Here is a 111,051-nt window from a genome sequence, read left to right on the forward strand (position 1 = left end):
CCCTTTCTGTTCTCTCAACTTCCTATCAATGTGCGCTGCAAGAGAGAAGTGATATGCTTTCTCTATGAGACTGATCAGAAATATGTAATGTGTCACTAATAAGAGATCTTCCCCAGAACATCTGTACATGAATGGAGACAAGCCAAGGGCATAGATCTCTAAAAATGGAGTTGGAAGCATCAGAGAGCACACCTAATACCGTACAAATACCAAGGCACAGAAAGTGAAATAGCCATCTGCCTAGCTAGGCACCTAAGGCTGAACTGTTTTGGTCAGAATGCCATAGAAGAAAATGTGATCCGCAGTGGGTAAAGATAAAAAGCAGTTTATTTAGCGTATATATAGCACAAACTACCGGCTTGTAAGTGCTCTCCATATACTCATTTTATTCTCATAACAACCCTACAAGCTAAGTAATAACATTATCTCCTTTATACAGGTAGGGAAAAAGAAAGAGGCCCAGAAAGGTCCAGTAGCCCACCCATGTTCACACGGCTAATCAATTGAAACACAAAGTTTCAGGGAGAGACATAGTAGCATTGATTAGACCTGCTAATTCATGCTATCTTTTAGTTAAAATTTTAATTCTAATTATTATGGGTACATAATAGTTGTATATATTTATGGGGGTACATGTGACATTTTGATACAGGTATACAATGTGTAATGATCAAATCAGGGTAATTGGGGTATCCTCAATTACCTCAAGCATTTAACATATCTTTATGTTAGGTACCCATGATATCTTTATGGAAAATATTTCTCTAGATTATTATGAATTAGTGATTGATTATTAGAGGAGATCTGGGAATAGGATAGTGAGTGATCTGCCCTAACTCAAGTGCTTGTACATTCAACCCTTGGTTATTTTGGCCATTTGCCTGCTCTGAATTATACAAAGCAGCTTTTCATCCCTGGCCAGTGTTAGCAGATTTTACCTTCCATTCTGATGTGTCACGTTTATGGAATCCAAATTCATTTTTCAATTTGTTTAGGCAAGCAGACTAGAGGAGACGTAGAGAAACAGCTTAGCGAGCTAATGCAAAACTAGGGGAGCATGGGAGGACAGGCAATTTGGTACACTAGAAAAAGAGCAATGACCTTGGAGCCAAATGGATCCAGATCCTAGCTCATTTTGAGATTTTTCATGATTTATTTAACCTCCCCAAAACTCAGTTTTCTCATCTGTAAAATGGCAATAGTCATCTTGTTGGGCTGTTGCGAGGTTTGAGATAATATATTAATATTCAGCACACAGGTGCAATGAAACTGAGGTGTTTGAGGTCACACTGCTAGTAAGAGGCAGAGCCAGAATTGGTAGGATGTAAACCTATGCCTACGTGCAGATAAGGCCCATGCTTGCTCCACTATTCCGCAGTGCCAACAAGGACTCTGGCCTTTAGGAGCATGAGCCACAACGGCACCACATGTGACCAGAGTCAAACTTCCAACCCAGAGGGACCTTGTGTTATTCCTTGGCACCTGGTCATTCTCCTGAAGGGTAAGAGATGGAGGCACCTCACCCATCTCACTCTTCCCTCTTGGTTTGGCTCTTCAGAGTGAGGGGCTTCACCTCAGAAGGATGAATCTTCCCTGGCACATATTTTTCTTATGGACTGGGGCTTCACCCTGCTAAACGAAGCAGAACCTAACTTAAAATGAAAAGGGAGAGGGAAATCATGTGCATTTGTTTAAAAAATTGAGCAACTGAATCAATTTAGAGTAGGTTTAAAGGAGGTCAGGGCTCCAGCTTCCATTCTCATATAAGCCCTGAACAGAAAAACCACTTATGCCATAGGTTATGCCAGAACCCATTTTATGGCCATTTTTAATTTTAGAGACAGGGTCTCACTCTGTTGCCCAGGCTGGAGTACAGCTGCATGATCATAGCTCACTGCAGCCTGGAACTCCTGGGCTCAAGCAATCATCCTACCTCAGCCTCGCAAGTAGCTATGACTCCTCAGCTTGCAGGTATCATGTGCCATCATGCCCAGCAAACTTTTTTATTAATTTTGTGTGTGTGTGTGGAGACAGCAGTCTTGCTATGTTGCCCAGGCTGGTCTTAAACTCCTGGCCTCTATGAGTCATCCTACCTAGGCCTCCAAAAGTGCTGGGACTACAGGTGTGAGCCACCATGCCCAGCCTGTTCTTAATTCTTCATTCTCCTTTTCTCTCCTAAAAATCGCGGGTTATCCCACAGACTACTCTATTGCTTTCCATGTAGCCCAAGCCTGATCTTTGTTCCCACTCCACCACCAAGGGCATCCGTGGCAAGTTACTTAACTTTACTAAGCCTCAGTTTCCTTGTTGTTAGGGTTGCTTTGAGGATCAGTGAGGTAATCTGCTTAGCATGGTGCCTGGCATATGGTAAGTAAGCACTCAGTAAATATTAGACATTATTAGTAGTAGTAGTATTTAACCACTTCTACTTCTGTGTGACCAGTTTGAATCTTTACAGCCACTAGTTCTTTGCAAATCCTTTTCGGAAAGCGTACTTTCTGCCAGTGTCATGACGGTTATCTCACAGTTAGGGCTCTTAGCAACTAAACTGATCTAATTTACGTTTGATGACTTTGATTTAAAGTCCCAAAAGAACCATGTCAGTAAACAGATTTCTGCCTAAACTTTGAGCTCAGATCTCCTCCTCTGTGAATCAACCTTCAACGATAATTTTTGATTCTGAAGCATTAACAGACCCTCCCTACATTTGTTGCACAAATTTGTTAATAAATGATTATTGTTTTGTTGGTTCATTTATGTATATCTTATCATTAAGGCATTCCATTTTTAAACCCAGTTTCAACTATCTGCAGCATTCCAGGAATCGCGCTCTTTAATTAGATTATAAATTCTTCAGGGGGTAGAGTCGGTCTCTCATTTCTTTGACTCTTCCAAAAGTCCAGCACAGTTCTTGGCACACTGGAGGGTACCTCACAGTTCTACGCAATTACTGTGTCCTTGAAAAATGAATGAAATAAACTTTTGGGGACAGTACATTTTCTATTAGGTAGTTGGGCTGGCTACTGAGTAAAATCTATTATGAATCGCCTCGCGAAGTGAAGGGTTCTTCTGTAAAGGGGAGGATCCTCCAGTCTTCGTGTATGTGTGAACTCGGAATTTCATAGACAGCCCTGTCTCACTATCGGTTTGGCACTTCGCCTTCCTAGGCCACAGGACGTCGAACCGCAGGCGACAGCCGCCTCCCGCGAGGGGGCGCCCGACTTCCCTCGGGGCTTCCACCCATACTACGCAGCCTCCGTCAGGCAGTGGGCGGAAATTTCCTTGCTGTCGCGCGTGACGTCACCGGAGGGCGAGGTCTGCAAGAGGGGGTGGGGCCTTCCCCTGCAGCGAGGGGCGGGGCCATCCCAACGCCGCTTTTGCGGCCAAAGTAGGTTGGGAGTGGAAGGTGGTGGCTGCTGTTCCGCAGTGTCGGGAAGATGGCGCCGCCAGTGGCAGAGAGGGGGCTAAAGAGCGTCGTGTGGCAGAGTGAGTGCGGTGGGGCAGGGGTTGAGAGAGGGAAGGCTGGGAGGCTGCCGTGCCGGGTCTCGTTTTGCAGCCCCAACCCAGCGGTCTGTTGAGTCGCCGCCGAGAGCACTTGTTGCTTTGGGATCTGTGTGAGGACTTCTTCCTGCTTTCCTGCCCTGCCCTGTTCCTTGCCAGCACCAGGGATGGGCGGGGTGCGACGGGACGCGGCCTTCTAGTTGGCGTCGGGCACCCACTCGCCTCGGCCGCGCTCCTGGCCGCGAAGCTCCGCCCGGGGTGAGCTGCCCTGGCCCGGCTTTCCCTCCCGCGGGGCCCGCGCCTGTCCTCGGCCGCACTCTCTACTCATCTCTGCTCTTGTCCGCTCTCCACCAGTTGGGGATGTCTCTCCATCCGAGACAATTCGAGCGCTGTTTATTCCGCCCCCATCTCCACCCCACACTGGAGTTTGCAAGGACTGTTTATTCTGCTTATTCGTGTTAGTATCAACCCGTGCTTTTCAAAAAAAAAAAAAAAAACCCTCACTGTTTAACAGACTCCTCTTTCCCTATTCCGAGAGGAACCTACTTTCTGAAAAGTTCTTGAGAAGGGACCATTGGAATGACCGGGTGTCCAGCCGTGACATCTTCCTGCATAGCCCGGGCTGCAGCCGCCGCTCCTTCCGTTTTCCCTACACTCTCGGGGGCCCCCTGCCTGCTGTTAGGACCGGACTTCTTATTGGTTACTGATGTTCTGCGGTGTCATCCACAACTTTCATAAACATCGCTCCAAACCTAGGTCTGGCAGGTTAGAGAAAGAATGAAACCACCTAACAGGAATAACCATCATTGTCTGGCATTTCTGAGTTCAAAATAATTATGGCCTAGTAGTGGAAAGGGAGTAGCATCTAAGTATTTCTTAGTCCAACTTGTTGAACAAAAAACAGAAATGATTTAGTCAGCAGAATTCTGGGAGTTCGTTGTCTAAAATTAAAAATCCAAATCAGTAACTGGGATAGTGCTTAACATATAGCAGGCACTAAGCAAATGTATAAATAGGTGAAAAATTTAAAATTATCTTTTAAAAGATTAATTTTAAGGTTGGCGTTTGCTTTTTCAAGATTTACATGGCTGACTTTTTAAGATTTGGGGATGTTTTAAAACAGTGGTATTTAAATACATTTATGTGAAAATGGGTAACAAATTGTGTTGTATAAATAATTTCCAGATATATGTTATTAACATCAGCATGTATGCATTTAAGCCAGTTCTTTACATATTGAATCATAAGCTTTTTCCCTTTTTCACGTTTTCCTTCTGATCTTCATATAAAGACATTGTTTTTATTATCTGTCATTCTGTGACTTCCTTTTTTAAATCAACTAACATTGACTCAACATTTTTCGTGCTGCTTCACAATCTTCGTAATTAACATTTTAAAATTGCTTTTTAAATACCTTGAGGTGGCAAAAAATTTTGATAGCAGAAAAGAAAAGAAAAAATTATGGCCAGGTGCAATGGCTCATGCCTGTAATCCCAGCACTTTGGGAGGCCAGGGCAAGATGATCACCTGAGCTTAGGAGTTCAAGACCAGCCTGGGCAACATACTGAACCCTGTCTTAAAAAATAATAATAAAATTAGATTTTAAAAATGTTACATAAAAACAAAATTAATCTTCCTCCCAACCAGACCCGTAGCCTTCCTCTCCAGAGACACTCAGGTTTCTTATAAATCCTTCCACAAGTTTTTTAATGCAATTGAAAGCATGCATAGAATCATATGTTTTTGTTTTACTCAATTATCTTTGTGTTATGTCTTTTTTCATTCTGGTTGCTTTCTCTTTTATTTTGTTGGGCAAAATTTTCTTTTTTTAATTTTTGGATATTTACACAGTCATTTATTTAAATCAGTGTTAATATATTGAGTATGTACTCTGTTCTTTGATTTCCTAGAATTGACAATTGAGTGGGAGAAGACAGGTGCACAAGTACTTAAGGACTGCTGTATTAGCAGTATGAAATTTTGGAAGAAGGAATTATTTCCTCTATGGGAGGAGGTCAGGGAAGGCTCAAGAGGAAGTGACATATAAGATGTTTCTTGAAAGGTAGTAAGATTTTGACAGGCAGAGGGAAATCTGTGTCAAACCCCAAAGGTGACAAAGTAAGTGGTTGATTATGGAAGAGGGAACAATTCCTTTTGATCGAGTAGAGGGTATTCATTGCAAGGGATAGGGGGACATAGACCAAAAAGTAGTTTGGAGCCAGATTATGAAGGACCTGGTTGCTGTATTATTTAGACATTCTGTAGGCAGTGGGAAACCATTAAAAATGATATTTTCTCCTCGTTTTTCAAAGAGCAGTCAGTAGCATTTTTGGCATTCTATTAAACAGTGCTGAGAGAAAGTGATTTTCTTGTTCCTATTTTGAAGATAAATTACTCTAAGATTTAATTAAGTGTAATATTAGTGTGAAGTGCACTAATGATAAGTGCACAGCTGGATGAGTTTTTTACCCATGAAACTACCATCCAGATCACGATAAAAGAATGTTTCCAAGCACCCTATGGCCTTTCCCAGTTCAAGCTCTACCCTCTCCCCTAGAGTAACCAGTATTCTGACTTATATCACCACCAAATAATTTTATAATGGTGCCTTTTTACCCTTACACTATTATGTTTACGAGAAATCCTCCATGCCCTTTGTTGTAGTGTTTTCTTCAATAATAAATATTGAATTGTGTGCACCTGTAGTCCCAACTCCTTGGGAGACTGAGGTAGGAGGATCGCTTGAACCCAGGAGGTGGAGGTTGCAGTGAGCCGAGATTGCACCACTGCGCTCCAGCCTGGGCCACAGAGACCCTGTCTCAAAAAACAAAATAAGAATAAATCTTCAATTTACTACATTTCTACCTAGAAATAATTGCTTTAGTATTTACTTTTGTATATATTTAGTTGGTTATACAGTAGTCCTTAGTTTTTTGTGTATGTGTTGTTTTGTTTTGTTTTTGAGACGGAGTCTCGCTCTGTTGCCAGGCTGGAGTGCAATGGCACGATCTCTGCTCACTGCAACCTCCGCCTCCCAGGATCAAGTGATTCTCCTCCCTCAGCCTCCTGAGTAGCTGAGATTACAGTCATGTGCCACCATGCCCAGCAAATTTTTGTATTTTTAGTAGAGATGAGGTTTCACCATGTTGGCCAGGGTGGTCTCGATCTCTTCACCTCATGATCCACCAGCCTCAGCCTCCCAAAGTGCTGGGATTACAGGCGTGAGCCACCGCACCCGGCCAGTCCTTAGTTTTTATATAGTCTGCTTTCATACAATTTTTGATCATTGTATCTTGAAAGCCCCTGGGTGGTCTTTCCCATTCACAGTTCAGTCTGTTTTTGTTCAGCTGACTTGTGATGATTAACTTGTGATGATTATTGCTTTGGTTTCCTGCCCCAGGCCCCTGGGTTTGCTTTTATAAAGATTCTTACCTGTTCACTGAATAATCTGGGCCAGAGGCAGAATCTGTTGGAATCATAATTAGGAATTTAATAACATGTTTTAGTTTTCTTTTCTTTTTTTTTTTTTTTTTTGAGACAGAGTCTCTCTCTGTCGCCAGGCTGGAGTGCAGTGGCGTGGTGTAGGCTCACTGCAACTACTTCTTCCCTGGTTCAAGCAATTCTCCTGCCTCAGCCTCCCCAGTAGCTGGGATTACAGGCACGTGCTACCACGCCCAGCTAAGTTTTGTATTTTTAGTAGAGATGGGGTTTCACCGTGTTGGCCAGGATGGCCTTGATCTCCTGACTTCATGATCTGCCCACCTTGGCCTCCCAAAATGCGGGCGTTACAGGCATGAGCCACTGCATGTGGCCTTTTTTTTTTTCTTTTTTTGAGGTGGAGCCTCGCTCTGTTGCCCAGGCTGGAGTGCAATGGCTTGATCTCTGCTCACTGCAACCGCTGCCTCCTGGGTTCAAGTGATTCTCCTGCCTCAGCTTCCCAAGTAGCTGGGACTACAGGTGAGCGCCACCACACTTGGCTAATTTTTGTATTATTAGTAGAGACGGGGTTTCACCATGTTGGTCAGGCTGGTCTCGAACTCCTGACCTCATGATCTGCCCACCTCGACCTCCCAAAATGCTGGGATTACAGGCGTGAGCCACTGCGCCCAGCCATGTTTTAGTTTTCTGAGAATATAATTTCCCTTATGGCCTACAAGTCTGATTTTTTTACTTTTGCTATTTGATTTTCAAAAACATTGTTATGATACACTATTTATAGAAGCTTGGTTTATTATTTCTCCATACTGAAATAATCATTGTAAGACTTGGTTTCTAGTCCAGGTTATACTTCTGTTTCCTAACTTAAACCATGAGGGATTTGGACCACATTTTCTTCAACATGTTTTTTTCAGCTTGAATTCTCCATGATTCCATTTTTTAGATCTTCACTTTGTTATATTTTCTTTATTTCTGCTTGCATTCCTGATAGTTTTCTCTGATGCCATAGTTTTCTTTTATGTTGTTTTGTTTGGGACATAAATATTTACTATTTACTATTAGATTTTCATTTAAGGCTTTTTGCCTGACATCTTTTTTTTTTTTTTTTTAATTGTGCTTTCTTGCTCCTCTTTTATATACTTAGGCATGATCTTAGTCCATCTCCAGCAAATTTTAAAAATCATATACATTAAAGATCTAAAATATAAAAAATAAGGCAATAAAATGTGGAGCAAACATAGGATAGTATGGGTTAGACTTTTAAAAAGTAACTGGTAACTCAGATGCCATAGAAAAGATTATATAAAAATTGTAAGCCAGGTACCGTGGCTCATGCCTGTAATCCTAGCACTTTGAGAGTCCAAGGTGGGATGATCCCTTGAGCCCTGGAGTTCGAGACCAACCTGGGCAACAAAGTGAGACCCCATCTATACAAAAAATTTTTAAATTAACCATGTTTGGTGACTTTCACCTGTGTTCCCAGCTACATGGGAGGCTGAGGCAGGAGGATCCCTTCAGCCCAGGAGGCTGAGGCTGCAGTGGACATTGATTGTGTCACTGCACTCCAGCCTGGGTGACAGAGCAAGACCCTGACTCTGAATAAAGAAATAGCGAGCATAAGCCTGGGCACAGTGGCTCATGCCTGTAATTGCAGCACTTTGGGAGGCCAAAGCAGGTGGATCACTTGAGCTCAGGAGCTCAAGACCAGCCTGAGCAACATGGTGAAACTCCATCTCTATCAAAAATACAAAAATTAGCCAGGTGTGGTAACGCACGCCTGTGGTCCCAGCTACTCAGGAGGTTGAGGTGGGAGGATCGCTGGAGCCTGGGAAGTTGAGGCTGCAGTGAGCAGTGATCATGCCACTCACTTCAGCCTGGGTGACAGAGCATGACTCAGTCTCAGAAAACAAAAACAAACTAAAGTTACTATCTGGGTAGCATTTGGACTAGTGGAAGATTAATTTAGAGATTAGGTAGAAGCCAGTCAGTGGAGTATGTTAAATAGTATAGTTTAGATTTTATTCTATAAGCAAGAGTGAGCATTTGAGGGAATTTCGAGGTGTGTATTAATATAATCAAACAGTTGTATTTCAGGAAGGTGACTCTGACAGCAGAGTGAAGAATGTATTGAAATAGCAAAGGTGTTGGAGGTGGAAAGCAGGAAATCCAGATAGGATTCTATTGCAATACTTCAGTGAGAATGAAGAATCAAGTTGATGCTGGGTGACAGTGGCAATGAAAAATAATAGCTACCAGAGAGAACAATCAATATGCCTAATAGGTGGGTGTGGGGAAAGGAGGAAATAGACAAAGACAATGACTAAGAAAATGACAGTAATACTTAGAGAAATAAGTCTAAAGTAGTTTTCAGGGTGCTGTAATGTCACCTTGAGACATGTAGCTGCTTGTATCTGTATTGTATAATCGAATGATGTTCAAAGAGAGAAGGGCTGTAAGACTGTCAAAAATTGAAAGACTAATATGATAGATGAAACTTTGATGATGAATATGCGCTGAGGAGACCAGCCACAGGAGCAAATTCTCTTACCTTTGCTCTGAGAACAAGCAGAGCAAAGGTAAGAGAATTGAGTCTTGAGGTATATCCATATTTAGGATGCTAGAGAAAGGGATATAAGGTCAAATGATTTTCATTAGTATTTAGAGGAAATGCCTCCTTAATTCTATAGTATTTGTTGATATGATTTCCTTTGACTCCTCTCTAAACATATCTACCTGTGACTGTGTCACTTTTCATGGATGCCCTTACTATCTCCATAAAACTAGTTATTTCTTTAAGGCAATAACACTGACTCTTTAGGTATCTTCAGATTCTTTTTTTTTTTTTTTTTTCCTCTGGCAGACACAGATAGATCTAAGTATCTTCAGATTCCAAGACAGTTCTATCACTAGAAATTTAAAGCAAGCTACATATGTAATTTTAAATTTTCTAGTAGTCACATAAAAAGGTAAAAAGAAAAAAGTCAAATTAATATATTATATTTGACCTAGTAAGTTTTTTACATTCCTTTTTTTGTACTAAGGTTTTTGAAGTCTTGTGTATTCTGTACTTACAGGATATCTCAATTCAGACTAGCTGCATTTCAGGTGCTCAGTAGCCAGATGTGTCTGGTTTCCACCATCTAGGACAATGCAGTTCTAAGGTTTCAAAGACTATAATGAGATGACTTCTGCTTAGGGAGCTTTTCTCCAATCTACTCCATCATACATTCCATGAGCATTCATTTCTTAAGAGAAAGACACAAATAAATCTGATAAAAACAAGCAAATGTCTTCAATTTTCAGCTTGTTTGAGGTGTAAAGAACGAAGCTAGCTTTGAAAGGAAAAGCAGCATAATATTTCTGTATCTGAGCTGTACCTGAGAAAATCCTTTATTTTTGCTTGTAGGGTTCTAGAAGCCAGTGCTTTTGGCTTAAATTATGGTTAAATATATCAGACTTTCACCATAATTCTCATATAACACTATAATCCTCCTAGCAAACAATATATAATTATCTCAGTTGATATTTCTTAACACTTTCAAATCTTCCCAGTCACAATTCTGAAGGTTCACAATAAAACCTTCCAGATCACAATTCTGAAAATGACTATAAATAACTGAATTGCTTTTACTAACATTTCTGAAACCAAATATGTGTTTTATTCCCCCCTCACACCAACCAATTCTCCAACTCTGGACCCCAGCTGTATTAGTGTCAGAATTGAAATGAATTGTAGGATGTCCAGTTAGTTAGGAACTAGTTAGCTAGGAACACTAGTTAGTGTCAGACTCCACAGGTTTGAGGGGATAGTCTCACAATACTGCCTTCACTTCAAATGCCAGTACCAGGTCCCTAGACCCACACTTCTGTCTGGCTTGGCTACAAAGTCAGGAATTCCCACAATCCCCCTTCCCTTTCAGGTTCATTAATTTGCTAGAATGGCTCACAGAACTTCAGAAAACACTTTACTTACTACCAGTTTATTACAAAAGATATAAATGAACAGCCAGGTGGAGAGGTACATAGGGTAAGGTCCAAAAAGGTCCTAAGCATAGGTGCTTCTATCCACATGGAGTTGGGTGTCTCACCCTCCTGGCACATGGTTTGTTCACCACCTTGGAAGCTCTCCAAACTCTCTTAAGGGGTTTTTATGGAGGCTTCATTATATGAGCATGACTGATTGAATCACTGGTGATCGAACTCAATCTCCAGTCCCTCTTCCTTTCCCAGAGGTCCTGGGGTAGGGCTGAAGGTTCCAACCCTAATGCTTGGTCTGGTGACCAGCCCTCAATCTAAAGCTATATAGGGGCCCCTCACCCAAGAGTCATTCCATTTGCAGATGGAAGAGACACTTACCACTCAGGAGATTCCAAGGCCTTTAGGGGCTCTGTGCCAGAAACTGGGGGTAAAAACCAAAATTTTTTATTGTACCACAGTAACTATTACTATTTATACCTTCTGATAGAAGAGCCGTCATTTTTTAACATCACTTGTTATCAAAAACTTGTTGATAAATTTCCCAAAAGCATTAACTTAAATATAAATTAGGAAATGGAAAAGCTTAAGTTAATGAAATAACCATCTCATTAACAAGAATTAATGAAAAACAGGTTACTATAATTTATATTTTAATTATATTTTATGTATTACTATGTATTACTACTGATTTGAAAATCAATTGAACATTAATAAAACATAGTAAGTGTGGGAAATTGTTTTATTAAGTAGAACAGATATTTGTGTAAATTGTCTACATGCGTTATTTAATACATAATGGAAAATGTTTTTAAATCAGTGAACTAATTTTTAAAACATATTTAGAGAATTTTGAAAATCATTGTAAGGAACATAATATTTATTGATTATAAATCAAGATTGAATATTGGTGTCCAAATGCTGTGATATGTATTGTTGAAAAGTGTAATGTAGTAAATCAGTATGAAAAATGTTTATGCAGATTTGATTGGCAGATATAATTTAGCAATGGGCAACTTAAGGATGTTCCCGTGGGTTTTTTGTTTTCATCTTGTTTTACTTGGGATTTAAGTAGAATAGGAAAAACCAAATCAGGTAATACTTTTAGAAATATTTTCTCGGTATGTTGATGTACCTAAATATATTAACCCTTTTTATAATACCTTTTAAAGTTAAAAAATTGATTACAGTTGAAATGTACTGTATAGGCTAGGTATTAGAATTGGAGGTTTAACAAATATGTATGCTTTTTATGTAGTTTAACAAATTTCAAATTGGATTTTTCCTTAGCCATTTTGGACTGTTTGAATTACTATGTTTCTGTTGATTTAATTCCTAAGTAATTCCTTTCTTTTTTAAACAGAGATAAAAGCAACAGTGTTTGATGACTGCAAGAAAGAAGGTGAATGGAAGGTAGAATTTGCATACCTTGCTCTTATAAAAAATAATACAAACTTTAAAAACAATACAGTATAAAAACTACATAGTATTTACATGGTGTTAGGTATTCTAGTATAAGTAATCTAAAGATGATTTGACCTATGTGGAAGGATGTGTGTAGGTTACATGCAAATACTACACTATTTTATGTAAGAGATTTGAGTATCCATGGAGTTTTGGTATACATAGGGGTCCTCAAACCCCCATGGATACTGAGGGATGACTATATAGGGTGTGGAATCACACTGCTTGGCTCTGAATACTATCTTCACCACTTAATTGCTTGGCTCCTTGCGCAAATTACTTGACCTCTCTCTGCCCCCATTTCCTTGTTTATAAAAATGGTGATGGTAATACCTCATATGGTAATTGTAAATATGAGGTGAATTAATCCATGGAAATGGCTTAAAACAGTGCTTTGTGCAATAATTGTTCTACAAGTGACAATTGTAATTTTAAGAAAATTTGATGTTAAACATAATGTCATTTAAAATGAATAAGCTCTATGCTTCAAATTAGAAATATTTCTGTTTGCTTACTTATGTACAATACTATATGCATGTATACTGAGAAAATCTCTAGATTGTGCAAGATAAAAGATGAGATCATTTTGCCTACTGTCCTGATATTTTATGTTATAAAAGGCTTTATAAAGGTTAATGGATAAAATTCTTTTTTTCATTCTTGGTAATAGGATGCTTACAGTATTTTTTTAATTTGTGTTTGTTTTAAGATAATGCTTTTAGATGAATTTACCACTAAGCTTTTGGCATCATGTTGCAAAATGACAGATCTTCTAGAAGAAGGTATTACTGGTAAGTGTTATTCTTGGCATGAACACTTTTTAATTGTAATTGGGGGAGATCTGAAGTATTAAATTTTAGTTAGTAATTGTGTTTCTAAGGAGCTTATTTTTTAAAATTACTGTAGCCATAACAATTAGATTTAACATTCTTTTCTCTGAATCTTCTGTCAGTTTTTTTTTTCCCCTCAGCTGAGACATATAATTAAGACCCCTAACCAAGCCTAACTCAGTTGCCTTGTTGAGGTTCTTTAAATGTTTTGCTCATATATATATATATATATATATATATATATAAAAAACAAGTTTGTGTATTGATACACAAGCTTTACTTCAGTATTTTGATTTAGTTTATGGTTTCATGTATCGCTTTAAAGTGGATATCAAGATTTATGTCATAAAATTAACTTGTACGTACTTACAAATGCATAATGCTGACTTTGTAAATTTATCTTTATTACCAGAAAGGAGGCAAATAATTATAAGTTTAAATAAGTTTTAGTATGAAAATTTGAAATACTTACAGATTCTGAAAAAAAATCATAATGTCACAAGAAGTTGTCTTCCTCTAGGCAGGATTATGTTATTGAGATATTAATCTATATTACCTATTGAGGAAAATACTAATATCTTGTAACATTCATAATCGTGTTATCCTTAGTTCATCCTTTAACTCACTTATTAAAATTTGATCTTCATAATAACCCTATGAAGACAGATATCAAATACTCTCATTTCTAATGAGGAATCTGAGGCTCCAAGTGAAATATAATTCATTTATATTTTGAATCCTAATGTAGTTTATGTACTGTCTGTTACTCCTAACTTAATGAAGTTCAAAAATATACCCAGTATTTTCAAGAAAGTCTGACCGTATCATATTTATGTTTTGATGTTTATATATAAAATAATCTTTTTTTTTGAGACAGGGTCTCCCTCTGTCACCCAGGCTGGAGTGCAGTGGTGTGATTTTGGCTCACTGCAGCCTCCTCCTCCCGGGTTCAAACAGTCCTCCCATCTCAGTCTCCCAAGTAGCTGGGACTACAGGCATACACCACCACACCCAGCTAATCTGTGTATTTTCTTGGATAGAAAGAGGGTTTCACCATGTTGCCCAGGATGGTCTCGAACTCCTGGGTTCAAGCAATCCACTTGCCTTGGCCTCTCAAAGTGCTGGAATTACGGGTGTGAGCCACCATGCCCAGCCATAAAATAACCTTTATTGTTGATTACATATTCAATTTGTGGTCTTTCTGACCCTCAGTGTAAAAAGCTCTAAACTAGAAATTAGAAAATTGAAGCCTTGATTTTTCTACTGAATAAGTGAAATATTGATTAAGCCACTTAAGTTTTTTAAGTTCCGAAAGGTCATTCTGATGTGAAACTAGGGTGAGAACCATTTGATAACACATAAAAGCTCTGGAACTGCAGAGCTGTTATGCACTGTAGGGAAGTTTATTGCATTTTGTAGACCATCGTTTCTCACTGTATGCTCAGTATTAATAGATATTCTTCAAGGAAGGGATTCTGTGGCCAGTACATTTAGGGAACAGTATTAAACACAGCTCAACAGCTTTCTTTAGGACTTCAGAGTCTTTATATGCCAAGGTATAAGTAGATCCCCTGGGTAAAATGATAGTATTCAGTTTTCTTAACTTATTTGGCCACAGAAAGCTATTTTTGAGAAGCGTTTCATAGGACTGTATATCATAGAGCTCGCTGCTGTGGGATACCTTTGATATCCTCCAGACCCACCTAAGTTTGCTATGGTTTAATTGTAGTCATATCTTCTAACTTAAACTCAAAACAGTCCTTTTGAGTTCCACATTAGCTCTCCTGAAAATCCCTCTATGAAACTGGGCATTGGCAGGTTCAGCAGTCAGACTTTCTGTTGTCATTCAGGTCATTCATGAAAATATTTAGTAGTGTCTTGGGATTAAAAAAAAATTGGGGAAAAAATGCTCTGTCAGGATTTGCTACTTGAGTGGAGAAAAAAGTCAAGTGTAAAAACCTTAAAAAAAATAGACTGAAGCCGGATACAATGACTCATGCCTATAATCCCAGCGCTTTGGGAAGCTGAGGCAGGAAGATCACTTGAGCTCAGGAGTTCAAGACCAGCCTGGGCAATATAGTGAGACTTTGTCTCTACTAAATCCAAAAAAATTAACCAAGCATGGTGGCACATACCTGTAGTCCCAGCTACTTGGAGAACTGAGGCAAGAGGATTCCTTCAGGGAAGTCAAGGCTGCAGTAAGCCCTGATTGTGCCACTATACTCCAGCCGGGGTGACAAAATGGACCTTATTTCAAAAAAATAAATAAAAAGTGAAAGACAGATTGGGAGTTGGATTATTCTTTTTCACTATTAAAGACCATTCTCTTTGTTTTTTTGGTTTTTTGATAGGTGTGTACTTTTCGGTGAATGGAGAAGTGGCACTTTCTGTTATTAATAAAGAGATTTCAGAATATTCTCAGAGCCTGAGTTCTAAATCATATCTATCACAGTATTTTCAGTGTTTTAACATGTATATTATTCACCAAACAAAATAGTATGTATAGCATGGCTGTAAGACACTCCATTCTGAGCATTAAACAATTGAAATAAATGAGCACAGATTAAACCTTAATTTTTTCAAGTAAAATTATAATAGTTGAGAATGAAGAGAAAAAGATTAAATTTTTCCTTGGAAATATTATTTGATTGTCTAGTAGTAGTTATGATAAACCTCTACATTACTAATATACATTCAGGAATGAGAAAAGGAAATCACCAAATTTAAAAGAGAAGTCCAGCAGTAACCTCTCTTGCCAGTCACATTAATGTTAATTCTTTCTAGGCCCTTTGTCAACATGAATCTTGAAAGATGGTTCTCTGGATTTGTTGAAGGATACTTTAAATTAGTTTTAAGAAATATATATGTAGCTTTAAATAATTTGACAAAGTTTATTAACTTTATATTCACTTTGCTTTAGGTAATCTTATAAATGGCTTAATTTCCATAATTAAATATATAATTGACTAAATTCTAGTGATGTTCTGTTGCTGAAAAAGTACTTTATGAATATTTACGTGTGGTTTTAAAAGAATAGGAGTTGGCCGGGCGCGGTGGCTCAAGCCTGTAATCCCAGCACTTTGGGAGGCCGAGACGGGCGGATCACGAGGTCAGGAGATCGAGACCATCCTGGCTAACACGGTGAAACCCCGTCTCTACTAAAAAATACAAAAAAACTAGCCGGGCGAGGTGGCGGGCGCCTGTAGTCCCAGCTACTCGGGAGGCTGAGGCAGGAGAATGGCGTAAACCCGGGAGGCGGAGCTTGCAGTGAGCTGAGATCCGGCCACTGCACTCCAGCCTGGGCGACAGAGCGAGACTCCGTCTCAAAAAAAAAAAAAAAGAATAGGAGTTAATTGGCAATTTATTTAAACAGCACTGTGGCAGGTGAAAACTTGGGCTCTGGAGTCAAATCTGGGTTAGAAGCCTGCCTGTTCCACTTTGTAACTGTATGATTGGATAAGTTACTTCTTTAAGCCTCAGTTTCCTCATTTGTAAAATACTTGCAAGGTTATTATGAATTTTAATGAATAATTCATGTAAGAAAATGAATTATTCATTTAAGAAATGAATAATTTCTTACGTTATTTATGTAAGAAAATGAAGAATTTTCATTTTTCATTTTTCAGGATTTTAAAATGTATCCAGTGAAGACAAAGAAAATGTTAAACCCAGTAAATGTTTTTGTTTTCATATTATTTGTAAATGTATTTTCATATTATTATAAATGGAAAATACAGTAAAGTTTATTTAAAAATTATTTTAAGTGTATAAATATTTGGTTATATAAAATGACCTTTTTTCTTGTTAGTTGTAGAGAATATTTATAAGAATCGTGAACCTGTCAGACAAATGAAAGCTCTTTATTTCATCACTCCGACATCAAAGGTGAGTATTTTGAGGCCTTAAAAAATAGGTTCATCAATATTTCACCATTGTTACGGTTTACTAATAGAAAATTCAAAGTAATGAAGTACACTTTAGTAGAAAAATATTGCCATAAACTAGTTTGCTTAGGAAAGTTTTTTCTGTTAGAAGATTATTTGCATTCTTCCCAATGAGAATGTATAAGTAAAAGAATTCCTTTTTTCCCATATGTGAAAGCAGAATTAAATTGTGTAAAATAACATTTCTTTGCATGTTTTGTTTTTCATGCAGTTTCTATTGAACTATACCTTTTGGGGGGATGGTAATATAGGTAAAAGAAATAATCTATAGTCTTGGATTACTTCTTTATCTCAGTGACTTTCCGGTAGCGTATTTGTATTTATATATGAAGATGGATATATATGTGTGTGTATATATATTTTATGTGAAAGGAAAGTCTTTAGTTTATAATCTGACCCTATGACCTAACTCATACTTGATGCCAACCTTTTAGAGCCAAATTATCAGATTTCTTTATTCTGTACAATATCTGAGAATGCATTTTTGAAAACCTGATCTCTCACTTATTCCCATGTAGAATGTTAATTTGGCAATCTCTGTTTCATTTCACTTCTAAAAAATTCTAACAGACATTAAAAAAGAAAAAAAACCTGATACTCACTTTTTAATCTCTACATGTTGGCTGCTAGTGGGTTTTAATGATATTTTATATCTTATCTGTAATATAATTCCATGAGAGAAAAATTTATGATTGGAAAAAAAAATGCAACTTAAAAAAATGCACCATTTTTCATCTAGCAAATTGACAGAGGGATTTAAAATATATATATGGGTGTGTATGTGTGTGTGTGCATTCTGAGTATTCTGGTTATCAGTGGATAATGGAGCAGAAACTACCATATACTGCTAGTGGGAGTATAGATTGATACAGCCTTTTTGGAAAATAGTTTGTAATTTTTTATCAAGAACCTTAAAAAATGTTTTATATTTTAGAGTTTATTGTTAGGAAATAAATAGTCTAGCTAAGTTTCTAGCAGTAAATAAATCTAATTAAATTTTAGCACTAATAAATAATAGGCCATATGATATCTGAATGAAATATATGAATGAAATGATAAATAAATGAAAACCCATGTGGCCATTAAAAATAATTTTTCTAGGGGTTGTTAGTGACCTAGATAAATGTTCATTTTGGATGTTAAGTGACAAAAGCAAGATACAAAATTGTATATTCCTCATTCTTACAGTCACCTACCAAGTTTTGGGTCTTTCTAATCACTTGATAGTTTAAGCTCCTCACTCACTGTCTCTCACTGCAGCACTTCTCCAGTCATAAGTCTTGGTGGTTTCGTTATCCATGTAGATGATACTTACAGTATGTTGGTTTCTAGTTCCTTAATCTGTTATCTTCCAATAGTCTTGTCTTATATGTTGTTTCAGTTTTCCTAGACCTCTTCATTGCCAATAAGAGCATCCTGTTCATACATATTACCTTACTCTTTTTTTTTCCCCAAAACCAAAACTGGTTAATATTACCTTACTCTTGTTACCTTACTACCTTATTAGCTATCACTGGCTGGAGAATATAGCATCTTAAAAACTCAGTTTATAAATTAAACTTTTAGCCAGTAAGGTTTTATTTTATCACTGAAATAAAATAATATTAGTCATTTCAAAAGGTAACATTTAAATTAATATTTAATAAAATGTGTATTAACATCTAACCTTTTTTAAGTCTGTAGATTGTTTCTTACATGATTTTGCAAGTAAATCGGAGAACAAGTATAAAGCAGCATATATTTACTTCACTGACTGTAAGTCTTTTTAAAAGTTATTGCTTCATTGCTTAAAATTCCATTAGTTTTAAACTGTTGACTTTTTAAAAATCATCCAGCCCAAAATGTCATTAAAGTATCTACTTTTTATAATATTATTTCAGTCCTGGTGATTTTCTATTTATCATTTATTCTAATTAGGCTAGAAAGAATCTAAAAATGTAAGATTATATCTATCCTAATTCATACTAAGGTGATCAAAAATTAAAAGAAACTATTCCCAACTGCTTTCAAAAGACAATCATTTTGCTGGGGATGAGAGGGATAGGTGGAGAGGGCTAGCCCTCAAATCCTGTGCTGGTGACAGGAAGAAATATTTTTAATCAGCGTTTCAGTTAGGGATTTGATTCTCTTGTAAAAAACAAAGACCTTTTGAGAGGGCACTGAAGAAAACAGACATCTGTTTGGCCAATATGAAGGGAGAAAATCTGTGACATTTATCTTACTCTGCTGTATGATCACATAGAAAACTAGTAGCTAAAGAATCACAGAGAAATTCAAAGACACATACAATTCTGTCTTATGTTATATGTTATATAATATACTTCAAAATAAAAATATCACTTAACTAAATTAAGTCTTGGTCTCTGCTATTAGAGGTCCTCACTTTAAGTAGTATATCATTTTTCCTATGAATTTTTATCTCATGCCTAATAGTTTGGATTTTAAAAATGTCACACCATAAGTATTTGTTATGTAACCTTATTATACAGAGCGTCATGTTTATGGAATTGATGAAATTTAATGAATGTGAACCCTCTTTTAACTTAAGGAATCTTAAGGCTAAAGAATATCATGTTAAAAGATACTAGGAGCCAATGGTTGGTATTCCAACCTAGATCTAATGGAATGATAAACTCTTTGATGAAAGGGGAAAAACACTGGCTCTGAGTTCCAGAACTTAGTATTATAGTGTCTTAGAATTCTCTAATGTTAGAAAGCTGCCTTTAACTGAAGGAAAAATTAACGATTTGTGTTGTATGGTTGTAGTATGGATCACTTAGTGGCAATTTGGAAAAGTAGTATAAATTTCCAAGATGTCCTGAAAGTGCTGCTGTTTGTTAAGTCATAAGTTTGGACATGATTTTTCTTCCTAACAGTTTCAGTTTGCTCTGTTAGCAGATCTTTAAGGAAATATATCTGAGGTTATGGTGGATGTGAATAGGAAAGATGGAATTTCTGTTACAGTCCTTTTGACTAGAATATATCTTTTGTAAAGCAAATAACAATATTTATGTATGATTTATGTCCTCATAATAAATAACGCTCTGAAAGCCAGTAATTATGTATAACTATTCTTGGATGTTGGAATGATTTATTTAAAAGGAATAAAGATCTAGATGTAACTATATACTTTGGTTTTTTTTCCCCTCAGTTTGCCCTGATAATCTCTTTAACAAAATTAAGGCTTCTTGCTCCAAGTCAATAAGAAGATGTAAAGAAATAAATATTTCCTTCATTCCACATGAATCTCAGGTACTTTCTATTTTTATTTTTTAGTTCATGACAGGTTTCAAATTTGGTTTTATGGCTTATTTGTTAATAAAGTATATTCTGAAGATATTTTTATATGTATTTGGTGAATTTTGAACCTAATCCACAAATAGACATTTCCCATGATGAAGTCAGAAGCATGAACAATAAATTGGAATTTAAAGTGAATATAGCAGGGCTTAAATTTTATATCTGCCACCAAGTCCTGTGTTTGTCAAATTACAGAACTACTAGGTTATGAGATCAAGAGAGTTTTGAGCACAGTCTTTGTTAGATGACTCCAAAAAAAAGTATTTCATTTAGCTTGTGTAACCTTTTGTGATATTAAAACAAATGCTCTTTAATCAACTTTTAATATAATATTATATAAATTATTTTAATCTATAAAATGAAGGGATTTTTTGACTTGTTTTGCCTTTGGAACATTGAGCCTTCAATTAATAATAGCAATGATTATAATGATATAAGTAAACACTCATATAATACTCCCCATGTGTCGTATACTTTCCTGAGTGCTTTACATAAATGTATTCATTTAATCCTCACAATAGCCATAGGAATAGATTGTACTTCTATCTCCATTTTGAAGATCAAGAAATCAAAGAGGTTAAGTAACTTGCCTCAAATCACACAGCTAATGAATTGTTAAGGTTTGTTGTGCTCTGTTCTCTGTGTTTGGATTCTAGCATTTTATAGAATTGAAATAGTTGACTGTTGCTTGAAACTGTGATCAATATTTTAAGGGATAGACAAGTCCTAGATAAGGGATTTATTTGATATTACTTTTTTTTTTTTTTTTTTTTTTTTTGAGACAGAGTCTCGCGCTGTCGCCCAGGCTGGAGTGCAGTGGCCGGATCTCAGCTCACTGCAAGCTCCGCCTCCCGGGTTTACGCCATTCTCCTGCCTCAGCCTCCCGAGTAGCTGGGACTACAGGCGCCCGCCACCTCGCCCGGCTATGTTTTTGTATTTTTTAGTAGAGACGGGGGTTTCACTGTGTTAGCCAGGATGGTCTCGATCTCCTGACCTCGTGATCCGCCCGTCTCGGGCTCCCAAAGTGCTGGGATTACAGGCTTGAGCCACCGCGCCTGGCCGCGTGTATATATATACATATATATGCCAATTTTTTTTTAATCCAGTCTCCCATTGATGGGCATTTAGGTTGATTCCATGTCTTTGCTATTGTGAATAGTGCTGCAGTGAACATATACATGCATGTGTCCTTATGATAGATTTGTATTATTTTGGGTATATACCTAGTAATGGGTTTGCTGGGTCAAATGGTAGTTCTGTTTTTTAGGTCTTTGAAGAATCACCACACTGTCTTCCACAGTGGTTCAATTAATATACATTCCCACCAACGGAATATTAGCCTTCCCTTTTTCCTGCGGCCTCACCAGCATCTGTTGTTTTTTGACTTTTTAAAAATAGCCATTCTGATTGGTGTGAGATAGTACCTCATTGTGGTTTTGATTTGCATTTCTTTAATGATCAGTGATTTTGAGCCATTTTTCATATGCTTGTGGGTCACCTATATGTCTTTTGAACAGTGTTCATATCCTTTGCCCACTTTTTAATGGGGTTTTTTCTTGTAAATTTAAGTTCCTTATAGATGCTGAATATTAGACCTTTGTCAGATGCATAGTTTGCAAATATTTTCTCCCATTGTATGGGTTGTCCGTTTACTCCGTTGATAGTTCCTTTTGTTGCGCAGAAGCTCTTTAGTTTAATTAGATTTCATTTGTCAGTCGTTGCTTTTGTTGCAATTGCTTTTGGCATCTTTGTCTTGAAATCTTTGCCAATTCCTATGTCCAGAATGGTACTGCCTAGGCTGTCTTCCAGGGTTTTTATAGTTTTGAGTTTTACATTTAAGTCTTTAATCCATCTCAAGTTGATTTTTGTATATGGTGTATGGAAGGGGTCCAGTTTCAGTCTTCTGCATGTAGCTAGCCAGTTATCCCAGCACCATTTATTGAATAGGGAGTCCTTTCCACATTGTTTTTGTCAGCTTTGTCAAAGATCAGATGGCTGTAGGTGTGCGGCCTTGTATCTGGGCTCACTATTCTGTTCCATTGAACTGCGTGTCTGTTTTTGTACCAGTGTCATGCTGCAAAACCTTCTTTTCTATTAGGTTCATCACATGGGTGAAACCATTGTCAGTTGAAAACAAACAGGAGGTTCCATGGGTAGGCCCACGCCAAGGGAATTTTCCTCTTGTGGATCCACAAAAGAAAAATAAATTTTGGTGCCATGCGGCTTGCACTTATCTGCAGCAAGACAGTCTAGTTCCCTTAACCCCATTGTGTGTCTGGGAAAAGATAGTGAAAATATTTCCATAAGAGGCAAAGACAACAAGAAAGCTACAAGCTTGCTGTGCAAAGTTGTGAAAATGTCATGGTAAAGAAGCACCACATGCTAATTTTTTTTTTTTTTTTTTTTGAGACAGAATCTCATTCCATCGTCCAGGCTGGAATGCAGTGGTGCAATCTTGTCTCACTGCAACCTCCACCTCCCAGGTTCAAGCAGTTTTCTTGCCTCAGCCTCCAGAGTAGCTGGGATTACAGGCACGCACCCCAATGCCGGGCTAAATTTTGTACTTTTAGTAGAGATGAGATTTCACCATGTTGACCAGCCTGGTCTCAAACTCCTGACCTCAAATGATCTACCCTCCTCGGCCTCCCAAAGTGTAGGGATTATAGGTGTGAGCCACGCTCCCGGCATTTTTTGTTTGTTTGTTTTTTTGTTTTTTTGAAACAGAGTCTCACTCTGTCACCAGGCTGGAGTGCAGTTGGTGTGATCTTGGCTCACTTCAACCTCCATCTACTGGGCTCAAGTGATTCTCCTGATTCAGCCTCCCGAGTAGCTGGGATTACAGGCATGTGCCACCAAGCCCAGCTAATTTTTTGTATTTTTAGTAGAAACAGGGTTTCACTATGTTGGCCAGGTTAGTCTCAAACTCCTGACCTCAAATGATCTGTCCGCCTTGGCCTCCCAAAGTGCTGGGATTACAGGCGTGAGCCACCGTGCCTGGCTGATTTTAACAGCTTTTTTTTTTTAACTGGAGAAATCTATTTGCTATGTACACACCACAGAAAAATTGCCCCCAACCCTGAAAAAAAAAGGTCATGCAAGAAAATCAGATTCATAATATAAAAAAAGTATGTATCTAAAGTAGACAAAAATATGGCTTATGTTTTAAAAAGAAAATATGTAAAATTTCACTATGAATTGCTTAGATTTGCATGTGACTTAGTACTTATTTCATATTAACCATACCCAGTTGCTATGATAAGTCTCTATGTTTTAGAATAGGTATTCTTTAAAAATACCTGTTTTTAAGCCAGAACATATACGTTACATTTGTGCATCCATGTGTAAGCTATCCTGCTTGGTATGGAACCAAGATACTAAAAGATTAATAAAATAATTTTTAAAATATTCAGTCACAGACTAGCAAAGAATATATTTCCTCAAGTTTTCTGGGCCACACTGCTGACTTGGATTAATGCAGTCTGAAATTTCAGATGTAAATACCAGTCAGTATTAGTTGTTAGTTGTCAAAACTAAAAAGCAGTTGAGTTGGGAGGACCTTCACAATGTTGGCTCTTAAATCATAAGTAAAATTATTCTTAGAGCTGGACCATAGTAAGCAGAAACCCTTTTCTTAGCTCAAACCCTACAAATTGACTCTTAACATTCATAACCATGCCCTTTTAGGTGCTTTAAAACGGCACACTGATTTTGCAGTCTATAGTTTGTCTATACTTTGTCAGAGGTCAGGTAACTCTAGCACAAAAAAACTATAATGTGGAACTGGGGAGGACTTCAGTGGCACTATTCCAATTTTATTGATCCATACTTTTGCTTTCAACCTTGCATTGAGACCTCCTTGTGTGTCGGTTTCTAACATGTCACCAACTATCACACAGTCCACAGGTTGTACTCCAAGGAGATTGCAGCAGTAATAAAATATGGAAGGTGCTGGCTTCTCCCCTCTCTGCTGTTCACCTACAACAGCTTGGACATAGGACTGACAGGCACAAGCCTCATGAAGAGTAGATGGAAGACAGGATCTGTATTTAAGGAGCTGATTATGGGTTTATAAAGATGAAAAAAGCGTGTGGCAGTAGTCTTAAAAAACTTTTAATGATGGTGATGGAAAGTGGGGAGGAGGTAGAGGAAGAGGGAAATGGAGGAGATGTGAGTATAGAATGAGAACCAGCCCCCAGATTATCTTTGGTACATTGGGGTATTAGCTTAGATTAATTTGTGGTAGGAACCCCCCAGATCTCAGTGCATTACAACAACAAAGGTTTATTTCTCATTTGTGTTGTCCATTGTTGTTTGGCTGGGGCTTTGCTCTACATCCTCTACTTTCTAGTACTGAGGCTGAAGGGCTAGTCTGGGACATAGCCAAGGGAAAAGAGAAAATAGTGGAGCCATACAATGGCTTTTAAAGCTTCTGCTGGGAAGTAGCACGTGTATCTTCTACATACATTCCAGGCCGAGCACAGTGGCTCACATCTGTAATCCCAGCACTTTAGGAGGCCGAGGCGGAAGGATCGCTTGAGCCCAGGAGTACTAGACCAGCCTGGGCAACAAAGTGAGGCCTTGTCTCTGCAAAGAAACTTAAAAAAAGGAATTAGCCAGGTATGGTGGCACATACCTGTGGTCCTAGCTGCATGGGAGGCTGAGGCGGGAGGATCGCTTGAGCCCAGGACATCAAGGCTTCAGTGAGCTATAACCATGCCACTGCACTCCAGTCTGGGTGACAGAGTAAATCCTCATCTTAAAAAACAAAGACAAAAACAAACCTACACATGACCATGGCCAAACCTGGTATCAGTGGGTGGGAGGGAGAAGCCTTGGGCGACTGTGCAGTAAAAGTTTTTGAACAAATATGTTATCTCCTGCTGTGGGATATTACACTATGAGGAAGCCACAATTCAAGTGTGGGGTGCTTGTTAACTGTTAATACAGCATCCTAGCCTTTGAGCAGGAAAGAGATAAGTGGGTGAGCCACAGCTAAATTTTTATCTATGTTCAGGCTGCTGTTGGTGGTGCTGGGTTATGTCCAGAGAAATGAATGACTGTGTGTAAAAGGAAATGCAAGACATTTATTCATAATTCATTACTTAACCTATAATTACTTGCCTACTTTTACTTACAATAAATTTTCATAGTTTAAGAGAAATTGTCATTGTTTAAAAAATAACAAAACTTAGTTTAATGGGGAACTCTCAATACAATTTAGGGAGCTCCTGCTTTTATATCCTCCAGATCCTCTAATCCAGTTCTTTGTGCATAAGTAAATTATTTTGTTAATTGAATGAATGTATCTGTGAGGTTTTGCTGTACATACGTATAGTAAGATTTACATTATGTCTAGCACAATGCCGTGTCTTTTGGGGAAGTATGTCTCTTATTTTAAGGACATGAAGAGTATAAGCTAAAGAACTGTATCGGCCGGGCGCGGTGGCTCAAGCCTGTAATCCCAGCACTTTGGGAGGCCGAGACGGGCGGATCACAAGGTCAGGAGATCGAGACCATCCTGGCTAACACGGCGAAACCCCGTCTCTACTAAAAAAAAACACAAAAAATTAGCCGGGCGAGGTGGCGGCGCCTGTGGTCCCAGCTACTCGGGAGGCTGAGGCAGGAGAATAGCAGGAACCCGGGAGGCGGAGCTTGCAGTGAGCTGAGATCTGGCCACTGCACTCCAGCCTGGGCGACAGAGCGAGACTCCGTCTCAAAAAAAAAAAAAAAAAAAAAAAAAAAAAAAAAAAAAAAAAAAAAAAGAACTGTATCAACTATGGGAGATTTCTGGGTTACTCTCTAATGGATTAAGGGTTTTAATTTATGTGTGATATATAGGCCGATTTTGGTACTGTTGTGTTTCTTTGTACTGGGAGTTAGATTTTTATTTTAGTTTGACTACCTCAGATTCCTTCACCTGTTGCACGGGTAGTAAAAAGCAGACAGTACAATCTGTATATGAAACAAGACTGAAGGAGAGAGAGAGACTAAGCAGGAAAGGAGAGTGAGAAAGAAAGGATGAAATCAAGATGACAGAGAAAATGAGATTTGATTAAGGTAAAGACACAGTTGTTTCAGGAAACAGCATGGTTAGTGCAAGCATTTTTTTAACTGCCCCAAATAGTTGCCACATTTTCTTGATGTGTGTGTGTGTGTGTGTGTGTGTGTGTGTGTGTGTGTATATAATTTTTTTTATCAGGTCTCCAGATTGACAGTGAGTTTTTTTGTCTTAGGTGTATACTCTTGATGTACCAGATGCATTCTATTACTGTTATAGTCCAGACCCTGGTAGTGCAAAGGGAAAAGATGCCATTATGGAAGCAATGGCTGACCAGATAGTTACAGTGTGTGCCACCTTGGATGAAAATCCCGGAGTAAGATATAAAAGGTAGGACCCTCAGCATCTGCACATGTTATGCTTCCTATTTACCATTCACTATAGAGGTAAGTAATGTCTCTGTACCTTTGCAGATTGGTTTACAAAATTTATTTCCTTTGTATAATTACCATGCTATACATATAGGAGATTTAAAGCTTGTGGTTTAAATTTCAGAATAGCAGGCCGGGCGCGGTGGCTCAAGCCTGTAATCCCAGCACTTTGGGAGGCCGAGACGGGCGGATCACGAGGTCAGGAGATCGAGACCATCCTGGCCGACACGGTGAAACCCCGCCTCTACTAGAAAATACAGAAAAACTAGCCGGGCGAGGTGGCGGGCGCCTGTACTCCCAGCTACTCGGGAGGCTGAGGCAGGAGAATGGTGTGAACCCGGGAGGCGGAGCTTGCAGTGAGCTGAGATCCGGCCACTGCACTCCAGCCTGGGCGGCACAGCGAGACTCCGTCTCAAAAAAAAAAAAAATAAATAAATAAATAAATAAATAAATAAATTTCAGAATAGCAAATAGCTTCTGTTACTGAATTTCAGAGCCTAAATTCGGTACATTTTACAGACAGTTTTTCATCACTTTAAGGAATGCTTAGAGGAAATGTCTTTATAGTCACATAGGGAATACAGTGTTACAATTAATGCTTTTCATTAAATCACCAGCAAATCTAAATGGCCATATTCTCTGGATACCTGTTACAATGTCTAAGTATCTAATCTCAGTGCCTATTCTAAATAAATTTTGGGGTTTTTTTAAAGAGGTAAAATTTAACTTTAGTACTATATACTTTGACTTATATACTTCTTTTTAAAAATGAAGTTTACTGTAAAGTACATAAATTGTCTATACAGTAAGTCCTCACTTAATGTCGTTGATGGATTCTTGGAAACTGACAAAACCAATCTTACCATAGGCTAATTGATATAAACAAGAATTAAGTTCCTTGGTTATGTACTGTCACCAAACTTCTGCATAAAGACCTGAAACACTTCTAATATTAAACATTGAAAGAAATGTGATTGTATGTACATTTAAGAAAGATTAATAAAAACAAGATCATTATTTGCCCAGTTATTCTAGTTCAGGCTCATTAGAAGGATGACCAGAGCTCATCCCAGCAGCTCATGGCACAAGGCAGGAATGCACCCAGATTAGGATACCATCCCACTGCAGGGCACACTACACACATCCACACTCACTCGGACTGGGACAATTTAGACATGCCAGTTAACCAAACATGCTGCACATCTTTGGGATGTGGGAGGAAACCGGAGTACCAGGAGAAAACCCATGCAGACATGGAGCGATCATGCCAATGCCGTACAGACAGTGGCCCCAGCCAGGAATCTATTTTTTTTTTTTCCTCAGCATTATAATGAGATGACGAACAAAATGACATTATTTGAGGACCTGCTAGATATGGCATGATAATTCATTCCAAAATGAACATATCCATCTAACCCTACCAAGATCAAAAAAAAATAGAACATTAACAGCATCTCAGAGGCCTCTCTCATGATCTCTCCCAGCTCTCCCGTCCCCTTTTCTTCCCTAGAGATGACTGCCATCTGACTTTTAACATATAGTTTAATTTTGCCTGATTTTGAACTGGTAGAAACGGAACCACATGATATTTTTTGTTTTTGACTTCTTTGCTCAGCATTGTTTTCTGAGAGTCATCCATGTTGTTTGTTGTGTGTGTCAGGCAGTTTTAGTTTTAATTTTGGTCTGCTAGTTCATGTGTGATCCTCTCACCTCAGTTTCCTTATCTATGAAATAAGAATGATTAAATAATACCTACCTTATACAGTTGTTTTTAGAGTTAAATGAATTAATATCTATAAAGTATTCCTCACTAATAAATATGGTAGTAAATATATTGCACTACTTGTAATAAGTATTATTACTCATTTGTCTTTTAAAAAGTCCTTTAATTTGAACATTGGCATTTGTCAAGTTAGCTGGCTGAACTGTTTGATTTTAAATTCATGTAGTACTTTAAGTCACATTACTCTTCACTTACCATTTGAAAATTCCACTATAAATACTTAGAAAAAGTATAGTGATCTCCTGGGAGATTAAGTGATCTCCTCAATTCAGGTATTACCAAACAAGCTCTTTATTCATACCTTGGGTATTAGAAACATTCTTTTTCTTACTTTTTTTTTTTTTTTTTTTTTTTTTTGAGATGGGATCTCTCCATGTTGCCCAGGCTGGTCTCAAACTCCTGGGCTCAAGCAATCCGCCTGCCTCTGCCTCCCAAAGTGCTGGGATTACCTTTTTCTTATAAGAGATGTGCTAATTACATTCTGGACTCAGTGGAGCTGAGCTAAGTGGTTTGGCTCCTGGTAAGAGTTTAGTAACTGTTGAAGCTTCTGCTGTTGGTGATTGGTTATGTTCAGGGAAATGAGAAAACATAGCCAATTTATAATTGTGTCGCTCACATAGGGGCTAGTTTTGAGTTACGCTAATAAATAATCTGTAATCCTGTCTTTTAAAATTCTACCTGCTTTCACAAAATATTCCTTTACACTCTATCGACTTTAAAGTATAATTTTAAAATGAAGTTTCTTTCTTTTGAAAATATTGTACAAAGAGTTTAATGAATTACCCTTTATAGATGTTGCTTTATTTATTTATTTATTTATTTATTTATTTATTTATTAAAGACAGAGTCGTGCTCTGTCGCCCAGGCTGGAGTGCAATGGCATGATCTTGGCTCACTGCAAACTCTGCCTCCTGGCTTCACGCCATTCTCCTACCTCAGCCTCCCAAGTAGCTGGGACAACAGGCGCCCGCCACCACACCTGGCTAATTTTTTTGTATTTTTTAGTGGAGACAGGGTTTCACCATGTTAGCCAGGATGGTCTCGATCTCCTGACCTCATGATCCACCTGCTTCGGCCTCCCAAAGTGCTGGGATTACAGGCGTGAGCATTATTTGTTTTTAAGGTATAAGACCTAAAGAGTCTGTAAAACTTTGAAGCCCTCACAATAAGACCTCCCATTTTCGAGGTTGGTGTGCTGGTGAAGAGCCTTTTTCTTTCTCTCTCTTTTTTCTCAATTTTTGTGGATACATAGTAGGTGTATATATTTATGGGGTACATGACATATTTTGATACAGACATACAATGCATAATAGTCACATCAGGGTAAACGGGGTATCTATCACCTCAAGCATTTATCCTTTCTTTGTGTTAAAAACAATCCAATTATACTCTTAGTTATTTTTAAATGTACTGTAGTCACGCTGTTGTGCTATCAAATACTAGATCTTACTCATTCTACCTATAATTTTGTACCCATTACCCATCCCCACTAAACCCTTGACCACCACTCCTGCCCCTTTCCAGCCTCTGGTAACCATCTTTCTACTTTCTCCATGAGTTCAATTGTTTTCATTTTTAGCTCCCAGAAGCAAGTGAGAACATAAGAAATGTTCTTTCTGTGCCTGGCTTATTTTGCTTAACATGGTGACCGCCAGTTCCATCTATGTTGTTGTAAATGTCAGGATCCATTCTTTTTTATGGCTGAATAGTACTCCATTCTGTCAATGTGCCACATTTTCTTTATCCATTCATATGTTGCTTCCAAATCTTGGCTGTTGTGAATAGTGCTACAGTAACATGGAGTACAGATTGATATACAGATTTCCTTTCTTTTGGACATATATATTTAGCAGTGAGATTGCTGGATCACATGGTAGTTCTCTGTTTAGTTTTTTGAGGAACCTCCACATTGTTCTCCTTAGTAATTATACTAATTTACATTCTCACCAACAGTGTATGAGGGTTCCCTTTTCTCCATATTCTTGCCAGCGTGTGTTTATATTGCCTGTCTCTTGAATAAAAGCCATTATAACTGAGGTGAAATGATATCTCATTATAGTTTTGATTTGCATTTCTCTGATAATTAATTATGTGTATGAGCACCTTTTCATATACCTGTTTGCCATTTGTATGTCTTCTGTTGAGAAATATCCAGAGCTTTCGCCCATTTTTAAATCAGATTATTTTTTCCTATGGAGTTATTTGTGCTCCATATCTATTCTTATTAATTTTTTGTCAGATAGGTAGTTTGCAAATATTCTCTTCCATTCTGTGGGTTGTCTCTTCACTTTGTTGATTGTTTATTGTGCAGAAGCTTTTTAACTTGATGTGATTCCATTTGTCCATTTTTGCTTTGGTTGCCTGTGCTTATGGGGTGTTACTCAAGAATGTCCCACAGAGAAATCTGCCCAGTTCAGTGTCCTAGAGAGTTTCCCCAATGTTTTCTTGTGGTAGTTTCATAGTCTGAGGTCTTAGATTTAACTCTTTAATCCATTTTTATTTGATTTTTGTATATGGCAAGAGATAGGGGTCTAGTTTCATTCTTCTGCATATGGATATCCATTTTTCCCAGCACCATTGATTGAAGAGACTATCCTTTCCCCAATGCATGTTCTTGGCACCTTTGTTGAAATTGAGTTAATGGTAGATGTATGATTTGTTTCTGGGTTCTATATTCTGTTCCATTAGTCTCTATGTCTGTCTTTATGCCAGTACCATGCTGTTTTGGTTACTACAGCCCTGTAGTATATTTGAAGCCAGGTAATGTGATTTCTGCAGTTTTGTTCTTTTTGCTTAGGATAGCTTTGGCTATTCTGGGTCTTTTGGGGTTCCATCTACATTTTAATTTTTTTTTATTTCTGTGAAGAATGTCATTGATATTTTGATAGGGATTGCATTGAATCTGTAGATAACTTTGGGTAGTATGGACATTTTAACAATATTTGTACTTCCAATCCATGAACGTGGAACATCTTTCCTTTTTTAATTTCCTCTTCAACTTCTTTTACAGAGCTGTTTTTCAGCATTTTTCTTGTAGATTTGGAAGTTACACTAATACCACTGGTCCTGAAGTTACAATTTAGGGTACAGTGTTATTTTAGAAGATAATGATATACAAGATTTTATGCAAAAGGCATTGGAAAGTTGATGATGTTAGCATGTGGGCAAATCTCACACTGCTAGTGGGAGGGATGTTGATCAACTAATTTGTAGAGTAATTAATAATATTGAAAAAAGTACGTATATGCTGTATGACCCAGAAATTATATTTTTACGTGTAATATACCTAGAGAAACATGTACATGTAATATACCTAGATACATATATACCAATGTTTGTTTCAGTGTTTATAATAGTATAATAAGAATGACTCATATGTCCATCTTTAGAGAAATCAATACATAAAATCCAGTATAATCATGATGGAATACTATATAGGAGATAAAATGAATAAATCCGATATGTGTGTCAATATCAATGTAGATACACCTCAAACACACACACATACACACACACACACACACGAAACAGAAATGACTGGAGGGAGAATATACATGAAATTAATGACACTGGTTGTCTTGGTTTGAGGCAGGGGTATGGGAGAGGACCAGGACTTAGGAGCAAAATAAAAGGAACTGCAGCTTTACATGTTATTTTATTTCCTTTATATTAAAAAATCTGAAGCAGATATAAGATTTGTCCTTGTAAATTCCAAATATATCGATATAACATTATTTGATATATTATCTGAACTTTTACATGTTTATAAAATAATTTTTCATTTTGTAAACATTTTTTAAATTCCATGGTTTAATTTTAGAATTAATTCATGATATTATAAAGTATATACTGAAAGAAAGATAATTGTTGGACCTTTTTTTCTATGTCTAGTAAACCTCTAGATAATGCCAGTAAACTTGCACAGCTTGTTGAAAAAAAGCTTGAAGACTACTACAAGATTGACGAAAAGAGCCTAATAAAGGTAATGTATGCAAGGCAAATAGTGTCTATGCATAAAGTCTGTCTTATTTCTTTGTAAGCCAAAGAAACTTGCTCATTCATTTTCTAGTATTGGTTTGGGAGTCATTAACATAGATCTTCAATACTGATTTGAGAATCATTAACATACACAGTTGGCAAACCTTAATAGATGGTATGGTTTAGAGGGGATTCTATTAACTAACAGATTTTGAAGTCAGCACTGTGCCCAAATCTAGTTCTGCCATTTAATTCATAGTTAATGTCTATTTGGGCAAATTATGTAACTCCTATGTAACTACATTTTCTTTTCTATAAAATGGGAATAATAAAAGAATACCTATTTTAAAAGTTATGATTAAGTGAGTTAATACATGCAAAGTCCTTAGAGTAATTCTTGCCATTGAGTAAACATTTAATAAATGTGGGAATTCCTATTATCACTAGCTGTGTGACCTTGAGTTTGTTTTTCCATCTGTGAAATAGATGAAGTAATATATACCTTGCTAGGCGGTGTGAGGATTAAGTTAGTATGTAAGTGTATTTGGCACCAATGGGAATTTAATAAATGGCAGCTGTTGTTATCCTATGGAGATAATATAATCAAAGACTAAGGTTGAAATCTGGGAAATACCAGCATTTACATGTGGGTGAGAGAATGAAGAGCTTGAGGAGACTGACAGAGGTGGTGCCAGAGGGCTAGGAAGCCATATTACAGTAGCTGGAGAATGAAGAAAAGGAACTGTTGCTAGTTTAGAAGAGGAGTTGTGCCAGGAAACCACCAATTAGAATACTGTGTAATAAGTGGAATGTAATAAGAAGAATACAGAGAGTATAATGGAAATATAGTCCCAGGCTTATCTTCTTCTAAACTGGAGTGTTGGAAGGCATCCCAAGAGGAAAGGCCCTTTAGCTTGAAGAATGAGCATAACATGATAAAGAGGGAGTTTACTGCATGGAAAACAGGATTCTTCAGGTAGAGGCAATAGAGAAAAAGGCAAAATCCACAATTAAACGATGTGGCTGGAATGGAAGATATAAACTTAGATGTTAGGTTAGTTACCTTAAAAGTTACCTGTTTTTGGTTTAGAGGCCTAGTGAAGGCTGTTATTCTGGTTGTAGTTTTGAAGGCAGAATGGCTTAGTACACATAGTCGATAGTGAATAAATGTTTGTTGAATGAAGAGATATACAATCAAATATGCTTTTAGTCCTTCATGTGTTCAGTGGAAAAAGAGCAAAATCCATAAAAATTAAACTTGTCCTTTCCATTCTTTCTGCCTGGAAAATTAATCATCCTTCAAATACTTGATACCTTTCCTTTATTCAGGGACACCTGATAAAGTGATAAAGTGTCACCTCATTTTTGAAGGCTTTCCTGACTCTTCAGGCCAAGTGATGCTTCCTCCCACATGCTGTCATAAGCCCTAAGCCTGCTATAGAACTTATATTGCACTTTTTCCTATTTATATTTCTGAAGCTTCATAGTTCACATTTTTGAGGGCTTGCTGTGCTGTGTTTCATGGCATGATTATATTTAACCTTTACAATAATCTTATAAGGCAAAGATTCCATAATTATGTTTCATTTTACAAAGAGAATACTGCCATATAAACAAGATAAGCATTTTGTCCAAACTTGTACTGCAAGATTGTGATCAAAGGTAGACTCAAATTCAGACCTGACTGATTTCCAAGGCTGTGCTCTGAACCACCATATCATACTGTCTCAAAATTTAATTAAATGAATGTGCTTAATTTTAAAATATTTTAAAAACATAGCCTATAAAATATACCTGTTATATGTAAATAAATAGAAAATGTTTGTATAATGAGTTATAGTTATTATTGCTTTGAATAATAATCCAAAGAATTTATTACTTTTTAAAATGAAGTATGAAAGATACTGACATTAACAATATGTTTCCAGCACTATTATCCAGTTTAGTGATGTTTGCGAATTAATGATAACAAGGCTTTCATTGTGATTTATCATCTTAGTTGGTATCAGTACAGTCTTTTAAAATAGCATAACGGTTAAGAGCACAGACGTTGGAGCAAACCTGCATTTGAATCTCCATTCTGCCTCATACTACCTGTGTGATTTGGGCAAGTTACTTCATTTCAGGCTGCAATGCCCTCATGGTCAACTGGAGATGATAATGCCTGTCTCACAGGATTATTAAAAGAATTAGATGAAATAATCCATGTATTTTTGTTTAGTAAAATGTCTAATACATAGAGCTCAAGTAGTAGCTACCATTCATAATTTATGCTTTTTGGAACTCAATTCATAAGAATTGAGTGCTTTTGGAACTCAATTCATAAGAAAATAGATTTAGTGCAAACAAAATGTTACTTTTTTAAAAGGAACTTTCAGGTTATTATACAGTTGTCCCTTGGGAAACACAGGAGGGTTGGTTCCAGGACCTCCTGTGTATACCAAAATCCACACATACTCAAGTCCTGCATCAGCCCAGCAAAACCTACATATCTGGAAAGTCAGCCCTTCGTACATGCAGGTTTCACATCCTGCGAATACTGTATTTTCTATCTGTTATTTAGTTGAAAAAACTGAGTGTTAAGTGTACCCACGCAGTTCAAACCCATGTTATTAAATGTACCCTCTTACTCTAATTACAAAAGCTTTTAGTTATGTAGTCTTCATTTTTTCTCTCATGCTACTCGGATTTTTCTTTGTGTTGTTATAACTTCACATTCTTAAGACAATTAACCATTTGTTTTGTTTTGTTGTATGTTTTTGGGGGGGGAAAGGGATAGAACTTAGGAAAAGCCTGCTTTGTATTCTAAGATATTAAAAATATGTTCACACTAAGAAATTGAAGCTGCTTAAGATGATTTTATCTTGTTATTCTAGGGTAAAACTCATTCACAGCTCTTAATAATTGATCGTGGCTTTGATCCTGTGTCCACTGTCCTGCATGAACTGACCTTTCAGGCAATGGCATATGATCTACTACCAATTGAGAATGATACATACAAGCAAGTATAACTTGAAGGGCATATAAAGGGCATATACAAACAGGATAGAATATGAGCATTTAATGATTTCTATAGGCACCGGAAATCCAAAAGCCCCTGTAACCTTTTCTATTCAGAGACTTTATCCTTCTCTTATTCCTACAGTTATAGTCTTTCACAGATATGTTGACCTTGTAAATTAAAGCGTAATTTGATTGCTTTGGAGCATTTTTGGTGTGTTTGCTTCCTTAACTATGTGTACAGCAGAGCTACGTTTAAACACATGGAATTTGACCCTTTTACTTTTAAAAGTAAATATCAGGCTCACTATCATAATTTATTGAAGGAGAAACCATATTCAAAATTGTTAGGCTATAATTGTTCTGAATCATACATTCAAAAGTCTGTGTCTTATCAACATAATGTATTTTAGAAGATTGGAACACTAGAAAACTAAATAGGATGGCTGTTGAGAGCAACAGGCATAGTTTTACCATTTTGGTACCTTCTACTGAGTTAATCTTGGCATAAACATATTTACTTTAAAAGTAATGTCAAATAAAAACCTAAATGAAAAATGAAATAGTTTTTCTATCAAGGAATCATCTTACTGTATCTCTGTCATTTATGGTGTGTGTTATGTTTTACATACATTATAAATGTTATTTGATATCATGATTTCTAAATCCAAACTGGTATTTGTCAGCTAAGATTCACTACTTGAGTACACTAATAAAAATGAAAATTAGTTTTCTGAAATTTTATGTTTAAACCAATTTGGTAGTTTTAAGATACAGACACTTGTGATAGTGATGATACTGTTTTTTTCTTAAATATTGTTACTGTATTTTCTATTGTATTTTTATTTGCATTCTGGTCGAATCTTGGTTTCTGAGTTTTTCTCTATATTATCTGTATTAATGTTAGATAACATAGCTATTTTTCTAATATAAAAGTTATTTTAAGCAGTTTATTCAGAGGGGATATTATTTACCTCTGTTACCCTTTAGGTCTCTAAACCTGCGTTGCTCAAAAGGTTTAGAAGAGAATTAATAAACCAATGGATAGTAAAGGATTTAGTTCCAGACTGTAGATATAAATTTTAGACATTTCTAACCTAATATTTAAAATATGTATCTCTTTAGGTTTGCTGGCAAGCAAAGCAAGGTTTAATTTTTTTTAAGTAGAGACTTCTTTAAAAAGCCACTATACTCCCTTCTTTCTGATTCAAAAAAATTCAGAGATAAGAATTCGATGGGAGTAAAGCTCCCTGTGTTTTGGGCTCTATCACAATTTTTTTTTTTTTTTTTTTTTTTTTGAGACAGAGTCTCACTCTGTCACCTAGGGTGGAGTGTAGTGGCATGATCTCGGCTCACTGCAGCCTCTGCCTCCCAGGTCAAGTGATTCTCCTGCCTCAGCCTCCCAGGTAGCTGGGATTACAGGCACCCGTCACCACACCTGGCTAATTTTTGTATTTTTAGTAGAGGCGGGGTTTCGCCATGTTGGCCAGGCTAGTCTTGGACTCCTGACCTCAGGTGATCCGCCTGCCTCGGCCTCCCAAAGTGCCAGGATTACAGGGGTGAGCAACCACACCCAGCCTTCATCACAATTTTTTATGGAAACAGAATACAAAACAGGAAGCTCTAAGTGTCCAGATTCAAGTTTTCATGTTGGTGACTTCTTTAAATTTAGTTTTTTTTTTCCGTTTTGTTTTGTTTTTTTGAGACAGAACCTCACTCTGTCGCCCAGGCTGGAGTGCAGTGGCACAATCGCCTCATTGCAGCCTTCGTCTTCTGAGTTCAAATGATTCTCGGCCTCAGCCTCCCAAGTAGCTGGGACTACAAGTGTGTACCACTGTGCCCGGCTAATTTTTGTATTTTTAGTAGAAATGGAATTTTGCCATGTTGGCCAGACTGGTCTCAACTCCTGGCCTCAAATGATCCACCTGCCTCAGCCTCCCAACTAAATTTACTTTTAAAATGGGATATTCATATCACCTGAGTATTGTCAGGCTTGCTACTCTTATCTTTGTTTGCAAATCACTTATAAGTCAAAGGTATTGTATAAGAACAAAGTGGTATTTTAAATGACAAAAGGGCTTTCATCCTTAGTGCAGCCTTATATAATTGAGCACAGTGATTCTGTCTTTGGACATCTGTAATCCACACAGGTGGATGGTTTTACAGAATTGATGTGTAATTTATGGGGGCTATAGAAACGATTATATTCATATAGCAAAGTCTACATTTAGTATTTGTAGTTCAGAGCTAGGAAAATTCAGTGCAGTCCTTCCTGATCTTGACTCAGGAAATCAGGTAGTTTCAAGAATGATTCCATCTTCTCTAGTTCCACAAATGGAAGGAAGGTATCTGCATAAAAAGATAAGGGGAAGCAGTCAGGAAGCCCATTTTGAATAGTTTCATGAATCCTTTAAATTGTTGCTCACTTCAGTAGAACTCATTAAAGCTATCACAATTTTTATGGCTTACATTAATTTTTTTTCTCTCATTTTCTTTCTCATTCTGTAAAGGAGATGTGGTTATAGGGTTGGGGAAGAATAAAGAAACAGATGATAAATGTTTGTGAATTTTGTACCAATTCTGAAACACCTTCAATATTTAATAGGTTATATTGGGGAGGATATTCCTGTTTTGTTTGTTTTGTTTTGTTTGAGACAGAGTCTTGCACTGTCACCCAGGCTGGAGTGCAGTGGTGCGATCTCTGCTCACTACAAACTCCACCTCCCAGGTTCAAGTGATTCTCCTGCCTCAGCCTCCAGAATAACTGGGATTACAGGCGCGTGCCACCACGCCCTGCTAAGTTTTTGTATTTTTTTTTTTTTAGAGATGGGGTTTCACCCTGTTGGCAAGCTGGTTTTGAACTCCTGACCTCAAGTGATCCGCCCCCCTCGGCCTCTTAAAGTGCTAGAATTAACAGGCGTGAGAGACACCACACCTGGCCAGTATTCCTGTTCCTAATGGAGATTTGATAATTGTACTGTGGGTTATTAGCACATCAAAACAGTGTTTTAGGCAATTAGAACACAAAGCGTTAGTATATTCAGTCTTGTTCTTAAAGTTAATTGTAGCCCGTTGAATTTTTCTTTATAAGGTATAATTTTGCTGAACTAAAACTCTATAATAATGACACCTAAACCTAACATTTGAAAATGTCTTGGTAGGCTCAGTGCTTATTTTTAATGTAAGCATAGCAATGTGCCTTAGTTTTGAGTAGGTGTTCATTACCCCCCTAAAATAGTGGATTTTACTTTTCAGTTTCTTGAGTTGTGTCTTGAAATTATTGTTTGTAAAAATGTTTCTTTTGATTTTGGAGGGAAAAAAAAAATCAAAAAAATTTAGTGCTTCTCTCTACTTGTAGATATAAAACAGATGGAAAAGAAAAGGAGGCCATCCTTGAAGAAGAAGATGACCTCTGGGTTAGAATTCGACATCGACATATCGCAGTTGTGTTAGAGTATGTGAACCCATTTTAATTTTTATTCCATGTTTTTTAGACAGTATGTGATAGTACATTTTGTAACCTTAAAATAGTTCTGTAAAGAATTACATCTTAGAAATTTAAAGAATTCTCTCACAATTTGACAGGGAAATTCCCAAGCTTATGAAGGAAATTTCGTCAACAAAGAAAGCAACAGAAGGAAAAGTAAGTCTTACTTAACTTTCCAAATAATAGCGAAGGTGAATTTTAAACTTTGTTTAAAATCTTTATTTTATTTCTTTAACTTTTTATTTTTGGAAAATTCTAACACAGAGATAGAGAATGAACTCCTTCCTATATACCTATTGCCTAGTTTCAGTAGTTAACAACATTTTGTCTGTCCTGCTGCATTAAAATGTTTTTATTTTATTTTTTGAGACAGAGTCTCACTCTGCCATGTAGGCTGGAGTGCAGTTGCACCATCTCAGCTCACTGCAATCTCCACCTCCCAGGCTCAAGTGATTCTTTTGCCTCAGCCACTCAAGTAACTGGGATAACAGGTGTGCACCACCATACCTGTCTAATTTTTGTATTTTTAGTAGTGACAGGGTTTCGCCATGTTGGCCAGGCTGGTCTCGAACTCCTGGCCTCAAGTGATCTGCCCACTTTGGTGCTGGGATTACAGGTGTGAGCCACCGTGCCTGGCCGTAAAGTTTATATTCAGGCCATTTAGTCAATTTTATCAGTGCATTGTTGGGATTTTGTATTGAGATATAATTTATAAGTAAAGCACAGAAATTTTAAATTTACAGTGGATAACTTTTACTTATATATACACTGGAAACCACCACCCAAATCAAGATACAGAATATTTTCATCATTCTAGAATATTCCCTCTTGTCCTTTCCCAGTCAGTACCCATCCTGCCAGAGGTAAACTCTATTCTAATTTTCATCACCATAGATCCTGTTCTTGAACTTCACATAATGAGATTCACCTGTGTTACATATTTCAGTAATTCATTTTTTTCATTCGTGTATAGTAGTAATACTGTTATGTAAATATACAACAATTTGTTCATCTCCTTTTGATGGACATTTAGTTTATTTCCAGTTTGGGGTTATTATGAACAAAGCTGCTGTGGATTTTTTTGTACATGTCATTTGGTGGACGTACACACTCTTTCTCTTTGGTATATGAAGAGTAAAATTGTTGGGTTATAGGGTAGGATTGTGTTTAGCTTTAATAGGTGATGCCAAAAGTTTTGCAAAGTGTTTGAACTGATTTACATCCCCATCAGCAATAATTGAGTGTTCTAGTTGCTCCATATTGTCACTAACACTTGATATATTCTTGTCTTTATTTTCAATTAAAATTTCATTGCATGAGGTGGTATCTTATTGTGGTTTTAATTTCAATTTCTGTAATGTTCTTGTGCATATTTGCCATTTGGATAGTCTATTTTGTGAAGTGCCCATTTAAGGTCTTTGGCCCTTTTTTAATTGAGTTGTCTGTTTTTCTTACTGATTTGTAGAAGTTATTTTCTGGATATGAGTCCCATACATCTATTTATGTATGTATATATCTTTTGATGAACAGAAGATTTCAATTTTAATGAAATCTAGTTTATCAGTTTATTTCTTTTATACTTTCTCTGTGTCCTTAGAAGTCTTGGCTTACCCTGAGGTCTTTAATATATTCTTCTGTTTTCTTCAAGAAGAGCATGTAGTTGAATTTTGTTTTTTTATTTAGCCCCAAAATCTTTTAATTAGAATGCTTGTTTAGTTCATATATATTTCATGTAATTATTGATATGGTTAAATTTATATCTAGTATCTTATTTGTTTTCTCTTCATCTTTTATATTCTATTTTCCTTCATCAAGTCTTTTTTTTTTTAAATAAATTCCATTTCATCTCCAATATAAACATTTGTGTTTTGCCTTTTAGTCCTTCCTTTAATTATTATACTGGAAATTTAAAAATTTATTCTTACCCTAGTTTAATAGTATAATTTTGTCATGTCCTGAATAATTCAGGAATCTTATAGTAGTTTAACTTCATTTATCCCCTTTTTCTTTTATGCTGTTGTTTCATGTATTTTACTTCAACATATGTTATAAACTCAAAATATTATTTTGTTTAGAAAAAAAAACCCGAAAATAAAAATAAGATGTTACTTTGTTATAAACACTCAGTAGACTTTTATTATTACCCACCTATTTATACACGCTGGTGCTGTTTATTTCTTACTGCTCTTCAGTTTTTCCAGCTGGGTTAGATTGAATTCTCCCACCTTTCTTTTTGTGTGAGGACATCTTTGTTTTGCAGTTTTTTTCTGAGATACTTTGCTGGATTTAGAATTCATAGTTGGTATTTTTTTTCCTTTCAGCAATTTTAAGCTTTCAATACATCACCTTCTGGCTACTGTAATTTCTGCTGAAAAAGGCAGCTGTTAAGTATTGTTTTCCTGAAGATATACTGTGTTTATTAATATTTTTTCTGTGTCTTTGATTTTTAGCAATTTGACCATGATATGCCTTACTATAATGTGGTTTGCTTGCTATTTGTCCTCCATGGGGTTTGCTGAGCTTCTTGAGTCACTGGGTTGATAACTTTCATTAAGTTTGTAAAATTCTTGGTCATTATCTCCTCAGATCTTCATTTTGTCCCATTCTCTTTCTCCTCTCTTTCTGGGAACCCAGTCAACATGTTTTTTGGATCTCTTGACTGTATTCTATATCTCTTACATTCTGTTATCTTTTTTTTTTTTTTTTTTTTACCTCTCCACATTGCAATTGAATGTTCTCTATTAACCTGGCTTTGAGTCCCCTACTTCTGTCTTCTTTTGTATTCAGTCTGCTGTTAAACCCATTCATTGTATCCTTTTGAAAACTGAGGTATAAAGTAAAATTTTCCCTTTATAGAATACAGTTCTGAGTTTTGACAAACGCACACTCTCATATAACCACTACCACAATCAAGATATAGAATTAATGTCATCACCCCCCAAAATGTCCTCATGCCCCTTTGCAGATAACCCCTTAACTCAGTTACCATCCCCTGACAACTACTAAGCTATTTTCTGACCCTGTAGTTTTGCCGTTTCCAGATTGTCCAATGAATGGAATAATACACTATGGCTCTTTTCATTTAGCATAATGCATTTGAGATTCACTCATGTTGCATGCAAGAGGAGTTTCATTAGTTTTTATTGCTGAGTAGTATTCCATCATATGGGTGCACCACAATTTGCTTATCAATTTACCAGTTTCAGAACATCTTAGTTTTTCCAAGTTGTTGGCAATTATGAATCAAGCTACTATAAACATTCACCTTCTTCATATCAGACATTCATGTCTATGAACAGATGTTATGTGCTTGGGAGGATACTTAAGAGTGGGATTGCAGAATCAATAATAAATGTATGTTTAAGTTTGTAAGAAAATTTCAAACTGTTTTTCCAAGGTGGCTGTACCATTTTCCAGTCCCACTAGCAGTGTATGAAAGTCATTCATTGTACTTTTAACTTAAAGTCTTATATTTAACTCTAGGACATTCATTGGATTTTTAGAAAATAAATTCTAATTCTCTGTTAAAATACTCCATGTTTTGATCCATGTAGTCCATCTTTTCCTCTGTTTCCACTTTAACATAAATGTTATTTTGAAGTGTCTTTCTGCCAACTCCATCTTAGGTCTACTTTTTGTGAGTTTCTTTGTTTTTACATTTTGAGGTGTTCTTTTCTTAGCTTTTTTATTGGTTCATAATAACTGTACATATTTATGAGGCATATAATATGTTTATACATGCATACAGTGTGTAATGATCAAATCAGTGTGTTTAGAATACCCATCACCTTGAACATTTATTATTTCTTTGTGTTGGGGACATTTCCAATCTTTTCCTCTAGCTATTTTGAAATACATAATATATTGTTAACTATAGTCACCACTGTGATATCAAACACTAGAACTTATTCTTTATCTTGGGTCTACTTTTATTGACTGTTCTATCACTTGAGTATCAGTCACTTTCCTGTTTCACCTATTAATGTTTTATTGTGCTAGACGTAGTGGATGATACATTGCAGAGGTTCTAGATGATGCTCTCTCTACAGAGAATGTTGAGTTTTGTTCTGGCAGGCAGTTAAGTTGCTGAGGAATAATCGTGATTCTGTTGTAACTTCGTGTTAGACAATGTTATGGTAAGTTTATTTCGCTTTTGCACTGAGTCCTAAGGCATAGTCCCAGGACTGAATGTCTAGGATGTTCACTTAGGTCTCTTTACTTTGTCTCGATCAGGGGATGCTAGTATATTCTTAGCACTAGGACCCCTCTGAGATTTCTGTCCAACATTTAGCCACCCATAAGTTGTTCTTTACTATACCTTTGAGGGTTATGCCCTGTACATGTGCAGCTTAGGAGTTCAAGGACAATCTCTCTACACATTTTTGGGTTATGTTCTGTCTAGCTCCTTTCTCTTTAGCACCCTGCTTTCCAGAATCTACCTCACAGCCCCAAGCTCTTATCTCCCTTTGTTTGCACCCAGAGAGATAATTGCTCTCTATTTGAACTATATTTCCTTTCAGTGGTGTTTGGAAAACATCTTTAGGGGAAAGGCAGGGTGAGTGTAGGGATCACCTTTGGTGCTTTCCTTCACTCAGCTGTCTCAGCTGTGAGCTATTTTTATCTATTACTCGAAAGCTTTTGTTTTATTTATTTGTCCAATCTTATTTATTTATGGAGGGAGAGTAATGTTGATATCAGCTGTGTTATTGTGAGTGAAACTGGAAGCCTCCTAAATTCTTCTTTAAAAAAATTGTCAAATAATCAGTAAATTAACTAGATTTGATAATTTGTAAAACTCTAGGATTTCAAAGTTGTAATATGGAATAACGGAATCATAGGTTTGCCTTAAAAAATGTTTGATTTTTCCTAGACATCACTTAGTGCTCTTACCCAGCTGATGAAAAAGATGCCCCATTTCCGAAAACAGATTACTAAGGTAAGCAGTATTATATATGAGATACCTAATTAGTTTTAGTTTATATTCAGTTTATATTTAGTTTATATTCAGCTCTGTAGTTCGGTTTAGCAGTGGGTTTCATGGAATACTTGGTATTAGTTGTACTCTAAAACCTTACTATATAGGTCTGAGAAATATCCCATATATCTAAGCTTCTTCATAACTTCTCTACATATATAACCTAGATTTATCTGAATCCAGCTTAAACTTGTCTATATCTTTGTCTTGAATAGCCTAACAGAGTAATATTTATCAACCTTATAAGAAATTCACGGCCGGGCGCGGTGGCTCAAGCCTGTAATCCCAGCACTTTGGGAGGCCGAGACGGGCGGATCACGAGGTCAGGAGATCGAGACCATCCTGGCTAACACGGTGAAACCCCGTCTCTATTAAGAAATACAAAAAACTAGCCGGGCGCGGTAGCGGGCGTCTGTAGTCCCAGCTACTCGGGAGGCTGAGGCCGGAGAATGGCGGGAACCCGGGAGGCGGAGCTTGCAGTGAGCTGAGATCCGGCCACTGCACTCCAGCCCGGGCGACAGAGCGAGACTCCGTCTCAAAAAAAAAAAAAAAAAAAAAAAAAAAAAAAAAAAAAAAAAAAAGAAATTCAGCAGTAGATTGACTAGTGGATGTTATTCTACATGTTTCTTTAAAGTAATAGTTACATATTAGTAGATTTAAGAGCATTTAAGCTGTTTAGTCAGGTAAACTATTTTTTTGCTCCTTACAAATACTATCAGAATAATCTTAACATTTTTGTCATGTTGCACCCTAGTCAACCAATGATTTTTGTGTGTGTTAAAATACTTGAAACATTTAGAAAGATAAAGAGAATATGAACTTGAAGAACTTCTGGGTATTTTTCTCACTTTCTCTCAAACTCAACACAAATTCAACAATTCAACACTTCCATCCCATTTATGCTGTCTGTTGATTGCCCCCTGTTGTATTAGTCTCTTCTGACATTGCTATAAGGAAATATCCAAGACTGGGTAATTTATAAAGGAAAGAGGTCTAACTGACTCACAGTTCCACATGGCTGAGAAGGCCTCAGGAAACTTACAATCATGGCGGAAAGCAAAGGGGAAGCCAGGCACCTTCTTCACAAAGCCACAGGAGGGAGAAGTACATGCAGGGCACATGCCAGATGCTTATAAAACCATCTGATCTCATGAGAACTCACTCACTATTATGAGAACAGCATGGAGGAGATCACTCCCATCATCCCATGATCCAAACACTTCCCATCAGGTCCTTCCCACGACACATGGGGATTATGGGAACTACAATTCAAGATGAGATTTGGGTGGGGAAACAGCCAAACCATATCACCTGTAGATCACATTCTCATTTGCTTCCTATCTTGAGCTGTTCCCTTGCTTACATGTTACCTTCTTTCACCTCAGCCCATACTTTCTTTCAGGCCTGTCTCAAAAGTTTAATATTACCAGTTGCACAAATGTCATTAAAATCCTTTAAATGATTGATTTCTTCTGTTTTTCAGCAAGTTGTCCATCTTAACTTAGCAGAAGATTGCATGAATAAGTTCAAGCTTAATATAGAAAAGCTCTGCAAAACCGAACAGGTATGTGCAGAGTCAGAAATGCCTCTGTTCATAATAAATTTCCAGGATAAACTTTGTAAGTTAAAACCTAACTTTTTGCTTGATACAGTGGTTGGTTTTTACAGAATCACAGACTCTCTCTTATCAGGGGAACCACCTAGGCAGTATTTAGTATGTCATTCCCCACTAATATTAACAAGTAGCTGTAGAGTATCTTAGTAAACAGTCCCTCGTATTATATATTTTTTATTTAATGGAATGATTTAAATTTTGGGAGCATGATTTCAGGGTAGCATTGTTGGCAGGACTTTCTCAGTACAGCATTTAGTGTAGCAGCCTGCAGAGCTCATTTTACAAGGGGCCTTTTCTATCATGCCTCAACTGTTTAGAACATTGCCCCTATTAGAATACAGGCTGCATGTAATTTTAAATATTCTAGTAGCCATATTAACAAAGGTAAAAATTTAAAAGTGCAATTAATTTTACTAATAAGTTGGGTGCAGTGGTGTGTGCTTATAGTCCCAGCTCTTCAGGAGGCTGAGGTGGGAGGATTGCTTGAACCCAGGAGTTTGAGGGCAGCCTGGGCAAGACCCTGTCTCTTAAAAAAAAAAAAAAAAAAAAAAAACTTTGACAACCTGATGTATTCAAAATATTATTTCAACATATAATCAATATAAAAAGTTATTAATTAGATAATTTTGCATTATATTACTTCAAGTCTTCCGGTGTTTTGTACCTACAGCACATCTTAATTCAGACTGATCCCATTTCAAGTGCTCAGTAGTCATATGTGGCTAGTGTCCACTGTACTGGATAGCATAGGTTTAATGATTTTTGTGTTCTCTGATTTATTTTTTGACCTTTTGTATTTTGTACAAACAATAGTTTACAAGGTGATGTTCATATTTTCTTGTGTAATGTCATCAGTGTTCCATTAAAATTTGACAAGATTTAATAATAGATTTTGTTTATTTGTTTTTGTTTTTTGTTTTTTTGAGACAGAGTTTCGCTCTTGTTGCCCAGGCTAGAGTGCAATGGCCCTATCTCGGCTCACTGCAACCTCCGCCTCCCAGGTTCAAATGATTCTCCTGCCTCAGCCTCTCGAGTAGCTGGGATTACAGGCACCTGACACCACGCCCGGCTAATTTTTTGTATTTTTAGTACAGCTAGGGTTTCACCATGTTGGCCAGGCTGGTCTCCAACTCCTGACCTCAGGTGATCCGCCTTGGCCTCCCAAAGTGCTGGGATTACAGGCATGAGCCAGCGCGCCCGGCCAGTAATAGATGTTTTTAACTAAAACATGAATTTCGATTATAGATCACTGACAGTATTTTATTTTCATTAAGGACCTGGCACTTGGAACTGATGCAGAAGGACAGAAGGTGAAGGATTCCATGCGAGTACTCCTTCCAGTTCTCCTCAACAAAAATCATGATAATTGTGATAAAATAAGAGCAATTCTACTTTATATCTTCAGTATTAATGGTAATGGATATAATCACTTTTTAATGAGTGTTTTACTATTGATCATAAAGGAATCTTTGAAAGATAGTTGCTGAACTTGGTTAAGATAAAAGGGAAAATATGAAATTGAGAGAAGGCTGAAGGAGATATAATTTGACTGTTTTTATTTTAAAAGCTTCATTCATGGGTACTACCTAAAGCCTTGAAATTACTTTGGTAGCAATTATGTGATTGTGCACTCATATTTTTACCTATTTAAGGAACTACGGAAGAAAATTTGGACAGGTTGATCCAGAATGTAAAGATAGAAAATGAGAGTGACATGATTCGTAACTGGAGTTACCTTGGTGTTCCCATTGTTCCCCAAGTAAGAAGTCTTACGTGTGTGTATACTTTATATATGTATGTATATACGTATAGTTGTTTGTATTAACCGGGGTTTTTTTTTATGTGGGTGTTCATGTGGACAGTCTTCTTAAGTTTACTCTATAGATTTTGAATAAATAAGCAATTAAAGATTTTGTTCTCTTTTCCATATGTAATTTGGGCAAATGCAGTTTTCTAGTGAATTTGTATTTTATAGCTTCTGTCATAATTCACTACTTATACTTTTGTCTTTATGATTCATTTATAGCAATTGTCATATTTTAGTTAAACATGTAACCTTTAACTATAATATGACAGAAAATAAGTATATATTTTCTTGATTAAAAAAAATTAGGCTTGCTGGGTATGGTGGCTCACACCTGTAATCCGAACACTTTGGGAGATGCTGAGGCAGGAGGATTGCTTGAGCCCAGGAGTTCGAGACCAGCCTGGGCATCATAGTGAGACCTCGCCTCTACAAAAAACAAAAAAATAGCCAAGTGTGTTAGTGTGTACTTGTAGTCCCAGCTACTCAGGAGGCTGAGGATCTCGCAAGCCCAGGAGGTCAGGGCTGCAGTGAGCCAAAATCATACCACTGTACTCCAGCCCAAAGCGAGACTCTGTCTCTTTTAAAAAAAAAAAAAAAAGGGTTCAAAGTCAAATTTGGAAGGACTCTATTTAGAATCTCACTGTTTCCCATCAAATTTTTTTTTTTTTTTTTTTTTTTTTTTTTTTTTGAGAGAGAGGCTCTCTATGTAACACAGGCTGAAGTGCAGTGGCGTGACCTCGGCTCACTGCAACCTCTGCCTCCCAGGTTCAAGCAATTTTCCTGCCTCAGCTTCCCGCCTGGGATTATAGGCACCTGCCATCCGCGCCCAGCTAATTTTTGTATTTTTAGTAGAGACAGGGTTTCACCCTGTTGACCAGGTTGGTCTCGAACTGTATCAGGTGATCTGCCCGCCTTGGCCTCCCAAAGTGCTGGGATTACAGGTGTGAGCCACTGCATCTGGCCCCATCAACTATTTTTTTTGTTTTGTTTTCTGAGACGAGTCTCACTCTGTTGCCCAGGCTGGAGTACAGTGGCTCGATCTCGGCTCACTGCAAGTTCTGCCTCCCAGGTTCATGCCATTCTCCTGCCTCAGCCTCCCAAGTAGCTGGGACTACAGCCATCAAGTTTTATAATACTTTTATTTTAATAGACATATGTTCTGATAAGATTATAAATAAATTTTAGCATTAAAGCACAAAATACTGTTTAGTGGAGTTATGTGACCACACTCAGATTTTTTAAAGTAGACATCTCCACTCTTAGTTTTAAGTCAAATACAATATAGTATTTACCGGTAAATTAAATATCTTTGTTAGGAAACATAAGAGTATTATATTTGAATAGAATTACTGGTTTTTAATTTTTTCCTCTTATTGTATTAGTCTCAACAAGGAAAACCATTAAGAAAGGATCGGTCTGCAGAAGAAACTTTTCAGCTCTCTCGATGGACACCTTTTATCAAAGATATTATGGAGGTAAAAATCATTACATTCTTTTTTTCTACCTGAGTGCCCTCTTTAGAGTATGCTTTACTTTTTGTAGTTTGTGTCGGTCTGAGTATATGTATTGGGCAGGAAGTTTCTGCAGTGGTTGGAGGCTTTACAAAAAAGCCTGTATCTGGGGTCAAGGGAGGAGAGGAAACTTGAAGATTCTTTTTTTTTTTTTTTGAGACGGAGTCTCACTCTGTCACTCAGCCTGGAGTGCAGTGACACAGTCTTGGCTCACTGCAACCTCCGCCTCCTAGGTTCAAGCAATTCTCTTGCCTCAGCCTCCCAAGTAGCTGGGACTACAGGCACATGCCACCACGCCTGACTAATTTTTGTATTTTTAGTGGAGACAGGGTTTCACTATGTTGGCCAGGCTGATCTTGTACTCCTGACCTCATGATCTGCCCACCTTGGGCTCCCAAAGTGCTGGGATTACAGGTGTGAGTCACTGCGCCCAGCTGAAGATTCTTTTCTTAAAGACCTCAGACAAACTCACACCACTGACTGCTTCAAAATAAATAAAAATAAACACATATATGCTTTATGAAAAATACTGCTTTGTTTTAAATAACTGTATGTGGCGTAAATATAATTTACTTGAATGAAAGTTCAACAAAATAACATTTGTATGTGGACCACTATTAGAAAGTGTTAGATGCCAATATTCTTGGAAATATATTTGGATTAAAATGTAAACTTTATTATAGTTTGCTGTCAGATGAATCATGCCTTTAATACTGTTTATGCTTAGAGAACATTATTCAATTACAGGAAATTACAAAATGAGCTAATTTTAAAATTACTTTATGAGCTTAATAAAATTATGACACTTATTCTTCGGTCATGATCATATAGTTTTTATTCCCCTTTTCCTTTGACTTAAACCAGTTTATACTTTCTTTTGGGAGCTAATTTGGTACAGTGCATAACTATGATTTCTCTGTTTTGCTTGGCTAATTTTATGTCATTCACACATGCTTAAACATATATGAAAAATCTAAAGAATTTAGACTTTGTTTTCTGTAACATAAGGTTTTTTTTTTTCTTTCTCACAAGGATGATGTAGAACTAAGTAGTTTCTTATGGCTAGTTTCTTTTTGTTTGTTTGTTTTGTTTTGTTTTTTTAACATATTCCTGATCAGTTTACCATGGCTAGTATTTGTAAAATAAGAAATGACTTTCTTGAACCCCTTAACAAGGATTTGCATGTTAAATTCAGAAAATACACATTTGGATCCATGACAATCTTAGGCCTTTAGAATTTCTCCTGAAACTTGATTTCCTCCCTTCTTGCAGTCTTACTGAAATGTTCTTGGACTACTGAGTACTTTGTGCCCAATCCATGTGCCCACTTGTTAATACTACTTGTACTACCATGCTGTAAAGCAGTGGTCTCCATACTTTTCAGTTCATGCATACCTAACCATAAAGAAATGTGAGCATGAACCTATTGATTTATAAGTTAAGCATTACTGTAATAAAATATAATCTATGTATACAGTATATTTATATACATATATATAATCGTAAAATCTAACACTGATAAAAGGGAAAATTTTAATAAAATGAAAAGGAAAACTTCCCATATCCCATTGGATTGTCTTGAGTACCCCTAGGCCATAGCAGTAGTAGCTATGAAGGGCAAAGCTTTAGAAGTGTGTCAGGACTGGAATAATGATTAGAAACCCCTGGCACCATAGAACTAAAAGCTCTGATAAGGTGCCTGAAATACTTATAACAGCATGGGGACCCTCCAAATGAAGAAAGGGAGTCATGCAGCAAATATTGGTTTAATCGGTAAATGATTTCACTAATTTTGAAGCAAGTAAGATTTGCAAGTTTCAAAGAAAAGGCTAATCTTATACTAAATATGTCTAAGGTTCCTCAATTGCAAATGCAAGTTTTGACCTTTATGCCAAACAAAGTCCTGCAATTTACGATTTTATTGATGGAATTAACTCTTTCCTTCCCTAGGATGCTATTGATAATAGATTAGATTCAAAAGAATGGCCATATTGTTCCCAGTGTCCAGCAGTATGGAATGGTTCAGGAGCTGTAAGGTAAAATCTATAAGTGAAAATCAATGAAATTTTCGTTCTACAGACTAATAATTTAAAATGGTACACAGATAACTCATGTTTGGCAACTTTCTTTCAAGTATACAATCCTGTATTTTTTTTTTAATTGTTTTAAATGAATCCAGATAAGCAATATGAAAATGTACTTTATGTACTTTATTATAAAAAATATTTTCATGAAACAGTAAGTATTTCCTTCCCCACCTCCTCTTCCTTCACATAGCAGAGACTTTAATCCTTTTTGATAACTATTTTTGTGTTGAGGTACTTTAAACATTTAAAAAGATAGAGAATGTTATAATGCGTACCCTTATGCCCAGTGCCCAGTTTATTAACTAAATCATTATAAGTATAATTCAAGCTTCCTGTATATCACACTCTGGTTTTATTATTCTCCCTTTATTTTCTGTCCTGAATTTGGTGTTTATTGCCTGTATGTCTTTATAATTTTTCTACATATGTTTGTATCCTAAACAGTGTCTTGAGTTATATCTTGCAGGATTTTCTCTTGATCTTTGGCTTTCAGCCGTTTAACTGTGTTGTGTCTAGGTGTAGTTCTCTGTTATTCTACCTGAGGATTCTACCTGAGGATTGTTGAGATTCTTAAATATGCAAGTTAATAATTTTCATCAAATTTGGGAAGTTTTCAGGCATTATTTTTTTCAAATTTTTTTCTTCCCCTTTGTCTCTCCTCTCCTTCCTCTCCTTCTGAAACTCCTGTTACACACAAGTTGGAGGGTTTAACATTGTCCTGTGAGTTACTGAGGCTCTCTTTTCTTTCATCTTTTTAAAATTTGTTATTGTACTTTTCACATGTAGAATTTCCATTTGATTTTTTTTATTTCCATTTCTGACTGTTGAGATTCCCTGTTAACTTGTTAGCATATTTTTCTTTTTAATTCTTTGATCATATTTGTAACTGCTTGGAAGTCCCTGAGTCTACTCAGGGTTAATTTCTATTGAATGTCTTTTTTTTCCCCGAAGTATGAGTCACACATTCCTGTTTCTTTGTATACTAATTTTTGGTTGAAAATTGGACCTTTTCGATAATGTATTATAGCAACTCCAAATTGTTTTAGTAATTTGTGTGGACTTAAACTATGGAATCTTTCTCTCTTGCTCTCTTGTAGCCACTGATGTCCTTGTTGAGTTTTTAAAATTTTAATTTTTTGTCTTAGCTTCTAGTGGTTGCCCCTATGTCTGTGTAGTTTAGAGGTCAATCAGTTATCTGTTCAGACACTTCAAGCCTGTTTGGCTTCCATCCTCTACTGATCAAGCTGAGTGTGGGGTTAGGGGTTGCATTCCAAAATAGGCAGTTCTTAAGTCTCCTTCCCTTTTTTTAATTTTTTTTTTTTTTTTTTTTTTTAAATAGAGGCAGGGTCTTTCTCTGTTGCCCACACTGGAGTGCAGGAGTGTAGGGGCATGATCGTAGCTTATTATAAACTCAAACTCATCGGCTCAGGTGAGCCTCCCACCTCAGCCTCCCAGGTAGCTAGGGTTCCAGGTATGTGCCACCACACCCAGCTAATTTTTTAAATGTCTTGTAGAGGCAGGGTCTCACTGTGTTGCCCAGGCTGGTCTTGAACTCCTGGGCTCAAGCGATCTTCCTGCCTCAGCCTCCCAAAGCACTGGGATTACAGATATGAAACACTGCACCCAGCCCTTTTTTCCCTCATTTTTTTTCCTGGACTTTCTCAGGTTTTCCCCACACATGCATAGTTTAGCAGTCCATTAATAATGTGCAGAGAGCTTATCTTTGGCTTCTTTACTTCTGGGATTTCCTTATTAAATTTGTACCTGGCCAGGCAGAGTAGCTCATGTCTGTAATCCCAGCACTTTGGGAGGCCAAGGCGGGCGGATCACTTGAGGTCAGGAGTTCAAGACCAGCCTGACCAACATGGTGAAACCCCATCTCTACTAAAAATACAAAAATTAGCCGGACATGGTAGCACACTCCTGTAATCCCAGCTACTCAGGAGGCTGAGGCAGGAAAATCGCTTGAACCTGGGAGGCAGAGGTTGCAGTAAGCAAGATCACGACACTGCACTCCAGCCCAAGTGACAGAGTGAGACTCCGCCTCAAATTATTTATTTGTTTGTTTGTTTGTTTGTTCCTGATTGGCTGCCCATCCTAAGTTGAGACCACACCTAGCAAAGTTGCAGGATTTTGTACTCGCCTCACTGCCCCACCTTGAATCAAGTCTTCCACCAATTTTGCAGTAAAGCTATAATTTTTCTCTGACTGAGCTGGGAGAGCAGTGAGGGTTAGATGCAGCCCAGGATAGAAGGTTACATATTCACCACCACCATTCTTACCAGATACGTTAGCAGATATTCAAGATTAAATGCTTCTCAATTTGTTGTCTACCTATGGTTTCCAGTTAACCTGAAATGTTTTGTTTTGTTTTGTTTTGTTTCCCCCCACAATTTCATACATGTATATACTTGTTTTCTCAGAGGGGAATCTCCTGACCACCTTATTCTGCCATGACCACAAGTGCTCTCTATATTATGTTTTTAAACTTAATGTAGTATCATATTGTGTGTCCTCCTGCAGTCTGCTTTTTTGTTTCCCTCACATTATGTTTGTGAAATTCATTCCAGACTGATACGTGCATAAATTTTCACTGCTAGTTTGTATATAGTTACATGAGTATAGCAATTTATTCATCTCTTTTCCACGTGATAGAAATTTAGGCTCTCTCAAAACTGGCATAATTACAAACAGTATGCAGTGAGCATTCTTGTACTATTACGTGTATCCGGGTAGGGTGCTTGCCTTGGACTGAGGACTTTTCTTTAGTTTTATTTTTTCCTTTTCTACAAAAGGTTTGGAGATTATGTTATCTATTTATATTCTTGTAGCAGTTTATTACTGCACATATTTGACTCAACAAAGTCTAAGATTAATGAGTATCCCTGCCTTCCTCTTGAACAATACAAGAACCTTAGACCAACTGGATGTAAACCATGCACCCCTTAAATGTTATAATACTTCATTTTTGTTCACTTCGTATCTTTTTTACTCCCCATATTACTAAGCAGCATTATTGGTTTTTTAAAATTCAGTTGTATGTGCATGTGAACCTGTTAAATCGCCCACCACCCCTTTTGTGTGGGCTCAGTTTCTTTCTGAAGTGTATCCTTTCATGTGGGTCTGTTGGTGGTAGTCTTTTTTATTTTTTTCCAAGACAGAGTCTTGCTCTGTTGCCCAGGCTGGAGTGTGGTGGTGCCATCTCAGCTTACTACAACCTCTGCCTCCCGGGCTCAAGCAGTTCTCGTGTCTCAACCTCCTGACTAGCTGGGATTACAGGTGTGCACCACCACACCTGGCTGATTTTTCTATTTTTAGTAGAGATGGGGTTTCACCATGTTGACCAAGCTGGTCTCAAATTCCTGACCTTGTGATCCACCCACCTCAGCTCCCAAAGTGCTGGGATTACAGGTGTGTGCCACCGCACCTGGCTGGTGGTGGTAGTCTACAGTTTTGTTCGTTCCTTCATTTGGTCGTTGTTCTTAGCCAGCTATGAATTTCTAAGAGCTGAGGTATGTTCAGTCAACACTTGTAGAAAATATTCTGCTGTTTCCAGGGTTCTACTTTAGCTCTTGGGAAAGTGGAGGGGTCGTGTTTTCTGTCACTCTTGTACCTTGGTGAATAATTAGCCTTTTTTCTCTGGTTGTTTTTCGTCCTTGGTTCTGTGTATTCCCTGTGCTATGTGTATCTGAGGATTTATTTTTGTTTCTTTCTTTGGGATTCATTTGTTTCCTGAATCTGAGGATTTACATCTTTCATAAATTCTTCAAATATTGCCACTTACGTAGTCTTGGTTTTGTTGGAACATCTTATTCTGTCATAATGTCTCTTAATCTCTTATACTTTTTTATTTCTTCTGCTGGTGTTTCATTCTAGAAATTTTTCTTCAGATTTAGTTTTCAGTTCTTTAGGTCTCTCTTACCCTGTGTCTCATCTGTATAAGCTGTTTTTTCTTTTTCTATTTTCAGTGACTTTATTTTTCCGTTTTAGAAGTTCTCACATTTCTTTTTTAAACATGCTTGGACTTTTTGTTATTTCTTATTTTGTCATACTTTCTATCCTACTTTATTGTCTGTTGTCATATTAAACATACCTAATTTGTAGTCTATATCTAATAATTTCACTGTTTTACACTCTTTGGGTTCAGTTCTGCTGTCTTTTATTTCTGCATACTCATAGTTACTTATTTCCAAATGTGTTTTGTACTTTTGAATGTTGAGTTTATTTTGGTAGCCAGCACTGAGAGCGGGTCCCTTCAGGCAGGTTTTGCATGTGCTTTTACCAGATTAGAGGTTTTTTTCTTTTTGTGTTAATTTCTCAGTCTGGGTTTCCTCAGACCAGGAAGGTAGTATATATAATTAACACCTAAGACTCTATGTGACAGGCCTGTGGCTAAATTATCAGGGGAGAAGCTTCCTTGCATCTCCCCTTGCCTTGGAGGGTGTCCTGACCTTATGCCGGGTGTCAGCTCCCAGTCTCTACCTTGCACAGTACCGAGGGGTCGGCCCCTTGTTTGCTAAGATCAGAAAAGACTCCACAAGGCAGACCAAGCCTCAACTCAGTTTACCATTCTAGTATTTAGCTTCCTTTTTACCAATAGCCCCTGGAGATTTCTCTGACTTGTTTACTGTCAGCTATGCTTTAAAAACATGTTTGCTCTTAATCAGTGCTCCTTGGTGCTATTTAGAGGGAAGTTTTCAGGATCTAGGGATTTAATTATCTTTATATCTCTCAGTCTTCATACATATGTGAAACAAATTAAATATAATCCCATTGCTCTAAAATTGCTATTCAGAAGCTTAGAAATTATTAGAATTGTTTTGAGCAGTGTTGTCTCCTTTTCGTCTGCCTTCTGACCCTATTTCTGTCTGTTGAAACAGTTTTTAAGCCAAAGTTATGTTTTTAATATGTCCTTGACTTTGTATGGGAACAAGAGTGGGTCTTGTTCCTGTTTCATCTTTCAAAGGGGAGGGAAAATTTTAATTTTTAAAATTTGTTTCCTGTTGTTCACTACCTCATTCTTTAAGGTAATGAATGGAAGCAATCATCTGAAAGGCTAGATTAAGAATTTTTTTTTTTGAGACAGAGTCTTGCTCTGTCACCCAGGCTGGAGTGCAATGCATGATCTTGGCTCACTGCAACCTCCGCCTCCCAGGTTCAGGCGATTCTCCTGCCTCGGTCTCCTGAGTAACTGGGACTACAGGCATGCGCCACCATGCCCAGCTAATTTTTGTATTTTTAGTAGAGATGGGGTTTCACCTTGTTGGCCAGGATGGTCTCGATCTCTTGACCTCGTGATCCGCCCACCTCAGCCTTCCAAAGTGCTGGGATTACAGACGCGAGCCACCACACCCAGCCAAGAACATTATTAAAAGTTTGCTGTGGGGCTGGGTGCAGTGGTGCATACCTGTAAGTCCAGCTACTTGAGGCTGAGGTGGGAGGATTGCTTGAGCCTAAGAGTTCGAGGCTGTGGTGTCCTGTGATGGTGCTGGTCCGCAGCTGCTGCACTGTAGCCTAGGCAACATAGCAAGACCCCATCTCTAACAAAACAAAAATTTGCTATGAGATCCTATATTGCAAGGCGTTCTAGGTCACCCAGAACAGTGACTCTCGAAGTAGGTAACAAAATGAACCATTGGGTACTTACTTTTACCTAAAGAAGAAGAAATTAAGTTTTGCTAATATATACTAGTACATATATGTCATTTACACGTTAATATATTTGTTTATAAATGGATGTGTTTATTTTGAAATATTTACTTTTCAAATAAAAGCTAAAAATTTTTACCAGTGGAGCCTGTGAACAAAAAAAGTAATTCCTATGATCTAGAGCAATGCTAGCCAATAGAACTTTCTGCAGTGATAGAAAGGTGCTATATTGGCACTGTCCAGTATGACAGCCACTGGCTACATGTGGCTATTGGGTACTGGATATGTGGCTAAGTATGGATGAAGAACTGAATTTCTTATTTCATTTAATTTTAACTAATTTAAATTTAAATAGCCTCATGTGGCTAGTGGCTACTGTATGGGACTCTGGGGATCTACAGCAATCTGGAGGAGGAATGGTAAAAGTAATGACTACTGTTTATTGAGTACTTACCTAACACCAGATTCTGTACTTAGTGTGTTCTGTACATTGTTTCATTTCATCCTTGTAACAGCCTTTAAGGTTTAGAGAGAAGTTAAGTAACTTGCTGAAAGTCATACTGAATCAAAAACAAGCAGAATAAAAATAGAAACCCAGGTCTAATTCTTAACAGCCGACCTCCTACCATCATAGGTTCCTGAATTCCATTCCAGCAAGGAACAATCGAATACACATCAGTTCCAAAGTAATACTTGCCCCTTTCCCCTTCACATCTTCAAAACCTTTTCCTTTTTCAGTGCCACTAATTTTTAATTTCAAGAAGCTGCAGACTTCTCAGGTATATTATTTCTTCTTATGAAATAATAAGGGAGGGTGTTAGCTCTACTCTATAGGTTAAAATGCCCAGCCAGATTATGCACGATTTGTTAAAATTGTTCTTGAAATGTGCTGTTCTACTTAACTCTTGGTGCTTTAGTCATACTATGGTTAAGTCATTTCCTTAAAAATCAGTGTAATTGGGCCAGGCACGGTGGCTCACGCCTGTAATCCCAACACTTTGGGGAGGTCGGCAGATCACAAGGTCAGGAGTTCAAGACCAGCCTGGCCAAAATGGTGAAATGCTGTCTCTACTAAAAATACAAAATTAGCTGGGCATGGTGGCATGTGCCTGTAATCCCAGCTACTTGGGAGGCTGAGACAGGAGAATTGCTTGAACCATTACCCGGGAGGCAGAGGTTGCAGTGAACCAAGATCACTCTACTGCACTCCAGCCTGGGCTACAAAGTGAGACTGTCTCAAATTAAAAAAAAAAAAAAAAAAAATCAATGTAATTGGTAGCAAGTTTAAGTTTGGTTAAGTTAGGCTTTTTAAGTCTACAAGTATTATGGCTTTGGAAATATTTATAACATGTTGACTTTTTTAAAAAATTACTTTTTAGTGCTCGCCAGAAACCCAGAGCTAATTATTTAGAAGACCGAAAAAATGGGTCAAAGCTGATTGTTTTTGTAATTGGAGGGATTACATACTCTGAAATGCGTTGTGCTTATGAAGTTTCTCAGGCACATAAATCCTGTGAAGTTATTATTGGTAAGACTTTTGTTTTCTTCTTTTCTGTTTTTAAACACAAACTCTAAATGCAAAAGTATACATGTAAAATGTTATCTCGTGTTATACATTTGAGACAAAATTTAATGCAAAAAAATTGTTAACCATAGAATGTGTTTTATCTGATGTGTGCTGGGGTTTTTTTCCTGGTTGAGTTTTTGATAGTTTTATTTTCAAACATGCTTATTTGAGGAAAAGGCGCTTGCTCCTTTAAAATAGTATGTTCTATACATTTGTTTAACTATTAAATAGTTTTTGATGTACAAATACATTTCTACTTAAAAAATGTTTTGAATTTTTTGTGGCTATGGACATGACATTGGCAAGGCCTGTGTGGAATTAAGTTTTAAGAATTTCAGGCCAGGCTAGTGGCTCAGGCCTGTAATTCCAGCACTTTGGGAAGCCGAGGCAGAAGGGTCACTTGAGGCCAGGAGTTTGAAATCAGCCTGGGCAATAAAGCAAAACTCCGTCTCTACAAAAAATTTAAAAATAAGAATTTCAGTCAAAGCCAATGATAGGTAAACTCTCCTGACCCATGGAAGTGCTGGATCTGTGTGTTAAGCCTTGACCTGCAGCACTGCTTAGTGGGTCTCTATTATCGAACAATAACTGTTGTAGTGCTAAGGATAGGGTAATCCCCAGTTTTGCTCTTCAGTGTGCCAATGTCTAGCACAAAGTAGACAAAGCACTAGGAATGGCCACTGTTTCTGCACAGTTACTGAGCATGCTCAATGGTGAAGAAGGATTGAAATATTGCAGTGTAGGCAGATTTCAGGAGAAATTTTGTTACATTGCGCCAGGCTACTGCACTTTACATACTTGAAGGACAACACATATTAAGCGAAGGAAAACTGATTTAACTGCTGGCCTCTGAAAAATTCTCTTTTCTCCTACCAGGTTCTACACATATTTTAACACCCAAAAAGCTGTTGGATGATATAAAGATGCTGAATAAACCCAAGGATAAACTCTCCTTTATTAAGGATGAATAGCTTTTCTTTTTGGAGGGTTTAGAGATTCTTACTAATATGTTGAACTAAAATAGAAAGAAAATGTTGCTGTCATGTAATTTAAACAATGTAAATATTTTATGGAATAATGGCTTTTCAAATATATTTCTTAAGGAACTGTTTATGATTATGTATTACTGGATTTGTCATTTTTGATAATTTAAATATTGCTGCTGCTTTGTAGATGATGAGAAGAAATGTTAAAATGCTTTCTAAAAGGAAATTTTTTCACCTTTGGAGCAGAATATATTAGAGTTGTGGGTAATTTCTCACAACCACCTATGTACATACTAATTACCCATTGGATACTTACATCTAAACATCTCATGCTAAAGTATAGTTTTTTGGGAAAGAATGATTTTAAATAAAGAGATTGTAAAAGTAAAAACTGTAAATGTGTATGTATGATAGAATTGTTTCCTCTAAGTGTAGTTTTTCTTTCAACTAAAATTCAGTTTGTTTTATGTGCAAAATAATTCAGTCATTAATAGAAATGGAGTGATTTCACAGTGTATACTATTTTGCCACATACTTCTAAAGAACACAATTTTATATAATTTTGAAATCATGTATGTTTAAATTAGAAAACCAAAAATCATGAACATTCTAAGAGAAAATAAATATAGAATTTAAAAAATTATTCTGGTTTGTTTTTTCTGTAGGGGAGAGGGGAAAGTTAGAAATTTTAAAAGTTCTAGAGTAACAAAGAAGAAAAGGAATCTACCGTAATACTCCCACCGAGATATCTCCTAATGACTTTTTCAAAAATAATGTAATCTCTGTGTAGGGTTAGATAATATATGTCTGCAGATGTGTTTTGTTAAACAAAGGGAACATCTTTGTTTCAAATCTATTCTTTTACTTGACCTCATAGTGTTCTGTCATACAGCAGACCATAGTTGTATTGATTCAGAGTTTTGCTCTTATAAATAATGCTGCATTGTTTGGGTACATACCTTTGCAGACTTACACAGACATTTCCATAATGTAAATTCCTAGCAGTGGTCAAGGGATTTGTGCATTTAAATATTAACAGATACCCATTTTTAATTTTTTTTTTTTTTTTTTTTTTTTTGAGATGGAGTCTCGCTCTGTCACCCAGGCTGGAGTACAGTGGCGCAATCTCGGCGCACTGCAAGCTCCCCCTCCCAGGTTCACACCATTCTTCTGCCTCAGCCTCCCGAATAGCTGGGACTACGGGCGCCTGCCACCATGCCCGGCTAATGTTTTGTGGGTTTTTTTTTTTTTTTTTTTTTTTTTTTTGCTTTTTGTTAGTGTATTTTTAGTAGAGACAGGGTTTCACTATGTTAGCCAGGATGGTCTCGATCTCCTGATCTCGTGATCCACCCGCCTCGGCCTCCCAAAGTGCTGGGATTACAGGCGTGAGCCACTGCGCTTGGCCCATTTTTAATTTTTACGTAGATAAATCCATCACTTTTCCATTTTAACTTCTGAATTTCACATGCTGCTTAGAAATACCTTCCACACTCCAGGATTATAAATTCACGCATGGTTTCTTCTAGAACATTTTGATAGATTCATTCTATTTTTTACAGGTAACTCACCCATCTGGAATAGATTTTAGTGTAAGAACGTGTGCTAGATATTGTCTCTTAGCACTTGGCATGGCGTCCCATGCCTCCTTACCCCATACCACAGGGGACGAAAGGCTAAACATGAAGTTTTTCAGACTCTAAGAAAAATAAGGTCTGAACAGTTTACATTCTACCAATGATGTGCACTTGGTCAAGATTTGGAGGCAGAGGCCATCTACTATGCCAGCAGACAAGCTCCTGCAGACAAGAATTGTTTGTAGCAACCAGACTCCACATTTTAGTGTCTTGTCACCTGCTTCATGGGTATGAGTTAATGCTGTGGCAGCAGCACCAGCTTCCTGTCCTTTGGGTCACAGATGGTAAAATGATCGTGGGCCTCCAGTTTCTGCTCCTACTGCTTTTTCAATGATTTTTGTAAGGACCTAATTCTCTGTATTAAATGCCTTTCTGCTTGAAATATCTAGAGTTTGTTTCCAGCATGGAACCCTGACTTGATAAAAGTATTTCATAGTGGCCCAGCTTCACTCCTTTCTAAACAGCCAGATGTTATACCAGATCCTATTGGGTAATCTCTCTTTCCCCAACTAAACTGAAATACCACGATTATCATAGACTAAATTTCCATTTGTATCGTGGTCTATTTCTGGATTCTCTTTTAATGATGTACAGTTTGTTTTGTGTTTCTTTTTCCCTGTTTCAATTCATGGTATGTTTTAATATGTAGTGGAAGAAGTTCCTATTCCATCCACCTCAATTACTATTATTTTTCAGAAATTTTCTATCAAATTTTTCTAGGTGAACTTTAGTATCATTTTGTTGAGTTCCCAAAAAAGCTATTTTGGTATTTTCATAGGATTAGCATTGTTTATAGGTTAATTTAGGAAAAATCGACATCTTTTATAATATGGAAACTTGATATTCAGGAATGTGGAATGTCTTTTCATTTAAATCTTTATAACCTTCAGAATCTTCATTTTCTTCATATAGTTACTGCACATTGTCAAAATATTTTTGTAGTTCCATTGTGGGTTGAATCTTTGATTATTTTTCAAATGGGTAGGGATACAGAAAATTTACTTTTGATTTTTTTTTTTTTTTTTTTAATAGAGACAGGGTCTTGCTATGTCACCCAGGCTGGAGTACAGTTATGTGATCATAGCTCACTGGAATTTTGAACTCCTGGGCCATAGTGATCTTCCTGCCTCAGCCTCCCGAGTAGCCAGGACTACAGGTATGGGCCACCACATCTGGCTAATTTTGTTTTTTTTTTTTTTTGTATAGACAGTCTCACTGTGTTGCCCTGGCTGGTCTCAAACTCCTGGCCTTAAGCAATCCTCCTGTCTCAGCCTCCCAAAGTGTGGGGATTACAGGTGTGAGCCACTGTGCCTGGCCAACTTTTGATATGTTAATCGCATAACTTTACTAAGTATTGATAATAAAGTAATAATATACAAATGCTTAGTGCTTTCTATTATTAACTCATTCCATCTGCTCATGTATTCCTGTGAGCATAGGTACTGTGATTATCATCTTTATTTTAAAACTGAGGAGACTGAGACCCAAGAGATAAATGTAACTTGGTGTGGATCAGTGCATGGAAAGGAAGGGCTTGGCGCAATAAACAGCCTTCTTTGCAAACTACGCATGAAAACAATGTATCTCCAGTAAGAGGACTAGTTTTTGGTGTCTGCATTTTATCTGAGATCTTTGTATGCCTCAGTAACTCCCTCTCCAGGGTTAGGACATGTGTAGAATAGGTATTTAGATTAATCCAATGGCCTGGAACAAATGGAACTAAGAGTGTGATGACAGCAAACACTGGGCTGTTTATTCATTTGATCACTTAACATCTCAGTAACCACTTTATCCTGATCACACTGATATCAGATGCTTTGGGTCCTATATTTCACATATATGTTAAGCTTTGAATTGCAGAGACCTTTTGTTTACTAAACCTCGTATGAATTTGAAGCCATAAGACATCATCTCACATAAATTCTGGTATGAGCTGATTTTTTCCCCCATAGAATTAGCAATTACAGGCCAAAGCAGGAGGATCACTTGAGCCCAGGCGTTGGAATGAGCCTGGGCAACATAGTGAGACCACATCTTTTTTTCTTTTTTTCTCTCTCTGTGAAGAGTCTGAAAGTAGTGAGACCACATCTCTACAAAAAAAGGAAGGAGAAAAAAAAGGTTGGGTATGGTGACACGCACCTGTGATCCCAGCTACTACTCAAGAGGCTGAGGCAGTAGGATTGCTTGAACCAAGGAGGTGCAGGCTGCAGTGAACTGTGATCACACCTCTGCACTTCAGCCTGGGCGAGAATGAGTCCCTGTCTCAAAAAAAAAAAAAAAAAAAAAAAAATTACAGGTTTTGATTTCAAGACCCAGGAAAAGACTTTTTTTGTTGTTGCAACCAACGGAAACTATTTATTCACTGTCTCTGAAACACAGCTTTGCTTCCTGTTGAAATGTGCTTTATTTATAAAACAGTGGATTCACATTCTTCAACCATATTAGTAAATAAATACAGAGATCTTTATTAATCCTGTTATCCTGTTTCCTAGACCCTTCGCCTCCACTGCTCCAGGGTCACAACAGGAGTTTACAAGGTCTCAAAATTATTGGATTTGAGCAACAAAGGGCCTGACCCCACAGTTTATTGTGTAAGATATGACACCTCCATAGCTCAGTTCTTCCCTAGCTATTCTGTACCCTTTGTAAGTCCTACTGGGATGCAAGCAGATTTCTCCTAAAATCAAAGGAGCAAGAAATGTCTTACTCCTATAGGAAAAGTTTTACCACCAAAACAATGTTTTGTCTATTAAATATAAACACATACTCATGTTTAGTACAAATTAGGCCTATTTTATATAATTCATTAACAGCAAGATTACAATAGAAAGGATAAAATGAAGAGATTTCTTTTGCAAACTCTAATAGTTAACTAAAGGGGATAGCTAGAGCTTTCTCTTAAAGATGATAGGCCAGGTGCAGTGGCTCACGCCTATAATCCCAGCACTTTGGGAGACCAAGGCAGGCAGATCACCTGAGGTCAGGGGTTGGAGACCAGCCTGACCAACATGGTGAAACCCGGTCTCTACTAAAAATACAAAAATTAGCCAGGCGTGGTGGTGGGCGCCTGTAATCCCAACTACTCGGGAGGCTGAGGCAGGAGAATCACTTGAACCTGGGAGGTGGAGATTGCAGTGAGCCAAGGTCCGGCAATTGTACTCCAGCCTGGGCGACAGAGCAAGACTGTCTCAAAAAATATAAATAAAAATAAAAAAATTTTTAAAAGATGATAAAAAGCCCTCTACAGAGAGTCCCATTGCATCCTGCTGGCAGCTTCAAGCAGCCAGAGCACAGCTAGACCTTGGAGTAAATACTAAGAGGCCTCTGCACCCTGGAGACTGCCGGGTGTTTCTTTACAGCACCACCGCCCTCAGGCAATGCTGAGCCCTTGACCCCCAGCATTAGGGGTACCATTACTTTTACTTTACAAGCTTGTTTTTCTGGTTTACTACTGGAACAGAATTAGAAGAGAGGTCATAAGAATTGACACAAGAATTGCATGAGGGAGGAGATGGCCAAGACTACAGAATCAGTAAGTATAAAATTATCCTTGTAAATCAGAGCCTAGTGCCTTTCTAGAACTCCTTAAGGGCATTGCCTGCCCTTTTTTGCTATTTCTTAGATTAGTCGTGTTACAGTGATTACTCATCATGACCCCTGATCTTCAAGGAAATGGAAAATTACATTTAGAATATGGTTTGATAAAGCAGAAATGGGCCACATTTTTAAATCAACAATGATTTTAATTGCCAATTTCTATAAATGTTAATTTGAGGGATTTAGAAATACTCGTTAATGGTAGACGTTTCTAACCAAGGTTCCATGGATTTGTTTCAGGGCGTCCATGAACTTTTAAAAATGTATTCTCTTCCACGAGAAGAAAAAGCATGGGGGAAGGGAGACTCCATAGCTTTCACCAGATTCTCAAAAAATGAGCCCAAAAAAGGTTAAGAACGAATTAATCATATAAGAACACTTCAAGCCAGAGAAGTATGTAATTTTAAACTTGGGGATGAGATAGTGGTACTTGACATACAAAACAGATTAGCAAGTTGTGATTAAATTTAGGTATGTAATGATGTTGGAAGCCCCTTGGAACTGCCAAAAAAACAAAATGACCTAATTGGCTTTTATTAGCAATTTATGAATCAGGCAGCATCCCATCTATGAAATAGAAAGGCTGAGCACAGGAGTGGGCTTTATAGGCAGAAAAGGCAGAAGAAAACAGAAACAAGGAACAAAAGGTGTCTTTATATGGGTTAAAGCAGAGGGGACTTCCTTATGCCAGCTCAGGTTGACAGGGCCCCTTCTAATGGGATACTGTGAATGTTCTGGGTTTAAAAAAAAAAAAAAAACTGGCCTATTTTAAAGTTCAGTTTGATTACGTGGCACCTAGCATGAGTGACTGCATTCTAGTTTGGTCTGGTCTGTTGGGGTCTCCTGCAGGAGCTTAGTCCAAAAACAATGACCTCCCATACGTTTTATTTAATAGAACATACACAGTTTAAGCTCTGTTTTTTCTGTTATAATATCACCCATAGTTCTTTGCTATCTTCCTTACAGTGCCACAGCTTGAAGTAAATTTGGCCATAAAGTCAGAGGTATTTTCAGACTGACCTGTGCTTTATCTCTTCCAGGGTACCCTCAACCAATTTACAAACCCCAAAGTTAAAAATAGTCCATTCTCCAGCCAGCTAGACAAATACCAACTGCCCACATTGGCATGAAAATCTAAAGTGGGAATAGATTCAACTCCCTCCTGACCACTGAGCTAAACTCTGGGAGTCGGGAAACCATTTGTTGAATGTCTGGGGTGAATGAATATCAGAAGTTTCAGGAAAGGGCGAAAGAGCCAATACCCTGCTGTGCTGTCACTAAGGAGGTAATACATCACTCTTAAAGAAGCAAAGCGAAAGCTTGCTCTGAAAGAAAAACAAAAAACAAAAAAAAACCTGCTCTGGTCTACATGAAACATTACAAATTTACTTAATCCTTGGTACACAGTTTTAATGAATTGTCTTTTCCAAAATTTCATTAAGGCTATTATTTTCACATATTTCTGACTTCAAGAGATCTTTAAACAAATAATGTTGACTTATAAGTATATTGTAAAAATTTCATATGGTACAGAAAAGAAGATTAAAAACCCCTTTCTCCCCCAAAACTCCCAGTTTCCTTTACTAGAGGTTCACTTAAGATTTTTAGATATCTTTCCCAAAAATATGTATGCCCTTTAAAAAAAAATACACACATGAAGAGCCAGGCACAGTGGTGTGTGCCTGTAGTCCCAGCCACTCAGGAGGCTAAGGCAGGAGGATTGTTTGAAGTTCAAGTCCAGCCTGGGCAACATAGCAAGACCCCTGAGGTTACAACTGTCTATATATATGCTTAGGTATCTTGCTTCTTTCACTGACTTTTGCAGATAATCCAACCTCATTCTTTTCGGTGGCTACAAAGTATTGTCATTTATGAATCATCACAGGCGGTATTTAGATTAGTTCCCCCTTGGGGTTGTTACGATCAATGCTCCAGTGGCCTTCCCTGTACATACATCGTGCCACATTGTGTGGCTTATATATAAAAGAAATTCCTAGTGGTGAAACTGCTGCTCTGAAAGTACGTGATTTGGAATTTGTGGAACTTGGTAGATATTATCAAATGGTCTTCCAAAAAAGTTGCATTTCCGCCAACAGCATGTGAGAGTACCAGTTTCCTCCATCCTCACTGACACAGGGTTCTTTCATCTTTTTTCAGACTAATAGATAAAAGGAAATTCATTGTTTTGTTTTGGTTTCTTTTATTATGAGTTAGGAAGAACATAGATTTATTTTAAAATAAATACTTGTTGGTTGCTTTTGATTTTAAGAATCAAAAGTCCTTTCTTTTTTTCTTTTTCCTTTAGTACTTTGTGTTACCCATTTCTTATGGTTTCTGTGTTTTCTCTAGATAGTCATCTTCCTAAATTGTGTAGTAAGTAAAATACATTTTGGGGGAAGATCAAGTGTTCTTTGCATTTTTTTCTTTTGAATCCTTGGTTGCCTAGCGTTGAACTAGTATTTCAGTCGATTCCTCCACCTCTGTGCTTTAGCAAGATCTTCTGCAATCGTTTTAATCATTTGATCTGTAGTTTCTTTCAAAATGGTTGCTGTCCTTAGGGCATGATCCAAAGCTGAGTTTAAAATCTACAGAGGAAAAGTCCACACATTTTAATTACATAAACTAACTGCTTTGGGTTCTCTCATTATTAAACATTACAAGGTGGAATTTTCGGAGTATTCCTGTTTTCTACTTGGTCTATTTCTGTTTTTGAGGGTTGGTTTCCTAGGAGACCAGTCTGAGATGGAATATATTTGTTAGGGAAAGGGATTGAAAAAAAGACCAGCACGTGACTGATGAGCATGAATCAGAGGGTGAGGTCAGCCACCAGCTGGGCTGTTTCTCTGCCGCAGAGAAAGAGAAAAAAAGAACAGCTCTTAGGGGCCATTGATGGGGATTTGGGGGCCATAACCACTGAGAGGGTATTCAGGGATACAGCGCATGCGTATGGAAACATTTGAACGTGGCCTGGGGATTTGAGTTAGTGATTTGAAATAGGAAACTGTTGGCAACCCTGATCACAGTGTCACTGGAACAGATCCACTGCCTTCAACCCCCCCGCCGGGGAAATCCTGTAGCTGAGGCACCCCCCACAAATCACTTTCTCCAGGAAATTTCCCTTGGAACCAATTTAGAATAATACAGACCATGCGGCTGCTGAGGCTATGTGTCTTTAGCTTAGTGCTGAGCACAAAATTGTCTTTAGCAGAGCTTTTTCTGAAGCCCTGATACTGTAATAACTTAAGAGCTGCCAGTTCTGTGGGCATCAAGATCAAACCTACCAGCTGCAAGAATTCTCGAATGATTTTCTAAGTCCTCACCTCAGATTTTGTTTCTTCAGTGCTATCAAAGTCACATACGGATTTGCTTCCAGAAATCCTGCAGGAGTAGAAATGGGGCGAGGGTGTTACAGGGTCTGAGCTGTAGGTCATGAAAGCCTGAAGGTTTTTTCTGGAAGACAAAAGCTTTGCATTGATACTTGTGTCAAGCGCCACCCTCAAGCACACTCCTGTTCACATCAGCTCTGTGGTCGGTAATGGCTCTATGTGTGTGGTTTGGGTGTGGGCAGATTCGTGCACCCGCTGCCCTCGTAGCTCTCATACTCCCATGTGGCTGACCGCAGCTGGGCTTCAGAAAAACGTTGTTGCCATGACCATGAGGGTATTTCCTCCCAGAACTGATCTCCTTTTCCTCTAGTACAGATAGAGGCAAGACTCTAAAGACATTTTTTATTCTGTTTTCATTCTTTTGGGGCCAACTTTCTACCTTGCATTTTTATAAAACAAATGCACAAAACTGCCAATTGCAGGTACCTTGGATTGAGTTCATTCTGGCACCAGTGAGCTTTCACCCCAAGGAGGCAGAAGCAGTCAAAAAATAAAAGCAGCTCCTTTTGAAGTAAACAGGCTCCCCTTGCCTGCTACCCTGTGATTGCTTCTCTCTCAGGGATGGCCGGAAGTCTGCACTAGGTGAGTGAGGGCTGCAGGGCCACTGGGCTCTTCGGGTTGTGCAGAGCATGGCTCTAGGGGGTTATTTGCGTAGTCTGTGAAGGGCACAGCCTGGAGTTACACTTTTCTCAAGCATGAGCCGTTGGCCCTGAGGGATACCACAAGAACTTGCCTATTGACAGGGCTGTCATAGAGCCACCCTCACATCTTCCTCTGGCTTCAGGTTTCCTGTTAAGCATTACTTTGGTACATAAAACACTTGTGAGCAATATCATCTCCAGAAAACGTCCTTTCATCCCTCTCCCCTACCATATGAGCATCAATTGGTTCTGCAAGTTATTTTAACACATTGGATTGATCCTCCAGGCAAGAGGTGGTCCAGCATCCAGGGCCCCTAACTAACGAAATACTCTGGGCAGGGGATGGCAGACTGGAGAAGAGTCCTCTCTCTCTCCCCATATCCCATCACTGTCCACTGTCAACAACATAACAGCCATCGCTTGCTGAGTACTTATTATGAGCCAGGTACCATTCTAAGTGCTTTATATGTATGGACTCAGTCCTCAATGAGTTTAGCACTATTATGATTCCCACTTTACATGTGGGGAAATGGAGGCACACTTAGGTCAAGGAACCTGCCCAACAACACAGAACCAAGACAAACCCAAGAAGTCAGTCAGGCACGGTGGCTCATGCCTGTAATCCTAGCACTTTGGGAGGCTGAGGCAGGTGGATCACCTGAGGTCAAGAGTTGGAGACCAGCCTGGTCAACATAGTGAAACCCTGTCTCTACTAAAAATACAAAAAATTAGCTGGGCATGGTGGCGGGTGCCTATGATCTCAGCTACTCGGGAGGCTGAAACAGGAGATTCACTTGAATCCAATGGGGCAGAGGTTGCAGTGAGCCATGATTGTGCCACTTCACTCCAGCCTGGGCGAAAGAGTGAAACTACATCTCAAAAAATAAATAAATAAATAAATAAATAAATAAATAAAACCCAAGAAGTCTCCAAAGGCCACATTCTTAAACACTGTGCTAGACTATGGTAGAGGGTAGTAGGTTCAGACTGAGTGGCTCTGAGAGCAGAGCCTGAATTGTTAGCCACTCTGCAGTGCTATTGGTTCTGTCTCTTACATAGCTCTTGAATGAATACACAGACTCTTCTCTTTCTATCTCCACCAACCTCGGTCAAGCTCCATCATCTCACCTGAATTATTGTACTGGCCTCTTATTTGGCCTTGTCCTCCAATCTTAACTCCTGTAATTCATTTCCACTCCCTCAGTAGCTAGGCTGATCCTTTAAAACACTAAAAATCTTTTTAAATTCCGTGGTTAAAAAACTTAATTGGGGGGGGTCCTGCCACAGTGACTCATGCCTGTAATCCCAGTGCTTTGGGTGACTGAGGTAGGAGGATTCCTTGAGGCTAGGAGTTCAAGATCAGCCTGGGAAACATAGACCCCGTCTCTACAAAAAAAAAAAAAAAGTAGCTGGCTGTGGTATCACATGCCTGTACTCCGAGCTACCCAGGAAGCTGAGCCAGGAGGATCACTTGAGCAAAGGGGGTCAAGGCTGCAGTGAGCCAAGATTGTACTCCAGCCTGGGCAACAGAGCAAGACCCTGCCTCAAAATTTTTTTTTAACTTCACTGGGGGGCCAGACACCTGTAATCCCAGTGCTTTGGGTGACCAAGGTGGGAAGGTCACTTGAGGTCAGGAGTTCAAGACTAGCCTGGGCAACATAGCAAGACCCTGTCTCTACAATTTTTTTTTTTAAATGGGCACCTATAGTCCTAGCTACTCAGGAGGCTGAGGTGGGAGGATGACTTGAGCTCAGGAGTTCCAGGCTGCAGTGAGCTATGATCACCACTGTACTCCATCCTGGGTGACAGAGGGAGACCCTGTCTCTAAAAAATAAAAATGAATTAACAGCAAAAAAAAAAAAACCCTAATTGGCTTCCTCTTGCTCCTAAGATTCTGCAATACTTCCTGGAGCTGACAAGTCTCTAGGACTGGCCCTGACAATTCCTTCCCTCATCAGCCTCATCTTGCTCCACTGCCACTCCCTCTTTTGGGTTCCAGTCACACCATTCCTGAACTTGCCAAGTGCCTTCTCACAACAGGAAGCTTTCCTAGACTGGAATGTTCTTCACTGCCCCCAGATCCCCTTGCTAGTTCATTCATACTTACCCTTCAAAGCTCAGCTTCCCTGAACCCCCAAATTAGATCAATAGGACTTTGTACATCCCCTTCTTGGCACTTACAAAGACTATGCGGCGTCTCTGCCAAAAAAAAAAGCTCTGTGAGGGCAGGGACAGTGGCTGACTTTGTCCTGTGTCCTCAGTACCTCGCACAATGACTTGGTTTATTGAATAAACAAATGAATGATTGAAGTATTAGATAGGTTTAGGTTTGAATCCTGGCTGTCCTAATGATCTAGGTTCTCTTGGGGTAGGTAGTTAATGCACTATCAAGTACATTGTATACACCCAACCAATGAAAGATGTTTTGTTAGTAATCATGAAATAATACTTACTTTCCTGGTGTGGGCTCATGTTCACCTTTAAAGGATTTTGAATTCACTCTCTGAGAACAGATCCGTTTGAGTTTTAAAAAAGCTGAAAAATGTTAGCTATGATTAAATTCAGAGTATCAAAAATGAGCCCCAAATGGTGCATATGTATCATTCCTTGAACTTTTTGTATGAATGAAATATTTCATAAAATTTTAATAAATCAGAAAACTGGGAAACAGACAACAAAGAACTTTTGCTGGGCGCAGTGGCTCATGCCTGTAACCCCAGTGCTTTGGGAGGCTGAGGTGGGAGGATTATTTGAGGCCAGGAGTTTGCTACCAGTCTTCCCTGTCTCTACCAAAAAAAAAAAAATTCATAAGCCCCTTCCATACTAACTATAAATGTTTTGTTAAGTTAGCTGGGCATGGTGGCATGTGCCTACAGTTTTGTAGCTACTTAGGAGGCTAAGGCAGGAGGCTCGCTAGAGCCCAGAAGTTCAAGGAAGCATTGAGCTATGATCACATCACTGCCCTCCAGCCTGGGCAACAGAGCTAGACCCTGTCCCAAAAAATAAAATTAAAAAAAAAAAAAGAACTTTCTATAAAGTATTCTGAACTTAGGAAAAGAAATTCAATTTTAAAAGGAGTTTTAGGCCAGGCGCAGTGGCTCATGTTTTTAATCCCAGCACTTTGGGAGGCCAAGATGGGCAGATCACCTGAGGTCAGGAGTTCAAGACCAGCCTGGTCAACATGGTGAAACCCTGTCTCTACTAAAAATACAAAAATTAGCCGGGTGTGGTGGTGGGTGCCTGTAATCCCAGCTACTTGGGAGACTGAGGCATGAGAGTCACTTGAACCCGGGAGGTAGAGGTTGCAGTGAGCCAAGATAGTGCCACTACACTCCAGCCTGGGTGACAGAGTGAGACTCTGTCTCAAAAAAAAAAAAAAGAAGAAGAGTTTTATTATCAGACAGAAACCAGGAGTTTAGATTCCTTGGGTACTTGCTGTGTGACCTGTGCATGACGTCTGACTTCTCTGGGTTTAACTACCCCATCTGATAAATAGAGGAATAATATCTTCCAAGAGGTTGGACCAAATGGATTTCTGAAATCCTCTTCCATTTTAGGAGTTAATATTCTAGGAGTAGAAACTAATGATTATGTTGCAAAGACAATTCCAGAAAATAGAGACTAAACAGAGAAGGAAAATGTGGAAAAGTCACCATGGAAGACAAGAAGACAGAGAAAGAAAAAGAGATGAGTCAGTGGCCAACAAATCTGCCTCCTCTGCCACCAAGGCTCCCTTCTCCCCTTCCCTTTCCCTCTTCTTCTTCTCTTCTGTCTTCCCCCTCGTTCTCCCTCCAGGTCTCCTGTCTTATTCACTGATTTCAAGTAGCCAGGCTTCACTCACCCTCAGGAGGGTCCCGTTGGACAAGGGACGCTGGGAGAGATTGTCCCTCAGACATGCAAGGCAGGGCAGAAGCCAGAAACACAGATTTAGTCATGCTGACCACCTAGACTTGGAGACTTGGGGCATGATGAAGAGGCACTAACCAGTTCAATCTTGATGCTTTGGTAGTCTCCAAATGTAATTTTGGATTTTACTGGAAACTCAGAATTAGAAAGCACCACAGTATCACCTGGTCCAGTTCTAGTGCAGTGTACAGATCTACAGCATCCAGACAAAGTCCATTGCCTCCCAGTCCAAAGATGAGCTCACAACCTCCTGCCACAGCCCACTCCATTTTCTGTCAGCTCCAATTGCTGTAAGGGTCTTTTAACCTGGAGAAGCTGCCTCCCTATGACTTCTACCCCCTTAGTTAGCTAATGGAGTTCAAGATCAGATTGTGGATGAATCCGTTGCAGCCCTTGTTCGTATACTGGCATGACACAGGCTGTAGACCTCAAGACTAAGAAGACAGTGAAGAAATCTGAGCTATGGCTTCTCCAGTCTTAATGACTGTCACTTCAAAAGAATACATGCAGTTGGAGGATGTGGCAGCCAGAGGTGGCGAGGGGAGACACAGCTGAGGTCAGTCAGGTAAATGACATTCTTAAGGCTTGGGCACTGGCCATCATGAAAGATAAGAAACATTCTCCCTGGCGCCCTCTCCCAGAGAAGGAGAGGAAGAGCTCTGAAGGTATGAGGGCAAGGATGTGGCACCTGTCAGAGAACCACGTATAGCTGTCATTCAGGGGTAAAACTAGGAGTACTTCCTTCCCTCCTTCCTGTTTCCTGGGCACAGTTTGCCCTTCTTTTAGAACTTACCCCATTTTCCTTTGAGCTTTCCTTATTTGGGTATGAGTTCCTTCCTTTCAAGAGCTTGGGAAGGGGCAGCCATGTCATTCATCTTTTTAAATATGTGTTTGTGGGATTTTAATTTTTTTTCAGACAGCAAATTTTTGCATTGGAAGTTAGCAATGTGATGCCTATGGAGTGTAAAAATAGTCTATTTCTCTACATGCTGACTCTTAGTAGGGATATATGTAAAGCATTAGCCACCTCTGAATAGTAACAATAATAGTGGTGATTATCCAATAAGTCATTTATTTGTTCAGCAAACATTTATGGGTTGCTACCAACTTGCACTGGTAGAGTCCTTAATAACTTTCAAAGTCCTTGGTCACTGCGATTTCATATTTTCTAGCCCCAGCTCAGCCTCTTGCCATCCAGGTGTAGGGCTGGATTTGGAAGTGTCAGGTGAGTACACAAGACCTGGGCAGCAGAATGGAGAGGCCAGGGCTTCCAAGATGAAAGCAGTGGCCAGTGCCACGTGAATGTCCCATGCCTGGGACATTAGGTTATTGACATGGATGGGGTCATGCAGGAGATGTACTTACAGGGTGAAGAGTTTTTGCTTTCATGTAAAGAATGGGGCTGGACAAAGGCACCTCTTTTGCTATGATTTGAGTAATTCTGTCCTGGAGTGTTGTATCTATAATGAAATTCTGGAAAGAAAAGATTAAAAATGCAGTTCATTGCCTGGGAACAGTGGCTGTCCCCACTCGCCTTTCTGAGGCCCCAGGTGAGTATTACCTTTAGGTGGTTCCTTTCTGCAGGTTCTTCGGGAGGTAGGAATCTTAGTGCCACAGTCCTGACATTTGTTACTCTGCATTTCAGTGCCAGAATCAGAACAGAAGCTGTGTCCTGTATCAGAATCTGAAAAAGCCCAAGTTGCATGAATGAAGGGTAAGCGTCTTAATTATAGTCATAAAATACGGTGTGGAGAGCAGAGCTATAACCATGCAGGGTATGTATTTGGCACCAAAGTGCTTAACGTCCCAGCTGTGTCACCAAGGGGAGTTGCCAGCCTGGGGTAACATTTGGGATTCCCTTCTGACAACTGAGAAATGTTTTGATAATTAACATTTCTTGTATGAAAATCTCAAGAGGTAGCATACATATTTAGGCTTAGTAAAGGTCTGCTGAATGAATGGATCTGCGGCAATTTGGCCCACTGAACTATCAGACAACCTTGTATTTGTATTTGTTTTTCCATAGTTGACCTGATACATCCACATTCTTTCTCTCAGACCCTGCTGTGGCCAAGAGCTTGTATTTTGTCATCCAGGCAACTGGAAAGATGGGTTTCTTCTATGTGACATTCATAAGCCTATAAGGGAACCCGAATCATGACTTTGCTCTCTTAACCTCAGAGAAGCTAGTAGCAGACAGCACATGTATCTGGTGCAGGTCTAGAACCTGTCTGGCAGGCTGTGGACAGAGCAGCACTCCAGGTAAGGCCAGAGTATGAAAGCCTGGGGCCAGGCGGGTGAGCATGTCAGGCCTGGATGTCCAAGCAACATCTTGCTGCAGGACAGATGCTGCAGTGACAAAGCCTCTTCCAATGCTTCTCGCCTTACTGAACTCATGGTTAGACTCATTTTTAACATTATCTTTCAAAGTATGTTAAAGTGAAGTCATCCCTGGCTGACATCTTGACTTTTAACATATTATACAATATATAATAACTTCATTGTATAAGAACAAATCCATTTCATATTAGCAAATGGAATGAGTTTGAAGGCCCAGGGTTGAAGCCTGGCTCTGCTACTTATTAGCTATGATGGTTGAAAATATGTTCACAAATTCTTTAACATGCTGTTTTTATTTTTATTTTTTTTGAACCAAGGTTTCATTCTGTTGCTCCCAGGCTGAAGTGCAGTGGCTCAATCACAAGCCTCAACCTTCTGTGTTTTTTGGTTGTGTTTTTGTGTTTAAATATTGGGTCCCTATATTGTCCAGCCTGGTCTTGAACTCCTGGGCTCAAGCAATCCTGGTTCAGCCTCCCAAAGTGCTGGGGTTACAGACATAAGCCACCACACCCAACTGACACTCTCTTTAAAAGGTAGAGCCTAATTCCTCTCCCCTTGAGTGTGGGCTGGGTTTAGTGACCCACTTCTAACAAATAGAATCAAGTGGTAGTGATGGCATATAACTTCCAAAACCAGGCCATGAAAGACACTGAAGCTTCCATCTCAGCGTATCTCTCTTGGATCACTTGCTCTGGGGGAAGCTGCCTGCCGTGTCGTAACGACACTCAAGCAGCCTATCGGAGAGGCCCACATGTCCTGCCAATGCTCATGTGAGTGAACCATCTTGGAAGCAGATCTTCCAGCCCCAGGCAAGCCCCCAGATGACGGCATCCTTGGCTGACATCTTGACTAAACCTCACGAGAGACCCTGAGCCTGAACCACCCCACTAAAGTGCTCCCAAATTCCTGACACACAGAAACTCTAAGATGATAAAGGTTTGTTGTTTTGAGCCTTAAGTTCTGGGATACTTGGTAACACAGCAATAGATAACTAATACACTCACACTCACTCTTTGGTCCTGCCAAGTCACTTAACTTCTCTGAGCCTCTAGTTCCTTATCTGTAAGCATTCCTGCTTTACAGGGATATTGTGAGAGTTATGTGATATACACTGGCAACAGTTTTCAAACTTTTGATTCCAGAACCCTTTTACACTCTTAAAACTGAGGACCCCAAACAGCCTTTGTTTCTGTGGTTTTAATCTACCATAAAATGATAATATATACCATTTTATACACCTGAGGTGAAAATCCCCACTCATTGGAGAACAGCTATCATTCAACATTCAGTCCACTGCAGATGGATTGGTAGAGAAGTATTAATTTATAGATTACTAGTCATTTTTTGCTTGTGCAGAATCATTTAGATTTCCTAAAACTAAATGAGCAGTTCCAAGGTGCTTTTTTTTAGAATTTTAAACTGAGACGTTTAAAAGACAATTTTATTTATTATAGCATTTAAAAAGTAATAAATCCATTTCATATTAACAAAATAGCATGTTTTTAATGAAAATAACTATTTCCAAAAAATTTAGTGAGAAGAGTGGCATCATTTTATGTTTTGGCAAATATCTTGAATATCTGGCTTAATAAAAGGCAACTGGATTCCACAGCTGCATCTCCATCAGTTGCCTGCAATACTAGAGTTGCACAGCTATATAGCTGGTAAAGGAAGGACCCGGTGGCTCCCCGAAAGGGTTTCACGAAACCCTGGGGACCCCCAATTACAGCTGGAAAACCCTTTCTTCATTATACCATCTGGCATAATACATCTTCAATCAATGAACCCTATTATTATTTATTTTTATTTTATTTTTTTTTTTTGAGACGGAGTCTGGCTCTGTCGCCCAGGCTGGAGTGCAGTGGCGTGATCTCGGCTCACTGCAAGCTCCGCCTCCCGGGTTTACGCCATTCTCCTGCCTCAGCCTCCCGAGTAGCTGGGACTACAGGCGCCCGCCACCACGCCCGACTAGTTTTTTTGTATTTTTCAGTAGAGACGGGTTTCACCGTGTTAGCCAGGATGGTCTCAATCTCCTGACCTCGTGATCTGCCTGTCTCAGCCTCCCAAAGTGCTGGGATTACCGGCTTGAGCCACCGCGCCCGGCCCAGGGAACCCTATTATTATTTGTAAATGTGTTTTCTACAGAGAAGCCAGTGCAGAACGAAGTGTGACTGAACAGAAGGCAGAGCTGGAGGCACGGCTCTGGGCCACAGGCAGTGCGGATGTAAGAAAGCCTGGGCAGCTCTCCAGTGCAACTTCCTGATGCATAAGCTGGGGAGACAAGCTGGGTAGGTAGGTTAGGCTCAGAGGTGATTTTTAAGCTGAGAAGCTGCCTGAGCAGAGGCCTCCAGCCCCACCTCTTCTCCCAGGGCAGTTCTGCTAAATGTTTCTCTCCTTCAACTATCTTTGCAGAAAGGATCTTATGACTAAAAACCATTGAATTGCATGCACTGGGACACCTCCCAGCTCCAACTTTCTTTGCTTCTGTGAAATGTATATATCCAAGACAGCAGCAACTCTCACGTAGCCTGTAACCTTACCAGGTACAGTTATGGGTCATGTGGGAAGGATGAGGATGGACAGACTGAAAGACATCTTGTGATTGAGTCCATGGAGTCCTTCATTTTCAGCTAGAAACAGGTGTTCATGCTTCACTCTACTTAACCACATCTTATTGAAAGTGATTCTTTTTTTCTCTTTCTTTCTTTTTCTTTTTTTTTTTTTTGAAAGAGGGTTCTACTCTGTCGCACAGGCTAGAGTGCAGTGGCATGATCATGGTTCACTGCAGCCTCGACCAGGGCTCAAGCAATCTTTCCACCTTAGCCTCCCAAGTAGCTGGGACTACAGGCGCGAGCCACCACACCCGACTAATTTTTGTATTTTTTTGTACAGATGGAATTTCACCATGTTGGCCAGGCTGGTCTTGAACTCCTGAGCTCAAGTGATCCACCCACCTCAGCCTCCCAAAGTGCTGGAATTACAGGCATGAGCCCCCATGCCTAGCATAAAAATTCTTTACATTTTGCAAATAAATAAATACATCACGCAACATCCTAGCGTAGGGAAATGCTCTTGGAGTGGCAGATGGCAAGCTAGTGCCCACCGTGAGAAGACCCCATGGGGAGGGACGCTGAAGACTGAGCACCCAGCCCAAGCCCATCAACTTACTGGGTGTCGAATCTGAATGTGGTGCCTTTTCATGGACAGTTGAAAATCTTCCACAGTGGATCCTTCTGTGGCCCTTTTTCTCCACTTTTGGCTTCCTAAAAAAGGGCAGGAGATCCTGTAAACTTTCAGTGCATTTCCAATAGAGATAGGGAAAGTTTTGGTAAAGCTGAAACGTTAAATTTTATTATATCAGAGCCTGAAACAGTGTAGGAGGAGCTTGTCATCCTCCACACAGAGCTCTCGTCTGCCTGCCTGTTTGAGAGCTTTTCTACAAAAAATTGCACCCCAGCACAATTTGGCCTGATAAGAAAATGTACACAAGACATGAAAAATAAATGTTTTGTTCTGCAGAGGTTAATATCTAATCATCATATACACATTTACAAAACACATTTGAAGTGTGGAATTATAAAGTTTGGAATTTTCCTCATGCATCAAAATCCATTCCAGGCTGGGTGTGGTGCCTCGTGCCTGTAATCCCAGCACTTTGGGAGGCCAAGGAGGGCGGATGGCTTGAGACTAGGAGTTCAAGACCAGCCAGGGCAACATAGCAAAACCTCATCTCAAAAACAAACAAACAAACAAACAAACAATTCCTACCAGGGGAAGAAACTATGCTATACGTCAGTAATGGGTCACGTAGCTTTGGCCCTGGAAGTACACGCTGATTATATCCAACAACTCCAGCAAAGTGGGCTTTGTCAGGTGTCTGTGGGACTAAAGGCTGTGGGAGCATGTGGAGGTGATTTTAGTTGCACATGGCCACCAGGTGGCATCAGAAAGAAGCAACTGCAATGGACATACTTCAGGAGCCTTCCTGTGGCCCACCTGCAGCTTCCTCCCTCCTCCTCAGAAATCCCAACTCCTCCAAAAGAATTCGAATTAATAACAGTTCTGAACAAAGCTCTTGCTCAGCTCCTGGGATACAGTAATAGCCCCCACGGAAAGTTGTTCATTCTTAGTGTGGAAAGCACCATGCCCAAGACATCCTGGCCTGAATGAGGCAGATTGCCCAGGGCTGGGGTTTGAGCCCAAGGCATTGCTGGGCAAACACACGCTCGCCGTGCTGTGCCCTGGCCTGCTGTTGGCGGAGAAGGGACGGGACTGTGGGTTCGTGGGGCTGGGGCTGAGAAGCCAGGCCCTTTCCCTCCTCTTGGAAAAACATGCTGTCCTCCTGAGTCACATATTTTCTCACACCTCATTTTCTGTCTCCACCCTCCTCCTCTGGGGCATTTGAACATCTGCTCTCCAAAGTGGGAAACTTGGATCTCACTCAAGTGTGTGCAGCCCAACACAGGGCTTTTTCTGCTTTTAAACTCCTTTGTGCACTCAAATCTTCTGGCCAAACTTAATTCCACTGGAGAAGACAGCTTTTCAACAAGACAAAGCAGCTAAAGTGAACCCTTAAATCCAAAGTTTTGCATCAGAAATAACATAAAGGGATAAGCATATTTTACATTTTATACATATATAATTTATCCACTTACATATAAACAATTTACAAATATCATGAAAATAATATGTACATCAGCAAGCTTCCTAAAGGACAAGCCCCACCAGAGAGAGATTTAATCTTCTAACAGAAAGAGTACATAGCCCTCCCTTCAATCAATAATTCCTCAGGGATTATGTAGGTTACCAAGATTTTAATTCATAAGTCATGTGTATCTCCTCATCACTCCCCAGGAGTGGATTCACTGTGAGATTTGATTGTACACTTGGTTATCCTTCCAGCTTGGCTATCATAAAAAAGTATGACTTAGTCTGGAACATTGGTTCCTGTCTTGGTACTTAATGTACCTCTGTAGGGTATACACTAGGAATTTAGAAGAGAGAAATTTAGTACCTTGAATGCTTAATAAAAATGTTTTTTAAATGTCAAAATACTTTCATTGTACTTAGTAAAATCTTTAAAAATCCAAAATTAGACTTTAATTCAATAAATAAAAATAGTAGGCCTGGGATGACTCAGTGAGTAAGCTTCATGAGTGCCCCTTGGATTAAAGGGGAGCTCAAAGCTGATGACTGACATGGTGGTTTAATGACCCACACACGATGGCACATGACCATTTTTAGCACAAGCTTCATGCAGTTTCTTTTTTCAGGGGTGGACACTCATTAGAACACTTAAGACAGGTGCCCATTCCCAAAAAGGAATGCTTTCTAACAGGAAGCCTCAGTCTTTCAGACCCTGTCATCTGCTTCTATTAGAGTTCATTACGTACATATAATAGTGGTTGCTTAACACCTGCTGCCTCCCTGACTCTCGACCTTCCAAAGGTCAATGAGCCAAGCTTTGGCTGGAGTCCAGAGTGAGCTTAGAGGTAACATCTCTCGCTACCTGAAAGAAGCTTCAGATAAATGATACTGAATCGACACGGATTAATAGTTGCACCAATGGGTGTTTCAAAAACAAAGAATTTCTCCTCAGGATTTGACATGATTTACAGCTTGTTAGCTCTGGAAGATTTAGTGCTTAGGAATGGGAAGAAGTCAGCCCTGAGAAGAGAGATGAGGCTTGTTCCTGGGACTGGGGGGCTTAGATGAAACCCAACAGAGAAGACTTTTGCTTATCATAAGGAGAGAGTAGGGATGGTGGGACCTGTTTGTTATACGGGATAAGATTCCCCCACGTGGGCAATGTTCAAAAACCTACAGGACCACCCTCCGTGGGCTGTAACCATGATTCTTAACCAACGGGGCTTATCCGAATCACCTGGGGAGATTTAAAAGCACTATTCCTACCAGAGCCCCACCGCTGGCGATGCTGAGATAGTAGGTTGGGTGGAGGCATGTGCATGATTGTAAAATCTCTCATGGTGATTTTGATGTTCTCCCCAGTTGAGGACCACTGCTACCGGATCTGTAGGGTGAGAGGGAGGCTGGGCTCTGTGCCCAGGCCGGAGATCTGTGACTCTGTAACTCAGCCAGCGGCCTCAGTTAGTTGCCGCCCACCCTCGCTGGAGTTACTATGCCAGGACTGACTCCAACCCACCCTGGGAATGTAGCCGCAAGAAGCCCTCACCATTCAAGGAGCCTGCGACAGAAGGCACAGCTCGGACTGGGTGCCATCGTCTCTGCACAATCCTGCCTTCCTGGAGTGCACCTGGGGTCCTCCTGCGTCACAAAGCATACGGATGGAGATGTTAGAGAGGATGTGACTCACGCCGCGCACAGGCCAGCAAGCAGCTGAGGTCCGGCTGAACTTGCCACGTCAGGCCGAGAGAGAGACTCGCCAAACCTCTCCTCCAGATGGGGAAACGGAGGCGCAGGGGGACAGGAGGAAAAGAAGAAAGAGCCCATCCTTAGTTCTGATGTCTCACTCAGTTGGGGCTGCATCTCTAACGTCCTGGACTGAAGAATGGAAGTTTCCACCCTGGCTTGCTTCTTTCCTCCTCTAAACAGATTTTAAAATCTGGTATACAGATGTCAGAATACTTTCCCCTTTTTATGTTTCCCTTAGTTTCAAATTACTCCAAGCTTCACCAGAGAATGAACAGATTTAGGAACATAATTTTTAGGTCTATTAATCTGACCACTGGCTAGTAGAGTTCTAAAAGCCTTTCCAAAGAAATATATTCAGCTATGAATTAAAACAAGGTTTAGGGACTGTCTGGGGGCCTAAAGGCTTGCTTGTATGTCCCTTTCTAACACAAAACAATTACTCCACTGACCTGTGAGGGCTGATACCACCCACTGTGTTTTTGACTATGGTCTTACCCTTTATGTAAGTAAAAAATAAATGTACTTTTCCCATCATTATAAACAATGGCAGAAGTATCATTGTACACATAGCTTTTTCCACATCTTGGATTACTGCCTGAGGAAATGTCTGGGCCAAAGGTTGCGAACATGTTTGTGTGATGACCCATATTGCCAAATGGCTTTCCACAAAAGTTGTACAGATTTCACAGCCACCAACAACGTGGTAGGCTCAGTTTGACCACACCTTCCTCTGCATCAGGAATTACCACTTGAAAATGTTTCTGCTAATTGAATGAGGCGGGGGGGTGTCACTTTTTGTGTTAATTTGCATTTCCTCCTTGACGAAAGGAAGTAAGTCTGTTACTATATGTTGATTTATTGGTTGTATTTCCTACCTGTGACTTTTTTTTTTTTCCCCCTGAGACGGAGTCTCACTCTGTTGCCCAGGCAGGAGTGCAGTGGCCCAATCTCAGCCCACTGCAACCTCCACCTCCCGGGTTCAAGCGATTCTCCTGGCTCAGCCTCCTGAGTAGCTGGGATTATAGGTGCCCACCACTATCCCCAGCTACTTTTTTTTTTTATTTTTAGTAGAGACAGAGTTTCACCATGTTGGCCAGGCTGGTCTCAAGCTCCTGACCTCATGATTCGCCCTCCTCGGCCTCTCAAAGTACTGGGATTATAGGCGTGAGCCACTGCGCCTGGCCTTACTTGTGACTTTAGCTCATGTCCTTTGTCCATTAATTTTCTTGGAGGGTTTCAGTGTTTTCCTGTTACCATTTGTTAGTTGTTCATGATGTGCCAGGTGCTTCTTTTATAGTCTCTTTAATACTTCCAGCCATCCTGGCACATTGTCTCCATTTTAATGGTGAGTAATATGAGGCTCAGAGGATTTAAGCAACTTGGCAAGGTCGCATCATGAGTAAGTAGGAGAGCTGGGATTTGAACTTTTACCTATCTGACTGGTATGTTGTGTTTTTGTTTTTTTTTTTTTTTTTTTTTTGAGATGGAGTTTCTCTGTGTTGCCCAGGCTGGAGTGCAGTGGTGCAATCTTGGCTCACTGCAACCTCCGCCTCCCTCCCAGTTTCAAGCGATTCTCCCACCTCAGCCTCCCTTCCAAGTAGCTGGGACCAGAGGCACACACCACCACACCCAGCTAATCTTTGTATGTCTTAGTAGAGACAGGGTTTCACCATGTTGGTCAGGCTGGTCTCGAACTCCTGACCTCAAGTGATCCACCCGCCTTGGCCTACCAAAGTGCTGGGATTATAGGTGTGAGCCACTATGTCCGGCCAGTATGCTTGTGTTCTTAACCACAGTTCTGCTCCTTGGGGAATTTGTCACAGCATTTGATATAATGAAGTTCTCAGCAATGAACATTATTTGCTCTTAATATTTTCTCAGTTGTCCATCTACATTTTTTAAATTGACTATGGTTTCAGTTTTGTAAACAATTTAAAATATCAGTATTGTCAAGGAGGAGGTGCGAGTGGCCAAGAAACATATGAAAATAGGTTGAATTTCAAAAATAGCCAGTTTAAAATAATGAGATATCAGTTTTCACTTATGCATTTAGCAAAAGTTGGAAAAAGAAAAAAATGTCTGGGGTAGGCTCAAACTGGAGACACCAACATTCCCACGCACGCCCTCAGCCTATAAAACCCCCATGGCCTATAAAACCCCCACGGCCTTCCTAAAGGCCAGATTATCAGAATTTTCAGCATGTACCATTTGAACCATTAACTGCAATCCTAGGGTTTTATTCTAAAGAAATGATCAACTACAAAAGTTTGCATGTCAAATGATGTTACCTGAAGCAATGTTTATGATATCAAAGAACTGGGAAAAATGAAACGTCCACCAATGAGAGATTGTCTAAATGTGTCAGAGTACATTAATATAATGAAATATAGTGCAGTCATCAAAAATGAAGTGATAGGTTTATTCTAAGTGATGTGGAGAGCTGCTCAAAATATAACATTAAATGAAAAGCATAAAACTATATATATAGAGAGTAAAATCCTATTTTGGCCAAAATGTATATATAGGAGAAAAAAAGACTGGAAGGAAATACACTAAAATATTAGCAATGGGTCGGGCACAGTGGCTCACACCTGTAATCCCAGCAATTTGGGAGGCTGAGGTGGGTGTATTACTTGAGGTGGGGAGTTCTAGACCAGTGTGGGCAACATGGTGAAACCCCCTCTCTACTAAAAATACAAAAATTAGCTAGGCGTGGTGGCACATGCCTGTAATCCCAGCTACTCAGGAGGCTGAGGCAGGAGAATCACTTGAACCCAGGAGGTGGAGGTTGCAGTGAGCCGGGATCGCACCATTGCATTCCAGGCTGGGCAACAGAGCGAGACTGTCTCAAAAAAAAAAAAAAAAAAAATTAGCATTGATTTTCTTCTCAGTGGAAGTTTCTTCTTTACACTTTTCTTTATTTTCTCATTTCTTTTGTAATAAGCATGTATCAGTTTTATAATTTTTTAAAAAGGGTTTTTTCATCCATTTTTCCCGTGTGTTTGGTTTTGTTTTGTTTTTTTAATTTTTATATTTTATCACTGCTAAGCTTACAGGGTTACTCCTGCACTTGACATTTAAGGCAGATTTACATTAGCAGAATGCAGGGAGGTGCCCCTCTTCCTGAGTTGGAGACCTGGGCTTTAATATCGCCTATCATTTACCCTGAACAAATCTCACCTTTCTAAATTACTCTTCCTCAACAAAAAGACTCTGCAAACTGTAAAGCTCTGAGCCAACAGAATTATTATATCATTGTTTACTGCTTATTATAATATTGCTATCATTTAAGACCCCAGGGTTGTTAATCCCAGCATTTCCAATTCATTCAAAATGAAATAATCTCTAGACCCTCGGAACTTAAAGTGTGGTCCCCAGACCAGAACCAGCAGCTTTGGCATCACCTGGGGCTTGTTAGCAATGCAGAATTGCAGGCTCGCCCCAAACTTACTGAATCAGAGCCTGCATTTTAACAAGATCTGCAGCTGATTCGTAGGCTTAGCGAAGTTGGAGAAGCTCCGGTCTAGGTACGCCTGCCAAGTTTCTCAGGAGTGCCGAAAGTCAGAAACTGTCAGCAGTACCAGCCATCACCAGCACTGACACCAAGGATGCCATTAGGAAGAGGCAGATGATCTTGATTATGCCAATTTCACAGTCACATTCGGCAACACTGGTTTTAGTTAAAGAACCAACAATGAGAAGAACCCAGCCAGGCCGTGGCTGCAGGACATTACCCCAGAGTTAGAAGACAGCCTCATGGCCACTTGCTCTGGCTGGTTCTGGACAGTTGCATCTCCATAATGACCATTTAGGTAACTAATTTAAAAAGAAAAAAAAAGCAGTTTGAATTTTAGAATCAGTTCTTGAGCTACCCGGGAGCTCCACTATTTGGAATCATTTGGCTTTATTCTGGCAGAGTCATTGGGAATTTAATTTAGCACCCCTGGGGTGGTGGGAGCGAGCAACCTAAGGCAAAGAGTGCTGTGGGCCTCGTGTGGCCATCTGACCTTCACCTCTCCCCCTGTCCCCCAGCCCCAGCCGTCCCGTCCCTCAGATCTCTGCCCAGAGGGTTGCAGAGGCTGGCCAGGCCCTGCTGGTGGGGCAGGTGAGGAGCCAGGCTCCCAGGCTTTGTAACTCGTGGTCCGAGACTGCTTTTCCTGTGGGAGCCCCGTGGGCCCCTCTGGAGGCTGTATGAGGAAAGGGCCTCTTGCTGTGTCCTGTGTCTGCTGGGGCTGCAGGGCGAGAACTCACATCTGCGGGGTCAGCTCACAGAGCTCCTCCTTGGGGGCCTCCTGCGGCCCTCCTTGGGGTGTCCCTGTCGCCTCACTCCCACCTGAGCCTCGAGGCCCAGGAGGGTGGCCAGGGTGCTCCTCGGGAACCTGGAGAGCCACACAAAAGGACTTGAATTAGAGCCACAGTCCCACGGGAGGTAACTCAAAATCAGTTCAGCATCCCTACAGTGCCCGTAAGACACCATAACATCCTGCCTGGCGTCCCCACCCATCTCCCCCACCTCCTTACCTAGCTGCCTTCTCATCCTCCAAGACTCAGTCCAAATCTCACCTTCTCTGAAAAACCTTCTCCCTTAGTAATTCAAACCTTCTGCATTTAGTTACTTTTGGTCATATCCCATTACTTAATAGTCATGATAGCACGACTATTACATGACTATTACAGGAGTAATGTGCTTACTGTGAGCCAGGCCCTATTTTCAGCACATTACTTACATTACCTCATTTAAACATTGTAACAGCCCCGTGAAGCAAGTATTATTATCCCCATTTTACAGAAGAGAGAACTGAGGCACAGCGAGGTTGCATAACTTTCCTAAGATCACAAAGCTAATAAGTGACAGAGCCAGTATGTGAACCCAGGCAGTCTGGCTTCAGAGTCATGCAGAATGTATTATTATTTTCTGCACCATGCTTTTAACATTTAATAATTATATGTTAATTTAATTTTTTTTTTTGAAATGGAGTCTTGCCCTGTCGCCCAGACCAGAGTGCAATGGCGCAATCTTGGCTCACTGCAATCTCCACCTCCCAGGTTCAAGCGATTCTCTTGCCTGAGCCTCCCAAGTAGCTGGGATTATAGGTGTGCACCACCACACCTGGCTAATTTTTTGTATCTTTAGTGGAGACGGTGTTTCACCATGTTGGCCAGGCTGGTCTCAAACTCCTGACCTCATGATCCGCCTGCCTCAGCCTCCCAAAGTGCTGGGATCACAGAAGTGAGCCACCGCACTCAGCTTAATTTGTTAAGTATATGTCTCTCTCACAGAAATGTAAGCATCTTGAGGGCAGGTGATTTGTCTGTTGTTCATGTTGTATCCCCAGTACCTAGAAAAGGGCTAGCATATAGCAATACATACTGCTGAGTGAATGAAGGATGCCAGCAGTAGACTCTTTCCAGGGCCACTTACCACAAAGTTATTTAGAGAGTTCTCATCATTTCACAACAGTATCTGTAAACTTGGGACCAAGTAAAGAAGAGCAGATCCAGACCCAGAGAGCCGCCAGGTAGAGGGCAGGGCCAACCCTGAGGTGGCCTCACAAAGACTCGCGACTCCTGCAGGTCCAAGACTAGCAGGGCAGCCGCTGTGAGCCTGGAGACTGCTTGGGTGCCTTGAGATGGGCTGTTACATCCGCAGTGGCTCGGGGCTTCCTCTATGAAGCATCGACTCTCCTGGGCTTTCAGCTGGACATTCAGGATTCAAAGATGAGGGCAGAGTCACAGAGACAAACAAGACCCAGTGCTGCGGGGACACAGAGGCTGGGGCCAAGAATTCCTCCAGGTGCAGGGGATCGGGGGGGCTTGGGGGTGAGGAGGGTGGCTGACTAGGAGTGCATAAATGACCTGACAGTAGAGCTGGGACTTGAATGAGTGAGATTTTGCCAGGCAGGTAAGTGCTTTGAGGAGGCAAACACTTCTTCGGAAGGGCTAACGTTGACATAATCTTTGTCACTTTGTCCTTTGTTCTGACAAAATCCTCATTCAAGTTGGAATATCAGCCCCAGGCTGTGGCTTCAAATACTGTATGAAACTAAAGAGTCAATTTAAGGTATTTATTTAAATGATTCCATTTCTGAGAATTTTAATTTTAGTCTGAATGTTCTGATAGTTGAGGCTACAAAGGCAAAAAGTGTAGAAAGACAGTGGTGGTTGATTTGAATTCTGAATCTTGCATATGTAGAAATCCAAAAGAATTTAACTTGAGAAAAGGAAAATGCAGAAGTGGATTCATGGGAAATAATTATTTCACTGAGTGTGCTATTCTTTATTTTCAGGTGGCTCATGCCTGTAATCCCAACACTTTGGGAGGCCAAGCAGGTGGATCACTTGAGGTCAGGAGTTTGAGACCAGCCTGGCCAACATGGTGAAACCCCTTCTCTACCAAAAATATAAAAAAATTAGCCAGGCGGTGGTGGCATGGGCCTGTAATCCCAGCTACTTGGAAGGCTGAGGCAGAAGAATCACTTGAGTCTGGGAGGCAGAGGTTGCAGTGAGCTGAGATCGTGCCACCACACTCCTGCCTGGGTGAGTACAAAACTATGAAGAAAAAAAATTATTTCTTCCAGACATGATCTATAAAAACTTTCTTATTCATCTGGAAGAAATAGCTCTTCAGTGGTTTAATGGGTTTAAACAGCATTGTTACATCCTAAACTATAAAGATATTTCAAAAATTAACACTTGAAATGCTTCTAATCTTTAAAAGCTGGTTCCATTTAAAATAATATAATTCATGGGACTTTAGAAAGTTAAGTTTTCATGAGATATTAAAATGAAATTCAGTGAATCCATGAATTAGGAGTCTATAAATGCATAAATACCATTTTTCCTGGCACAAAATTAGGCTGTACATTGCTGTATTACCTCATTTGAGAGTGAAGAGGAGGTGGAGGCCAAGTCATCCAGGGTAACTGGAGAACTCACAGGAAGAGAAGGAGCTGAAGTATATTTGCTTTCATCCATTTTCTCTTTAACATCTTCAAGTAGTATCTCCAACTTGAAGATTTCACCTTCCACTTTTCTAAGTAAACATAAACACACAGGCATCTTCTGGGCTATGTAGTTGGCATTCTAATTAATAACGACGGTTCTTGAATACAGCACTGATTTATATTATTAATGTGGCCTGTCTTCTGGCACAAAGGATAATGGGAGCCCACATGACTGTTCATAGTTTCTCTGACAGCCTGGGCTCTGATCTTCACCTGCTCTCCATTGGCTGCGTATCCGTGTACAAATCACTTAGCATTTCTGGGCCTCCAATGTCTCACTTATAACCTGGGATAACAATACTGTACCTTGCTTATCCAGATTTGATGATTTTGAGGTCCCTTACAAGGGATTCTAAGAACTGTGATTCTATGGAAATTTATGTGAATTTAAAAAGAGGAAGAATATTAGATATCTGAATAATTAACAAGTTCTAACCCATATAAATATATGTATGTGTATATAAATATATATTTTACCCAACAAAGAGAATCCATTTTCTTCAAATCTGTTACATTTATAAAAATTTACCTTGCAACAGTCCACAAAGAAAAATTTCAAGAAAATCCAAAATATTAAAAATTATACTACCTACATTCTCTTATCACTAGACATTAACAACAAAAACATAGCCCCCCAAGAAAACCCTATTTAATTAGAAATTTTAATACCTAAATACCTTTGGATTAAATAGGAAATAAAAATGAATATTAGGCATAACTTACAAGTCAATGACAAATAAGAGAATAACATCAGAAATCAAATGTAATGCAGTTAAAGCAGTACTCTGAGGAAAACTTCTAGTCTTAAATGCATTATTGGAAAAAAGTCAACAATCAATAAACTATTTAAAACAGGAAGATAGAAAAGGGAATATAAAATAAACCACAGAAAAGGATTCATAAAATTACTAGAAATAAATGACACTTAAAATAATTTGATCAATAAAATAAAACATGTTTTTTTCCAAAATATCTATAAAACAAACCACTGGAAGTCTGAAAAACAAATAACATTAAGAATGAGAAAGGAAAAATAGGAAACATTTTAAATCAAAAGGCACTGGAAAATTCATATCAATACCATTTAAAATTTAGGTGAATTGGGCAAGTTTCTAGGATAATATAAATTATTAAAATTCATTTTAAAAAGGTAGAAAATACGAAAAGACTAATAACCAGAGAAAAATGGAAATTGTCAAAAATCTACTCCACAAAAGGCATGAAGAGTGGGATAACGGGTGAGTTCTACCAAGCCTTTTAAAAAACATTTCAATGTCTCTAGTATGTTAATTTTTATATATTACATAGTTTAAAAGGTAATTTATTACAGTTTGAAAGTATATATTTCAACATATATTTTTACAGGAGAAATTTAAATCAGGTATATGCAGCCCCTGAAGCATTTGTATAGAACCTCAGAGTTCACTAAACATAAATTCTATCAAAACTTTTAAGCAACAGATGAGTCCTATGTTATTAGACTCTTCCAGAACATGAAAATAAAAGGGAAAATTGCCCAACTCATTCTGTGGTTCAACATTAGAATATTTATTAATATATTCCACTACATTGATAGATTAAAGGATAAAAACTAGATTTCTAAATCCTATTCGATTAAACATTTTATTAAATTAAATAACAGCAAAAGCCCTAGTTCTAGAAAGCTAGGAATAGAAGAAAACTTCCTTGATGAAGCTTATTTACTTGAATCATACCTGGGAGAATTCTCATTATTATTAGTAACATGACGAGAATGCTGTCTTTTATGGCTCACGCCAGTAATCCTAACACTTTGGGAGGCCAAGGCGTGGGAGGATCACTTGAGCCTGGGAGATCAAGACTAGCCTGGACAACATAGGGAGACCCTGTCTCTACAAAAAAATTTTTTTATTAGCTGGGCATGGTGGCATGCACCTGTAGTCCCTGCCACTCAGGAGGCTGAGGTGAGAGGATCCCGGAGTCCAGGAGTCTGAGGTTGCAATGAGCTATGATTGTGCCACTGCATTCCAGCCTGGACAAGAGTGAGACTTGGTCTGAAAAAAAAAAAATGCTGTCTGTCACTAGCATTAATTATTCACTATTGTTCTGGAAAACCTAGCAAATGAAATAAAGAAAGAAAAAGAAATGAGACATATAAGAGTTGGAGAGAAAAGAAAGTACAATACAAATATTCTAGAGTAAAAAGCTTCTTAATATTTTCAGATGCTATGGATTGTCATACTTAAAAATGAGCACAATCAATTAAAAATCAACAAAACACTAAGAAGAGAATTGCATAAGGTAGCCCAGTACAAGTTAAATATACAATATAGAAATATTTCCTATAATATCAATTAGAGAAAACATCTGTCAACAATACTCAGAAAAACTGTAAAATGGCTAGTAATAAACTTAACAAAAAAATGTGTAAAACCTGCATGAAGAAAACATGGGAATACTCACTGCAAAGATTTCAGTTCTTCCCAATCTAACCTGTAAATTCAATACCATCCTAAGCAAAATCCTCATGAAATTTCATTAAGAAACTTGGTGAACTGATTATAAAGTTTATTAGTAAGAGGAGTGTATAAGAATAGCTAACAGAAAATTTTTGAAAAAAGAAAGCATAAATATACACTAACCTATAATAATTTAAAACTGTGTGGATAATGTTGAAATAGAAACATAGATCCATGGGATGGAATAGAAACAGCTCTGTATACACGTGGAGGTTTTGTATCTGATATAAGGGGCTTTCTCAAACAGTGGGGAAAGGCTGCCCTAACCAATAAGTGGTGGGACAAAGATCTAAGCATGAAAAAAAAAGTAATAATTGAATAAAATATAGGAAAATATGTTGTGACTTTGCAGGCAGAAGAGAATGAAACAGGGGATAAGGAGAGACTGAAAGTTTAAAAGAAATGAGCCTGGGGAACGGTGGCTCATGCCTGTAATCCCAGCACTTTGGGAGGCCGAGGTGGGCGGATCACTTGAGGTTAGGAGTTCAAGACCAGCCCGGCCAACCCGGTGAAACCTCGTCTCTACTAAAAATACAAAAAAATTAGTCAGGCATGGTGGTGTGCACCTTTAATCCCAGCCACTCTGGAGGCTAAGGCAGGAGAATCACTTGAACCTGGGAGGTAGAGGTTGCAGTGAGCCAAGATCATGCCACTGCACTCCAGCCAGGGCAACAGAGCAAGACTCCATCTCTAAATAATAATAATAATAAAAGAAATGAAATGATGGAGCAACGCCTCAAGGTAGTAGAAAGGGATGGGTTCAAGGATCGTGGCTAGAGAGGCTGGAGAGCAAATTAAGGAAGGGAGAAGAGGTGAAAACATGGGGATTTGGAGATGGAAGAGACATTTTTGAGGGAAGTTGTGATCTTTTCTATAAAGCGGAAGATAAGATTTCATGCTGAGACTCTCAGGGAGAAGTGGCTGATGAAGGTGGAACCTCATTTCTTGAATTCTTGGCTTCTGGTGTTAGTATGTGGAAGAATCAAATTACTATTGGACTACATTCTGATAAGCAAGATGCATGAAATCCAAGCAAATATTTTTGCATATTACCTTGTAAAGGTAATAATGAGAAGGCTTTAATGAGAGCACAGCAGGTGATGTAAACGAAGGACTAGTCAATGAATTTGCAGAATTCTTGCCCCTCCAGAAAGCCCTCTGCATTAGCCTTTGGATTCAACACTTAGAAGGTTCTTGACATATCAGGAACCCAAGGGTTGTATAGGGTTCTGTTCCTTGTCACATTATGCCCATTTGAGAACAAGAGGACCATTCTGGAGCTGATGAGTCTTTGCCTGTCCTGAGGTGACTTTAGCTGAGATTTGGGAAAGGCTGGGTCCCTCCCTTGCCTGTGCTGAAAGCTTCTGCCATATATGGAATGTAATTGCAGTTGAAGTTCTTTTTATTTATACTCGTGCCAGGCACAGTGTGGTTGTAACTAGGATATAAATAAGACATTGAATAACTTTGGTCTTAATGTGCACAGAAGTCTGTCTTTAAAATGACTGCCCAAACAGGAGATTCTTTGGAAAATAAATATCCTTACTCTATTAATTTTAAATAGCTGAAGCATGCGGAGTTCTTTCTTCCCCTACCCCCCAAAAAAGCCTTTGGGAAAAAATCAATATTAAAACCTCATCCTTACTGTCTAATTACTCAGTATTGAAATAAAGGTAGACAGAGATTCCATTCATTTTGGAAAAGTAAAGCCATACCTTGGGGAAAAAAATACCACAGAACGCTAGGGCTGAAATGTAAACCATTAAAAAATTTGGCAACAATGATTCCATATTAAAATGCTATGAATAGAAAGGGCTGAACTTACAAATATTAAGCCTACTAAATAGTTTATTTTAATTTATACCAGGAAATTATAGGGAAAGAATCCACTCCTTGAGTCCTGGAATACAGCTTAAAATTATTTGGAATGAAGAGAGGAGAATACAGTGTCATAAAAACCACCAGTTAGAAACTTCAGTTTCGAGTGTGTGTTCAAGGTTCTAATGTGAATTAACTCAGAAATCATTTAACTTTAAGCTTTAACACTTTTCCTTTATCAGGATTTGTAGGTCCCTCACCCTGACACCCATTAACTTTACAATGACCCCCTCCTGCCCAGTGTGCCTTGGAATTATCAATGAATGGGAAAGAGAAGGGGAAAGAGGGGGACAGAAGAGAGAACCAGGCAAGGACAATAAAGGCAGGTGTGGGGAGAGATAGATAAGAAAGGGAAAAGCTGAGAGGGAGAGGAGAGGAGGAACTTGAGAAGAGGGCCCTCTGTGGTTATCATGTGAGCCTTTCTAGGGTTTTCTTAGGCTCCTCTGGGTCTCCAAACCAATTATAATGATATCCAACAAATTGCAAAATTTTGGTACAATGCCTCTGCCCCAGGAAGCATTTGTTCATTTTGGGTGTTCCATCTGAGTCAATGTCCAGCACAGTACCTTACACTCAACAGGTCCTCCATGCTGTCTGTGGCATGGGGTGACACTTTGTTCATTGGTGACACAGTTTTTGCTGACCCTAGACCAGTGACTCTCCAAGCACTAAACCAGCAGCCACATCAGAATCCCACCTGAAGGAGATCACCTTTGACCCCTCCACCTTACACAGTTGGTTTAAACCTGACCTTTCTGGATCAAAGTCACCGACAATTGTTGATTCGTGCTTGTGGACTTGCTGCTGCAAAGTCAGATGCTTGTCCTTGGTGGCCAGAAAGTTCTGCTCCAGCAGTTCAAGGTGTCCCTGCAGTTTCTCCAGGACCTGCAGCGGTGAAGTCACTGGAATCATTCACATGCAAGTCTGTGTGTGTAACTGTTTTCCCAAAAACACAAAGCAGCCGTACCCTACAGTAGTGTCAAAATGAAGCTGCCATCCTTCTCCCAGCAGCATGAATTTTTTTGTCTCGGAATCTGACATCTAAACTACAGACAAACCCCAGGGTCATCTCAGCATTCACAAACCCTCACAGCATATAGCTCAAAAATACAATTACTTCTGATTTCTCTCTCAGAACCCACTCAGAAGCCTCTGGCCTTCCTTAGTGGGACATTCATAATCCTGTATATTTGCAGAATGGTTTTTACTTACAAAGCATTTTTCCATTCCTCATCTTATTTAATCAACACATCAATGTTGTAAATGTGGTAAAGTATATTTTATTTTCCCAGTTTTACAAAGGAGGAAATTGGAGCTCTAGCAGTATGTCTGAGGGCACACAGATCTTAAAAAGGAACTGGAGTTACATGGCCTGGATTTCAGTCTATGGGGAGTTGGAGGATGAGATGGGGAAGGAACAGCAGGAAGATTTAGCCAGAGCTGTGAATGGGTCTCCAGACATCACCACGTGCAGCCTCAGGCAGACAAATGTTTAAACTCTGCGGGTTAGGGGCATGTTGAAGATGTATGGAGGCTTCAGTCCCACATCCCCAGTCACTAAACATTCCCTGAGCACTGCCTATGTCTGGCCCTGGGCTAGAAGTGTGAGATTGGAAAATTGCATCAGGCACAGTTCCTGGTCTCAGAGATGTTGTTCCATTGAGAAAAGAGACTGTGGCTTAGAGTACTTAGCCAAAGGCCGGGCACAGTGGTTCATGCCTATAATCCCAGCACTTTGGGAGGCTGAGGTGGGCAGATCACTTTAGGTCAGTAGTTCAGACCAGCCTGACCAACATGGTGAAACCCCATCCTATTAAAAATACAAAAATGATCCGGGCATGGTGGTGCATGCCTGTAATCCCAGCTATCCGGGAGGTTGAGGCACGAAAATCACTTGAGCCCGGGAGGCAGAGGTTGCAGTGAGCCGAGATTGTGCCACTGCACTCCAGCCTGGGCAACAGAGCAAGACTCCCTCTCTCTCTCTCTCTATTTTTTATATATATAATATATATAGATAATATGTATTATATATGTTATATAGATAATATATAATATAATATATATTATATAATATATTTTATATAATATAATTATATATAATTTAATTATATAATATAATATATAATAAATAGATAGTATATTATATAGATAATATATTATCTATATAATATAATAATATATACTAAATATATAGTATATTATCTATAATATACATATTTTATATATATTTTACATACATACCAAAACCAGAGCTCTGGAGCACATACCTATATATGTATATATAGATAGAGAGAGAGACCTTTGCCAAGGCCCAGTGGAAGGAGTGCAACTTAAATCAGGCATAAAGGATGCTCTGGAGGGCCTGGACCAGGCAGTACCCACGAAATGGAGAGGAAGGGGTGAACTGGGGAGAGGTTGCCCAGGACAGAAACATAGCTCAGTGAGGCTATAGGATCACACACAACTGGGTTCAAGTTCAGACTCTCACTTACTCATTGTATGAAGTAAACTTGAACTCTCTAAGCTTCAGTTTCTACATCTGTAAAATTAAGGTAATACTCCTTGCCTCATATTATAAAAACTAAATGAGATCATGTGCATTGTGCCAGGACTATAGTACATACTTGACAGATTATTAATTCTTCTTCTTATTTTTTTTTACTTAAGACAGAGTCTCTCGCTCTGTCACCCAGGCTGGAGTACAGTGGAGCGATCTTGGCTCACTGTAACCTCTGCCTCCCAGGTTCAGGCAATTCTCCTGCCTCAGCCTCCCAAGTAACTGAGATTACAGACACGCACCACCATTCCCGGCTAATTTTTGTATTTTTAGTAGAGATGGGGTTTCACCATGTTGGCCAGGCTAGTCCCAAACTTCTGACCTCAGGTGATCCACCTGCCTTGGCCTCCCAAAGTGCTGGGATTACAGGCTGGAGCCACCACTCCCAGCCAATTCTTATTAATATTAAAAATGAATAAACAAGAGTTTGGAAACATATTGGCTAAAGGGTGTATAAAAAACAGCAGGTGTGGCAGATGTTTTACATTTCTCCCCAGGTTCATCCTCTGTCTTTCTCTGTGCTGACCTTTCATGGACTGCACCACAGGCTCCCCTGGGCCCTGGCTTTGGTTGGTTTTAGTCAATGGAAGGCAACAGCAGGAGAGAGGTGTTGGAGGATGAGATGGGAGAATTTTCTTCCTCCCTGTGCCGTCATGGAGTTGACTCTGTCCCTCCACCAAAAGCCACAGGGCTTGTCAGCTAGTCCCACAGTGACAGCTGCTCTCTTTAGGCTCCAGGACCTGCTTTTCCTCTGCCCCTTCAGGTCAAAGGGCAGCTCCCCACGGGTCCTTCCAGGAGATGCTTTTCCATCCCTTATTCGTTTCCCTTAGCCTTGCCCACACTGTTGTAAAATAATGCCTTTGTTAAACTCTCCTCGGTTGCACCATTTAAATAACCATCTGGTCCCTGCCAGAACACTGACACTGTAAATCTCACAGACAACGCTTGAGTTTCTAAGCTTGGGAAGTGAGAAGAATGTGGTAGACCTGACTAAACTGAGGAATTTGGAAAGGCTAACAGGCTCGAAGATACCGATGTTGGACAAGGTAGAGTTTGCAGTGAGGGTGGGATATCCGAAGTGAGGATAGACACAAACATTTGGAACTATAGATGAGAAGTCAGGACGAGGAATTTAGGAACTGGAAGCCTGAAAATGGCAGCTGAGGCCCTGAGGGGGAATTAGGTGTTCAAGAGAAAGAGGGTACTGAGAAAAGAGATAAAAGCTAATCATGAATTATAATTCAGGATCTTGGAATTTAAATTGCGTTATGTTGCAGAAGTTAGGGCACAATTTTCTCGGCAGAAATGTGCCTCACTGAATTCTCATAACAACTCTGAAAGGGAAGACATGCTGTAACATGTCTACAGTTGTGTAACCAATAAGTAGGGGCGCGACACCCGCTCCAAAATCCAAATGCTTTCTGCTGCGTGGTGCTGCTCAGGCTGAGGCGGCTGCTTGTCGCCCTGTCTGGCTTCTTTCAAGACTGAACCACCTGGGCCCGGAAGTCCCAGACCACAGGCTGATACTGTCAGGAGCCACCTTTACTCTCCTCTGGGTCAGCAGGGATCCCCGCATACCCGATAACGTCAGGAAGAAACCTCCCCCATCCAGGCTTCCGAAGGCTCCTGACCGAACCAGTTCTCTCTGCTTTGCTCGGCCCTTTAAAATTCTGCGTTCTTCCGATTCCTGAAATCCTAGCTTTCTGGAGATCTTGTTTATCTGTTGTTTCTTTCATAATCCCTGCAATCTGGCTTCCAGATCCACCACTTCATTCAAAACCAGGCTTGCCAAGGACCCTTATAACCTCTTGATTGCCAAATCCAATGCACTTCTTATTTGAGCCCACTCCCCTCTCCTGCAAACCCTCTTTTCTCCTGGCTTCTTCGCCTCTGCTCCTCCCCAGCTGCCGTTTCCCTGGAGTCTCTCCTGGGCCCTCTTCACTTCTCACTCTGTGTATTTTGCCTGGCCCGTCTCATCCACTCCAGGGTCAACCCACAACTATCCCCAAATCTACATTGTTCATCCAAACAGTGGTCTAACTGCCTACTGGACCTCTCTACTTAGATGTCCCAAAGGTAGCTCAAACTCAAAATGCCCCAAACTAAACTTGATGTCTTGCCTCCTGCTTGCCTTCCATACCCGTTTGAAATGGGATCCTCTACTTTTATTCCTGACCTTGGTTACCCAAGCCAGAAATTTGGAGCTCATCCAAGCCTCTTCCCTTGCTCTATTCAGCCCTTTCCATCTGCCACCATTTCCCTAAACTCCCAGATTTGTCCCCATCTCCATCCTCATTGCCAGCTTTGGTTCAGGCCCTCCTGACTTGTTACCTGGATTCTGGCTTCCTAACCAATCTCTGTGCCTTCAGCCTTGCCCCCATGGTGCTTCCCATTTGTCAGCTTGAAAACCTTCAATGCGGCTGGGCGCAGTGGCTCACGCCTGTAATCCTAGCACTTTGGGAGACCGAGGCAGTGGGAGACTGAGGCAGGTGGATCACCCTGAAGCCAGCAGTTCAAGACCAGCCCAACCAACATGGTGAAACCCCATCTCTACTAAAAATACAAAAATTAGCCAGGCGTGGTGGCGCACACCTGTAACCCCAGCTACTTGGGAGCCTGAGGCAGGAGAATCACTTGAACTTGGGGAGTGGAGGTTGCAGTGAACTGAGATTATGCCACTGCACTCTAGCATGGGTGACAGAATGAGACCCTGTCTCAAAAACAAACAAACAAAACAAAAGCTTCAACGTTGCCCAATTACTCAGCCTCAGGCATGGCTTAAAGGCCTTCATGATGTACCCCTGTCCACCTGTTCCATCTCCTCCCCCACGCCTGTGTCATCACATGCTCCCCAGTGCCGTATGGTAAATCACAGTGCCCACAGTTCCTCACGCTGGCAGTGCTTCCTCACCCCTGTGCCGCTGCACCTGCTGTTTCCTTTTTCTAGAATACTTCTTGATCTCCTTCTGCCAAGCTCATCCCTATTCCTCCTGCAACACCCAGCTCAAAAGTGACTTCCAGGAAGCCTTCCAAATGTCCCTTCACTGGCAAAGGTGAGGCTCTTCCAGGCTGCCAATAGCATTCTCTGTAACATTTCTCCAGCTGCATTTTAGCTGCCTGTTTACCAGTCCACTGTTCCTAAAAGACTATAGGCCACTTGAAAAAGGAATTGTTTATTCATCTTGAATTCCTAGTGCCTGGTACAGGGTCTGGGACATACAAAATGCCTGACAAATGTTTGTTGAATGAATGATTTAATTAACATGATGAATGAGAAAATAATCAACTTTGTCTTTTAGCATTTGGATCCCCTGGTTTTTGTCCATGCTGCTGGGTTTCTGAAGCACAGCCCTTCCTAAACCTTGCTTGTGCCTACATCAGAACTTCTGACCTTATCCCTTGTTGATGAGCCGATGACCTCAACTACATCTTCAACGTCAGCGTATTTCTGGTTCTCCCAGCCTTACCTTTCACCCCATTGCTACACCCCACTTCCCATGATCCTGGCACTGACAACAAGACTGCTGTGGTGATGATGTAAATTAATGGTTTGATTCAATGCAGCAACTAGCAAGGATGTGAAAGTAAAAGATTTTGATCTGAAAAACATTGCTTCAAGGTTGATTTTATGAGTATTCAAAATCATATTTAATTTCCACGCAATGGCAATTTTTATAACCTGAATCCACCAGTACCCATCAACTGTGGACAGGCCCACCCTTTATAACTGATTACAGGTTCTCCTCTTGAAACTCCCATGGTGTCAGATTAATTATGAGTAACTGGCAAGGAGTAACAGCCATAAGTAATAGATCCCCTGAGAAGGAAAGAGGGCTAAATAGAGAGAGAAACAGAATGCTAAGCTCTTTTAGCCCCCATAAACAAAGATGGTTTAATCTTTAGCAAAACATTTCCACTCCTGCCACTGTAGAGAAAACATGGCACTATAAAGTTATTTGTCTTTATCCAAGCCAAATTCTCTAATCAAGATTTTAAAAACAGGATAAAATTCATTACCAGCTTCTTGTCTTGCAAATGATAAGGAGACTCCTGTTTTATTCTTTTGGAAAATTCTTGTACCTGCAGTGAAAAAATTACAGTCTCTCATTAATGGCATGGTGTCTCATATATGAATTTGGTTACTGATATTGTTTATAACAAGCTTTAAAAGTATTACTTTAGTCTTCAGTTGATCAGTCTGTTCTTTTAACTTCTGACACATCCGTTTCCCTTGGGATATCTTCTGAAATATGTAAGAAGAGCTTGAGGAAGTTCCTTTCTGAGAGGTTGGTGACAACTTAGAGAGACTTGCCTCAGATTCTATTCCTATACAAGAAAGAATACATTTGGGCTACCATTCATCTCAGCTTATCACAGTTTTATTAAGTACTGAAAACAGAAAGTTGTTGCAGTCACCACAACTTACTATTTAAAAAAATTTTTTTTTTCAAAATATATATCTAGGCCAGGCACAGTGGCTCACACCTGTAATCCCAGCACTTTGGGAGGCCAAGGCAGGGGGATCACTTGAAGCCAGGAGTTCAAGACCACCCTCGGCAACAAAGTGAGACCCCAACTCTACAAAAAAAAAAAAAATTATCTCAGTGTGGTGGCATGCACCTGTAATCCCAGCTACTCGGGAGGATGAGGTGGGAGGATCATTTGAGCCCAAGAGGTCGAGGCTGCAGTGAGCCAAGATTGTGCCGCTGTACTCCAGCCTGGGCGACAGAGTGAGACCCTGTCTCAAAAAGACAAAAAACAAAAAACACAAAATACATATATACATATGTATACATATGTGTGTATATATATGTATACATATGTGTGTATATATGTATACATATGTGTGTATATATGTATACATATGTGTTTGTATATATATGTATATATGTGTGTGTGTATATATATATACAGATATCTCTCTCTCTCTCTCTCTCAAAGAAGTTTTAAAACATTAGTACCTGTGAGAAGTTCTTGGTGGATATGTACTGTGGGCTCCATCTGCACAATTAAAGGGTAAGAAAACATTACTGTCGATATTGATCAATGACACCACTATTCAGAATGACCCAACATGTTCTGTCATCGTAGAGGCAGCCCAGGTTTGTAGTGAAGAGCTGGGACCATGATGCCAAGGTTGAATTCCACTCTGACACTTACTTGCTGGGCAACCCAAGTAGTTGTCTCATCACTTATACGCCTGCAATTCCTTGGCAGGAAAATGGGGATATTAAGTGAACCTACCTCAGGTGGTTGTTATGAGGATGAAATGTTAAATATCTACCATAGTATCAGGCAGGTGGCAAGCATTTAACAATACATGTTATTTGTTATCACCATTGTGTTTGATACTAGTATGTGAAATGCTGAACTGTTTCTCCTAAAACTAGACCATAAGCTTCGTAAGGGTAGGGACCATTGCTAGTCTTGTCACCAGCTCTGTTGCTGGTGCTCTCACTAACACAAAACACATGGTAGCCACACTCTAGAGAATAACAGAGGATGTATTAAGTTCCAAACTGTGTGTCAAGACAGTGATGGTTTTCTGCCCACCACAGGCTAATTGAACAGTTTAAATTCCAGCGTGATTCACCTTGGGGGGTCTTCCCTTTGTTCCCAACAGATAAAGCTCAGAAATATGCTAGTGCCAGACAGTTGGTCAAAATAGACTATGGTCTTTCTAGATATCCTAACTGTATGATGGATATGAAACCTGCAGGGTCCAATTCTCCAATCTGAATTGACAGGACTGGAAAAAATCAGATACCTGACCTTGAACCCGCATACCAGAGGGAGATGAGACTGATATCCATCTGCTCCTGCTAACCACAGGGCACTGAGAACTGGACACAACGAGGATGTTCTCCTGCAAGCAGAACAAGGAACCCCGACACTTCCCAATACCACGGGGGTGCAGGTTTCTGTCAGACTTAGAGAGCATCCCAGTCATGGCCAGGTGGGCTGTTGGCTCAGGTTTGGATGCTCAAACTCCCCAAAGCATTCAGTTGAAAGAGAGGGGAGCTGAAGCATGAAAATGGAAATGGAAATTTAAAAAAGAAAAGAGAAAAATTACTTCCAAGGTTAGGTTATAGAAAAAAAGAGAGAGAGAATGGAAATGGAAACAGGCAGTGTAGTTCAGTCCAGGACACTTTCATATAAGGCTCAAAAGACAGATCATGCACTGTAGGAAAAGTGCCAGAGAACTAAAATGTTTATTTTGATAGTTAATATGGATTTACCTTACTATTGGGCCTCAATAGTCAATGAGATCCTGAGCCTCAGCATGTTGGGAAGTTGATGGGGGAGTGTGAGAAGATGGGGTAAGGGAAAGGGGGAAATAGCATAAATTAAGCATTAACAAAGTTTTGTACCAAATGATTACCAAGATAACAAGCTTGAAATCCATTACTAACGATCTTAATTCCATTCAACTTAGCATTAAGAACTAAGGGCATAATGTACATAAGACACGAGGCCCAGCCTCGTGTCTTTTTTGCAATGGAAAGGCAAAGATAAGGTTGCTGCCCTCCAGAGCCTTAGAATCTAGTGAAGGAAGCAGATGCTTCTGCTATTATGATCCAAAGCAGGCTGAGATACACACTCTGATGGAAGGACTAAACAAACAAGTGTGGAAAAGATTGTGACTTGGGAGACCTGAAAAGTTATGTGGCCCAAGGGAGAATTGAAGGAGGCCATGAAAACAAGCAGGTCTTTGGTAAGTCCAGATGGGATGTGCCATGCAAGGCAGGAAGTCAGAGAGCTCAGGGCCTGGGAAGAGGTTCTGGACCAGCCAGGCAACTGCAGATGACTCCTGAAGGAGGGCAGCTAAGTTTAAGTGAGGAGAGCCAAATTCTGGCTTGCGGAATTTGGATTTTATTCTCTTATATGTGTTTGTTAGCATGGCCCCTGATGCTTCTCATGAGGACCCTGAGAGTCTGAGTGGCCACGTCACTCACCCAGGGTGACCCAGGGTGCTGAATGAAACCTTGGAACCAGAACCAAGCTCTATTCACCCTCCAAAAACCCACACTGAAAGAGACGAGCAGTGATCCCAATTAATGTATTTACAGGACACCGTTTCATTTACCTGGATTTGTTGTGAAGGTTCAGTGATTTCCCCTTTCTGCTCTTGATGTTGTTTTTCAACACGGTTTGACTCAGGCGTGGTTTCTAAAATATCTTGCACAACCGCGGGTTTCTCTCTCAACTTAGAAGAAAAGCTGGCTTGTTTAGCTATTGCAAGTGGTTTATTAATTATGTTGTTTTTAGGATTTTTCACTTCGGGAGCAATCTTAGAGAAATCAGGGAGCTGGTAATGAACTTGACCTTGGCCATATTTGAACCTGTTGCCCGAACTTGCTTTTTCAGTATGCTGTTTCTGGGGTGCTTGCCCTTGATAACTGTTTTGTTTATCACCTGGATCTTTGGTTTTAGTTAGAATATTTACATTTTCTTGATGGCTGCTATCTCCAGCAGCCACTGTCTCTTCTAAATCAGAGGTATTTTCTCCTGTCATGGTGGGAGAACCAGGTTTATTGCTGTTTTCACCATCCCTTTTGGGGTTGAGTTGGTCAGTGAGTTCTGGGGTTTGTTCTTTTGGCCAAGAATTCTTATTACAACATGAAATAATACTTTTAATAATAGCTTCCTCTTCAAAACTGTCGGCATTTGAGATCTCTGGGAGGGTTTCGCAATCAATGCCTTGACCTCGTAAGAATGGCTCTTTGAAAAGATGATGAAGTAAAATATCAGAAATGCTTGACTTAGAAGCATCTCCTTCATTTGCTGGAATATGAAGAGCTGCAGTGCATTGTTTCTCTTTCTCATCTTTTTTGTTGGCAGCATTTTCAGTAGTTTTACCCAGGGGCATGGTCATAGCTGTATTTCCACAAGTCTCATTATGCATAGCCTTCTCTTGAGGGTCATCTGCTATGAAAATAATTTGACTTGAGACTTCAAAGGCATCATTTTTTGAGGTAAAACTGTAATCATTGCATATCTTAATCGGAGAGAGGTCCCCATCATAAGGCAAATCCTCCTGCTTATAAGTCGTGTCTTCTGAAAAGTCAGCCTCATCCATGTGTGTGCAGCCCGATCTCTCTCGTCCTCTGTCGCCTGAGCTGGCTGCTGTCAGTTGTAACAATAGCTCTGGTTCTCCCTGACTGTCTTCACTGTGCGCTATTCTGTGTGAAATGAGAACAGCCTCATTGTTAAATATATTGGAATAATGTATACAACTATGCCAGAACAAAGTGGATGTTTTTTAATTAGAAAAATTCAGTTACAAACAGGAAGGCAGAAAGCTCAGCCACAAGCTGACCCATCCTCAATCCACACTATCTTAACACAATCAGTAGTATCAAAGCAAGGAATGGGAGAAAAAAAAAAAAAGGAGAGTGTTACATTTTTCATCTATTAAATTTTGAGAGAGACACGAGTCTAATTAATGGCCAAATATTTATCAACCTCCATTAGGAGATAGTATTTGGAGTTTATTCTCCCAAAGTAGGAACTTGGGATGCAAGTAAAGGATTGATTTTTTTTTTTAGTTAAAAGAACCAGAGCCACGCCTTGTTCACATGTCACTAACAGTCTTCTAAGCCGTATGGCGCTGGAAGCCGGCCTAGCTCACATGTAACACCCATCTTCTCCATTCTGGTGCTTTTTCACCTGTCCCTCTAGACCTTCTGGTCCCCTTCTGACTTTCCCTTGCGTGTCTGAGAAGGGCAGAGAAGGACTTACAGAAATATGACCAAAGGGTCAGGGGTGGTGCCTCACACCTGTAATCCCAGCGCTTTGGGAGGCCGAGGCAAGCGGATCACCTGAGGTCAGGAGTTCAAGACCAGCCTGGCTACCATGGCGAAACCCCGTCTGTACTAAAAATACAAAAAGTTAGTTGGGTGTAGTGGCGCACACCTGTAGTCCCAGCTACTCGGGAGGCTGAGGCAGGAGAATTGCTTGAATCTGGGAGGCAGAGGTTGCAGTGAGCCAAGATCAAGCCACTGCACTCCAGCCTGGGTGACAGAGAGAGACTCTGTCTCAAAAAAAAGAAAAAAAAAAAAAAAAAAAAGAAATGTGACCAAGGGACAAATAGGCTTTCAGACACCTGGAGGCCAGTCTGCAGCCAAATGTCCCTTTTCTAATTTGGACTCAGGCAGGAACCTAGTCAGAGAGGCTGCCTTCCCTGAACCCCTGCCAGCCACCACAGCCCACGCGGCAGTCTGGCGGTACCAGAGTCTTTGGGGATATTCCTGAAAATGGCTGGAGTAAAACCAGCTGCCATTTGGTATGAGTCCTATTTTCTCTTCTTTAAACAAAATTCAAAGCACCCATTCATATATCTCTTCCTGATTTGTGAACTTTTGGGATGATTCCTCAGAAATAGTAAAATTATCTCAAGTTTTAGGTGGAGTAACTGAGGTTCCCTCTCCCCTGGGGCACCAGCCCAGGGTGACCACAGCCGCTGGCAGCCTCCCTTGCCCATACAATGATTAGGTTGGGTGAGCAGATCTCTGAGGTTCTCCCTCCAACCAAATTTTTATGAGTCTATAAACTGGTGATTTATTAGGTAACCTCAAAAGCTAAAATCATATGTTTGACCAAAATAAATTTTTTTTGAACTAAGTCGTCCAAGAAAAAAAGGAGTACAAACTAAATGTGGTAGAAACATCTGCGAGACATTGTACAAAAATCTTAATTTATAGACACATGCCAATGTTAGAGAATCCAAATTAAACAGATGCTCTGTTTAGACAGGTGGAGAGAAAGGAGAATATCACTGCAGGATTATTTAAAATCATTTAAAGAGGGTAATATTTAGTATAAAGTGAGGCACATCTTCATGAAAAGAATTACAGGCTACTCTAACCCAAGTTGAAGAACAAGGGAAAAGGCTTCCCAAGAAAGTGAAAGGCACAGTGGGAAAGCAGAAGCAGAGAGGCATGGATGTGAATTCTCTGGCTTCTCTACTTTCTAGCTGTGTGTCATCTGGCAAGTTATTTAACTCTTGTGAGTCTCGGTTGGTTGCCTTTTCTGAGAAATAGGACTAGCAATACCTGAGATAAGGCACGTAAAGTACTCGGCATAGGGCTTGGCACAGAGTGAGAATTCCATACATTGTTGTTGAAAAATGAAAACACAAAACCAGTCTCAGTATTGGAATACTGAAGAATGCCCAGGTCCAGGGGTGAGGCACTCCTTATCTGTGGGGATATTTAAAGGATAAAGGAAGGAATTGCATATGTAAAACATAATCTCGGCCAAGAAAGGTGGCTCATGCCTGTAATCCCAGCACTTTGGATGGCCGAGGCAGGTGGATCACAAGGTCAAGAGATCGAGACCATCCTGGCCAACATGGCGAAACCCTGTCTCTACTAAAAATACAAAAAATTAGCTGGGCGTGGTGGTGCACACCTGTAGTCCCAGATACTCAGGCTGAGGCAGGAGAATCACTTGAACCCAGGAGGCGGAGGTTGCAGTGAGCCAAGATCACACCACTGTACTCCAGCCTGGTGACAGAGTGAGACTCCATCTCAAAAAAAAAGACATAGTCTCTACAAGAACGTTAAGACAATTTTAAAACTCAACCTGTAAATAAATATATTTGAAGGTAAAAAAAAATCAGGCCGGGTGAGGTGGCTCACGCCTGTAATCTCAGCACTTTGGGAGGCCGAGGCAGGTGGATCACTTGAGCTCAGTAGTTCGAGACCAGCCTGGTCAATGTGGCGAAACTCGTTTCTACTAAAAATACAAAAATTAGTCAGGCATGGTGGTGCACCCCTATAGTCCCAGCTACTCAGGAGGCTGAGGCAGGAGAATCACTTGAACCCGGCAGGCAGAGGTTGCAGTGAGCCGAGATCATGCCACTGCACTCCAGCCTGCGTGACAGCAAGACTCTGTCTCAAAAATATTAAAATAATAATAATAATAATAAATCACTAAGCAATTTTAAACAAAATTTTGTCTAATGTTTTAGAACAAAAAAAAAACAAAGGGAGTATCTTTTTCTTTTTTTGAGACAAGGTCTCACTCTATCATCCAGGCTGGAGTGCAGTGACACCACCATGGCTCACTGTAGCCTCAACCTCCCAGGCTCAATTGATCTTCCTCCCTTAGCCTCCTGAGTAGCTGGGACTACAGGCACATACCACCACACCTGATTAATTTTTAATTTTTTTTTGTAGAGATGGAGTTTCACCATGTTGTTCAGGATGGTCTTGAACTCCTGGGCTCAAGTAATCCACCTGCCTCAGCCTCCCAAAGTGCTGGGATTACAGGCACAAGCCACTGTGCCCAGCCTGAGAGTATGTTTAAATGCCTACAGAGAGAATGGAGGAAGAAAACAAATTCTAGTTTTGCAATACTTTTAATGACCCAAGCAACAGCCCCAAAGTTATCCTCATGCTTTCTTTACATTTTCAGGAGCTCATTGCCAAACTCCATAGCCTTCTTGTATAGAAAGGAAAGACACTTTGTTGGCCAAATTCCCACTTTTAAAGTATAATTCCATTAAAACTGATACAATTTGAATTTTGCTCTGGCTCTTAAGAAAAAGAAAAAAAAGGCCAGGTCCAGTGGCTCATGACTGTAGTCTCAGCACTTTGGGAGGCCAAAACAGAAGGATTGCTTGAGGACAGGAGTTTGAGAACGGCTTGGGCAACAAAGCAAGACCCTGTCTCTACATAAAAAAAAAAAAAAAATTAAAAATTAGCCAGGAGTGTTGGTACGTGCCTATAGTCCCAGCAACTTGGGAGGCTGAGATGGAGGATCAATTGAGCCCAGGAGGTCAAGGCTGCAGTGAGCAGAGATCACACCACTGCACTCCAGCCTGGGTGACAGAGTAAGACCCTGTCTCTCTGTCTCTGTCTGTCTGTCTGTCTGTCTCTCTCTCTCTCTCTCTCTCACACACACACACACACACACAGAGAGAGAGAGAGAGAGAGAGAGAGAGAAAGGAAAAGAAAGAGTGAGCTACCATCAAGATAAACCAGAAGCCTGAGGAACACTCTCGTTACATACAGGAAAACAGCTTCTGTTGTTGTTATTATTTGTGTGTGTGCATGCAAAATATCAAGAGGATTTTTCTGGAAAAGGACAGTCCATACCCTTAGCATTGTAATGAGCTTGTTTCAGATAGCTTGAGGAACTGGAGCATCTTCCCATGTCAACACTTGAAATCCAAAGGCACACCCAAAGAGGTTCCGGTCAGAATCCAACAGAACCTTTCTGTAGAATCCAATTTGATTTTCTGAAGTCAGGTGACTACATTTGGGGCCACGCCTGCTTATGCAGCTATCCTGGCCATTATGTGCTCAGCAATACCTCACAAGTCACTCTGAGATGAACACTTTGAGCAGACAGGGCCAGGACATCATAGTGACCCAGGCTGTGAAAACACTTCAGGCCAGTCCCTGAGTAGGAATGAACAACAAGGTAGTCACCATGCTGACAGCTATTCCCTGTGTGATTTACTTTATCATGAAGTCAAAATTTGATGCTGAAGTGCTAGCCTAAGCTCACTAACCTGCCAACTTAGAGAAGAAGGTAACCATGGCTAGGATGACTGGGAATCTGATGGACTCAATTAAGAATTTCTACAGATGGGAAAACCAAACTCCTTGCTGGCAAGAGGCCAAAGGTGGTCTGCAAATTGTTGTTTCTGGCTGGTAGGTGACAATTCTTCTATTTACTAAGCCCATTTTGTGATAACACAGTTTTCCATATTGACGGGATTGTTTTAATCACCAAAGGAAAACCGTGGGGCCATGTTCCTGTGACAATCTCTTTATCTCATTCCCAACACCCTCTGTTCTGTGTTTAAACCTCTACAAACCAGGCAAACTGGGGACGATGTGTAGGACCCAGACATGGAGGAGAAAGCAGGCATTGTTTCTACTCACCCTGCTCTGCCCCTCCACTAAAGTACCAGTTAGCACAGCCACATAACACTCACAAGTCCTACACTTCTAAGATCAGCCCTACTGACTTTGTCATGGTAAGAGTTGGCTGTTGGAGGCAATGATTCAACAACCTGAATTCTGATTATTCCTTTCTGTATCTGTCATTTAGAATGTGAATAGTGTACAGCTAAAAGCTTTAAGTACATTATCCATCAATAATTTGTGCTGCACAGAGCAATATGCTGCTCTGTCTTCAAACAACACAATGCTACAGTCAACAGAAAGAGGCAAAACCATGGTAATATGGCAATTGCAATAGAAACTCACCAACAACTTGGAGGCTCTGGATATCACAGGGTGAACAAGTTGAATGGCCTTGCGACACAGACAAGCAATCCTTTAACTCTAAATCGTCTTTTTTTCAACAGTTGGAAGTTGACTGCAGTTGAATAATAGAACAAAAATGGAGCTTCAAAATCATGGCGTGCCTGCTTCTTCTGGATTCTTTTAACTGCAAGAAATCAGCTTTGAAGACCGCATAGGGAACTTCTGATGTGATACAAACTTTTGTCTTTTTTTTTTTTGTCTTTTAAGAGCATTCAAAAACACTTGGTCTGGCTGTTTCAATTTTCTCTTTCTCTCCTTCTATTCCTAGCTCGAGAATTCTATTTACATATGAAAGAAAATAGGAGATGGCTCAGAATAATATGTCCAAAGCCACGCCCAGGGGTCAGGGATTCATGAATTTTGTATCCAGTGTATGGTGTTTCTAGATTAAAATATTTTCAAAGGTAAGGTGATATAGGCTCCTTCTGTAATGACTGCATTTGATTACGCTCTGGTAATTCTATCAGCTAACTTTATCTCAGAAATGTGGGGTACCCACAATGCAGTGCCTCAGCTGTAACCATATACCATTCAGTGAGGCCGTCTGGCTTCACCCTGTCATTGTGGGTGGCAGAAGGGAGACACTGTGATGGGCAACAAGTCAATCCAATACTCCTACAAGAGCCAGATGGATGTATTATTTATAGTCAGTTTCAGTGACGTCATCCTTTTGGGAGTGCGCATGAGTTTGATGACCAGCTGTTACAAATTTGTTATCCCGAAACGATTTTAGAAGGTGGGGGGAAGGGAGAAAAGCCTTTTAAAAGTATGAGTAAAGCAATATTTGGAGAAACTTCCTGCCCGTGTTTTACCAGAAAACTTTACTGGTTTTCCTCGGGCTTTGATGAGGTTAGCACCGTCTTTTTATCCAATTTTCCCATTGACGTAGCCTAGTTTGTGCTGTAAACCGCGGACCTTTGCTGTGCTTTGGAAACATTTAGAAAACTCTTACCAATTGATTTGCTGAAAATAATTCCAGTGATAAACTTTAAAACACACTGATTTAAAGAAGTATAATTTCTTTTTCTTTTTCTTTTTTTGAGACGGAGTCTCACTCTGTCGCCAGGCTGGAGTACAGTGTCGCAACCTGGGCTCACTGCAACCTCCGCCTCCCGGGTTCAAGTGATTCTCCTGCCTCAGCCTCCCGAGTAGCTGGAACTACAGGCACGCGCCACCAAGCCCAGCTAATTTTTGTATTTTTAGTAGAGACAGGGTTTCGCCATGTTGGCCAGGATGGTCTTGATCTCTTGACCTCATAACCCGCCTGCCTTGGCCTCCCAAAGTGCTGGCATTACAGGCGTGAGCCACCATGCCCAGCCAAAGAAGTATAATTTTTAAATTTTATTTATTTATTTATTTTTTAAAGATCTGAGTCTTGTTGTGTCACCCAGGCTGGAGTGCAGTGGCATGATTATGGCTCACTGCAGTCTCTACCTCCTGGGCTCAAGCAATCCTCCCGTCTCAGCCTCCTGAGTAGCTGGGACCACAGGCACATACCACTACACCTGGCTAATTTTTTTTTCTTTTTTGTAGAGACAGGGTCATGCTATGTTGCCCAGGCTCATCTTAAACTACTGGGTTCAAGCGATCCTCCTCCTCGGCCTCCCAAAGTGATGTGATTACAGGCATGAGCCACCATACCCAGCCTCGAATAAGTATAATTTGTTTTTCATCTTGTCCCTGAAACTTCTCTGCCCTTCCCTAAACTTTCAAACTTAAGTTTTGCCACCTCTGCCTGGAGATAAGAACAGCCAGAATATTTTATGAAAACCCTTCCTCCCTTAACCAAAGACTTATGCTTCTCTCCTCTGCCCTCCTCCCCCTGCCTAAAGGAAGAACACTGACTTGTAATTATATATTTTTTTAAATAATGAATACAAGGTTAAATATATTGCACATGATACCTAATCTATGCTCCTCAAAATGATTTCGAAAAGTTATGATTTGGATTAAGTTTATTTTTATATTAGAAGAAATATCTATAGGATGAATCTCAAAACCTGTGGTAGGATTACAGGTAACTTTTATTTTCTCATTAGAACTGTTCCTTCATTTATTAAACAAATATTTATTGAGTGTACCTGTTGGGCATACAGTACCACGCTAGGTCCTGGAATCAAAAGGAAATATAGAGAACAGTTAGGTGTGTGGACTTCGGTGCCAGAGTGAGTTTGTAGTTAGGCTCTGCTACTCATTAGTTGTGCTATCTTAGAGAAGTTACTTCTCTATTCCTTAGTTCGTTCATCTGTAAAATGGGGGTATTAATAGCACTACCACATAGGGTTGTTGTGAAGAGTATGTGAGTTGCTGTTTAAAGCAACATTTACATAGCACAATGCACCTGATGCTATTCTAATCACTTTCCAAATATTCATTAACCGAGTGCAAAGGATTTAGCACATTGTATATTATTATAAATGGTGATAAGTGCTATGAATGATAGGAGGAGACTTCTGGAAGAAAGAATATAAGAAAGAATATAAACCTTTCTTGAGAACGGATAGGCAGGGAAGGGCTCTCCAAGGCCATGCATTTCAAGCTGGAGCCTGAAGGACACAAACCAACCACGCAGAGAGTTGGGGCAGAGCGTTCTGGGCTGAGGGGA

The 111,051-nt window shown here is 39.6% G+C and overlaps 2 protein-coding genes and 1 long non-coding RNA gene across 4 annotated transcripts; 2 read left to right on the plus strand and 1 right to left on the minus strand.

Annotated features, from left to right (window-relative positions):
• Positions 1 to 3,334: 3,334 nt before the first annotated feature.
• Positions 3,335 to 59,969, plus strand: STXBP3 (syntaxin binding protein 3). The gene is made up of 19 exons (XM_025354088.1): positions 3,335 to 3,486; positions 12,278 to 12,327; positions 13,088 to 13,169; positions 17,017 to 17,093; positions 18,829 to 18,907; positions 20,304 to 20,404; positions 26,686 to 26,840; positions 32,556 to 32,646; positions 35,519 to 35,643; positions 39,001 to 39,096; positions 39,228 to 39,285; positions 44,000 to 44,065; positions 45,588 to 45,668; positions 46,994 to 47,132; positions 47,372 to 47,478; positions 48,909 to 49,001; positions 50,988 to 51,073; positions 58,153 to 58,301; positions 59,217 to 59,969. The coding sequence occupies exons 1-19, from the start codon at positions 3,438 to 3,440 to the stop codon at positions 59,309 to 59,311; spliced, it is 1,779 nt and encodes a 592-aa protein (XP_025209873.1). The 5' UTR covers positions 3,335 to 3,437; the 3' UTR covers positions 59,312 to 59,969.
• Positions 59,970 to 66,746: 6,777 nt separating this feature from the next.
• AKNAD1 (AKNA domain containing 1) lies at positions 66,747 to 107,429 on the minus strand. 2 transcript variants are annotated; one of them, XM_025384689.1, is made up of 16 exons: positions 107,265 to 107,429; positions 102,248 to 103,338; positions 100,122 to 100,161; positions 99,338 to 99,486; positions 99,178 to 99,240; positions 93,355 to 93,488; positions 88,100 to 88,256; positions 85,475 to 85,602; positions 84,958 to 85,039; positions 81,024 to 81,115; positions 77,999 to 78,093; positions 74,052 to 74,174; positions 73,856 to 73,963; positions 71,038 to 71,119; positions 67,878 to 68,007; positions 66,747 to 67,142 (listed from the first exon to the last, which is right to left on the minus strand). In XM_025384689.1, exons 1-16 carry the CDS (start codon positions 107,320 to 107,322, stop codon positions 67,011 to 67,013), a joined length of 2,664 nt encoding a protein of 887 aa, XP_025240474.1. In that variant the 5' UTR covers positions 107,323 to 107,429; the 3' UTR covers positions 66,747 to 67,010. The 2 variants fall into 2 exon arrangements, with proteins under 2 accessions (XP_025240474.1, XP_025240485.1); XM_025384700.1 differs by having other exon boundaries at positions 66,752 to 67,142; positions 102,248 to 103,343.
• An 89-nt stretch (positions 107,430 to 107,518) lies between these two features.
• Positions 107,519 to 108,667, plus strand: LOC112624289. The gene is made up of 2 exons (XR_003119387.1): positions 107,519 to 107,825; positions 108,488 to 108,667. It is a non-coding gene; the product is annotated as an uncharacterized LOC112624289 (long non-coding RNA).
• The last annotated feature ends 2,384 nt before the right edge of the window (positions 108,668 to 111,051 follow it).

Source organism: Theropithecus gelada, chromosome 1 (genome assembly GCF_003255815.1).
Source record: "Theropithecus gelada isolate Dixy chromosome 1, Tgel_1.0, whole genome shotgun sequence".
Classification (NCBI taxonomy): domain Eukaryota; kingdom Metazoa; phylum Chordata; class Mammalia; order Primates; family Cercopithecidae; genus Theropithecus; species Theropithecus gelada.

Coding starts and splice junctions, on each gene's coding strand:
- STXBP3 (XM_025354088.1), top strand. CDS start 3,438: ATGGCGCCGCCAGTGGCAGAGAGGGGGCTAAAGAGCGTCGTGTGGCAG. Junction 20,405..26,685: donor TCATTCCACATGAATCTCAG/GTACTTTCTATT, acceptor TTTTTGTCTTAG/GTGTATACTCTTGATGTACC. Junction 45,669..46,993: donor AGCTCTGCAAAACCGAACAG/GTATGTGCAGAG, acceptor ATTTTCATTAAG/GACCTGGCACTTGGAACTGA.
- AKNAD1 (XM_025384689.1), bottom strand. CDS start 107,322: ATGGGAAGATGCTCCAGTTCCTCAAGCTATCTGAAACAAGCTCATTAC. Junction 78,094..81,023: donor TGTCGCAGGCTCCTTGAATG/GTGAGGGCTTCT, acceptor GCCCTTTTTTAG/GAAGCCAAAAGTGGAGAAAA. Junction 71,120..73,855: donor AAGCAAAAACTCTTCACCCT/GTAAGTACATCT, acceptor AACATTTTTCAG/CTTTTTTAAAACTCAAACGG.